Source organism: Theropithecus gelada, chromosome 12 (assembly GCF_003255815.1).
Source record: "Theropithecus gelada isolate Dixy chromosome 12, Tgel_1.0, whole genome shotgun sequence".
In the NCBI taxonomy this organism is placed as follows: Eukaryota; Metazoa; Chordata; class Mammalia; order Primates; family Cercopithecidae; genus Theropithecus; species Theropithecus gelada.
Genome location: NC_037680.1, coordinates 38570731 through 38714909, shown reverse-complemented (window position 1 = coordinate 38714909; position 144179 = coordinate 38570731). Strand labels below are relative to the sequence as shown.

Genomic DNA, 144179 nt, shown 5'->3' with positions numbered 1-144179 from the left:
GGGATCAGTGACCCAGACAACTGGTTCCATGTGAAAAGCTGAGTTGATATAAGATTCCAACAAAGAGTAGGAAGGGCCTCCAGCACCCGGAGGCAGAAACAGGCAAAGACTAGGCAAGTTATCGTGTAGGAGAGGTCTTCCATCAAGCAGGGAACCTGGAAGGAGTCCAGTCATGTAGACCAAGCCCAACAGCTACAGTTAAGGGGAGAGATTACAGATGAGTGCCCAGAAACTCTTATCAAAAGGAGACATATTTTTCTGGGACCCGAGCAAGGAAATACAGACTCTTCAGGATGAAAACCTGATTTCCTATAGCAACACTGAGCTGGATGGGCTGTGTCTAACAATTGACACATTGTTTAAGAGTAGTTTATTGAAATTATGGCTAAATTCAATATTGCAAAGATTCTCATTCTACGGTAGAGAAACACAGATTGATGAAGTGACTTGTACAAGAGTCAACCTGGGGCAAATCCATGACCAGAATTCAGTTCTATGAATTTTCATCTAAAATGCTCCCTATTCATTTCTGTGAGTGATTTCATACAGTGAAGAAAACAGAGCAGAAAATCATGACTATTATGCTTCAGGTATCTTACTGATCCTCTTTATAACATATCAGTCTGACCACTTGCATTACACAGTGATCCTGTACACAGTAGGAGCCTTGTGCTTACCTGAATATTTAACAATAGTAATAATTGTATGTTTTTTCTCGTATGATTTAATTTGAAGTTCCTCTGTGAGCCAAATGCATTGGCCTTACAAACAATTCATGGCTACTTTTAGCTATATTGGAGGGCATACCAAGGTTGATCCAAAAAGATAGGAAATGCCCAAATTGCATCATTGCACTATAAATTGCACTATATAATGTCCCATTCCTCCACCTCAAAGCATATCTAAATGAGTCTGCTTGTACTGGTAGCAGAACATTAATATAAAAATTAAAATCTACGTACGACACCCAAAATAGCAAGACACAGATAAGCAAGAGTTGAATGTGTTTGAACCATTGTATATTGAGAATTGTATGAAAATAACAAATAATTTTATTCAGTTCAGATTGAGTAGCAGTTGTCACAAGATATTGTTTAATCTGTTCAACAAGTTTTAAATTAGCCCCTGAATAGGTTGTCAAAACAGTAGCACTTTAGAAGCTTATGTATGCACTGCAAATTTTGGTGCAATTTCCATTTCTGAATATTGGACTACACTTTTAAAGTGTTTTTGCTGTCCTCCTTGCTTTTCTCTATTTTCAGTGCTTATCAAAATATTTAGTATTAATAATGTGCATATGAGACATAAATATTTCAAATACTGTAAACTAATAGCACACTATGGTATATGACATTTACAAATACCATGGCTATTTCAGGGTCAACATTTTTACTAATTATAACTTAGATGTATACCAGAAATGGCAACCTAAATTGACTTGAGATTCTTTCAGAAGGTTGATTGTCTTTCTAGTTGTACCACCTTTCATTAGTTATGTCTTATTAATTGTCACATTGCATTATATCTGTGCACAGTATGCCACATAACATAATGCAGGGAAAGAGAAGCAGTGTGAAAAGTTGTAGGCATTATATTTTAATGAGACAGCATTTGTATTGAGTCTGAATGCCTGCAGTTAATTCAGAGAACAAGTATTTGAGTTAAAAATTTTGACATGTTTAGCAAACCAAGTATTCATTAAGAGGTAGGCGAGGTAGAAGAGTTGTAGGAACTCCTGCGTGACAATGACTACACCTGCAGTTCTGTGAGCAAGAAATTGACTGTATTTCAGGCGGAGACACCCAGAAGGCTGGTAGTATGAAACTCTTTCTTTTTTTCTTCAGGTCCTAAAGGGCTTCCCAGAATGCTTACAAGCAGACATTTGTCTACATCTCAACCAGACCTTGCTGCAAAACTGCAAAGCCTTTCGGGGGGCAAGTAAAGGTTGCCTTAGAGCTTTGGCAATGAAGTTCAAGACCACCCATGCACCTCCAGGAGACACCCTCGTTCACTGTGGGGACGTCCTCACTGCACTTTATTTCTTATCCAGAGGCTCCATTGAAATTCTCAAAGATGACATTGTGGTGGCTATTCTGGGTGAGTGTTTTAGAAGTGCATGGTGACAGATTCAGTTATTAGCTTATAATGCATAGTTTAAAATGATCAGGAAAAAAAGACTGATGTATGTATTTATAAGAACAGTTTAAGAGTGGTGGGTAATTTGAAAACTGTATTTAAAATTCAGTTCAAACCAAATTAACCTTGCAGAAAATATGTTTTCTTAACTGTCTCACTTTTTCTCCGATGTGTAAATGCTTCGATGATTCTCTTCAGTTCTTGGCAGCTACCTAGACATTTGAGGCCAAATATAGGAAAATAGTAAGCATATTCTTTTTTTATGTTAGAAGATCTTAGCTTCATGCTTGATCCCTCAACACCTTAAAATAAAATATATGTGTTATAGGAAATACTTGCTAGCATGTGCCAAAGCCCTGTCATGAACTGGGTTTATGTTTTGATGAATTTCATTTATTCACTGTGCACTTTTACCTGCCGTGTCGGATTAAATGGAATCATACAGTCCTTAACTAGGTAATTAATATAGACCTATGAACCTAACAACCAGGGATAGAAGTGATGAAGGATTAAATTAGTCATAACTTCAACTGATTTGGGTGCAAAAGAAAGCACATGTTTAATCTGCCTCTTTAAAAATACATTTAGGGGCTGGGCGCAGTGGCTCACACCTGTAATCCCAGCACTTTGGGAGGCCGAGATGGGCGGATCACAAGGTCAGGAGATCGAGACCATCCTGGCTAACACAGTGAAACCCTATCTCTACTAAAAATACAAAAAATAAGCCAGGCGTGGTGGCGGGTGCCTGTAGTCCCAGATATTCGGGAGGCTGAGGCAGGAGAATGGTGTGAACCTGGAAGGTGGAGCTTGCAGTGAGCCAAGATTGTGCCACTGCACTCCAGCCTGGGCGACAGAGTGAGACTCCGTCTCAAAAAAAAATAAAATAAAATAAAATAAAATAAAAAATAAATTTAGGCCATGTGAACTTGTAGTACTTCTTTATAATATTAGGACACTGGGGAAGAGAAAAGAAACAGAGAAAAGTGCAGAAGTGCAGTCAATTCTTCTTTTCTCCTACCATACAGCCAGTAGGTTTAAGCCTCACTCTCCCTATGATAACGCCTATCCTTAGTTTCTGTAAAAATTTGCATTTTTTCCCCTGTAGATTATCCAGCTCCACTTAAATAATGGGCATGTAATTCAATGATTTTATGTCACTCAGCTTTTGATGTTCACATATGATAGTTATCGCCAATAGGACAGGGATGTTGTCTGTTTTCCCTGCTGCTGTGTAGAACCAGAGTACGGCATGGCACAGAACTCAAATACATGAATAAAGATGTTCAAGTGATTTTCTTATATATTTTGATAATTTTATTATATTAGTTTTTTTTTTAATTTCCCAAATTTGGTTTTCTAACCAATAAGCTGACAAAGAATAAACACATATTCTAAATCATTTTAAGGCCACACAATCAAGTTAGGTTTTCACTAGATTTGGCCTAGACAGTTTGTCCTGGTCAGTTTGTCCTTCTCTGTTGCCAGAGAAGGAGGATGCTTTGTTGCGTTTCCGATCTTCAAATCAGCCAGTCCTAGCTTCTACAAGAAGGTAAAAAGTTTTCTTGCTTTATCAAGTAGTAATTTTAGAGTGTTGCTAAGACATATCCATGGACTGGCTAGCTCCTGGCTCATTTATAGTCATGTTGGTAATTGAAATACAAAGTCCAGGCTTAATTTAGTTCAGGTCTTTTTTAAAAACAATAATATCTATATTGAGCTACCAAAACTATAAAGAATGTCAGGAAATTACTCCTTTTCTGTCCCTATTTCCATGTAAGCCCCTAAAATCCTTACAAATTATGATCGTTTATCCTATTTTGAGAAGGCTGATACAAATTTATTTAAACAGTGGTTAGTGTTTCCTTTCTAATGTCAATTTTTCTTACATAGTTAAGATACAGTGTTTGATTTCTCATTGTTGAATTCTTTTGTGAAACAAGAATATTACAGCATTTTTTGACTAATTAGAACCTTATTACTTAAAAGTATTTGAGAGCTTCCACAGTAAGGTATACCTGAAGTTGTCTACCAAAATCTAAAATAATATACTCAAGGAGTTTTTTCTAAAAATGAAAAGAAGCTTCAAGATAGATACAAGAGAGTACTATTTTGCATTGCCATTGATTATCTTTAGAAGTTATATAATCAAGTAATATATCAGTATGTATTAAGTATATATACCACAAGTACAATTTTTAAGTACTTTGATAGTCAGAAACAGAAAAATCTAAGTGGCCATGACATTCAGGGAAGTCATTGGAAGGAGATTAGATACACAGTATCAGGTGTGCAATAACTTTGACTCTGGAGTCACGATGCGTGGGATTTACTTCTGGCTGTTCTCTCCCTCTCTCCACTTCATTCAACTAAGAAGTTGACGTTAGGCTAATCAGTTTATCCCTTTAATGCTCTTTCTGTATTCATGAAATGTGGATAATTATTAGCAATTCCTTCATGAAGTTATTTTAGGAATAAATTGAGGCAATGCACCTAAGCATTTGACACAGTGCCTGGCACCTACTGGTCCTCAATAAATATTTGTTACTGTTGCTGTTGTTCTTATCTTGTCATGGAATAAGACCTTGAAAAGCAGGTAGTATGTGGCTAGGCAGTGGTGATGGGGAAGGCCCGTTAGAAGCTAGACACTGAAATAACCCTAGATTTTACAGAAGAGCAAGGACAAATTTCCCTAACAAAGGCCATATAACAAAAAGCAGGACTATATATGTTGAGAAAATATAACTAGATTTATTAAGCAGTTGGGCATATTTAATAAGGGCAAATTCAAATGTGGTTTTTAGGAAACAAGGTGCATTCCAATTGTTCCACCAATCCACTAAGTGTTGAAACAGCTCCATCATAACCCCTTGCTCAGCATCACCTGCAGAGACCATCCCGAGACAGAAAGATCATGAATCTGACTCACTGCAGCCTTTCTCATATCCCCAGATTGAAAAAATCAGAGTACACCTACCTGAAAGTATCTTTAAAATACTATATGGCAAGACCCTTTGCTAGCAAAGTGGGGCATACTGGACTGAAGATATGTTTGCTACATTCTAGATGGTTAGCCAAATAACCAAAACAAGGAAATAAAAGAACCAATCACCCTTAGAGATAAATTTCCACTCACCAAACATAGGGTGTGCATTTAGTTGAGGTGCTGGAACGTTGCTCCCCAAGTCTGGTTTTCAGGGATTGATCAATTGTTTAGTGATCCCCTTCTACTTTTAGAAGGAAAACATTAGTTTGGATTCCCTTTCCCAGCCTCTTTTTCTTTTTATTTTCTTAGGAAAAAATGATATATTTGGAGAAATGGTTCATCTTTATGCTAAACCTGGAAAGTCTAATGCAGATGTAAGAGCACTCACATACTGTGACTTGCATAAGATTCAGCGAGAAGACTTGTTAGAGGTTTTGGATATGTATCCTGAGTTTTCCGATCACTTTCTAACAAACCTAGAGTTGACTTTCAACCTAAGGCATGAGAGTGCAAAGGTATATGTTAACTGTTTGTTTATGTTTACATTTCTGACATGTTAGTTTATTCTGGAATTGCACAAATGCTTCTGAAAAATCAAGCAAAATATTGCAGCAAAACTTTACAAATTCTGAATATTTGGAAGGAAAGGCCAGCTGAATATTAAAATTTCTGAATTATAGAAAAGAAATTTAGCTTAATTGCTTTCAAATATGTTGAATAATTTGAAGTAGTTCAACTAGGTTTGACCTTGTAGAAGCCCTTAGGTGATACACTTGAGTTAAAATAGCCTTTGTTTATACTGTGCCAATTATTTGCTAGAAATGGGTGATTTTAGGCTGTTGAAAATTGCTTGAGTTTATCTTATACAGAGGTTAGAATAGTCTCTCAGCTATTATTTATACTATACATTGGTAATCAGTGTCTTCACAATAGTAATGAAAAAATTAACCTCATTCAAGTTTAGTTTCCTATTTAATAAAATTTCCAAATCACAGAAGTACAAATTAGTCAGGTTTTACAGTATTGTCGGTTTTAATGGTGTAGAATGAATATGTAGTTTAACAGAAATAATAGTTAAATAATTGTATATGCAAGTTAACCTAGAATGAACTTCGAGTGTAGCTCTTATGTTCCGTACTCTTTTCTACTATGAAAATGTGCCCTTATGAGCTATTACTGTTCTATGGCTATAAAACTTACATTGTAACCCAAAATTTATTACTAGGTTATTCCTCTTCTATCCCTTTCCCCCCAAAATTTCACAACTCCACTCCAATTCTGAATGCTTTTTTAAATCAGAAATCAAATATTGAGTGATTGATACTTGCCAGTGTATTTAAATGCTAACTAATATATTCTCTGGGGGGAAAAAAAAAACCCTAAAGTCAATACTTAGGTAAGAGGGGGTAGACTTAATACTTCCTGTAGTCATAGGTATTCCCAAGTACCATGAGAGGTTTAAAAGAGAAAGAGGAATTTTAAGGGCCCCTAGATGCCATTTCATATCCTGATGCACCAGTTCAGATAGTTATTTCTTTTTAAAACACCGAAAAGATCTTTTTTAATTGAGGTGGAAAAGATTCTAGTTATTAAGAACATACGTTTCTGTAATGGTTTTAATTCAGTAATTTGTCACAATCTCAGTTTTATGTCACCAACCTCATTCTGACTTTGCCTTGAAAAGTAGCAAGTATCTACCTCTCATAACTTCATTATATAAAAGTTTAGTCAGCACTCAAATAAACAGGAGCTTCCATTTTTATTTACAAGACAGACAATATTAGACAGAGTGAACCAGAGAGGGAAGAAGGAGGATCTGGGAGCAAAATAATAAAGGGTTCAAAGTGTAATGTTTATGGAATTTAACCTATATTTATTGTTGTGAAATTTAACCTTATGATAATTACCACATCATTTAAACATCATAGCTAATCTTAACTAGTTTATACATTTTTCTTTGCCACACTATAATTTATGCAAAGTTCTTTCAATTACTACAATTGACTTTTGAACAACATGGGAATTCAGAACACCAACCCTCATATAGTTGAAAATCTGCATATAACTTTTGACTCCACAAAAACTTAATTACTGATAGCCTACTATTTATTAGAAGTCTTGCCAATAATGTAATCAGTCAATTAACACATATTTTATATATTTTTATAAAATGTATTCTTACAATAAAGTAAGCTATGGAAAATAAAATGTTATTAAGAAAATCATAAGGATGAGGAAATATATTTACCATTAATTAAGTGGAAGTAGATTATCATAAAGATCATCATCTCATCATCTTCATATTTAATAGGCTATGGAGGAGGAGGAAGAGGAATGGTTGGTCTTGCTGTCTCAGGAGTAGCAGAGGAAAAAGAAAATTCGTGTATAAGTGAACCTGCACAGTTGAAGCCTGTATTGTTCAAGGGTCAACTGTATTGTTCTTATTTTTACTTTACCAAGTTGCATAAAACACATTCCACATAAAGAAATATTTTTTCTTTAAATGTTGACATCATCCCTAAACATTTCACATATAAATAACTTCTACACTATGATTTCCCCAGCAAATGTTGAAAGTACTAAAAATTATTCTATCAGTGTATTTTATATTTAAGAGACGAGTATTGAGCAGGGTATTGTAGCTGTTTGCCTGCAATCTAATAATTAAGTCTCAAGATGGTTGAAACGATATGAAATAGTAAGTAGTTTACTGATGGTACGTTATGTTCTAATTGAGTAATCTTTCATTTTATCTTCACGTTTCATTAACAAAGGCTGATCTCCTACGATCACAATCCATGAATGATTCGGAAGGAGACAACTGTAAACTACGAAGAAGAAAATTGTCATTTGAAAGTGAAGGAGAGAAAGGTAATTCATTCCATTCCTAAAGTTTAAATGTAGAGCATGTGGTAATTAGCCTTCTTACTTAAATGTTCATTATACTTCTGATTTCAAGAATAAATTTTACTCAGGCTTTAGAAGGGCAGATCCTTTGCTTTATTCAGTAGCTAATGATCTGGTTTCCAGTTTCTGATTGATAGCTCTCAATGATATCATTCAACAAACCCATCTGATATTCACAAGGACATCACAGATTAAGAAATAGAGTGGACTGATTTTTAAAAGACAGTCAATTCGTTCTGAGCACAGTGTTCTGGAAGGAGGGCTGTCATTTCAGTCCAAGAGCTCAATCCTCTTACATGTCCTACAAGCATGCATGACATGGATGAAGGCCACATTAGTTAGTCCTTCTTATCCTCAGACTCTGTGGCACTTGTCACTTCTTGTTTTCTCCAGGTTTTTCTGCCTCTCTGACTATTCTTTATGCTTTGCTCATATAGTCAAAAAATATTCATTTACCATTTCACATTTTCAAGCAGTTACTCAGTGTTCTGAGAAATAAGTTGTGCAGAACATCCCTCATCTTCCCTAGAGAGGGAGATAGACACACCCTCAAATAGTAGGCTCTGTAACAGGAATAGGTATTCCTCAATGGGAGCTCAGATGAGTGTACATTTAACTGTTCTTGGCAGATGGGAGAAAGTTTTCCTGAAGAAGCTTTCACTCTTGCCTCATGCTGATCCAACAAACATTCTAGTCTTTACCTTATTTGGCCCCATAGGTGCATCTTTCACTATGAACCAATTCCCTTCTTTTTCTTGCATACTCTTTTCTTTGTGTCTGTAATACTTCAATCTTCCTATTTTCCTCCCACCTTTATGAACTCACTGAAGACAATTTCAAGATTATTATTTTCTACACCAGTGTTAATTTGTTAGACTTTTGAGGCATAGTCCTAGGCTCCTTTTCCTTCTCATTCTATATCATACTGTTTCTCAGGGTGATCCCATTTATGCCCACCATTTAATTATATCCTCACATAGGAGATGTGCATATTTACATGTTAATCCCAGACCACCTGAGCTTCAGTCCCACACATCCAATCACCTATAAAGTCATCTACCTGAAATCTCAAAGGCAGCTCTAACTCAACATTTCCTAAATTGAACTCATGGTGCACCCTGGAAACCTGTCTCCTCTTCAACTCCCATGCCTCTACAGATGGTGACTCTATTCAATCAATTGTACAAGCCAGATATCTTGGAGCCAACCTTCTCACAACCTCTCCAGCAACTCTGGCAACAAGTCCTATTATTGCTACCTCCAATAAATCTCCATTTAGTCTTCAAATTAGGTCTCCTTTTGGTTAACTTCTCTCCAACTACTTAGCCACAGCTCTGGACCAAGCTACCATAATCTGCCACCTGGAATATTGAAACAGCCTTCCAACTTGCCTTCCCACATGCAACTTACCCCTCTTTCATCTATTCCACACTGGACTTCTGTTGATTTTTTTTCTAAATGCAGTTATGTTTATGTCACCTACATATTCAAAGCCCTCTAAGGACATCCTATGCCCTTAATCCTTATTAGGGTGGGTCTTAACTTGCCTCTTCAGTCTTATCTCCTAATATCCTTCCCTTAACTACTCCCATCACTCCACTCCTTCCCCCATCAGTTCATCTCTTCAGCAACATTTACTCCAGGTGTACTTCTGGGTTTATTTGCATCATTATTTAATCAATGTTGTCTGCCTCTAGATCATAAGTTCCGTGGAAGTGGAAAATATTTGGTCCCCTGTAGTTTTAGTGCTTGCTGCACAGCAGATGCTCAACAAATATCTGTGGAAAGAATAAATGAAATAGAATTTGAGCATCTTTCTTTTTATTATTTTCCCTTATCTTGCCTTTTTATGCCAAGTTCTTTTTTTCACTCTCTTTTCTCCTCAATGAATTCTCTTTCTAGGAGAGCATCTACTAGCTTTAGCTTGCTCCACATTTCAGTTGAAACAAACTGCCCGCTCCACCATGTACACTGTTTCTGTGGTTTTGGTTATAATATTCCCTTAATTCGTTTGCTTCCTTGTCCTCAACAAAACACACACACACACACACACACACACACACACACACACACACACAAATTCATACCACACCAGTTGCATCCACTAAAATTCAATTTTTAACAAAGTCAATCTCCAATGATATATTTAATGTGAATTGTTTCTTGATCTCCTCAAATGTAAACCTTCTGTTTCTCTATGAATTCTCAAAGCACTTGCTTCTTATAATATTGTCAAAATATGCCCTGTACAATGGCTACTGGTATATTTTTTTCCTTTGCCTTTGCCAAACTGTAGATTACTTTAGCAAACAATGGTTGATAAATGTTTGTTGAATTGGACTAATTATTGATTCTTCTGGCTGACTGTAGAACAATAGATTACTCATAGATAGTTGATAATTTGGTTCTGCAAGGTCTTTAATTATTTTCTTGGTGACTTTTTCTAAAATCAGAACCACTACTATTAAGCAGTTCTTCCACGGAGTTCATCTAAATCCCTTATCCTGAAGTTCAGCTCTTATATTTATCTCACTGGAAATGAAAAACAGGTTAACAATGTGGTCAATATAATAATGTCCTCCACATAGTCGAAGATTTATTAAATCTCCTTTCAATCTCGCTCAGTTTCCTCATTCTTAAGCTAAATTATCTAATGTTTTTATCTCCCGATAAGGCCCTGAGAGCAATGTCACAATTTGTACTGTTCTCATGTAACTAGACATTTCTGTTGATTTTGAATACTGTCCCTTTAATCACAGGCTTAGTCTATGAGACCAATTTTATATAAAGTGTAAGTGCTAAGGGATTTTCTGCCTACAGCTCTTTGATGTTTCCTGGTTGTGCCAGTAAGTAACCATGAGTTGGTCAATGTGAAAACACAGTTAACCAGAGCCCAAGAGCCTATTCCAAAGTCTTTAGGAATCCAGGGTGCTGCGGGCAATTATAAAATTTGCTGAAAGCAATTTAGTCCCTGTCATCCAAATCTAATTCTCTTAAGGTGAGCATTCATCATAGAGTTATTGATGTAACATCAACATATAGGAGAAAAATACACATAATATAAAGAACAGAGTACAGGGGATCATTGATGCTGAACCATTTGTGGATACAGAAACTGAAATTTTCCCTTGAAATGCATTCATTTTTGTAGTGTTAATTTATTACTCGTATGAAAGGAAACCTTGAAGGCAGACATTCAAGAGTGCTGTTGCCTGTAAATCAGCAGTGGCATCAAGAATCAGAGAGAAGACTGTTTCTGGGCACTAGCAGCAGACAGAGGTTGAGTCCTGCATTGCCACTCCCTACCCACTGAGTAGAACAATGCAACTTGACTGGCTTTAATCCACACCTGCTGCCTGCCACCTGCCACTTCACTTCCAGTCTTGCCTCTCACAAGGTTCTAAAGAGCTCACATTGAATAAGACATAATTTTTTAATGAAATATGTAGAACCTCTGGAAAGCTGAAAAACAAAATATATACTTATATTGAATACATAATGAATTTGTCGATGAGGGTGGCTTGTTCTCATGAGCTGTACATTTTTTTTTTTCTAAGGAAAAATCCCACTTCCCTACAGGAGAGACTTATAAGTGCAGGTAGAAATTTGAGAGCACCCTGTATCTTTAAAGGTATCTTCAAGTAGTTATCTTTTCTTCCTAAAATTCTGGCATGGAGGTGCCCAGGACCTCCCCAATATGACAATGTTCATTGTAGGAAGAAGTGCTACAGCTCCTGAGATGGAAGTAAAATATTATTACAGAAAGTGAAGAATAAAAATGATGCTTCAATGACCTGCTCAGTGGCCATGAGCATTGTTAAGGTGGCTGGGCAGAAGAGAAGTAAATGAAAAAAATGCTGAAAAATCATCTCTATTTATGTGGTCTTAAAAGTTGAACTGTGCCTACTCCAGTGTGAGCCAGATCCATTAGGTCATAGAAGTAATAATTCTTCTAAAATTTTGTGTTGTGTACGTTGTATAAAATACAGGGTATATTTGTAAAAATAGCATATATAATGGCACAGGATATATAAATATACATATGTGTATACATAATTTATATATTATAAAATATATAAATATGTGTGTATGTGTGTGTATATATATATAATGTGCCATTATACACTACACACATACATTTATGTATGTTTACTTACAGAGCTTATAAGACCAAATATTTGCAGTGTTCTGCTCAATGCTTTCTGTTGACAGAAAATACAGTATCAAAGTGGCTACTAATGGTTAATTAGGAGGTGACCTTTTGGCAGAGAATAATCCAATGAGGGCAGCAGTGTAACTAGGTGCAAACAATCACCCATTCATTTGGAGTCCATTGTCGTTGAGTACCCACTGTGTGCTAAGTGCCCTGAGTTTTTTCATGTTTATTTCTACTTTAGTCTCAAAAGTTTGTCTTAACATTTTAGAGAAAATTCTTCATTGGCTAACAAGAAGACAAATAGATATTCCTTCTGAATTGTAGTTAGTGTCTGCATACTTACCCTCTTCAATCTTCATTATATTTTCTAGTTAATTTAGCAGAAAAAAATAAGTGTTTCTAAAGAATTCTGAAGAAATTATTTTTACTATTTTGTACCAAGTAGTGAGTAGAAAAAAAGAGGACCTGGAATAGGAAACTTTTTACTCTATTGGTTTTATTGTGTGGAGACGCCTCAAACATTGTGAAAATTAGTTCTTGCTGATGTTATACATTTTAAGAGAAATCCTGTTGGTATATATTTTAACTAAAGCATTGATGTCACCTGAGGTCACCTCTCCCAGAACAACAGATTTGGCATTTATTCATTTGCTTCCCTTTCCTCATCAGAACTCTGCGGAAGTATCTGAACCCACTCTTCCAAATATCCCTTCTCTATACCTTTTCCTACTTCCTTTTCCAAAAGTATAAAGATAATGTTCAAGAATAAAGTTAGCAAGTAGCCTCAATTATATAGGACTTGAAAAAAATCATTGCATCAGAAAGAAAATAATTTTTCTTAGCAAAAGGGACATTGACCTGTGAAGTTACAGAATGCTGAGCTTGTCCTTCCTAACCTGGAAATATTCTTACTCTCTTGATTTCCAAAAGCTAAGAAACAATTATCAGCGCTCCAAAGATCCTCTTCCTTTTGCTAATAGATTATCACAATATGCTCCATTGTAAAGAACAAACTGCCAAACATGAAAAACAAAACAAAACAAAAAAGACAAACAAACCAAAACAAAAAAAGCCACCAGAGTAAAACATTCAAACAGTGTTAAAGATGTGCCTGTAACAACCGAAGAGATGGAAATCAAGGTGAAAGATTGGACATAAATGGTTCTGCATGCATGATGACAAACAAGAATGCTTTTCAAGAGATACACACATACTAAGAGTAGGGAAGAAAACTTTACTCATTTCCCTATCCATATAATTTTATTAAAATGATCTCTTCAATATATGCTCAACAGGAAAAATCCAATGTTCCAGAAAATAGAGTGGAAGTGTCTTGAACTCATTACATTTTGTATTTCAAAGGATAGCAATAAACACTATCACTTTGTAATACTGGTTTAGTGATTTTCCATTGCCATCCAAAAGCCAATAAGTTTTAAAAGTGTTTCTCCAAAATAAAATAATCCTATGAAAATTATTGAAGGGGTTAATGTATTCAGTGATGAACTTATTTCTATAGAAGAGTGATAATTCTATTCTGGTTTTATTAGATTATTTAAATATATTGGTATTATACTTTGGTATGTCTTTGAAATATCTTCTTCAATAACAGTGATTAGCTTTTGAAATCCATTTTAGTGATCTATAAAAGTATCTTTTGATCTTTTCAAGTTTTATTGAGGTATAATTAACATGTAAAAGTTGTACCTATTTATGGTATATAAAGTGATTTTTTTCATATTTGTATACATTATGAAATGATTACCATATTTAAGCTAATTTAACACACTCATCACTCACATAGTTAACTGTGTGTGTTGGGAGAGGGAGAGAACATTTAAGATCTAATCTCTTAACAACTTTCAAGTATATAATACATTTACTATAGTTACCATACTGTAGAATAATGCTCCAGAGTTTATTCATTTTGCATGTCTGAAACTTTTTACCTTTAAATCAATATCCATCTTTTCTTTATTTTAATTTATAAAATTGTTAATTTTTGTATTTGTATAAAACATATTCATCTAGACCCCTTTCAATATCCTTTAGAACTATAGGAAGGCTAAAGTGTGTGATCTTAAATGAAAAAATGCTTATTTTAGACTCCAATTTTCCAATATAATGCTTTTTTCATGGCATTTGGCTGGGAATTGCTCAACTTATTTCTAAATTGTCACCTGTGGGAAATCTAAAACGCAAATGCTGAGAGAGTACCTTAAATGCTTGTCTTTGACCAAAGCTTAGGTCTCCCTGTGGGGTCTGACAAATAAAAATGGTAAACTGAGAGAAAGACTCCATAAAAGACGGAGTGAGCAAGAATATTTATTCCAGGTTTTTTGAAAGGAACGATTTTATGTTATCATTCTTAAGATAAATGGGTCAGCCATTCCATTAGGACACTTATTCTATGCTCTTGAATTCATTCTAAACTCAGAGAGACACTTGTAAGACGAGTCACAAATGCTTTAGAATTGTGTTCTGTGAAAAAAGAGGAGGAGATGAACTGTTCGCCTAGAGAAGCAAGGGAGAAAAAAAAGGTTTTGCGTCTTCTGAATCAGAGGCAAATTTGTGGTTTAATTAAACAGACATGGCTTTTTCTTTGTATAAAATGATGGTAACAGGAAAGATTATGCAAACAGATAACTGCCCTTCCTTAGAATATTATTTCTACATAGAATATAAATAGAATTAAGAAAAAAATAGTATCTGATACTATTTAACGTCTATCAAATAATTCAGTTTAACTGGAAAAAGGCAAAAATAGTACAGCCCATCAAAATTTAGAAGTACCTGGAGGCTAATTATAATGCATTTCAGCTGCCCAATTTCATGTACATATTACATCAGCCAATTTTCCAGCCAAAGCCTGAACAGTTTCCATTTTTAACCTACAAATAGATTGTCATTTCAACTTTCATTTTATGTGACAGAAAATGAAGCTTTAATTTATCTAGTATGGAGTGAAAAAATGTGGTTTCAGTGGGGTTGTATCAAAGAAATTGTCCATATGGTTTGGGTAATAGTTCAGCAGCAATGAATACAGAAATAAAGGTGGGTTTTTTTTTTCTCCTTACCAATGGGGAAAATTCAAGGACATCAAATTTTTGTCTTCTTCTTTTACCTGATTCTGCTTTTACCAGAAATTTTTGCTAAAGAATTCTGTCCTATGTATACGAAGTAATTTTCTCCATTTTACTATACGACTAAATGATAGTAATTCCTCACTGACCACATTTTGTAAACACATGTCCAAGGTGAAATCAGCAAGTTATAATTCAACTAACAATGTATGTTAACTGGTGAATCTTGTTCACGAGCATCCAAAATGAAGTCATAAGTTAGTAAACTAAGACTGAAGCCCAGCATGGTAGGTAGAACAGAACATTCTACCATGTGTAAGGATTCCCCAAGACCTCTCCAGCCAAAGATACAAGATGGTTTGTTAATTTGTGATGTACATTCATTACAAATATCCATGTTAGCATTATCCAGACTTTGAATGGAGGCAGATGAATTAATAGTTAATTCAGCTTGCATTTGATGCAGATGGGAAAACACTCCACAAAAGTATAGAAATTAAAATCATTTTTGAGAACAATAGGAGGCCTGAACTCATTCAAATATCTCTGGTTCCCAAGTCAGGGACTACAAAAAGGTTTACTCAGGAAGAGCAAACTGGTGCAATTCACTAAGCAGGTATGAGGATAATTTAGAAAAATGAAATGTTCCTTTTTTTCACATTTACTAGCCTAAACTTTATAACTATTATTTTTTGAGGAATAAAATGATATGTTCAAAAAGTAGAGAATGTTGATCAAATTTTCAGAGGGCTTTAGGGAAGAGAAGTTAAAAACAAAGAAAGTTGGGAAGAAGATGGCAAGATGGAATTTTAGAGGTTTAAGGAGGTCTGTGCCAATGACACTGAAGAGATAAAGCTTTTTGTAAGAAGATTTGATCTGAATATTTACAACCAATTAGATTAGTGATTGAGTGGGGATATACAAGTAACAGTAAGTAATCAATGATGTCTGTAATGTTGGAGATCGGAAAGGTCTGTGGCTTTCTCAGTAATGATGAAGACACTGAGCAAGCATGAAATCTTAAAGAAAATAAGCAATCTGCTTTTGCTAGACTTAATTTTAATTGACAGAACATGAACTCCTCAATAACAATTTCACATAAAACTGATTTTTAAACTCTATCTGCTTTTACCTTGGGCTGCTTTCTGACTTTTCATATTTTAAATTATGATTTAAAAAAATAAAGGGAAAAAATCTTTGTTGAATTTCTCTGCCATATGGGAATTTTTAAAAACAGTTGGAAGTTTCTCTGGCGTGGCCTTCCATCGGTTCATTTGGCCTTCTATAAATAACCAAGTAAGCACACTGAGGCGTACAGCGGATGGAGACACTGTCTTCACCATTTCTCCAGAAAACGATATACCTTCTGGAGTTTTGTTGGTTAGTTATTAGCAGAAACCAGATGGAGAATTATACTGTCTCCCCAGGACACTAATAGAAACAAGTTCTGAGATTTGTCTCTTTGAGTTTTTCCTGCTGAAATATGTTCTAACATAACCTTCAGGACTGAAATTATCCTGACATTTCAGTATAAAACAGCCAATATGCACTACCAGCTTTAATGTAATTAGGTAAAACCTACCTTAATTACTGTATTTAAGCTTTATATTCTTTGCATTATGCTACACAACCAAACTGCCTGGAATGCCAAGGCCATTACATGAATCAGACTAAGGTTGAAATTCAGCCTGCCAGTCTTTTACTACAAGGAGGCTTCCAATTTTGACCTTTGCAATGCATGAGCAGCTAAAACAGATAATAAGGCATGCAGGTTAAAAATAAACAAATAATAAGTTGCATAGTGGTGATATTTTAAAATTGGGACACATTTTCCCTTGTCTTTTTCATTTCCCTAAAGAAAGAGTGTACCAGATTCTCAGAATACAAATAACTGTTGAACATATAAAAAACTGTGTAAGTTATCATACAGTTTTCCTCTGAGACATAAACATTATTACTATTGTAAATATTCTTTTAATTTTGAAATGAATACTTTCTTTCACTAAGATAATCTAATAACCCTTGAATTTAAAACATTAAGTATCCAAGTAGCTACATTTTCAATAGGAAAAAGCTAGTTTATATATAGCTAGGTAGTGTAATATGCATACAGTCTCACATTTAATTATCTGCTATAAAATAACTTTTCTTTGATATATTTTGGCGAAGAAAACAGTACAAATGATCCTGAAGACTCTGCAGATACCATAAGACATTATCAGAGTTCCAGGAGACACTTTGAAGAGAAAAAAAGCAGATCGTCATCTTTCATCTCCTCCATTGATGATGAACAAAAGCCGCTCTTCTCAGGAATAGTAGATTCTTCTCCAGGAATAGGGAAAGCATCTGGGCTCGATTTTGAAGAAACAGTGCCCACCTCAGGAAGAATGCACATAGATAAAAGAAGTCACTCTTGCAAAGGTAATTCAGAGTTAGACATCAGGTGGTCTCTCTTCAGTGCTAATCACAAAATGATGACTTTTTACAAATTAAGAACTGTACTGACACATGTTAATCGAATCGTTTTCAACTTCATGAAATGTTCACGAAGCGTTCAGATTTCAGATTATCTATGAAGTGTTTGCGCTATTCTGAAACAAGCGGTAATTATTCCCAAACACTTATAGCGTGAGAGGTTTTTGTGACCAACCAGACTTAATATAATGTCAAGTAGAAAACTATGGGAAAGTCTGTTGTAGTAATTTCAATGGGGAGAGAGGATCAATGAATATTTTAAGACAGCTGATCAATTGGTTCATTATATGTATCTTCTGTACCCAATTCTCACCCCCAACCCTATAATATTATAGTATGAAAGGCCAATGCAATCACACTATAATACATGCCAACCAAAATTTAATTTTACAGAGAATATGAGAAAGAGTGGAGAAATGCCCTGAAATAAACTCTGATTTTTATTTTATTTTTATTTTTATTTCCAAAAGGAATACCCAAATGTACAGATTTTGTTGTAGAAAATGTGCACGATTTGGGTAATAATGCTTGATTAGTAGATACAGATTTCATGCTAAAAAATGAGAAATTCAGGAAAATTTAAAGAACTCTTACATGGAAGAACAACTATTTTAGCATATCAGAGGCAAGATCTTTAGATCTAGCTAGTAAGTCTTACCAGTAACGACTGCTTGGGTTCCAAGTGCAGCTCTGCCACTTGCTCCCTTTATGTCTTTGGGTAAATGATTTGACCAAACCCACCAAGACTCAGCTTATGCATCTTTAAAAGAGGAATAATATTATCTAACCAACGAGGTTATAGTTATTAAGATAACATGTAAATTACTTTTTCTGAAATAAAATCTTCAACTGTTAGTATTTTCTCACAGGTTTTATTTTTTAAGTTTTAATAATTTGTATATCCTTGGATGTATAAAAATATAAAGTTTAGGAAGGCATAACAAAGCATCAAAAGAATATTTAAAAAAGGAAAAATAGGATGTTCTAGGCCTGGTAGGATAGCAAAATTAGTACATTAGTACAGAGTAAGTAAATATTACTTATCATCATTATTCCAAAGTACCATATTCAACCACAAAGCTTTTATTAAATCTAGGATACTTAGGCTTTATATTTTTCCAGAGTTGCTATCCCTATCATGTAACATCTACTTTTTTCATGACCCCACATTGAAGTAAGCTAAGAATATATGCAAGTGTTCTCTGAACAATCTAAAATCTTGATGAAGTGAGTGAAAATAGTACCTCATTTATCACAATGGAAGAATGGAATATTAAATGTGATTACCAAATGTCCCATTTTAGTTATTTATGAAAATGGATTCTGGGAAGTGCTAAAAATAGATACAAGTTGTATCATGGAAGTCACGAGTTCTGAAGAGCTTGCTGAACCATCTCTACCATCTCCAAAGATCAACATAATGTAAACCTAATAAAAATGCTTGTTGTTTTCCTCTTGAGTTTTAGAGTCTCAAGTGGCACATTATTAAACATATAATTTGGGGATTTTCTGACTTTATAATGACTCTCACTGACAATGAATTTTCATGCCCTTCCTCATATACTTTTCTTTGCTACGCCTTCCAATTATCTTTAATTGGACATATACACAAAAAACAACATTCTAGCAAATTTAATATCTACATATTCTAATTGTTAAAAATTTACAGGGCAATCCCTATTCAAATAATTATCTTGAAAATGTATAGCTAAATATGCATGTCAATTGAATTGATGTCATATAGTTTCAATCAGTGTGACACATGGTTAGCCTGGCTAATTAATATCTTTAATCAATGGGGAATTCTAAAACTTCATTCACTGCAAATTTCATTCCCTAATGATTTTTAAGATGACATACTGCATTAATACGTAACATGTGACTTGTCGCTGCTGCAGTTCAAACTACTAAACCTCCGCAAATTTTAGTTCCACCATCAATAGGAAATTTCACTCACTCATATTCCTAACATTTGTGATGCTGTATCCAACAGAGGAGCACATTTAGGCAAAACTAAAATGAAAAGAGAACAAATTAAATGGACTCTGTTCCTACTAAGATTGAGGCCAAAAGTTGACTCTAGGAAAATTGTCTACTCAGAGCAAAGTGAAAGTTTACTTTCTGTTCATCCATTTCCAGAAATGTGTCTTGCAACTATAGCAACATTTTCCAAGGCAACCAAGTGCAGATTCTTTCCAAGCTATATTTAGAAAGTGTCTACAAGGATGTTCATTTGATTACGACCACTAACCAGAATTTCCCCTTTGAACTCCTCATTTTTTATACTGCTGTTAAAACAAGCTAATTACGTATCTTCGGATTTTAATTAAAGAGTAAATTATAATCAAGAAAGCCTCTAAGATATACATTTCATTCATTTCTGATAAGGTAATTATTTTTTCTTGAGCCCTGAAGAAAAAATATAATCCTCCGTAATTTATTGCATGTGATTCACCATTGTCACTTAAAAACCAATTTATTATATATGATTTGGAAAGAAGAGAGCTGTTAAACATAGGCAGAAATTCTGTAAGCTTTCTTGGCTCAAAACGTTCGTGAGCATAACATGTAACTTCAGTCTTATCAGTTCTTGCCTTCTCGAAAGGAAGATTCCTACATTAACTGGCTAGCAGCAGACTAGACAGAGACAAGCATCAGCATCACCAGACCATTTATATAGGTATTCTGGAAGTTTGCTTAGCATTACTGGCCCAATCTTCAAAATCCAGTTTGCTAAGATATTATTGTTTTGCGTTTTATATAGGTTCAAATGTCTGTGAATAACAAATCATAGTTCTCAGTGAAGATCTGCAATAAGTGACTTAAAACCCCAGCAGTATCTTTTTTGTTTCACTTATATTTTGCCATGTTTCATAAAATATCAAAAGAAATGATAAACTGCCACTTTAAATAACAACGAACCCAGGATCCCTATAGTAACAAAGCCGTAGTCAGGAAGAGTCTTTCTGGAATTCATAGCAAGCCCTCTGAGGTCTGTTAGCCATTTCTGCAGAAGAAGGAACTCTGATCCTATATTTTTCTAATGTTGACTTTGGATATGCTAATTCCTTTGTCAAGCCTCACCCTGTTGAGGCAGAAATTATAGGCATCTCATTTGAGAAATTTCTGTATATTCAATGATAAAAGATAATGAGTGAGAGGAAAACCATGAAGAAAGAATACAGACATGTCTGTCTTCTACTTGGAGAAAGGGGATACATTTAAACTACCCTTAGAGAAACTGCAAGAAAGGAAGGAGCTTTGAGAAGTCCAATGGTTTTGTTTCCTATTTCTAAAATCATAGCTAATCCTGCCCAATTCAGTTACTTTCTATCCAATTTTTTTAAATAGCCAAGAATTCCATAACTTTACATAATAACTTTTCTCAGTGTTTAATCATAGATACTTGTCAAGTTTTTTTAAGTCTTTCTATCAAACCAAAATCACTTTCTGTAATTCAAGTCTCTTTCTATGCGAAAATGAATACCAGCTTTAGATAGTCCTTCCTTCCTACTAGCCCTCCCAGTGAAGAAAATGTTTCTCCTTCATCTCCAAAGTCAATTCCCAGCTCCAGTCTATTTTTTCATAAGTTTTATTTTCCAAACTGTTAATCATTCTTAGAGGTTAAAAGAGCAGCAAAACATCTAAAATATAGACAAAAATAAGAGGGAAAGGACATATTTGCCCCCAAATATTGACAGCTTAAAATATAGATTGTAGGAGAAACAGGAAATTAAAAGAAGTTCAGAAAAATGGATCTCTGTATGAAAAGTGATCACAACCCTGCTAGACTGAATTCTTCAAGTTCAGGGTCTATGGTCTCCTTTGTCTTTAGTTCCTCCATATTTACCAAGTTATCTGGCCCATAATAGATACTTAGAACATTTTAAATAGTAGACTTGAACAAATAGTTTATCTTAAAGTAGAGTAACATAGCAATATTTAAAATAAAGAGCCACAGGAAAACATACTAGAAAGCAATATAATTATGGTAAAGGGCAGCACAGAAGCGGCTACAAGAAAACATAAAAACATGAAACAGTAGCTGGCGACGAGGGGACGTGTAAGATTCTTCCCAGTTTTCATGGCTTATGGCTTCTTGGCTCTATTTGAATTGGGTTGGCCAAAGGGAATCACCCTGAAGGTCAGCACTTCTCTAAGGCTCTCTTCTTGGGCCCACTCTAAGTCATAACATATGCAAGTTATCCTGTGGGAAAGAGCCCTAAAAATCTTAAACCCTAGATAATTTGGTGCAAACAAAACAGACTCATTGCTCTCTAATCAGTTTTGGTTCTGCTGTGCTTATCTTCTCCTAGCACAAACAGAAAAAAAACAAAATCCTAATCAATACTCAGCACCTGCTACATGTTTTTGTTCACATGGAAAAGGATATGGGAGGTAGCGCCAGCAGGGTGAAAGTGGGACCCTGCTACCAATTGGCCGTGGCCCCTGGACACATCACTGAATACTTTTGGTTCTCTGCCTCTCAGATTATACTCCGATCCCTTTCCAGCTTGTCTTGTGGATATCTGTGTGTTATTGACGCAAAGGGGCACCTAAGAGGGTTGACATCCATCTCACTATTTTCCACAGACATCACTGACATGCGAAGCTGGGAACGAGAAAATGCACATCCCCAGCCTGAAGACTCCAGTCCATCTGCACTTCAGCGAGCTGCCTGGGGTATCTCTGAAACCGAAAGTGACCTCACCTACGGGGAAGTGGAACAAAGATTAGATCTGCTCCAGGAACAACTTAACAGGTATAAGCAGTGACAGGGTAAAAGGAGAACATAACCGAAACCCTTACGTGGGTCCAGTTCTACTCTTTACAAATGGAAAATTTTCCTTGCCATGATCTCATAATTTCCTTATACATTTACTACTTTAAAATAAGACTAGAAGTTGACAGAATAATGTGTGTCGAAAGGAGCATTTATTTAGAACACTTCATACTTCTGGCAGCATAAATCCTATTTTTTTCTTTGTTTGTCATCCAATTAGTATTTCACCAGCACTGGCTACCTTAGAAAACTCCCCCCAAAAATAATTCCTAATTAATTTGTTAACTAACACCCTTTCTCTTTTAATCCTCCTTTTACACTTATTCAGATGTTCCTGATAGCTTAGTTATGTGTTAGGGCATTTAAAAAATACTAACAAAGACATTTAGACTTTTAGTTATTCAGTCAGGTTGTCAAAAAATGTAATTGAATTGAAAGTCTCACACACAGAGTTTCTTGTTTCCTTCACCTTTGATCTAAATCACTAAACATGATAAATAAATCTTAGTTTAGGGAGGAGGCAATCTCTTCCCCTAAGTCTGCATGGTTTCCTTAAAATTAAAGTGGTCAAAAGGATTGAAAAGAATATATGAGTGAGTATGACACAGCTGTTTTAATTGGGTTTCATTTGGGAATTTGTCTTGATCCAATAGTAGCCTTTTAGCTCACCACCAGGCAAGATATTCCAGTAGTCTCAGACAGAAAACTGCACTGACTAAATTCAAATGCTCTAATCACAAGATTTATTAAATCAATTTAAAACACAAGTGATAGAAGAGGGAAACCATATGGGGCAATTAACACATTTTGAATACGCGCAAGCATGGTAAAAGGATTGCACTACCCCAATTCTGACTTACACAATGTTCATGCATTTGCCATAGTGTAATGAAGTTACCAAGACCAGAGTTGAGGTTTGCAGGCCTGCAGAACAAACTAATCTCCTGTGCCAGTGGCACACACTTGCTCCATAACAAGGATACAAGGTATAGTATACCTGACCTCAGCGGGGCTTTCCAACTAGCCAGCTCAACAGTCATGTGTTTCATCAGCCTTTCGTAGGTACAGCACATGTGGAGTCAGAATGCAATGATACTGGTATCACCAATGGGTGACCATATTTTGGGATGACAGTTGTTTACCTAGAGGTGACATGAGAATAATTTGTTCTTTCCATCTCTATGTATAAGCAACACTCTTGTTTGTTACATATTTCTATCTTTGATATGCCTGGCAGGTTACTAGCATGCTATTTAATATATCTTATGAATTCTGCCATGTTTAGCAAGCTACTTGCTTACTCATCTGTACTTAACACATATCTGAGTTTTGCCTATATCACATAAACTACTGATTTATTCACTATCTATGCTTAAAATTTTTTGTGCATTTTGTCCATGCCATTTATTGTTGAACACACAAGTGAATGAATGAATGACAGAAGCAGCAGTGATTTATTTAGCACAATCCTATCACTGTACTTGCAATTGGTAAGCATAGGAAAAGGTCTTAAGTCTGCTACTTAATGATTTACAGGATTACCGGGTCAAAACATTTAAATTTCTCTCCATTTCCTACTTTGACTTATACCTACCTGTTATGCTACTGTAAGGACTAAAATAATGTAAATGGGAACTACATGTACTATACAAAATGGAAGATGATTTACTTGCAGATAGGTAAAATTTGATTAGCAAGGAAATTCGCTTCTATTATTGGTGTTCATTTGAGTATATTCTCTTACTCTACATATAATTCCTGGCTTGGACCTTTCATCAGAACTAAAATTGAGATTTTTAGCATCACCTGGTTGCTCTGTCATGGGTGCCAATCATTGCTGCTAGGATAAGTCAATGATTGCTTAAAACATTTATTCTAAGGGCACATTTATCTATGATCTATTTGGTGTGCAATCATCCAACAGCAATAAAAATTGTTATTGCTATTTTATTACGTTAGTATATTATTATTACTGTATAAAACTTTTCCACAAAATGCAATTAAATCTCTTTCAACGTGTTCCCGATATCGGTATGTGTTTCCTGAATATGTTTTGAATTGCTGCTGTGAAAGTAGTCAAAATCAAAACGGAGTCATTAATGTTAGAAAATCCCTGACAAATACAGCTGGGGAAGGCCAGGAAGAGAGGGGTGTATGCCTGATAACAAAAACTATCACGAAGACTCTATAAGATCCACAACCTCGCACAGTGGCCACTACAACCTAACACAAAGAATACTTCTGCAAGGACATCTGACCAGCAGCTGTCTGTCCAATCTCGGACCAGCGTCACCCTTGTTATTGATCTTTGTAGCCAAAGATAATCATTTCAAAACAATTATGTAGTCCTCCTCATTTTTCCTTTAAAAATCTCCATCTTTACTTCTCAGAATGAGCACATACTTTACTATGGCATGGATATTCCCATTGTGCTGCATATTCCCATATAAGTATCTTTTCCTTTTAGAGTGCCGCCGTTCATTATTTAGGATGACACTACCACCAATACTACATCTCCTTTGACATTTGTTTCTAATTACCTCTGATATTTTCACAAACTTTTTTTTTGCTTGTTTGGGATTTAAAATCCAAAATATTACATTTTTACTCCACTGCCGTTTCTAACAACCTTTCACCTCCACTTTATTCTAGAAGTTAAATGTATACAAAATGTTTGAAGGGGGCAGCTCGACTCAGACTTCTACTTTGCAGAGCGAGAATCCCAGGACACTTTCTAGAGCTGAGTCTACCCTGTTTAGCTTCGGCATTTGTTCAAATGTAGAACTGTGGATTCCTACACCATTTGTCTCATTCAAATACACATATTAAATACAAAAGACGATAAGAACAAATAAAATGGTCTATCTTGAGTGGTTCTTGCTACCACTTCTTTTCTGCTTTAATGACTGATTAACCTATCGATAGGGTTAAAGGTTTACATAAGAAATGTTATTCTATATGTATATATTATGCCTGCAGATATACCTATTTAAGTAAATCATTAAGACATGATCCTAGACCAGTGCTTCTCAAATTTCAATGTGTATTTGAATCACTTGGAGATCTTATTAAAATGCAGATTCAAGTTAATAGGTCTAATTGGCAGAGATTCCACATTTTAACAAGCTCCCAGCAATGTCCAGTGTTGCTGATATAAAGACCACACTTTGGCCAGGCACGGTGGCTCATGCCTGTAATCCCAGCACTTTGAAAGGCTGAGGCGGGTGGATCACTAGGTCAGGAGTTTGAGACCAGCCTGCCCAAGATGGTGAAACCCCATCTCTACTAAAAACACGAAAATTAGCCAGCCGTGGTGGCAGGTGCCTGTAATCCCAGCTACTCAGGAGGCTGAGGCAGAGAATTACTTGAACCTGGGAGGCAGAGGTTGCAGTGAGCCAAGATCACGCTACTGCACTCCAGCTGGGCAACAGAGCAAGACTCCATCCAAACACACACACACACACACACACACACACACACACACACACACTTTGAGTAGGGAAACCAGAGAAAATGTAAAAATTGTTAGTAATGACTCCTTCCATTGCACACAGAGCAGTTTATCTGCATGCCTCTAATATGGCATTGAGCAATTGCTTTGCCTAGCGTTGTGGTTATTTATGCGCCTCCTTCATTTGTCTTTCCTAAGTACTTAGTTTCTGTTAGCACTGTTAAACCAGATTTCATATTTATTCATTATCATGTTGTTCCCTCACCTTGCTACCTAACATTGTACCTGGTACATTGTGGGTCTCTGAGTGAATGAATAAAAATATTCACTTTACACAGTTTTGTAACTATGCTGACAGAAGAAAAAGTTCTAAAACTATGTTATTTTCTGTTTTAAATACCAAGCTGGGTTTATTTTAAATTCTTTGTAATTCCTCCTGAGTAAAGCAGGCTATTTAGTCTCGTATAAGAGTCCGCTTTTTTTTTTTTTTTTTTTTTTTTAGATAGGGTCTGGCTCTGTCCTCTGTCACCCAGGCTAGAGTGCAGTGGTGCGATCTCCCAGGCTCAAGCCTTCCTCCCACCTCAGCCTCCTGAGTAGCTGGGACCACAGGTGCACACCACCACACCTGGCTAATTTTTGTAGTTTTTTGTAGAGATAGGGTTTTGCCATGCTTCCCAGGGTGGTCTCAAACTCCTGAGGTCAAGTGATCCACCCATCTTGGCATCTCAAAGTGCTGGGATTACAGGCATGAGCCATCGTGCCTGGCCCAAGAGTCCATTCTTATTAAGTTAACAGACCCTTGTCATAAAACACTGAAATACAACCCTATGCATATTAAAAAACCTATCAGCTAACTGCTTCCCTTTGTTGGACTACCCAAGATATCTAACAACTAGTTAATAAAACAAAATTAAATATTCAGAATTACTGCAGAAAGGAAGACTGCCATCTGGCCAGAGTCTCAGTGATGTCTCAGAAATATTCCGCTGAGAAGAAGAACATTTATAGAAGTTTGGAGTCTGGGTATTTCAAAGTGGGGAGCTCACTGGAATTGGGTAAAGTCTATGATATACTTCAGGATTGATGGACACAGTAAGGTGAGGATCTTGAAGCAAGTCTTAATAAAGTTTGTCTGATTAAAAAAGTATTTGTTGAGATGAACCGATACTGTCTCTAATAAGGTGATTTATAGAAATTTCCTGAAGTAGCAAAGTTATTTATTAGTGTAGTCTTATTTTTCTCAAAGTTTTCCTGGAACAAACAACAATGTCATGTTGACAGAGGTGGGCTATGCTCTTTTCTAAGTTATACTGACACAGTCTCTGTCCTCACCCTGCACCAGCCACTTTACCTGCACATGAGCTGTCATGTGCCTGAGTCCCACTCATGGCAGTGGGCTGCAATTACTGGACGTATGGATGCTGAAGCCTCGCCTTCCAACAGATTTTTTCCTCATAGACACTATTCAAGTAGGTAGAATCCATGATAAAGAGATTTTATTTCTCAGAGACAGCTGCTGTTTGGCAAAGGATTTATATGACAAAAACATCACCATAATTTTTGACTCACTTTTGGATCTTGAATCTCCCTTATTGATGCAGTTCTTCTTCCAGTCTTTCCCCCAAATCCTTTTACATTCAATGTAACAAACGTTGTGTAAGCCAATCACAACTGAATGCTGTTAGTAACGGAATACATTTGTACAGAAATATTTATGATGAATCTGAATGTATAATTTGCTTTGGAGACTCAGAGAAGAAAGTAATTCTGAATGGGGTAAATAAGGAAAGATTTTTGGGTACAGATAAGTGAAATGAAAGAATGTGTATAACACATATTCCTTAAGGAAATGTGTATAACACATAACAGTGAAATAATGGGTCTGCTTAGTTTAGTTGGAAGCATACAAACTAGATCAGACCATCAGGTATCAAAAGTAGATAAATAAACCAGTTGGTAACTCAATTTTTCCCCTTTTCAGTGTGTGGTTTTGACATTTGAAAAAATGACATTTGCAAAGTCATGTATAATTCATAGCTATTGGTTTAGAAGACACAAAGCTATATGGCTATATTTACTAACTATAGAAAAACTGTAAAATAATGCATTATTGTGATTCTTAGAAGGAAGATTTGGAGTGTTAATATCAAAAACTAAAAATATATATATGTTTTCTCATGTTTCCCAGGTTCTCTATCAAATCAAAAGCCAATTTCTACTTTGAATTCTACAAATACAGCATGAATTTAATTGGGCAAAATTAATCCTATGATTTTACATTTTTTTGTTTTATTTCCATTCTTTATTCAGAGTCAAAACAGCATAAATAAGTGGAGTTACAAGAATTTTCTAAAGAGGCGTATGGTCCAGATTTTCTGTTCTTGTGTCCACAAAATTTCCTTTGTATTTAATGCTGTTGCTAACACATGCAAAGGAAGAGAATCTGACCAATTATATTTTGCTATTTTCCCTTAAATTTTAATTTAAAATGAGAATGAAATTAACAGGCCAGTTGGCTACTTGTGAGCTTTGGGGAAAAAATAGACTGGTATTTTGCAGGCCAGATGGGTCAATTAGAAGTAAGTGAAGTCAAATTTGGTCAACTTCTTACATATGAAAGGCCATGACATATTTAGAGAGAAAAATAATTTAACATTAAGCAGCATTAAACATTAAAGAAAGAATACAATGAATAATATACAATACTTAAAATGAATAGGAAAGAGGTAAGGTTAAAAAGCATTAATATAAATGTAAAAACACATGAGAAATTATCCTGGGATGCTACAGTTATGAAAGAAATGTGCTACGAATCTATTTTTTAAGAGCAAATAAAATGTTCACAAGAAACTGAGTAAAACCTAATTAAAAAGCAAAGACAATTACTGATTAAAAATAAATTATCAGTGTGTTTTACATTTTGAAATCAATGAAGGTTAGTAAACATGTAGTCTATTTTGTTCATCTGATTTTCTGTTAACTCTTAATATGAACAAGAAAGTTAAGTCTTTATCAGAATCATTAGAGAGACATACACAAGTAAGTATCCATCAGGAAAGAATAGAGATTCTGTGCTCCCTCTCCTGTCCTTCTTGTTTAAAGCAAGGCCATAATTCTGTTTGTTGGTAGTGCTGAAATTTTTTTAAATGCTCTTGAAATTCTGGACTATTTTAGGACTGTCTTTTCCTACTTCTATCTGTTCTGCAGGCTTGAATCCCAAATGACCACTGACATCCAGACCATCCTACAGTTGCTGCAGAAACAAACCACTGTGGTCCCCCCAGCCTACAGTATGGTAACAGCAGGAGCAGAATATCAGAGACCCATCATCCGGCTGATGAGAACCAGTCAACCGGCAGCATCCATCAAAACCGACCGAAGTTTCAGCCCTTCCTCACAAGTGAGTGTGGATACCATCCAACCAAGTGTGTCTCTCAACGTGTGTTTCCAGGGGTCACCTAAATCAGAATCACTTGGGATGCTGTGGAAAAGAGAGATTTCTGTCCCTAGCTCTGTTTCTACGCAATTAGCATTTCTGGAAATGGGCCCTGTAATCTGCATTTTAAACAAGCCCACGCTGATTTTTATGTTCATTTAAAGTTTGAGAACAATGAAGCTAGAATAATGATTTTAAACATTAGCATTTTTTTTAAAGGAAAACCTTTCTTCCAGAATCAACCTGCTTAAATTTATATGTGGTAGAGCTTTGCAGTCTAAGGAATAGTCTTCCTGGCTCCAAAAAGGGCTTAGAGAAAAATCTGGGTCCAAAAAGAGCTTCAAAGAAAAATCTGTAATTTTCTACAGTGCCAAAGGCTAGGCGAGGTCTCAGGAAGGAAGGGGAGGAGAAATAGTAGGCTGGCCAGATTAGACCTGAGGTTCAAATGCCATCAGACTAGTAATATCTTCTGTACCCCACCCATCACCAGAGATCTCTAAATTGTTTTCACTTGGATGATAAACATGGTAAGAAAAGCAATTTAAAGTTCTTTATCCTACTTCTGAAGCCCTCAAAGGGGGTCTTTGAATTATGTTAATACGAGTAGTCTAGCTTTCCTTGTAATTCTGTCTTGGGAATTAGTCTTAATTAGTTAAACATTATGGTGAAATTGGACCTAAGAACAATGATTTAAATAAAGATTTGTAGAACAATCTCGTAAAACTTTTTTAGATGTTTGGGAATTTAATTTAAGATGTTCTGGAAAATGAAACTACACTAATAAAAGAAGGTAGTATGCCAGAAGGAAAATAATGCAATACTTCTAAAAATCTGAAAGTAGAAATCAATTTAACTAGTTTTGAATGACCGGGAAACATGTAAAACCATCTATTTTGTTATTTGTTTTCAGTAGGTTTAGGTAATATTATCTGACTAGGGATGACTGATTTTATTTCCCATCTTTTCTTTCCTCCTTATACCCTCTTATTCATCAAGTGATGCCTTTCCTCATCTCAATTTTGTCTTAAATTTTGAATTTAATTCATCTGGAAAACTCAATGTAAAGTAATATATTTTTAATTTGATTTTTAAAATCTGGTTCCAGGGTTAAATAAAAGTTCTTGGAATGATTGGTTAGGATTATCTATACTGATAACCAATCTCCAATGTCTTGACTCCTTTTGGGAGGGAAATGTTGGCTAATATCACTAATCAAATACAGATTAGTGAGAAAAAAACGCTTCAGTTTTTATTAGTGTAATTTTCAATGACTATCAATGTGAATTATAAAAACTTGTTTTGTTCTTTTTCCATCAGTGTCCTGAATTTCTAGACCTTGAAAAATCTAAACTTAAATCCAAAGAATCCCTTTCAAGTGGGGTGCATCTGAACACAGCTTCAGAAGACAACTTGACTTCACTTTTAAAACAAGACAGTGATCTGTCTTTAGAGCTTCACCTGCGGCAAAGAAAAACTTACCTTCATCCAATTAGGCATCCTTCTTTGCCAGATTCATCCCTAAGCACTGTAGGAATCTTGGGTCTTCATAGGCATGTTTCTGATCCTGGTCTTCCAGGGAAATAATCATTTTGTACTATTTACTCCACATACAATGTAAGTGCTTTTAATGGCTGTTTTCCTTTTTCTATTTAAATCCTCTCTACTTGACTCAGGGGCTAACAAGGTACCATTATATGCAAAAGTACTGTATATTTTCCTAAATTGAAGCTTGTAAGGTAAAATTGAGCAGTTAGGATGTAAATATACGTAAGAACTTTTGGTTCCAAATGTTAAAACTGCCAGCATCTCACGGCACCTTATTTTTTATTTTTATTTTTTAAATCACATGCATGTTAGGAAACTCCAATTTCTCTTGCATGGAGACTCCTATTTACTGCTTTTACTAAACCAGTACTTTGTTATGAAAATGCCTTCCATGCAAATAAGAAACCAAGGGATAAAACTGTTCATGGATGCAACTCAGATTCAGATGATCCTCAACTCATGGGAATTCCAGGGGGATAAAGGAAACTTAGTCACTTTTACAAACAGATTCAGGTCCTTCTGTATCAAGATGTTTAAAGTTACATTCATTCCCCCACACTGGAAGAAAAAATACAAAATTTGAGTTATAAACCTCTGACAGTATAGGAAGCCATCTCCAAAAACTAAATGTAGGGCAACATTAATGAGAACAAAGGTCTTTCTATTTAAAATTATATCACTAATTGCATCTACAAACCATCTAAAGTATTTTCCACTGGCACATTTCCTAGAAGGCTTAAAAATAAATTTCTCTCATTTTGCTTTTTTTTTTTTGGCGGGGAGGGGGAGGGTGTGGTCTCCTTAAGAACTGCTAAACTGTGATCAACACAAACTGATATCCACAGCTTCTTGTGATTCACATTTTAAAGCAATCCTGAATTTGACCAAAATAGTACACATACAGCCTGAGAAACATGGCAAAACCCCATCTCCACAAAAAAATGTTTAAAAATTAGCAGGGTGTGGTAATTCACACCTGTAATCCCAGCTACTTGAGAGGCTGAGGTGGGAGGATGGGTTGAGCTTGGGAGGTCAAGTGTGCAGTGGGCCTTGATCACACCACTGCACTCCTGCCTGACAATACAGTAAGACCCTATCTCAAAAAACAAATAAAAAATAGTAAACACAGTTTTCAAAGAATGTGCAATTTCAGTGCATTTGCATGGCAAAACTAGTTTCCATTAAGTATATGTTATTCCATGTCTAATTCCAGCTGTGGGAAAGCAATGGGCCTAGAAAGAAAATGCACATACCAGCAGTAAAATTTCAGTCGTGTTTAGTTATTCCAACACTTTGCCCATTGAAAATTAAATAAAAATCTGTTATGCATGGATTGGAATGAATATATATTGACCTCAGAATATCAGAACATACAATGAAATATATCTTTCAATTAAAATATCTTCAACTGTTAGATTTTTTGTGGGGGGCATATGTAGCTCATAAAATTGGTGTAAAGAAAAAAGTTACAATTTAAGATTCTGATCAGTCAAGTTATAGTTAAGAAATGTTATTTTTCAATTCAATTACAACTTTGCAATTATGAACTCTGATCCATTATATCTTTTCTTGCTGAACAAAAATATTGAAATTTATTGAAAGTTTCTTAGTCCATTAAGAACATTTTATCAGTGCACATTACTAAATGGGTTAATTTCTATCCCTTCGGGATATTCAAACTTTGACACTGATCTGTTAATCAGCTTCAAATGCAAGCTATTTAAATTTACTAAAACTATTGCACTATTTAAAAAATGTGATTAAAGTGACCTTAGATTGCCCCCTATATAATATTAAATGGACACATAAATTGGTAATCCATGTGGAAGGCAATCTATAAGCAAAAGCATGTTCTTATTCCTGCTTAATTTTTGAAAAACCAAAACACAAATGTTCAAGTGCATTATTCAAAATGACCAGTCAATTCGAACATAAACTATTATACAAAAGTGTAATAATTATAACCAGCTTCCCAAATCATTTGTTGTTATGCAGATACAAACTTAGGGGCTAACTGATGCTTTCACTTCCTCACTCAACAAACATTCAATGGGCACCTAGCAGGGAAGAGAAAGTCCCATAAATGGCTAACTCTGATTCAGAGGACTATTTTGGGATTTTATTTCCATATTGGGACACATTTTTGCAGCTGCAACAAATTTCATAAGGATTGCCGGCCTAAGTTCAGGAACAGTCAGAATGAATTCACCAGAGAATGTTCATTTGTAGGGAGAGAGGATTTGGCAGGTGAGGAATTGAAATCTGATTGATAGTGAATGCCTCAGCTGCAACATTTGGTATGACATGCATAAAATCCAACCTCCCACATAAAACTTGTTTATATTTATGAAAACTGAGCATGAAGAAATAGGAAGATGGGGAATGGTGTGCAAGCATCCAGTTTATTTAAATTCTAGCACAACAGAAACCGTTTTCTTAATTCCTTGACATAATTGCTTATATTAAAATCTTAACCCTCAGAGAGTTGGACAGGATTAGGAAGGTCCCTTCCTACAGGATATTAGCTTAAAAAGAGACTGACAATATAAAGACGTGATTAATTGGGCATAAATGTCAGAAGACTCAATGGCTAAAGTGACTTACAGATGACCAAAGCAATGATCTTGATGTACAAAATTCATCCCTTTCCCCAGCCAAAGATCTAATGCCTAAATGTACCATCATCCCCCCTGTTGGCTATTGCAAAAACAGTGTGACCTCTCCATCTAGGGATCTTGCTGAGGGCCAGGTTGAACTGCTGCAGCCAATCATAATTGCACTGTAGCAAATGCTTTCCTTCTAGGTAATTAGAAGCACTAACATAACACCTTCTGCTCTCCTCCTAAAAATAATATTACCTGGTCCCCTGGCCTAAATAAAATGTCATTTAAAATCTAAAGTTTGTTTGGGTCAGATGATCTCCTGCTGTTATTAATTGCTGGGCAAATAGCTGAAACTTAGACTTATCATTCTCCCCAATAGGGGAGTCACATTCTTTAATTAGTTGAGACAACCCAAGAATAAGAAATGATGAAGCAATGTTCTCATGGGGTTTTTAAATTAATAATCACTCAGTCAACAAACACAGGAAGGCAGGGGCAGATTTGGGACAGAATAGTTTCTTAAGTCCATTATAATGTATTGGTCATCAGAGCACAACTATCCTACTCTTCTAGTCAGGAAGTATGGGAAGTAGGTCAGGGCATTTGGGGTCAGGTTTAATATGTTTGTGTAAGAATTGCTTACAAGGTCCTTTTGGATGTTGAACTTTAGCAATGGTTCCAAAATGACTAGAAAAAAATGTTCTTATCCAAATGTCATTTTAAAACCCCATCATATATTGTCTAAGGATAAAATGTATCACCCATTGGTATATCTAACATTATTATTATTAAATAACAGTATCATTCCTCTAAATGACTTTCATGATTTAAAAAAATTCTGTAGATCAGTTATTAGAAATGAATAGCAACATTGACATAACAGAGTGTTTAAATTGCTTATCTATGGCAAAAACCAAAAATAGATAAATATATGTAAATTACTTATCTATAAAAATCAAAAATTTTATAAATTATCAAAAAATCAAGTTATATTTTTACAGTAAAACAAATATGTTTCTATCATGTGAGTTCGAAGAGGCACTTGAAGATAGGATGATACAGGACAGTGGTCCTCAAAGAGTCATCCTCCAACCAACACTACTAGCATCACCTGGGGACCTGGCAGAAATGCAGTCTTGGTCTCACCCCAGATCTACTAAATCAGAAAGTTTAGGGGTGGGACCCAGCAATCATCTTTTAACACGCCCTCCCTCATGTGATCCTTACACACACTAACAATTTGAGAATTTACCAATGTAGAAGAGCAAGCATAGATTCTGCATCAGACCAATTTGGGTTCCAATACCAGTTTTTTCATCAATAACTGTGTGACCTTGAGCAAGTTAACTAACCTCCCTGAGTCTTTTTCTTGAATCTCTAAAAATAAGACAATGATACCTGTCTCACAGAAGCTTGAGAAAGAAATGAGATAAAATATAGTAAAGGGCCTGGCATACACTAGGTGCTCAAAAAATGCTCAGTTCCTTGTTTCTCATCCAGAAACATGGCATTAAAACAATCAGGAGAACAATTTCCCAAGATTTAGATTTTGCACAATGTGCAATGTCTCCAACAACATTGCTATTGCCAAGATGAAAGTTTTTGATTCAGAGAAACCTACATGTAGCTATTATCTCTCTTAATTGTATTTTGCACTATTAGGTTTATAGCTTTAAAGTAATATTATTTACAATAATAATGAGAGTATCAATCTCCTTATTATAAACATATCTACTCTGAATCAATGTTACATGCCAAGTATGTGAAAGTAATTTGTCGATCAGTACTACTAGAATGTATTCTCTAAAGCCTGGCTCACTGTGGAAGTCCTTCTTTAGATCTACGATATAGTCCTTAGATGGATATTTGAAAATACATTTACAAAATACAATTTTGAAAGTATATAATTTTCCATTTTTACAGAAAATATAATTTTATAGTTGCAATGGTTCTTTTCAGACCCCTAGACCACTCTCTCATTGCACAGATATGTTACACAGTCTTAAACTGGCTAAGCTCTTGTGTGGATCGGTGGAAATGGCAAGAGACTTAATGTGGTAAACCTGAATTCAAATTATACCTTCTCCGTTTATTCTTGGGACAAATCCAGAGTAAGCCCCAGTATCCAAAATTATAAAAATGGTGGTAGCATCTAACATATCTTGAAGGGGTGTGTTGAGGATCCTCTGAAATAAGTAAGTAGAAATGCTTTGTAAACCATAAAGCACATTATTCCTTATAGTAAATCTACAAGATTATTTTGTGATGTGTGCATCATCATAAAGATAGTGGAATATGGTGATAGTGCAGTCGCACTACTTAAGGTCTTCTAAAACACTTTCTGTTGCTCTTTCCTTTACCCAACATGCACATTCATACTGTGTAACAAAAACTTATAAAGTCATTTTCACATGCCTCCCAAAGATCTAGTTGCTCAGAGCAGGAGAATGCCAGTGTAGATAGCATCCTTATATTTGTTAAATATTGCCTTTGTCCACCATTCATAAACTTATTTGCATTGCAATTGTTTTCTAGCTTTGCAATAGCTCATCCCCCTCTCCCTCATTCCTCAAATGTTCCCAAAGTTTTTTCTTGTGGTTCTACTTATGATGTGATGTTAAACCACTTTACAAACTAAAAGGATCGTGTTTTAAATGTAAAGTATTAGGTGTTGTGATTGATCAGTGCCCAAGAGTAGAATAATTCATCACATGCATTTGTGGTACAAACACACTTTGGTGAAATGTCAAATACAGAAAATTAACAGAAAGACATGAATTATTAATAACCAAAAGCATGAAAAGAAATTACCGTGAGGCTTATATATATAAACTATTAAGTGGAGATTGAGAGATGACTAACAAGAAGTTATTTAAAACATGTTATTACTATGAATACATCAAAACATCTATAGAAATGCAATGTTAAGAACACAGAACCATACAATCAACTGACAAATTTAATTGCTCTACCATTCATGATCAAACTTTTAAATGAGAATAGCAACATTACAGAAATACTCCCAGTAAAATAGTACTTATTATGAGAAGTGGCAATATTAACATCGTTATTCTTGAAAAGCTAATGTCAAAAATTAGATGAATCCCCTAAATTATAGTCACTACACCTGTGACTTCCATTAATTTATATTTTGAAAGATGTAAAATAATTTGGTATACCTGTGGTTTTAAAGCACTATGTTGAACCTCTATCCTTTGTATTTCTTCTTGTGTATTTTAATGTTTTTATATTGAAAGTAATCACAACTGTTAGCATTTCAACTGTATTATTTATACTGACATATATTGTTTGGATATATAAGAAATTCCATAACATTTTCATCATTCTTATTTAGGGGTAAAATTAAAGGATCAGTAATCTTATAATTAACTCCTCCACATAGTCTCCTCAAATGCCCCTATATTTATAATAGCACTGAAATGATATGGCACCTTCCTTCCAAATGTTATATAAGATTAGAAATATTGAAGAATCTCTAGCTTTTATCTCCTAGCCACCTAGTGATTTCAATTAAAGGCTCATTACCGCTTTTTAGCTGAAATTTGCATTTTATAATTTTGATGGTGGGAAAATGTATTACACCAGAATGTTTATCAGTTACAGAATAATACATTTCAAAAAAGAATGTGTATAATCACTTGAAAATGTCAGTCATCTAATATAAAGCAGCTCACTTACATCTGGCTAAGTAGTAAGTACCTTGGAATGCTTTAAACAAAATGAAACAACCTACCAAAACACATACTATTTCCTAGTTTTTATGCACATAATGTAGCATGAAATCATAACGCTTTTGAAATATTCTGTGCAGAAATATTTATTTTTTAGTAAATATTTTCTTCAAAGATTGGTATGTGGTATTGACAGTGTAATCTACTTGCACAACTAGTTTTGCAATAAGCTTCTACAGATAACTGTAAATATGTACATTTCCTGTAAAAAATGGTCGCAAATTTTTGGTAGCTAAAAGAAGTGTACAAGTTGTATTGAAAATAGAGTATATATACATAATTTAAGAATGAAGCATATAATTTCTGATCTATTTATACATGAAAAATTCAAGAATTTGTAAAAGAAATTATTTTGGGGAAAAAGAAAGTAAATCTCATTAGCTAAGTAGGATACTTTTACTAGAGAAGCCAACTTTTTCCAACATTTTACTAGGAACAGTACTAGATATAGGCATGGTGGTGCTGATGTTATTTCATGAAATCACATGTAACAGTGCTATAGTTTTATTGAGTTCCATCAGGACACTAGTAAGATAAGAGTGGCAAAAAACATTAAATCTAAAATTAAAGAAATACAATATTTCACCTATTATTGCCTGTTAAGACCACAACAGTGATTGACTAAAACATTTATTGTTTACTTAAAATTTCTGATGGATAAACAGGCTTTAACTTATGTGCAAATAAGTTTTTATAACATATGTTTGCTTCATTTTTTAACCAAGAATGAAAATATCCAGATATTTTCTTTTGTCTGAGTTTCATACTTTCTTAATTCCTCCCCATTTCTTCTCTATTATTTAAGGGGAAAAAACATCAAACTACCTTCAAGAAAACTTGTAAATAAAACGTGTTGGCCATAATGTGGCATGTAAGCTAAGGACTATTGAGTCTTGTTTCATGGCTTAGATTTTCCAACCTTCATCTTAAAGGTTTAAAACACCAAGAGAACATTTCCCTTTGATAAATGAAAAAGCAAACACAAATAGCAGAAAAAATTATATTGGTATCTACAACTGAGGCTGATCAGAAAATGAGAATCTAAATATGAAGAAGCTAAATATTTTAGAACTTACCATAAGATAAATTTTCTCTTGCCATAATATAAATCTGAGGGTACCACAGATAGCTATGGGAAATTAAATGTGCATCCAAAAGTTCAGAAAAATCTTAAAATCATTTGAAAATGACTTATAATTTTCAAAAAATTAATGTTTAATAAATATGTTTCTGGGATATTCATACTAGCACTCTTCGGGTTATCCTTCGAAAATTCAACAATTACAGCAAAATGAAATTTGATTCAATAATACAGTCAACTAGAATGCAAATATTTGTATGCATGTATCTGTACATACTTACATTTTTATGGTTAAGGGAAAACACTGGGGTACCTCTCACGATATGTCAGAATTAGGACCTAATCATTCCCAATATAAGTGCCCCTGAATATTGCTATTAAATGATGATCTAGGCCAATTCTCACTCCCTGTAAGCTTTGCAAATTGCCACCATCTCTGATGTTACAGAAGGGGCACATCTGAAAACATAATTAGCACATAGGGAAACAGCTTCCTCATTCTCTTACTGTATAGCACATCATAGTGATGTAGAAGTGTTGCCAATGTCTACTCACTATTCAGATATATAGAAGCACACCTGAGTCCTGAATACTCGCAAAATAATACACAAAGCTGCATATTACCAAGCTACTTGGATAAAAGGAATGCTGAGTATATAAGACTCTTTCTTTATATGCCACAAAAACATATTTTTAAAAACAAGTAGAAAGAGATATGGCAAAAATGATTAAAAGCACAGATTTCCCAGCATTCAAATAATGAGCTGATAGACCAATTTTTCCTAAGTTTCCCAGTGTTTTGCTGGAAAATAGTTTTATGCTCAGAATTCTAAATTACAGGGAAAGTTTAATATATGTACTATATGATGACCTCATTCTAGACTTCAAATTACCTGGGCAGTATTCATTTAAAATCCTGTCTGCACTCATAACTTCTAAATATTTACCAGTTCTAAATATTTTAATTTAATGTAATATTATGTATAAACTCTAGACATATTATTGGATGATACTTTAACATTATGTATTTATTCAAATGTGCTTTAATTCATTATGTAAATGATTGAATTGCGACCAAAAAAATGGGATCTTCTAACACAAGTTTCAAAGTAATGAAACACCCATGGTTGCATTTTAAAGCTTAGGGAACAGAATATGCCTGCCTGAAAGAAGTCTTGGAATTTACTCATCGGATTTAATTCACCAGATATTAACAGATTTATTTCTATTCATTACCCAGAAGACTATAGAAAAGCAGAAGAAAACATATCATTTAAGAGTCTGTCAAATGTAAAAAGGCAAAGAAGAGCACATTTTTGACAAAGAGTATTTATTTGTTTGTCCAGTTTAGTAATGCCATAAGATTACAAGTAAACTTGATGTCTTATATTTTACTTAAAGAAATAATCACAAACTGATTTTTTGTTATTTTTTTAACTCCACAGACTTTAAACTATATTAACAGATTCTACTTTCTTCTAGGGTAAATGCCTTTTTTGGAAATAAACATAACTTGACTACATTTTTGTTACTTTTTTCTGGATGCATGCGTAAATAGATCAAATGAGAAATCCTTGAAATTACATTTAAAGTGGACCAAATTAAGATTTCCATAATATTGATTTACCCTTGATGTAATTTAAAATGTGTAAACTGCCACTCAAAATAGAAGTGCAATACCTGACATTTAATCATTTGGCAGTCTTTTAGATATAGGTGAATTACTGCACTGTTATTTGAACTGAAGCATCTCATAATATATATATATGTAACAGATTTTGTATGATACAAAACTTTACAGCAAGCTATTTGAATGTTTATTAAAAAAATTCTCAAAATGACATGGAAACATGTTTACTGTATAAATAAAAGCACTTATACATTAAGAGTGTACATTATTCAATAATTAACATCATCATAAAAGAACTGGGGTGTGAGTTAACCAGTGCAAACTACTATACTATATTCATATTGCAGTCATGTTCATCATAAAAATATTTTATCAGTTATTTTTAAAGCATCAAAAAGTGAACTGTATTTCAGTATAAAAATTCTGGTAAAATATTCTGTAGGCCTAATGTTTCTGTGAATATAAGTTTGTCTGTTTAATGTAAAGTGCAGAAGAGTTGCCTGGCAATTAAGTTGGATCGGCATAGAATGTTAGTTTTGCTAGAGAAAGGGGTTCTGTGGTCAAAAAGTTTGGAAAAAACTGGGCCAAATAAAATTAAACATGACTGATTTTATTAACCTTGGGCTTTCAGATGCTAATATACCTTATCAAGCTTTAGAAAGCGAGAGTTTCTAAATATGTTTGGCCATGGAAGCTCCTTCATAGACCTTCTATGACCAAAAGTCATGGGAACATTTTTAGATGAGAATTGTGTTAAAGAGTTCTAAGACAGAGTGTCATTTGGCAGAAACTTGCATAATACCATTTGTCATTTTAAAAGTTTTACCTCAACTGTGAGCCTCCAAGTAAGAGAGATAATCATAGTTGACCGCAGAATAGTTCAGTAACAACCATCTGTATAACCTGGATGTTGAGATTACAGGCCGCTGAGTCACATTATCACCATTCAACGTGAACGACACATAGTGTTTTTACATTTGCTTTTTCCTACAACACTTCTAATTAGAATTCTGTTTCTTTAATTTACCAGCTCAGTTAATGTCCTCTCATATTATCAAATATATGTTCATAAAAAAAAGCCAGAAAACAAAATTATGTGGATTACTTATTCACACATTTTTATAAAACTGACCAAGTGAATCTGACAGCAAATTATATAAAATTATCAGTGTCAAGTGCATTACTTCCTTTCCAGGATTTTTTAAAGTGAAAGCTGATTTAAAATTCTGTAAGTTTATAAAAGGTTTTGTTCAAGATATTGCCATCTATCCTTCATCCATTAAGAAACATGGGATTTTATAAAATCTATAAATTAATTTGGTCAGCAGTCATAAAATTATGTCACTCACTGTTAGATTGGAAGATACGCATTTAAAGCGTAAGAAAAATATGTGGTTTATTAAATCTTCACTAAGATAGACATGAGGTGTTTGCCAAGAAAGAAATTACATTAATCATAACACCTTATACCAGGGATATTGCACACTAAAGATCTGCTGATTCTACTTTGCATTTTCGGCAGTTTTAGTACCACTCAGAAAAGTTGCTGTGGTGCCTACTATGCTCAAAACACCACATCACATAGATGCACTCAATATACTTACTGGGTTTTTAACGGCAAAGCCACCACTAATGTTAATATTGTCAAATAAGTCAAATGTATAATTTCTGAGCAATTGGAGTGGTTAATTACTTTTTTTTAACTTTATAAACAGCTGAAATTACATTTAAACAACAATTTAATTAGGACAATTTTGAATGTTGACATATCATCAAAAATATACACCATTTCCAAAAAGTCTAGATTTAGAGGAGGATGCCATTTTAGGGGAACTATGTCTTCACTAATGAAATAGGGTGCAGAGAGAAATACTTTGTTTATTAAGAACTTTTTGCTCAGAGAAGACAATAAAACATATTGAAGAAAAATATACACAACAAAAAATTTAAAAGGAAAAAATAATGCCTTCTGTAGTCTTATCCCACCACAGATTTGACTGGGGAGATAACTTTCTTCTTCACGGACAAAGACCTTTAAGTGTTTTTTCTCTGATTATTTGATCAAGGAATAAACTATATTACAAACACAGCACAAAATCCAGGCTTTCATTTCTAGCTGGCCCTCAAACACCACCAACTACAAACAAAATTTAAAGTCTGATTTGTAACCTTCAGATAAGTATAAATTAGTTTTTTCTAGGCTTTCATCATCTGGCTTCTTATACAATCTATCTTGTAAAGTACATTCCTCTAAATTTACATTGTTAAAAATTAAGGCTAAGCATTATTTAAATCAATCATACACCAATATTTTATGACAATATGCACATATCTGTAAAATAACTTTTCCAAAAGCAGTAATACACCAAATTTTTTTAAAATCTTTTATTGTTTTGAACTATCTGCTAAAATAAAAACACACAGAAAGTGAAGAGAGACTTAATGGGTAGGAAGAACATGGAAAACGCTTAAAAGTTTTAAAGTAGTCCAGTTCACTTCTTCCAAGCAAAAGAATTCACAGTGTCTCTTCAGGTTTAGAATTCTGAACATTCAAATTGCCATAGTGCCCTGCAAAAACTAATACGTAAGTAAAATTATTATCTATTAAGAATAAAATAGTTTTTCATTGTTTTTGACTATATTCCACAAGAGCATTTTCTTAAGAGAGAAAAGTTTGTTTCCAAGGCTTATAATTCAAGCCAATAAATACCAGTAATGTTGACCACATAACTTTCATCAGTAAGTATAAGAAAAACAAAACAAAAACCCTGAAACATTAAAGCACAGGTAAAATATAACTGTCTTATAGCTTGAATTTTAAAAAACCCTGAATATCAAGTTAATGGTAACCATTTGAAATGAGAAATGAACAGCTTCAATAATGTGTCATGGATTAAAATTTTTCCCTCCCTGAGAAAAAATATCACTAAACTACCCTTTTTAAAAATAATAGTGGTTTTGGCCCTTAAAAGTGATTCATTTTTTTAAATTCAAACAACCTGTCATAAAAATTGAAAAGTATATTTACAATTTAACATGAAGTCAAATTGTTTGGCATCTATGCCAATATTAATCTTATATTTGTGTTAAGCTGAAAAATATGGAAAAGTATATGGCATACAAAATATATTATTTCCAGTACCGGTACTTGGGATCACTTAAATTTTTTTGCTAACTAAGAATGCATCTAGAATGCAGTATAAATATCAAAAGCAGGATACTCACATCATCATACATGAAATTCACAGACCCTTGTTGCAAGTGGTCTCTTTTCCTAAAGAAATCTTTAAACAAAGAAATTACTTTTTTATTGTAATTTAAAATACATAGTTTCAAATACTTAGTGCCCCCAGGTACAAAAAATGAATAATTTCATATTCAATTAAATCTTAGAAGTGATTGAATAGCCCAGGCAACAGAGATATGAAGAAAAACTTCCAAAAATAACATATAACAAGTTTTTATCATTTATATTCCTTAATATTTAAAGCTTTAAAACTAATTAGATTTAACAATGAATAAAGGGGAAAAACACATATTATTATAAACTTGCTGGAGGAAACGAGACACATTATTCAACAAAAATAGCTACATAATACTGTACACCTAGTTTTAAATAGTCAATACCTGTCAATGCTCGAAGCTTCACACAGCAAGCAACATAATCATCAAAGAAAATTCTGCCATTCTTGCTGTAACGTTTAACAATAGTAGTTATTGTTTGAGGACTCAACCTATAACCTAAAAAAGAGATAAATTAAAACTTCTAAATGTAAATAACATAAGAACACTGCAAGATTTCCTTCTCATTAATCAAGTCATAAAATAACTTTCAAAATTCATTCCACAAAAATATAATTAGAAACAAAACACATTAATATTGAAATTGATCAGACCAAGGCTTCACTGTTAATCCTGTTAATCGGTATATAAATATCACAATTCTAACTTTGTAATAAAGTCAAAGCTAAGGAAAAGAAAATAATTCTCTTCTTATGAATTTATCATATATTGTTATTTTGAAATAATGTCTAATTTCATGGGTTTTAATGCTTCAATATTTCAATTATGTAACTTTGTATAGTTCTTAAAGAACATTAAGGCAAGGATTACTAATGATCTTTGTTATTCAAATGATATTTCCCACTGAACATATTGCTTGAAAGTATCTTTTATAAGTAAGGGAAATTTGAGGATCAACATGATTACTCTAAAGGGGAAAAAACAGAAAAACATTATTCTTTTTTGTCCTGGAATTCTGAGTATTTCTTCATACATTGTAACACTAATAACAGCTTTCTCACTATTTCACTGATTTCCTTGGTTCTTTGTTCTAGTAGTCCTGTGATGTCCAAAATTTTTGACTGTATACTTATATTGATGAGAAAGAAGTTTTTGATCCTTCACTCCCAGTATGTGTTAAATTATTTTAAATTCTATACATGTATTATTGTTTGATTACTCCCATTTTAAAATATACATAAAATCTAAAATTTAAAAAGAATAAAAAAGAATAAAAACATAAATTAATATATTCTACTTGCTGTACCCTTTTAGATGGCCCTATGCATTTAATGAGATGTATACATTTTACTAAGAAGAATAGTAGCCCACTATTATTGCCCATACATTACCGGATTTGTAGACTTGAGCAAATGACACTCACCCATTCAAAGGTAAAAACAACCAAAATAAATGCAATAGGAGATAATTATACATGTAGCTACAATAGAATGTAATGCAGGAAACGTATAAATTGAAAGAAGCAGTAAAACATGCAAACTAATGTAATTATATGCAAATATATTTTGAACTTCATATTACAGAGTTACAAGCTAAATGCGGTACTTATAAAATTCCCAGATTTTCTCATAGTATTCTCAGCAAAATAATTTGAATATTTTAAAATATATATGAAGACCTTAAATTTGGACAATCCAGAAAACCCTTTTTACATTCTACTGCCTAACTGGAACTCTGGAGGTTTTCTTTTCTGCCAAAGATTATATTACTTTCCCAACATTAGGCTGAATTAAGGTCCAGGTTTAATCCATTAGGTATCAAGGATCTATAATTGAACTACGTATGTTTACATGGGCTGGACTGTCCCTACTACTAAATTAAAATGTCTATTTATAAAACAAAACCAAACAAATCACTAATTTGACTTATTTAAATTGCAATTTGAGGTAAGTCCACTTCCATTGGGTTCAGATTTTAACTTCCAAAAAATTAATTTTCATGTAAATATATTTTGTTTAGAAAAGAGTGTAAATCACAAGCATAAAAACAATTCATAAAGCTATTTAAAACTGCATTAACTTTAAGCAAATTAAACACCATTGTATGTTATCCATTTTGAAAGTACACTAAGAACATCAGCTTATCAGAGAGAGGTATGATAAGAATAAAGTTATATACTTTTAAATTACTCTAAAATGCAACCTTTCCAACTTGATGTATTTTGGCACCTGCTATGTGTTCTGTACTATGTAAGGAAAAAAAGACAAACAAAAACATAGTTTTTACTGCTGAAAAGCTATTTTGTACAGACTTTTGACTGACGGAGGCAAGCTTTGGCTCCCAATTAGAGACCCTGACAAGTTATAAAAGAATACAATATAAGTGGTAAGTACTAACAAAGAAATAAATTTAAACACAGCAGAAGAAATTCAAAATGTATGCATGTATGGAAGATCATCTTTTGAAAAAAAATCATAATTAAAATGGTTTTGTTGAGGTCTTTGGTCAGAATTTACCTACAACTTTGAAAACAAACAAAGGAACTTGCTGGTGAAAAAATATATCCCTTTATTACTTAGTAAATTGAAGCAATTAAGTTCATCTAATCAAAGAACAAAGATGAGCTTTATAGATTCTAAAGAATGTTAATGTTCTTACCCATAAGACCGATGGCTTGACGCAACTCATGATGTTCTACTGTGCCACTTCCATCTTGATCAACAGTCATGAAGTTTTGCTTCCAGGCATTAAGAGCTGCCCATAGCTCTTTGAATTCACTAAATCCCAGTTTTCCTGTGTAATCTCTCTGATAGTTTTATTAACAAAAATAAATTTTGATACCTGAGTTTATCTGACTCTAAATCATTGACTAAAACATGAGTATGCTTCTGTAGAGTTAGCCAAACTCATTATATGAATAGATTTCCGTATAAAAACTAAAAAGCCTAGAATTTAAACAGGATCTTACAAAGTATTTTTAAATTCACTAGTTTACTATGGGCACTGAAATCTAACCACTGGCTTGATATTCAAAAAGCAATTACTCTTTATTCTAGTATTTTCTATTTCTATTCAAGGATACACCCAACATGGCAATCATAATTCTGCAGGTTTCCAAACTGAAGGCTGTAAAACATATTCAATATTTAAATTAGAGTATGCCCAACTTTATCTATGTAAAATTATGACAATCTCTAGTTTCAAAATAAAACATTTAAAAACTGTCAAAATATATAAGATCACTACAATCAACAAGCTATTATTGAATGTTAAGTACCCATTGTTTTTAAAAAAATTACTGCCTTCGAAGTACTCACGTCTAGTGAGGGGACTAAGGTAATTAAATGAGCAATTATAAACTAACTGAAAATTACCGTGACAAAGACACTCCAGGTATGTAAAGCACTTGGCTTCACCCAAGCCTGGGGAAGAGGAAGGCTTCCAGTCTTTATAACACAAATGACAAGTGGAGTTAAAGTAGAAGTTTGACATGTACCCAGAGATCACAAAACTTGAGTTAAAGTACATGGGAGAGAGTGACATACGATGACATCAGAAAGGCAAATGAGGGCCAAATCATGAAACTTTTGAATACTACCCCAAAAAGTTTGGGCCCATGAAAGCCACTGAAGTGTTTCAGAAGCAAAGGGAAATTCTAAAATTTCCATTTTAGAAACTTTAGTTTACAATGAATAAAATATAAAGTGAGATGATACTGGAAATAGGTAATTCCATTGGTAGTTTATTGTAATAGACCAAGTAAAAAAAAAATGAGCATCTGAATTGAAGTAGCTGGTTTTTCTCAGGGGTTGGGGGGAGAAAAAAGGAAGAAAATATCAATACAAGCTATCTTAAAACCAGAGGTAATTCAAAATATTAACACTTTCATATTTATAGAACTACAACTGATGACCTATTGATAAAATTGAATTTTTCTAATCCTTTTCTAATTTTTCTAATCCAATTACATTCAACTAATATGCTGACATATCCCAAGACTAATTTCATGCCCTGATAAAGAAAATATCATGTTAGTACAGTTTAAACTTACAAAGTGTTTAATAGCAGCTTGTTAATATGAATGAATGAATATTTTATTTTATCCATAACATTTTAACATTTTATAAAAGAAAATTATTTCCGCTAAATTTTAGACCCACCAAAGAAAAAATTATAAAACATTCCACAAGTTAAAATTGCTGATTTTCTTTAAATGTTTAATATAGTATCGATGTTAGAATTGTTAGTTGTAGTATTTTCAAATTGACAACTCAATAGATACTCAATGTGTTCTTAATATGAGTAAGGTGGTGTATGTTACATGATTTCACATAAACATGCTAAACGTATAGTAGTTCCAGTTTTTAAAAAGGAAGAAACTGCGACCCAGAAAGGTAGTTTCCCAAGTTTATAAAGCTAAGGCTATAAACCTATCAGAGTGAGGGGATTACATGAGAAATTCTGGAATGGTATTTCCTCTTTGGGCAAGTAAATAGTATCTATTTTGCTTTACAATTAACTTGGCACACATTCATAAAGTGGGAGAATCTGAATTAATGACAATAGATGGCTAAATCTGAATCAGCAAACAAGCAGATCTTCAATATCAGAATAGGAATGTGTATGTATAAGAAAAAATATTTAGGACAAGGAGTGAAGAGACAGACTTTTCAGGAAAGTTGACAGATTTTTCACTTCCTCCCCACAGTCCATTAGAATGGAGAGTAAACTAACTTAAGGCATAAAACCAGAGAAAAAGAGAATTAGACAGGAAACAAAGGAACAAAATTTTGCAAGTTGAAGAGTTGATGGATGTGAGTTAACCAACCTAGATTTGAGAAAATGGATTCCTGAACTTGTAATGAGAAAAGCTGAGAAGCAACCCTTGGAAAAGACCCCAAATGCCTAAGAATTGGCAGTACTTCTGAAAGTGGGTGTGAAAGTGGAGACAAAAACAGAAGAATTGGCTGAAAGTCTACCTAAGGAGCATTTTAAGCCTCATATCCCTCCCTGCCTCAGTTCAGTTGGATGGATGCTACACCTACTTCCAACCCAGCAGAAGTCTGGAATTTTATTCTCTGGAGAGGTCTCTGAAATGCAAGATAGCAGAGCTGAGACAGGGCTATCTTCTAAAAGTAAGGCAATTAAAGGACAATTTACAAAAGACTTGAGAACCCTTCTGAGCCCACCTCTCCTTTCCAGGCAGAAGGTCAACTGAAAACCCAGTCCAAAAGGGAATCCCTAAAGATACCGACACCCAGAGTTACAAGACAAAACTGCCCAGCCAAACCACCATACATTGAAGCCCACAATTAATGCTTAACCATGATTTCAGGGCTTCTCATCAGTATTTTAGTTAAAACATGAGCACGACAGTATCATCAGATAACTGAGAAAAGCACCTAACATGAAAGACCACCCAAAACAAACAAAATGAGGAGAAAAAACAATCTGGAAAAAACAAAGGTTATATAGGAAGAAAAAACTTTGAAAATACATTAATAGTCTCAGAGAGATAAGGGACAGTATCACATTCACGAAAATAGAACAGAAGTTCTTGGATTTTAATGAAAAGCAGAAATTAAAGACTCAATAGAAGGTTTAGGAAATAAAGTTGAGGAAAATTCCCAAAAAGTTCAGAAAAAAAAAAATGATAGGAGGGAAAAGATGATAAAAGTAGAAAACCCAGTGAAAACAAAAAGCATTCCAGAAACAGAAAATATCATTGAAGAAAATGTCCTACATCTAAAGCAAAGGAGTTTCTAGGCTGAGAATACCCTCTGAGTTCCCCACACAACACAACTAGGCACATCACCATCAAATCTCAGAATACTAAAGACAAAGATCTCACAAGTTTCCAGAGAGGAATAACAAATCACATCACTTCCAGGCAGGAAGGAGAAAAAGCAACAAGGGACACTAGAAACAATGGAGCAATACCTTCAAAATTCTACATGAGAATTATTGTAACCTAGAATTCTATACCTTGCCAATCAATTCTGAAGGTAGAATGAAAGCATTTTTTGATAAACAAGCTCTCAAAAATTTATCTCCCATGTATTCTTTTGTTTGTTTGTTTTTGAGATGATGTCTCACTCTGTCACCAGGCTGGAGTGCAGTGGCCCAATCTCAGCTCACTGGAACCTCTGCCTCCCGGGTTCAAGTAATTCTCCTGCCTCAGCCTCCCGAGTAGATGGGACTACAGGTGCGTGCCACCATGCCCAGCTAATTTTTGTATTTTTAGTAGAGACGGGGTTTCACCATGGTGGCCAGGGTGGTCTCGATCTCTTGACCTCATGATTCACCCACCTCGGCCTCCCAAAGTGCTGGGACTGCAGGCATAAGCCACTGCACCCGGTCATATTTTTTCTTTTTTATTAAGAAGCTACCTAACTATATATTTCACTAAAATAACATAATGAATTTTTTAAAAGAAGACAACAAGAGATGGAGTAAAAAGGAGATCTAACTCAAGAGAAATGGGGAAACCAGCTCCAGAATTAATGGTGAAAGAATCCCAGTATGACAGCCACGCATAAAAAACAGCATATCCCAGAGTTCTAGGATAATGAAAAAGAAAGAATGCCCGACAACTACTGATTTCAAGAAAAGCAAAACATTATATAAAAAGGAAAAGTAATCATGCATTATCATAAGATACAGCTATAAGCAGCATTCAGATAGTAAAAATAAAGACTAACATACCTAACAAAAATTATTATATATTATAACTACATTAGAAGGACAGGAGGATGGGAAATGTTCCTCTGTGGAGTGCAGAGACAGAGGAGAGTTTAAGGTTAAAATAAAGTGAAATCCTCATCTTCCATAGCAGGGTATCAATAGACAATCATAAAATCCAAAAATCAATCGTGAAAAAATATTCTATCTTGAAATATGCAAGCAAATTTCAAAAGAATCAGATTTTTAAAAGTTAAAAGAAGTCTCCTCTATGAGCAGTTAATGTTGAGGAGACAGGAATGCACAATGAACAGTTATTTTCATAACGAGTTTTACAGTTATTTGACTTCTTAAACTATGTGCATGTATAACTGTGATAATTTTTTAAACATTTTAATTACAGGAACAAAAAAGTAAGAAAATAAATTTCCTATTACAATTTCAACAAAAGGGGAAAAAAGATCTCACGAGAGTAAGTTCCACTAATTCCAGACTGTGTCAAACATCTCTGAAGTTCTTCAGCATCCAGTTCACCATCCTGTTTAAAAATAATTATGACCTAATTTAATGTGCAATTGTATAAAAGCATATTAAAATGTTAATTGACTGTTTTAGGCCAATCAAGACATATGCATTCTTTGAAACATTACTCTATAATTAACTACAAAATACTAGAAGTAATTACTGACAACAAAGGCATATTACAAAATATCATACAACATAAATAATTTCTTCTACTTCTGAATTATAGCACAATTACCCTGTTCTATAATGGTTCAAGATAATCTCATAAGAGTCGTTCTACTTCTATTTTAAACAGTTAGAAAAATGCCTAAAATATGTTCAGAAAAGTCTCGAAAACATCCCCACTCATGCTGTTTTGGGAAGAGATTATTTATAAATAATACTGAAGCTTTAACTGGAAGGGGAAAATATATTTTCCCCCGCCATTACCCCTAGCAAAATTCTAGAGTCCCCCTGTATCTTGCAGCTATTCTTCTGATTACTGCCCAAACATATCTTGCCTGAACTTATTACAGAAAATAAAGTTTTAAAATGCAAACAAGAAATCACAATGGAAATTAAATAGGTTGAATATTCTCATTATGATTCAGTACCTCATCCTGTTTTTGACAAAACTAAGTAATTCCTTTGGAACCATCACATACATTGGCACAAATGCAAAACGTCAGCTATGATGAAGGATCAAGGAGGCAAATTTAAAACATACTCTTCATAAGAGATCCAAGAAACAACAAAACAAAAAACTTTTCTAAATTACTTCTAAGAAATATTATTAGCACTCATATTCTAATGGATTTTTGGCAAAAGAACCCCTTACAAAACTGCGGTTGTTCCAATAGAAATTACAAAATACTAAGCAGCATTCTTCTCAATGGACCACATGTATGGCATTACCTAGTCAAGAGTATCTAAGTGCTCCTTTCTCTGTCACATGTATTTTCTAGGAATCTTGCTTACTAAATTTGAAGTTCTGTAGTTAGAAACTTATACCTTTAAAAATTAGCCATATTTTTAGATCAGGGGACAGGTTAGAAAATTTTTCCTCAAATTAAAAAATGGCAGAAGGCCTTTTTGGCACAGGAGCCAGCTCTGCAGATACCTGAAGGAAGAGTGTTCTATGCTCCTGCTGTTCTATACAGCAGCCATTAGCCATAGGCTCCATTGAGCACTTGAAATGTGGCTATTTTGAATTACAATGTTCTGTGCGTATAAAATACACACCAGATTTCATATATTTAGTAAAAAAAAAATACGTAAAATATAATTGATAATTTGTATGTTGATTAAATGTTGAAATGTTAGGATTTTTATATAATGGGCTAAATAAAGCATTAAAATTAATTTCACATGTCTTCTTACTTTTTGAAATAATGCTGTGAGACATTAAAACTATGTGCTTTGCATTTGTGGCTCATCTTATATTTACTTTGAGCAGTGCTGTTCTCGGCAAACAGCACAAGTACAAACTCTTGGTGTTGCAATCATCTTCACCTGTTCACCTCTAGCACATCTTTCCCTACATTCTTATCATTTTCTACTTGTCTGTATCTCCCTGGCTACATAGAGATCGTCTGAGTCAGTGTCTCAGTTTCCTTCATCTTTGTATTCCCAGGCTGTAGCAGAGTATCTAGTACAAAGAAGTTAGTTGTTTGGTAGAATGAAAACAACTACCTCTGGTTCTTCACTAAACTGCTGGCATTTCTGACTGTTTGTGACCATGTTCATTTACTACTTCAAAAGGTTAAAAATATTGGAATTTCTCATTCAAATGTGGATTACATTTAAAAATCTGTACAATGAATGGAACTCTGCTTTACATGTGCTCTTTACAGAATTTTTGAAGTTAGAAAAACAACCGTAACAGCTTTGCTAGAAGTTATTCATTGCCATCAGAAAGCATTCTTCTAGTATACCACTTCAGAGATGTTATGAAAATATGTTATCTCAATGACTAACTCACAAATAAGCAATGTCTTCCTAAACTACAAGGATAAAATCCAAGTGATACTTTTGGATTTCTTTACCTACAGTTGAAGCTGATAATCAGGCTAACTATATAAACTCTTAACTGAATTAGGTAGCATTAGTGGTAGAAAGCTGAATGTCCTAATTAAATTACAAGAGTATCAGGTAGATAATTAATAAAAATCAATTGCCTTTAGTTAGGCAGCAAGATTTTAAAATAATATCCAACTTCAAGTCCTATTTGTTCAGTTACTCAATTTGAGTCTCTGCTTACTTATCTATAATGCAAAGGTACATGTGTCATGCCCACATCACAGTTGCTATGTGGAAAAGTAGAAGCAGTGTGTGCATACAATAGTTAAAGTTGTTGGTATTACTGTGATGCATGTGTGTGTCTGTATGAAAACAGAAACCAGAATTTCCCCGAATTAATCAATGATTTAATCCTTACTGTTTAGAATACTTAATCCTATAAATAAGAACACTGTGGAAAGCTTTAATCGGATGTTTTTCATAGAGCATCATTAATTATGAGGCCCATCAAAAAAGGATATGGGTGTAGATGTGAGTTCGGTAGTTGAGTTCTAGGAGCAGTATACATAAGTCGGATATTGCACCTGATCAGTCAAAGCTAGGTAGAACTCAACATATGAAAAAATACAGTCCAAATATTTAGACTAAAAATTGAAAATATTTTTAGTCTAAATATTTAGACTGTATTTAGACTAAACATTTAGACTAATAAACTAAAAATTGAAAATGGGATAGTTAATGCATCCATTTAAAGCATTTATCAAATGTTTATATATTCCTGATATCTATCTGTCAAGTAGGGAAAATACGACCAGAACCCTGTCTTCATGGAGTTTATTTATTCAAAAGCACAAGACTGGGAAATTTAAGGAAAGGATCAAATAGTTCAAACATAGCAAATTTACTGCCAACAATTAAAATGCTGAAATAGTTCAGAAGTCAAAAAAAGTCTCCAAATATATGTCCAGTTCATATACTTTAAGTTGTAATTTTATATGATGAATATATTACATAGTCAAACAGAGATAACAGAATTATTCTCAGTATAATACTTATTCCCAGTATAATCCTTTAAAATGACAATGGTATAACGAGTAGAATAGTTAGGGTACCATTTAGGTGCAAACAGCAGAAAATATTATTGAAGATGCTTAAACCAATAGGGGTTTATTGTTTCATACAACAGGTTTGAGGCTAGGCAGAACAGGACTGTATGGCAACTTAGACTTGTCATCAATCTCTACATTTTTCCACATTCCCTATCTATAGGTCTTTATCTCAAGTCTGTTGTCTCAGGGTCACAAGATGGCTGCTGCACCTCCATACCTCAAGTCCCATTTCCAGGTAGGAAGAATGAAGGGGCAAAAACAGCCACACCCAAGGCTGCTCCCAGTAAGGCTTTTTTCATTTGGGGTAAAAAGATTTTCCAAAGATACTGCACCTACATGTCAATGGTCAGTCCTACAGCACATGGCCACCTTTAGTAGGTACAAAGGTATCTGGGATGGTGAGTATTATAGTCCCCCAGCCTCTAATACATAATAAAAGGTAAAAGGTTAGCCTTTTACCTTTTACATTTACCATAAAAAATAAAATGTAAATGAAATTGGGGTAGCCAAAACAGAATGTCTGCCATCTCTATTAATTCTATGTATACTGTCTATTCCTAGAAAAGTATATTAGACCTAGTGGACACTCAAGGGAATGAATAAAATGTTATTAAAGTTCTATAAAATTCTACCTACATCAATAAATCTTTGTTGACCATTATAAAAGAAAAGAGGTAAGGCCTGCAGCTAAGACTCAAGAGTGAATTTGTTTCTGCCCATTAGTCTGGTATTGGCACCTCCATTCTGCCAGTTTCTTTACCTTTTCCTAATCTGTTTTATCATTGAGCCTCTCCCAGAACCATCCACAATTTACAAATCTCCTCTTTGATACACTGCCCCAACTCCCTCAAGATGATTTTCATGTAGATCTCTTTTTCCAAATCCTCTCTGGTCCCCAGTCTCCATGCACCAATCCACTGTATTCCATAAACACAGAAAAGCTTTCAATTTCCCCCCCAAATTGTTAAACAAGTAAATGAAACATATCAAGAAAAAAAAAACACACATCTTAAAAAGATGTTCCCAAATGTTTCATTAACACACACAACTATCTTAGTTCATGACTATTCTAAGAAGTTTTGTAGACAAAAACGCAAATATAGCAGGTGCTGCAATACATACTAAAGCAGCAAAAAAAAAAAAAAAGACAGGCTCATTTATTTCAACAATAGGAGATAAACACCAATACAACTTCTTTTCAATACTTTAATATATCTGGAATTCATGCTACTATATGGTATGGGCTGAGGATTTACATTTACTTTTAGATAAACTGTTAATTATTTCAGGATAGTTAATTCAGGAATCATTCTTTCCCCACTGATACGAAATGCTACCTTTACCACATACTGAATTCACAGGTAAGCTTCTGGGCTTTTCAGTATTATATGTTTGTTTTTACATTAGGACCACACTATCACAATTATTAATAATTATAATACATTTATATATTATAATTTAATATTTATTCTCAATAACATAGTATACAAGACAGACTTTAGAATCATTGCAGCAAGTGCCAAAAAGAAAAAAGAAAAATAAACCTTTTGGAATTTGATTCAAATAATACTATATTATTTATTAATTAATTTGGAAGACATTGGCATCTTATAATATTGTATTCCTTCCGATCTTGAATATTTACTCAATACTTCTGTCAAATACAACTAATAACTGATACAAAGGGGTATAATACATATCCTCTTTGCTTAATTTTCCTTGAAATTTCACATGAAATATATATATAAAATTACTTAGAAAAGAATAAGCTGTGGTATAGCATTACAGTTATGTAGGAGTAAAAGAAAAGCTTCCCGTGACAAAAGTATTCACATTATCATCAGTAACAATTCACCTACAGAATTCATGTACTTGAACTGGCAGTTTCACACTTCCCTATTGATCACAATAAAGTCAATGTTTTAAATAATCGCTCAAATTTACTGGAAACAAATAACATCCTAATACCATACCTCATCATAACATACTATCTCCTTTAATTTTTATTTAATAAATCCCAACATGATTATTTTGATAATCTGGAAAATTTACTAGCCATATAAAATCAAAATTACTATAAATGAAAAAACTTTACCTGTGAAAAACTGTAATTTCTCAACTTGAATAAATTTATGACACGCTGAAGTGATTTCCAATCATATTGTTTGACATACTTAGGTTTTAACTGAGATTTTTTTTTAATGGGAGTGAGGCCCAAGTTAGAAATATTGTTCCTTATAATTTTTTAAAATACTTCCTACTTTCCTCAAATTTCCAATACTCATTTTTGCATGCTATAAAAGAATGTGCAGGCTAAACCTACTTAGCTTTGTGTTATCTATCACTCAGGAAGAGTCTGATGCTCCTAAATGTCAAACAGAGTGAAGGAAATAAAAAGATTTAAGTGATAGAAAAATGATAACTCATAAGAAGATATAATATCTAAGTTTTGGTGGAGTGTTTAGTGACTAGTAAGAGAAGCCCCTTGTAGAAGAATTTCAGTAAGGCAAGCATACTAAGTAAGAAAGAATCAGATTTCCCCACTATGAAAAAAAATGTTTCCTCTTTTAGCCAAATGAACAATGTATCAAGCATCACAATAACAGACTTTTAAAATGAAATAATTAGGACTATGCTCATCTCTGATCTCAGGAAAAAAATTAGTCTAGATAAGTTTAAAATATAAATTTCATATACATTTAAAATGATACTCTAAGGAAAATAGCTGACATTTCTCTTAAACAATAATTTTCAAAGACATATTTATGCAATAAATTTAGCATCTCACCTGTCCAGCAACAGCACTGAAGTAAGTATACACGGAGTCACCAGCTGAGGAATAAGCGTCTGAAAATGCTGGGAACCCACAGTATTCATCGAGGAGTACGGCTGGACCTGTTTCTGGCACTGGCTGTTCCATCTGTATTCCTGGCACCTGAATGCTAAAATTTCCAAACTATAAGAGTGAAATAGGAGAAGGTTAGTAATATAAATATTACCTATTATCTATAAAAGTTGGATCAAAAGAAATTAGTAGAAGCCCATCAAAAAGTAAACACAGTTACCAAAGCTTCTAATCCTATCACAAAAACTTTAACTACAAAATGTCAGATGTCCTACATTAAGACATAATTCAATTCGTTAACATATATTACCCAGCATTAAAAGAAGTGTAAAAGAAAAAAGAAAGCTACTAGCCTCTAAGAACTTAATATAACAGAGGAACATGTACAATTTTTAAAAATGTTTACCAACATCACTGAAGTAAACAAAAAGTAAAACAATGCAAGATTTTACCTAAAGTAAAACTAAGAAGTAACCCTCAAGACACATACTTAGAAGAATATATGTGTAAATACAATGAAACTTTGTTAAGTGTCAACATTTACAATATATTGGGTATTGTATTCTTTACAACTATTTAAACTTAAAATAAAAACTTTATATGTCAATATAAAATATGGGAAAAGGGTATATAGTTTTTCAAAAATCTTTTAAGGGGCAGGAAGCAAAATGTTTAAAGAAACTGCAGTGGTTGTGGTAGTATCCTGAGGGATGAGAGAGAACTCCATATGCTAGACTCTCACTTGTTTCTTTCCAGCCTATTGTGACTTATTACAGTTTATATATGTGGTATTCTCTGCTGTTATAGATCATGTGATCTAGTTTTAACTAAAGCCTTCACAAAATGGCAATGGTAAAGATTAAAAACATGCACAGAAACATGAAAGGCTTGGACATGAAAATATTGTCTAAGCCTTTCCTTACCCACATTATGTAGTAATAATGACAATGATCAATTTTGACTCATTTGAAACTATCAAGAGGACAACTTGAAATATGAATTTATGTAAACCGTGTTTAGGGATGAACCTTGTTGGACAGGGACCCCAGTTCTCCTCCACATGGGCCCTTTCACATGGCTCTTCCACTTCTTCACAGCATGGCAGTCAGGTTCTAAGAGAGAGAAACAGAAGCTGCCAGTCCTCTTACAATAATAAGTCTGGAACCGCCATGGTGCCTTTTCTACTGTATTCTACCAGATGAAGGTGAAACAGGCCCAACCCAGACTGAAGGAAGTGGAGAAATAGTCTGTGCTTTTCGATAAGGGGAGTGGTAGAGAATTTGTAACCATCATTAATCTGACCACCAGGTTCTCAAATTATGAGATTGGGGAAAGTTAATGCTGCAAATTGGGAAGGCAAAACAGATTAAAAGTGATTTCTAAAGACAGATTCTTCATCTTTGAATTCATTTTGTATGGTATTTCTTGTGTGAAAATCTATTCTGTGTAAGTTTCCTGTGCTTAAAATATATTTTTATTATTGAAAACACTGAAGCTTGTATAATACATGTACAAATAAAAACATGTAACAAAGTTTTAGATTGTTTCATTTCCTGTGACCAAAATGAGAAACAAAAAACGTCCTTTATATTGAGTTATAATTTTTATTCATATACAATTAGTAAAAAAAAAAAAAAAGAAAACAACACAATTTTTATAAACAATACTTAAAAGAAGAAAGTAAAAATCTATTGGAAATGCATCTCCTACAGAGATAAATCATACACGTAATTAGATAAAAGTATACTATCAAAACAATTAGGTCTAGCAGCTGACATTTTATATTTTGTTAAAAGAATATAAGAAACATTAATAAGGTGTGGGTTTCCTTTATTTAACATGATTTATAAACGTCTCAACTATCTTATTAATATTCTCCTAGTAAAGAAATCATGTAAGTTTTATCCCAAAATGTTATCCAATGTATCTTAAAATATTTCAATTACATTTTTTTAAATCAGCGTCTGTAATCTATATTGCTTCAGCTATTGAGGGTACTTCTCTTTCCAGCGATTAATAATGAGCATGAGAACAGCTGAAAAGAGATGTTTATTTTAAATTCATGGAAAAGGGTATTTAAATGTTCAAAACATATACAGACGTTCTCTTTATCGTGTCGTGGAACTCTCCATCAAATTCAAGTACTCTGACAAAAGTGGGTAAGGAAGCACCAAATTATTTGAATGAAAATGTATTACTCTTGCCACCTCACTCTGACATACATATATGAATTAGGAGCATACCAAGAGGAGTAAATATAATCACACTTCTAACAGATAGCTTCAACCAAATGAAAATACGTCCACGCTAGGGACGTTTTTAAAGACCCACAGGTTTATGCTATCTTGACTCATCTTTAAGGGACTTTCCTTTCCTTAGGCACTTTAAACTTCCTTCCTAAATTTAAGGACTGAGGAGGAGTATGCATTACAAAGCGGAAGGTGCCACAGGGAATAGAGGCAAGTCTTAAGGAAAGCAAATCAATTTTAGAAACAAGTATGTGTGGAAGTTGAGGACCTGGAAATTCATATCCTAAAACAATAACAAGAACAACAACAACCACCATGAACTCCCAGGGGTAGGAGTAACTCTTTTGAAGACCACAACCATAGCCCAAAGTCAAGTCCTATGTTAAAATGAGTAAAACACAGTTTCTCTGTTTAGGCAAAAAACAAACAGAAATAAAAATAGAAAATATATTCTACCCACACCGCAATGGATCAAGCTAATGTTAACTCTGTTAACACAGCGTGCTCAACCCACTTTGCAGATCACTGACATCAATACTAAAGATTTGGGTTCCTTTCTGAAAAGAAGGGGCTAGCCACCAGGGCTCTACGATTATAACTTGCAACTCCCAAAGGTGATATAGGATAAAAGTTATAAGAAAGAGTAACTTCCCCCCGCCTGGGGGCGAGGAGGTGGGGGGGGGGGGAGTCTAGAACAGATTGCCCTTCGTATAACAGTAAAGATTAGGAGTTATTTACCGTACACCTTAATTTATTCATAAGGAACTTAGAGAACAAGAAGTGGTCAGGAAATTCAGAAACAGGATCTCTAGCAACACTGAGTGGGGGGCGGGGGAGGGATGTACCACAAAAGATTACTGGAACAAGAAGAGGGTGGCTTGTTCCTCCATTCCGGGAAATAAATTTCCAAACACACATCACTCCCTCGGCTCCACACCTGCGGCTCCAAGTCAGTCCAGGCTCAATGCTCGCTGCGGCCCTGGCTCCCAACACCCCCGGAGTCCCGCGCCGCCGAGTACCAGGCGCGGACGCAGTGAGCAGCAGCCAAGTGCGGACCCGGCACGCTGGCACCGCCCTCAAGGGGGCGCCACACCCTGCGAGGGAGAGGGACACGGCCCAGCGGCTGGGACTCACCCCGCCTCCGTATCCCGGGTAGGCCATGACGAGCGAAGCAAGCGTCACCCTCGAGTCGCGTCCGCAGTGCTGGGAGAACAGCACAGATGCAGGTGCAGGGAGGCGAAGCTGCAGGTGAGGCTAAAAGACTCACCGTACAGTACACACCTCCGAACCCGCCCCCTTCCGCAGTCCGGCCCCGGCCTGCCCGGTTCCGATTGGCTGAGTCCCACACTTTGGAGCCAACTCTCCTGCAGTCCGCCCCTTCCCGCAGCCTAGCCCCACCCATCTCTGCCCTGATTGGCTACACCCCGTAGGGAGCCCACCAGTCCCTGCTCGGCTCTTACTTGGTAGCTCAGGTTCTCGCGCGCTCTCCTTCTAAATCCCGAAGAAGCCTTTTATCCTGCAACTTCCCACCCTCTCTGGAAAGGTCTTCCACAAGCCTTCAACTCCTCAAGTTACTTTTGTTTCTAGAAACCCCAAACCGGCAAGTCTGTGACTTATTTTAACCTACTCCTCCACGCTTTTGAGCTGGACTTCAAAGACCCATCTGTGAATTTCAAAATTTGCAGTTACATTTACTTTTGTATAGTGTTGACGTCACATCAAAACTTTACAACCAGAACCACACCTGTAATCCAAGAGGAGCGCTTCTGCGCCAAAACCCACTTGAGGCCACATTGGACGAACAGGTTATTGATTCTGTTCGGTAGATAAATGGGGACCTGAATTGTGAGATTTGGCAAATAAACAGGATATCTAGTTAAATTTGATTTCCAAATAAATTTTTTTTAGTGTAAGTATGTCCCAAATATTGCACAGGACATGAACATATACTAAAAAGTTATTTACTGTTTATACACTGATAATGTAGACGGTGTCTGTATATAATCTGACTCAGCCTTTGGGCAAACTCTTGTTCAATGTTCAATTATTTTGGCTTATTAAGTAATACCAATGGACAAGTCTGATTTATCTCTGGAACTCAAATGAATTTTGTAGCTCTGAGTTTAAAAGGACAGGGCAGCTGTAGCTTTGGCTTATGAACAAATAGACCAAATGATATTATTTTGAGTTATCTCTGAAGAACAAGAGAAGGGCTAACATGTTTCTTAAAAATAAGGCTATCAAAAAAATGTTAACTATTCACAAAAGAAATCAGTCTTGCGGAGCTGAGTATCTGTTGTTCAGCTATGCTACAGAAGAGGATGTTGGACCTTGTGAAACAATTCTCAGAGGAAATGGCAGAGAGAAAGGAAGATTGCTGATGTAGAAGCTACTCTTGGGAAAGTGTCTGTAAGTTCCTTCAATGCTGTAAGAAATACTTAAGCCACTAAGGTTAAATTATTGGCATAAATAAATAGAGGGGAAGGGTAAAACCTACGTGATAAGAGCGAAAAATGCATGACTTATGAAGGTATCAAGTGATAAAGCACTAGAAAGAACAAACCATTGCAAAATTGTATTCCAACTGATTACATATTCAAAGAACTGCTTAGAAAGGATTGAGTGTTTACATTTATAATGTTAGTCTAATTCTGTGGTCAAAATTTTTGTTCATCTTGTTTTCATCAAAATAGCCTTATTGATGCAACTGCATTTGTGTAGTTGGGAGTTAAGTCCCCATGGGTTTCTTGCCTTTCTGCACATTTAATTTCAGAGAAAGTATTTCCTGCCAGGGTAAAGTTTGGGTACATTTGCTAGCAGCCTTCTTAGGACTTTCCTAAGCTTGGAGTTCTTCTTCCAGTTGGATAACAAACGCAATGCATGTGCAGCACCCATCTGGCAGCTCCTCTTCACCCTGTGGGACTTCAGAATGAGGGGAATCTATGGAAGTATGAAGCTCATGCTGTCTGTTGTGCTTTGAGTAATAAAGTTCTTTGTCTCTGACTCAGGAATCTCACACATTCTGCCAATTTCTATGCAATTGTGGCACTCTACTTGTTTGCTTATAACTAGAGTAAAATATCAGATCCTTCATAGTTCCTGCCAACATATATCTTAACTTAGAGAAAGGGCTACCAAAGAAAGTTCCTACCATGAAGATGCAGAGGAGGACTTTGAACAACACAGCATCTCCCTCCCTAAAACTGGTGTTTCAAATTATAAATATCCTAGTATAAAAATTCAAATAAGGCCATAGAGTTTTTTTAAAATAATAGTAATGTTAATTTGCCTCCATGAGTCAAGTTAATATTGTATGAACAATAACATTTTATGAAAATGTCATGTTTATTTAAAAATTTCACTTTTTAAATATTTTCTTTTAATAAAATCCTTCTTTATTTTATAAAAATGGTTATAGAGTGAATATGACGTACCAGGCATTGTGTGTTGTGAAGTATTCTTTCTCAAAACAACTCCATCAGGTGTTATTATTCCCATTTTATAAATGTGAAAAGTCAGGTGGAGAATTGTATTTCACTACCCACAACTGCAGTTGCATAATGACTAGCAAATCTGAGAGTTTGGCTGCAGAATGTGGTTTCTTAAACATTGTATGTCCCCTTTTCTCTCTATCCCCAACCATAGTGCTGTAGTTCAGAATATAATAAAATTATTTACACCATAAAAGAAAAAAGGCTTGAAAAGTTTTTAAATGGCAGTAGAAAATATAACTAGAGAAATAGCTAAGGAAATGCATTGTTTTGACCAAGATTAGCCAATTTAATTACTTCTCTTACACAGGATACCCCCTTTCTGGTGACCATAAAGCTTACAGGATTATGTGTCTAACTATGGAATTTCTTCTGAATCTTGTTGGCATTGGTCTTATCATAAATTGAGATATTCAATTAACCAGCACATTTACCAGTAAAATATAAACAATAAATTAATTGCAGTTCTTTTTCCTATCTGTTGCCACCTCATTTTCTCTTTCCCACTATATGAATGAGGGAGAGAAAAGAGTTACAGCTCCTCAGCAAATTTCAGTCACAAACCCAGAGCCTACTTACCTCATATAAATAATATACATATATATAATAAGACATACCAGCTAATGGAAACCAACATTCATGGAGTTTATTTCATGTCACTAAGAAATTTCATTTAGATAGAACAATTCATTTATTCAACAATTATTTATTGAACATATATAATATAACATTATTTTAGATGTGGAAAACATACATCAGTAGGAGGGGAGGAATGTCCTTGCTTTTTTGGAGCTTACATTCTAGCAGGGAGAACAGACAACAGTTTAAGTAAGGATGATGAGTAAGTAAATTATAAACCATGTGAGAGGATGATAAATGCTATTGAAAAATAAGGAAACCTAAGTCAAGGTTAAGGGGTAGGGAGATGACAGAGTAGGTTGTAGCTCTAAATGGAGTACTTGGGTAGCTTTATTGAAAAGGCAAGATTTGAGCAAAAACTTAGAGGTCATGAATGAGTTAGACATTCTGGAGGTATCTGTAGGAAGAAATTTCCACATGAAGAACTAGAGTTAAGGTCCTAAAGCAAAACCCTGCCTGACCTATTTGAAGAATAATAAGGAGGCCGGTGAGCCCAGAATAGACTGAGCAAGAGGGAGAGTAGGAGTGGTTGCAGAGCAGGGACATTGGAGCAGATCATGCGGGGCTTCACAGACCATTTTAAGTACTTTCTTTTATACTCTGGGTGTGCTACAGAGCCACCGAAGAGTTTGAAATCTAAGTGGGACATGATACGATTTAGGAAGGCTCACTGTTTCAGCTCTGTTGACAATAGAAGGGGGTTAGTGTAGAAACAAGTTCTGTTAGCAATCTGTTAGTAATCTAGAGATGATGGTGACCTACTAGGGTATAGCAGTTGAGATGGTGAGAAGTAGTGAGATGACTATTCTGTTTTTAAGGTATAGCCAGCAGGGTTTACTGGTGTTTTGGATTTGCCCTTAAATGACATGGTGAAGACTGGAGGAGGAGCAGTTTGGGATAGTGCCAAATCAAGAATTAATATTGGAGATGTTAAATTTGAGATGCCTGTGATACTAAGTGACTATGTCAGGCTGTTGATCTAAGAGGCTGCCTGGAGTGAACAACTTCTGTTGAGGGTGCCTACCAGCCACTCAGCATTTGCATCTTAACAGACCTTTCTCCATGTGATATACTGTTGACAGGTGGCAAAGAATTTATTTTTAGAGAGGGAGGATTCCTCCAAAATGGCCCTAACAAATTGCTGATGCTGATAATGAAAGCAAAAGGGGCCTAAGAAATTAAGGCCTCTTTGGGCATCATTGATTATAAAAATTAATAATATAAATAGTTTTATGACTTAGAGGATTACAGGTATAGCCCATTACATATGGAAAATAATTCTGACAACTCCTAAATCCCTATAACACTTAAGAAAGTACATACACAGTGTCTGTTAGCTCAAGCTGCCATAACAAAATACCATAGGCTGTGTGGCTTAAACAAAAGGAATGTATTTCTTACAGTTCTGAAGACTAGAAGTCCAAGATCAAGCTGCCCACAGGGTCAGTGCCTGGTGAGGCCTCTCTCCTTGGTTACAGATGGCTGCCTTCTCCCTGTGTCCTCTCATGACCTTTGCTTGGTGCATGAGGATAGCAAGAGAGGAGGCAAACTTTCTGGGGTCTCTTTTTATAAGGGCAGAATTCCCATCATGAGGACCCCACCCTAATGACCTCACCTAAACTGAATTATCTCCTAAATACCTATCTCCAAATATCATCCCATTGGTGGCTGGGGTTGCAGCATGCAAATTTGGGGAGGGAAGCATTTCGTTCATAGCACACAAAATCTGAAAGTTGAAAAAAGAGACACCTGATCATGATGTTCACTGTTGTGCTGTCACTTTGATCTACCCTAGTATTTATCTATTTTATGCTAAAATGTATTCCTTAATTGAATTTCCAATATTCCTTAGCATAGATTTCCTTAATTGATCTACATGCAATAATTATCATACTTTTCCAGAAATTATTCATTGTGTTTTTAATATGGAATAATGAAGGTATATATGTGTTATTTGCATAAGACATAAAAATATGACAGTGTCAAGTGAAGCCATCCAGTAATAATTTTATTTTAAGCCCGAAGTTGTTCCTTTCAATATCTTTCTAAGGGTTACTGCCCACCAGTGAGGACAGAAGAAAAATAATAAGCATGCCAAATAAGACAAAAATAAATATTATTTACCATTTATTACCTCAAGCAGCCATTTGACAAACTGACCTTTCTTCTCAGCTAAGCTCTCAATAGCACAGTTTTCTGTTTCTAATTCTGAAAATACTAGTACTCTTTTGGCAGGAGTACAAACTCTGAAGCAATTTAATAATAGTGCATTTTAGCATAAAATTGTTAACAAGGCTCTTCAACAAGGTGATGATTGGTATACTTTCTGCATATATACATCCTCACTTTGATTATTAAGTCCATTAAGCAATTTGGATTCAATGAAAACTTCTTAAGAAATTTTATATATATGTAGATAATATTGATCACAATATATGTCCACAACTAATGCTGAATAAGAACAGCAACAGTATGATTAAAAGCCTCAATAAAGTCATCTACTTTTCAGGTAAGATCAGAAAAATACCTACCTTAAATTTTAAGTCCAAGTTGCATGCTTACGAATATCATTTAGATTCTACCTAGATAACATGGGATGATATATCCACAAAGCTGTCTCTCTAGAAACATATAAATTAAATATGTCAATTAAATTCTGTTATGTTGGTGTTTATCCCACTGGTTAGTAAGTCGCTTCTGTAATAACATGGGATGATATACCCACAAAGCTGACTGTCTAGAAATATATAAATTAAATATGTCAATTAAATTCTTTTATGTTGGTGCTTATCCCATTGGTTAGTAACTCGCTTCTGTATAGTGTCAGTTAAGTTAGAGTAGTCCTGTTACAAAAAATTTAAAATAGTTTCATCAAAAACATAAAAGTGGCCCAATTCTTAAATATATTATTGACCAACTAAAAGCTGAGATCATCTCATTTCCACATTAATCCTCAGGTGTTTTGTGTATGTGTAAAATAAGAGTGCCCCCCTTCATATTTCTGTAAAATTATTGGTGGAAATAAAACCTGGAAATAACAATTTAAAAATTACAACTTATTCTTTTATATAGCACTTGATATTTTTCACAGCTGTTTTGCACATTATCACATTTGACTTTCACAACAATCTTGTGAAATAAGTAGCACCAATTACATCTTCAGAGGAAACGTAGTAATAACTTGCATTGTGGATGTAGACACAGATCAAAGCAGTTGCAAAATATTTTTAAAGCAAAACATGAACTGATTATTTTTCATGTTCAGGAAATAGCACACAAAATCTGAAAGTTGAAAACAGGAGACCCTTGTCATAATGTTCACTGTTGTGCTGTCACCTTTCACTACACAATCACCAGTGCGTGTATAGTTTTGAATGAATGTGAGAGAATGAAGTCCCATTCTTAGAGCCTTTAATGTTACTTAAAACCTAAGAATCAAGCTATAAAACACTTCATTGCTTGAGTTATCCAGAATTAGAAATTGAAGTAAAAGAAAGAGAAAAAACTTAGTACTCTCCTGGTACAAAAAGGGGTAAGAACTGTGATAGGTACTCATGTAGATGAGGACCCATAATCAGTTATGGATGGGTATAATGAGCCCAATTAATGCACCACCCAAGATTCTGCTCAGCTCAGCTTACCTTCAACACGTTCCTTGTTGCCTGTCTTTTAGCCATAAAGCTCAGTTGCTGCTGCTGCCACCTCCACCAGAAAAAAGCAGATGGCCCATTCAGACACAGTAATTGAGGGATTGTAATAAAGTCACTATTTACAAAAGTGTTGATATAGGTAAGATAAACCAATCAGGCCTGATACAGCGTCCCAGTGCAAACAGCGTTGAGGATCCATTACCACCCTTAGGCAGAAGGTGCAAGGCAAGAAAGCAGTTATCAAAACCTGGATAGAATTATTGTATGAAGAGGGTCCCCTGACACATGACTTTTAGTACACGGATGCACCATGACCTGCATAAAGATTAGCCTAAGGAATAAATACCAAAACTTCACTCTTCTCCCCACCTCTGCTTTCCTGCTAGTGCTTCCATTGGCTGAATCTGATCAGAAGCTAGAGGAAAAGGGAGCTCATTGACGCAATCCACAAAGGTTAGCCTCCCCCGGCACAGAGCAATGCAGAGAAGGGTGAAAAGTAGATCTTTATGGACAGGTGGAAAATGTCAAGCACACTGAAGAAAAAGAAATTTCAGAACTTAAATTCCGAACTCTGCTCAAATTAAGTCTCAGTGTTTCAACCCATGAAATTGTTCTGTAAGGTAAACCAAAAATCCAGATAAATTGCAGAAAGTAGATATTTATAGAGTAATTATACTGAATGATTAATCTGTATTTAATTAAATCAAAATGAAATTCCAGAACTTAAATTCCCAACCCTACCCAAATTAAACAACTCTTCAGTAAGAGTTTCAACCCATGAAATTGTTCTGTAAGGTAAACCAAAAATCCAGATAAATTGCACAAAGTAGATATTTATAGAGTAATTACACTGAATGATTAACTGGTACTTAATTAAATCCAAATATTTCACTGAGCAACTAGGTTATACAGAAGACAGAAAGAAAGAGAGAGACTCAGGTTTTTATTCAACTTCCAGGATTACAGGCAGGGCTTGAGCCACGCATTAAGAGAGGCACTATGGTAACCAGCAGAAAAGAAAGGGGAGGAGGAAGAGGAGGATGTTACCTAGCAACAGAATCTTTAGGCTAGAGTTTGCTCATAAAGTGTCTAAGAAAATTGTAGTTATTGATATCAAAAAAAATAAAATGAAAAGAAGATACAAAAAAAAAGTCTGGAGACATAGAAACCATTTAACTATTTGAGTATATAGATAACAAATATCAAATAATTATGTATTTGATATCCTATGTGAAATATCTTTCTGTACATTATTTTAAATAAATCTACACATCAATAAATACATGTTTAGAAGCAAACAAAACTAATTTCTGTTGGAAAGCATTGCCTAAAATATAGCTTTTCATGTATAAATTTGAAAAATTAAATTATTATTGAACTCAACTTTCAACTGTTAACTAAGCAAAACATGTATCTTCAGGCTATGAGTCTACCATAGTGTTACAATAATGAAAAACATCAGCTGATATTCAGATCTTGAATTTTGATATTTTCCCTCATTAATATTTAGGAAACATCCATGTAGGAAACTACCTATCAGCTGAGCACATTATGAAAATAATAAAGTAATACCAATGTCAGAGTTGGGACAATTTCTCTTTATTTAAACATTTTACTTTTTTAACTTTGTTAATACTGATTTCATTAATTCACACACACATTCTGTTTTTAAGAGACTAGGTTAATTGGTTCCAGTCATTATCGTCCATACTAACTCTAGAAGAAACTGTGCAATAAATAACGAAGGGGTTGACAATTGACTCCAAGTTCATTTGTTCACAGTATGACATTGGAATATATAATGCAACTTCTTTAAATCTGAGTTCCTCCTTTGCAAAATGGCGATACTCCCTATTAGAAGATCAGTAAGTCCTCTTAATATTATGACAGAAAATCCAACTCAATATATTTAAACAAGAGAATGTATTGGCTCATGTAACTCAAACTCTTGGGCATCTTTAAGTTTCATCTGGCATATAGACAGTTTCTCCAAGGACCCATATTTCTCTAGCTGTCCGTTCTGCCTCCATTCTTAGAACATAGAGGGAGGCCCCCTAGGCACAACCATAACCCACTGTTAAAAATAGCTGCAAGGAATCTCCACTTTTGTTTCTCTGGTCCTTTTTTTTTTTTTTTTTTTTTTTTTGAGACAGAGTCTCACTCTGTCATCCAGGCTGGAGCACAGTAGTGTGATCTTGACTCACTGCAACCTTCACCTCCCGAGTTCAAGTGATTCTCCTGCCTCAGCCTCCCCAGTAGCTGAGATCACAGGTGCCTGACACCATGTCTGGCTAATTTTTTTTTTTTTTTTTTTTGTATTTTTAGTAGAGACGAGGTTTCACGATGTTGGCCAGGGTGGTCTTGAACTCCTGACCTCAAGTGATCCACCACCTTGGCCTCCCAAAGTGCTAGGATTTCTCTGGTTTTAATTGGGTTCCATGTTCACACTTAATCACTATAGCTAGGGAGTAGGATATGTTGAATAGGTTAAACTAATCAGGCTCCAGCTCAATAGCTGGGAAAGGGGTCAATCCTACCCAAAGATAGTTTGAGGATGAGGAAATGGTGGTTTCTCCAGAAGAAAATCTAGGGGCAGTTTTACCAAAAACAGAAGGAATGAATACTGAGCAAGAGAAAACAACAGGCCCACTCATAAACTCATGGAGTTGTGAAGATTAAATGTAGTAACATATAGAAAGCGCAGGAAAAGCATAGGTATAGATCTTTGTTTTCCTCACATCTCCTAGCACATGGTAGGCATTTGATGTTCATTTATTCACTAAATATGCACTGAGTACCTCCTGTGTGCCAAGCTCTAAACTACTATTAAGGATTCAAAAATAATGAAGACATGACATGTCACCTGTCCTTGTGAAGCTTATAGCTTACTAGGAATGGCAGATAAGTCAAAATGCAATTGTAACAAAGTGAGATGAGTGCTGTGGCTAGATGTAAGCTCAGGATGCCATCGAATCACAAAAGAAAGGTGCAGGGAGGTGTAACATAGGCATAGTCATGAAAACAATCCCTGTAAACATCCTCAATACATGTTACCTTCTCCCTCATCTATAGCTATTTAAACCCTTATCCCCTGAATCTGTGGCAGAAGTATCTTGGGCCCTGAGCAACTTAATTTTTAAATGATTTTTTTCTGAGGATTGGAGAGAACACTAGCAGTAGAGGTAATGAAGTAGAAAGGTTATCTTCTCTGCCTTTATAACATGTATTTTAAGTTTAAATTATAGCCATGATTTTACCTTCATAGTAGGAAATATAGGTTATCTCCCTCTTCTGTTAACTGGCAAAAAAATCTATAATTGTACATAGTTACAGTTTTGTTTAACTGAATCAGCTTAATTTGTTCCAATGCAGTTGAGATCTCATAGTTAAAGCCCCACTAGGTGGCGGCAGAGGAAACATCATCTGTGAGTCGCAGTGTGGAGAAGCCTCAGGAAGGAAGCAAGGGAAGGCTTTCCCACTTACACCTTTCTGAGAAAAGCATGGATAAGACGATGTCTAGGATTTGGCCTGGGCTGCTTTGTGCCTGCCACCTCTTCAAAGGAGACACCGTGTCATCAAGGTTCCAGGGAGTAAGATGAGCCTTAGGCAGTAATTGGCCTCATCTGAGAACTTTGGTCAGCCTCCAGAATTCCTTTTTCAAGATAAGTTTCAGGTTTTCTCTAGGGTTCCCTGTGGGTGTTCCACAATTATTAAATGTTAACATTATGCTTAATTGGTAATTAACAGCATGCAGCACGTTTGTGAGCACATAAGCAGTCTGTTCCTGAAATGAATGAAGCATTTCTGAGATGTTTATCAGGGATCACTCATAGTCCATGCTGCCTTATTTATTTTTGTCTATTAAAAATCATAAATCCTTCATCTCGAAGTATTTTTAAATAGATTATTTGTAGTAACAAAATAATTTGGATCACTTTATAATTTAAAAATCTCTCACATACTATGAGTATGTCCCTCGAGACTCTTACTGCCTTTCAGGGAGAAAGGATGAATGAAATGAAATAATCCATGCCAAATAAGTTCTAAAATTTTGAATGAGTTTTAAGGATGAGGAGGGACTATGCAAGCTCCCCAAAGCTGTTAAATCTATATAACCTCAACACAAATACTCAGATAGATAAATGAAACACACAGCTTATTTATTGGGAATTCAGAGGGAAAAAAAGTTAATTAGGAATAATCAGAAAATATATTTTAATATGCAGTATACATTTACATTATAAAATATGGTATAATTTGTGATCTTAATAAATAGGTGTCTCATCTCTTCATTCATTTACTGGCTTTACTCATCCATTCTTTCATTTATAACAGTAGTAGCATAATATAATTGAAGTCCCTTTCCCACCTTCAACAAAATGGTATACAGGTTCCAGAGCTTGCTCAACTTTTTTAGCATTTGATTCAATGAAAAACTGTTGATAAAGGCAGCTGCCGGCTCTGAATTAATCTTGCTACTTGTTGGGTGTATATAAATGTGAGGCAGTCTAAGAAAGCACTGATACCGTATTTCTATTTTTGTGAGAATTCTTTGTACGTCATGTTTTGATCCCCCAGCAGAGACTTTCAAACGCCTTTCCAAAAATGCATAATCCCAAAATATGAACTTTTTTTAAAAAGTGTACTCTTTTTGGAGTACAGATGGGGCCCAGTGATCCACCCATTGAGACTCTCTCCATTGCCATCTTAGGGATGTATAACTAAGTCACATTAAATCTTCTCGGTTTAAATATTAATCACCTAGGCCATGATAAACTTGCAATAAAAGTGATTGTGCATTATTTTTGTGTGGAAGTTGAATTTCCTTATAGTCTGTGTAACTTCCCTCCTCATTTTTGGTAAAAGTATAAGAAACTCCAGTAACTATAAGCAAGAGAGTTTTTCAATGATCTAGGACTTCCTCTTTCAGTCCCTCAATCTCTTTCCTGAACCACAAGTTGAAGGACTGCTATGGGCCTTGTTAGTAGGCATGAGTTAAGCAAAAATCCTTCGAAGTAATTCTGATTCAGATTTCCTGCACTTGTTACTTTGTCTCCAGTTTAAAGACATTGTGGACTTTTCTGTTGAATTCATATGTAATTTGATTCTTCCAAATATTAGCTAAGGATTTATGCTCTAAAGTGCCCAGGGGCCTACTGCCATGAGGTTATAGATATATAATATATATAAGTAATATTGTATATTATATATACAGGTTTTTTTTGTTTTTTGTTTTTTGTTTTTTGTGTTTTTTTTGAGACAGAGTCTTGCTGTCGCCCAGGCTGGAGTGCAGTGGTACGATCTCGGCTCATTGCAAGCTCAGGGTTCATGCCATTCTCCTGCCTCTGCCTCAGCCTACCAAGTAGCTGGGACTACAGGCGCCCGCAACCACACTCAGCTAACTTTTTGTATTTTTAGTAGAGTTGGGGTTTCACAGTATTAGCCAGGATGGTCTCGATCTCCTGACCTCGTGATCCACCTGCCTCAGCCTCCCAAAGTGCTGGGATTGCAGGCGTGAGCCACCACACCCAGCCGAAGTTGCATATTTTATATAATGCATAATAGGTTTTATTTGTTCTAAGCAAATATGTGACAATGCCTAGGCCAACGAATTTAGCAGACAAATGTTCCAGACTACATGTCCTTTCATAAATTGCTGAAAATATGTGTTCACTTATATCACAGCTTTAGCCAAAATGAATTATGAATGATTCAGGAAGATATCTAAAAAACATAATCCAGTTTCCAAATTCTCCTGCTTAGGCCAGCAAGCTATATATATACAGTTTGTCTCAGTCTGTTAGTTCTGCTACAACAAAATACCTGAGACTGGGTAATTATAAAGAACAGAAATTTATTTCCTCACAGTTCTGAAGGATGGGAAGTCCAAGATCAAGGGCACAGATAGATTCAGCATCTGGTGAGATCCCCAGCCTCTGCTTCCAAGATGATGCCATGAATGCTATTTCTTGACATGGTGGATCAGAAGGACAAAATGTGCTGAACTCACTCACTTTTAAAAGGGTGCTAATCCTGCCCACTAGGCCATAGCCCTCATGGTCTAATCTCCTCCTGAAGGCCCCACCTCTTAACACTGTTGCATTGGGTACCATATTTCAACATAAATTTTGAAGGGGACATAATAATTCAAACCACAAAAGAGTTGATACTATTCATGGGTTTCATATGTGTGAATTCAGCTACTTGCTAATACTTATTTGTAACCCCCAAATAATCAATAGTTATGGCCCTTTCACAGTCATTTGCAAACATGTGCAGAACAATGAAACATTTGAATCACCTGACTCTCAGATTCCTAACTGAGGTCAAACAAGGCAGTGCTCTGCCTTCTTGTTTCAGCTCTTGTACTCTAAGTATCCTTTTCGTAGTATATTTAGTGCCAATTTTTCACATTTTTGTGCTCTTTGTTAGTGATTTCACTGTTTAAAATGGCCTCCAAGCACAATGCTGAAGTGTGGTCTAATACTTCTGAACACAAACGAAAATAAGTATGTTAGGTAAGCTTTGTTCACGTATGAATCATAGTGCAACTGGTTGTGAATTCAATGTTAATGAATCAACAATGTATACTAAATAAAATGTCTATAAACAGAAATACACACAAAACAAGGTTATGTATTGATCAGTAGACAAAAATGTGACTGGGGCTCACAGGAATCTAACCATGTGTTTTCTCTAGAAGCAATAGCTCAGTATTCACAAATTCAGTGCTTATAGTGACTTTATAGAATATAACTACCATCAAAAATGAGAATCAATGGTATCCTCAGTTGACCCCAGGCTAACAGAAGCCCTAATCCCTAGTTCTCACCTCTGACAGAAGAATGAAATTACAAACGGGTTTGAAAAGAAAAATAACTGAGTCTAAAGTTCTAACCATGGAGACTGTGAGGCAATGGATAACTTTATACAGGTTTCCATGTAAGTCTAATCTGAACATAGGCTGATAACAACTTCCTAAGTGGTCATTTGGCTCACTTTGCCACCACAAAAAGGGACTGAATGGGCTGTGTCAGCACTTCCTATTGGAGATAGTCTTCAAGGCCAATGTGTGTATTTAGGTACGTAAAACAACTGGAAAGCCAGTTTGTAGCATTCTTTGAGCCATTCTTTTATTTTAATATTCATACAAAATGGTTTGACCTACTGTAGCATTGCCTTACTGTTAAAAATCAAAATTATTGGCTATTATTAAAAAGTCAAAAAATAACACATGCTGGCAAGGTTAAGGAGAAAAAGGAATGCTTACACACTGTTAGGGGGAGTATAAATTAGTTCAGCCATTGTGGAAAACCGTGTGGTGATTCTTCAAAGACCTAAAGACAGAAATACCATTCAACCCAGCAATCCCATTACTGGGTATATACCCAGAGGAATAGAAATTGTTCTATTGTAAAGACACCTGTGTGCATGCATTTGTTGCAGCACTGTTCACAATAGCAAAGACATGGAATCAACCTAAATGCCCATCAGCGATAGACTGGATAAAGAAAATATGGTACATATATACCATTGAAAACTATGCAGCTGTAAAAAAGAATTAGATCATGTCCTTTGCAGGGACATGGATGGAGCTAGAGGCCATTATTCTTAGCAAACTAACACAGGAACAAAAAAACAAATACCACATGTTCTCATTATAAGTGGGAGCTAAATGATGAGAACACATGGGGGAACAACACATGCTGTGGCCTGTTGGAGAGTGAAGGGTGCAAGGAGGGAAAATATCATGAAAAATAACTAAGGGATACTAGGCTTAATATGTGGGTTATGAAATAATCTGTACAACTATTGTGGGATCTGGTCAGCAGCCCTCAATGCAACGGGGCTCTTTCTTTGTTCCCAGGAGGATCAGCAGGTCGAGAAATAATAGACACACACAAGATAGTAAAAGCTGGGTTCAGGGGGGTCACCGCCTTCTGGTCCTGCAATGCCACCAATGCACTGGATATACCAGCATTTATTATTAAGTTTAGTGAGGGCAGGGGTAGGTTAGTGAGGGATTTAGGGTTGTTTGATTATGAAGTGAGATGGTCACATGGAGATGAAGTAATTCTTTAACATAACATCTGTATGCAGAAGTACAGTATACAGAGAGAATAATTTACAATATAGTATGTGCATCAGTAATTTCTCACAGAGTGTTTAAACAGAAACACAGTCTTTCTATAACTTATGATTAGCAAGATATTAATCAGCAGTAACAGTTGCAGCAAAAGCTTGTTACAATCAATTAATAGAAACAGGATGTGAAGCTAGACAACCAATTAGATCAGAAATTCTCAGAAAGGAGTATGCCTTAACCCTAAAGAGGCCTAGAAGAGCCATGGCAAGATGCGGGCATTTATAACCCTATCTTATCCATATGAACAGGTGCCCCTCATGCATCCGTTTATAGGCTCTCCACAAGGGTCGCATTCCATTCCCAGAGCTATGAACATCTGCTTTTCTGGGATAGGAATCTTGGTGATGTGAAACCTCCCTGACTATTGGCTCATTCTGGCAGTCCCACCTGATATTGTCTTTACACAATCCTGCATGCAATTTTGTATTTACAATAATCAGGAGCATTTCATCTTTTATTATGTAGCAGTAGTTTCAAAGGGTCTCCCTACAACAACAAACCACCATGACACAAGTTTACCTATGTAATAAACCTGCACATGTACCCCTGAACTTAAAAGTTAAAAATAATGATAATTATTATTATAATAAAATAAAAATACAAATTTTTGATCACTGTCTTTAAAAACATTTGAACGTGGACCCCAGTAAATGTATGTGCATTCATTTAGAAAATCTTTGCATGTACAACTATAATAATTTATCATAAAATACAACAAAAACTAAAAAGTAGGGAATGAGATGAACTAATTAAGATTTTAAAATGTGTAATCCCAGCACTTTGGGAGGCCAAGACGGGTGGATCATGAGGTCAGGAGATCGAGACCATCCTGGCTAACACGGTAAAACCCCATCTCTACCAAAAAATACAAAAAACTAGCCGGGCGAGGTAGCGGGCGCCTGTAGTCCCAGCTACTCGGGAGGCTGAGGCAGGAGAATGGCATGAACCCGGGAGGCGGAGCTTGCAGTGAGCTGAGATCCGGCCACTGTACTCCAGCCTGGGCGACAGAGCGAGACTCCATCTCAAAAAAAAAAAATAAATAAAAATAAAAATAAAAAGATTTTAAAATGTAATTTATATAATTCAGTGCATTGATAATAAAAAAATTTGTAGTTGATAACGCTTATATTTTAAAATCATAGTTTAACCTTTCATGATTTAGCAGTTCAAAAATTTGATTCAATTTATCTCAATATTTCACTAATTAATTCTACAGCCTTCCTAATGTTACTTTAAGACTTTGTCAACTATAATATGGATACAGAAGTACTGGGAAGGGAAGAATGTGGTCCCTTTAAATGATCCGGAAGTGGGGAAGGGAAGTGCTAAGTAGAGGAGGGCATGATCCTTAGCTAGGGCTCCATCCCCATGAACCTAGGTGAGGACAGGCATTTCTTGCCCAAATGTTGCATTTCCCAAGACCACCCTGGCCTGCCACACCCCCATCCTGTGCCTATAAAAAAGACCCTGAGACCCTAGCAGGCAGAACATAGAAGGAGCTGGACATTGAGAGGAGCACATCAGCAGAAGAATACACAGGCAGCTGGATGTGGAGAGGAACGCACTGACAGGCACCAGAATGCTGTCAGGCCACTGACTAGCAGAAGCAGAATGATGCAGAGTTTGGCTGGGATAGTCAGTGGAGAGCCTAGGCCACTGAGAGTCCCAACTCCAGGGGTAAGCCTTCCTATTCAATCCCCTTCTGACTTCCCCCAAGCTACCTCCACTCAATAAAACCTTGCACTCATTCTCCAAGCCCGGGTGTGATTCCGATTTTTCCAGTACACCAAGGCAAGAACCCAGCATACAGAAAGCCCTCTGTCCTTGCACCAAGGTAGAGGATTTAACTGAGCTGGGTAACATAAGCCATCTATAGATGGCAAAACTAAAAGAGCAAAACTGAAAGAGTACCCTGTAACACACTCCCACTGGGGCTTCAGGAGCTGTAAATATTCACCCCTAGATACTGCCATGAGGTCGGAGCCCCATAGCCTGCCCGTCTGAATGCTCCCCTAGAGGTTTAAGCAGCGGGGCAACTTTTCCCATCTCAACTGGGGACGCATCCAGGATCTCAGAAGGTGAGTGTGAGTGAATGCGAAACTGTTGGGTTTGCCTTTCTTCCGAAACCCTGCCACGTCTCTCTCTTTCCTATGAGTAGGAGGCTCTCTTTTCTCTTCTCTTCTCTTCTCTTCTCTTTTCTTTCTGTTCTTTTTTGAGACAGGATCTTACTCTGTCACCCAGGCTGGAGTGCTCCTCTTGGCTCACTGCTTCCCCTCCCAGGTTCGAGCACTTCTCCTGCCTCAGTCTTCCAAGTAGCTGGGTTTACAGGCACACACCCCCATTCTCGGCTAATTTTTTTTTTTTTTTTTTTTTTTTTTTTTTGGTAGAGACAGGGTTTCGCCATGTTGGTCAGGCTGATCTCAAACTCCGGACCTCAGGTGATCCACCCACCTCAGCCTCCCAAAGTGCTGGGATTACAGGTGGAGCCACCACACCCGGCAAGCCTCTGTTGTCTTTTTGTCACTTTTTCTCTCTCACACAGTTTGAAATGGCTCTCATCTCTTTCTTTACAATGTTAAGTGTTTTACTACAGGCTGTGTCAATGTTACTAAGTAAAATGAGTACTTGGCCCAGCCACCAAAGGTGCAAATCAGACCAACTGTTCCTAGAGGTGCCAGGTATGCCTCCACCTTGACAGCCACAGTCATGCATGGCTCAGGGCACCTCTCCTTACCCTTTCCCCTCTCAGCGCGGGTGCCTAGGCATGCCTGCAGCAGGCAAAGACTGAGTCCAACAGCCCCAGGGGGGTGGGGGGGCCTGGGGGGGGGCAGGAGAAAACAGGTGATAGCCAGGACCCTACAGGATGCTTCTTGCCTGCCATGCCAACAGAACCTCCCCTTGCCAGGGAATTCAACCTGGTCTGAACTGGGGGAAGGATGGGAAAGTTATAAGGATTAAAAGGGCCCACTTGCACTAAGCAAGGGGTTCTTCTCCCAGGATCCCCCTTTTTTTGCCCCTTTTACCATTTTCCTCTTTTTTTCCTTTTCCAAGTGAGAGGGCTCCCCATGCCCCCCACAATATTTCTGATAGGGAAGTTAACAGAGGAGCGACCCTTGCTGGCTGATAACTGCAAATTCAGCAGGGCACATAGGAGATACTCTAAACAGATACAAACAGCCTCTAAAATACCTTTTTGGTCCCAAACTCCATTTAAGCTTCGGATTGAGGCCCAAGAAAGAAAAACTGGGCCTGAGGAATCCAAAGCCAGGTGACAGGCACAGTGTAAATGGGCAGAACCAATTCCCGCCAACTAAAACCCACCCCACGGAAGGAGGCCATGGATCATGGAATAAACAGGCCCAGGGAACTCAAAAGTTTGCCAATAGCAGGGAGAAAGGGAGGCATAGGTGAGGGCAGTTAATTCCCATTCTCTATGTTTTTCCTGCCTCATGGGTACATACCTCATTGGTACTTACGGCTGGCACCTGCCAAGGTCTCTGGAGCTCAGGGATAAGGGGTGGAGAGTGGAGGGAGGATGCTCGCTTTCTCTCTCCAACACACCCTGAGTTTTTCACTGAAAGAAGGAAGGGAAGCCTGGGTGTGGTGACTCACGCCTGTAATCCTAGCATTTTGGGAGGCTGAGGCAGGCAGATCACCTGAGGTCAGGAGTTTGAGACCAGCCTGGCCAACATGGTGAAACCCCATGTCTACTAAAAATACAAAAATTAGTTGGGCATGGTGGGGCTTGCCTGTAGACCCAGCTACTTGGAAGGCGGAAGCAGGAGAATTGCTGGAACACAGGAGGCGGAGGCTGCAGGGAACCAAGATCGTGCCATTGCAATCCAGCCTGGGTGACAGAGCAAAACTCTATCTCAAAAAAAAAAAAAAAAAAGAAAAAGAAAAGAAAAAAGAAAAAAAAGGAAGAAAAGAAAAAAATAGAAGGGAAATGAGGGATGCCTCTAATCCCTGTCTTTCAGAATGGGCAACCAGTTCTCTTCACTACCCCCAACTTATACTCCTCTGGAGTGTATCCTAAGCCACTGGGACTACTTTGACCCTCAGAATCTGGAGGAAAAATGCCTCATAGCCCTCTGCACAAAGGTTTATGCAAATTATGATTTACAGGAAGGACTGGCTTGGCCTCAGGAAGGGACCATTCATTTAAATATCATCTGGCAATTTGAACTTTTCTGTAGACTTGAGGACAGATGGTCTGAGGCCCCATATGTGCAAACTTTCTATACCTTGCAAGGTAATCCAGACCTTTGCCGACAATGTAGGATTGCTTCAGCCCTTCTGTTTCCTGTCTCAGGAAGGCTGCAAGGGGCAAGCCCAGCGAATTAAAGATACGAGTCCCAGAGGCACCCACAGCAGAGGAGCCAATTCCCTCAAGCTCTGCTCTTCTGGGTCCACCCCGACCTCCCTATCCAGCTTCAGCCTCTCACTTGCCCCCTCCTAGAAATCCTCACCCTAAACAAACCCCAGTCTTACTCTTGCCTCTCCAATTGATGCCCAGTGAATTTGGGCCCAGTAAGGTCCAGGTTGCCTTCTCCCTACAGGACTTAAAGCAAATGAAGGGGGACCTTGGCAAGTTTTCAGATGACCCTGGGAGATATATAGAGGCTTTCCAGAATTTCACCTAAATATTTGAACTCTCCTGGAGAGATGTTATGTTACTTTTGAATCAGACCCTGACAGACACTGAGAAACACGCTGTTCAGCAAGCGCAGAGAGATTCGGGGATAAGCTTTGTATCGCATATAGTGTCAGGGAAGGGGGCAAACATTATGCAACTAGAAGAGAAGCAGTACCAATGGATGACCCTAAATGGGATCCCAATGATGAGATGGGCAACTGGAAGAGGAGACACTTTCAGGTGTGCATAATAGAGTGCTTATGTAGGACAGGAATTTGATGAAAATCCCACTGCCTTCCTGGAGAGGCCTTTGTAAAGCACACCTGTCTATCTCCTGATTCAGTCAGGGGGCAACTAATCCTAAAGGATAAATTTATTACTCAGGCAGCTCCTCACATCAGGAGGAACTTGAAGAAACGGACCCTGGGAGCAGTTAGTACATTAGAGGACCTCCTGAAAATGGCCACCTTGGTCTTTTAAAATAGAGACAGGGAGGTCCAGGAAAGAGAGAGGAAATACAGGAAAAAAGCAGAAGCTTTAGTGGCCACCAGGCAAGCTCACAAACCCCAGAATTCCCAGGGTGCACCTGTTAACTGCTAAGGATATGGCAACAACAGTTATCACCCTTCTAAAATTTAACTGCTCCCATACAAGGTTTAATTTCTTTCACCAGGCTGAAACAGCTCAGGGTACAATGTTGTTGTTGTTGTTGTTGTTAGTGTATTTCATTTCTTATCTCTGTAGTCTTTGGCACTAAATTCTTTCCCTGTGTAATACACGTGTTTAACCCATGCATACTTAATCTTATAGAACTTGTTTTTTTTTCTCTCCCATGCCTAAAAGCCATCAAATTCCAAACAATCAGGCAACCGGAGCCTCGGACGATGGCTCTCCTTTGCTAGGAACCCTTAGATAGACCTCTGGGAGGAGTCTGACTGCCATTTTAACCAAAACAATGCCCCCTGTCAGTAGGAAGCAGCTAAAACTGGTCATTGTCCATATTCTAAAGGCAGTTAGTTGTACCTCTTCAGAGGGGATAAATGATACGGAAGTGCTGGAAAGGGAAGAGCATGGTCCCTTTAAATGATACAGAAAGGGGAAACGGAAGTGCTGGGTAAAGGAGGGTGTGATCGAGAGCTAGGGTTTTACCCTCATGGAGCTAGGTGAGGACAAGCATTGCCTGCCAAGTGTTGCATTTCCCAAGACCACCATAGCCTGTCATGCCCCAAACCTGTGCCTATAAAAACCTCCAAGACCCCAGCAGACAGATACAGAGGCAGTTGGACTAAAGAGGAGCACATCAGTAGAACACATAGGCGGCTGGACATCGAGAGGAACACACCAAAAGGCACCAGCACGCTGGCAGGCCACTATCTGGCAGAAGTAGAACGTCGCAGCGTTTGGCTGGGGCAGTTGAGGGGAGCCCAGGCCACTGAGTGGTCTGACTCCAGGGGAAAACCTTCCCACTCATCCCCTTCTGACTTCCCCTGAGCTACCTCCACTCAGTAAAAGCATTCACTCATTCTCCAAGCCCAGGTGTGATCCGATTCTTCCAGTACACCAAGGCAAGAACCTGGGATACAGAAAACCCTCTGTCCTTGTGACAATGTAGAAGGTCTAATTGAGCTTGTTAAGACAAGCCACTTATAGACGGCAAAACTAAAAGATCTCCCTGTAACACATGCCCACTGAGGCTTCAGAAGCTATAGACATCCACCCCTAGACACTGCCATGGGTCGGAGCCCCACAGCCTGCCCATCTGCATGCTCCCCTAGAGGTTTGAGCAGTGCAGCACTGAAGAAGTGAGCCACTCCCCCATCACACAACCTGACAGGGAGACAAGGGAACTTTACTCATTTCAATATGAGCAGAGGTGATATAAAAATATTTAACAATTTCTATGGGATGGATATTAAGCAATTAGAATAGCCGCTCCCAACTCAAAATGGACACAGACTGGGACATCTAACCCAAACCTCACTACTAGCTAAATGTCAATCATAATTGCAAGATAAAGACAATGGTAGTCTAGTTACATTTGACTGTAGTTTGCTCTTAAGCATTTATTTTAAAATAAAACAATTACAATCTAGCCTTTGAGGTAAAAGTACTGTTTTAACGAAAACATTTGCAGTTAACTGTTTTTGAAAAGACTTTAAGCTATGGAAGGAGTACTTGAAAAATGAATGTTCCAAAACTTATCTGTTGATATGTGACTTCCATTTTTTGCCAAAACTACTATGTAGAAAACTTTTTATATGTAAAAACTTAAAACCAGAATTTTAATTGAATTAGGGAAAGTGATTAGGAAATTATTATCAAGATTAAGTGAACTTAGCCAGAAATTTTTTCTATTTTAGGATTACTACTATTTTTGAAATAAAAAGCTATGGCAGTATCCTTTTCATAAACTTTCCTGCTAAATCAGCCTATCAGTTTCAGTTAAATGGCTGAAAGTCTTGCTTAAAGTCTCAGTTAAATAACTAGCTATTATATAGTGTTAATATGTACATGTATATATATTATATATGTAACTAAATTCTTTCCTTTATATATTGTGCATGCTTTGAAGACTAGCACCGCACCATCTCTTCTTTGTTTTTTATATAAGCATAGTGTGTTGGAGTCACATATTGGGCACATAAACATGCCAGACTGGTGCTACTGTAACACACTAGCACCAATTGTTATGACATGGTACTGGAATCTTTCCATTTTACAACTGATGTATTTGAGGTGATTTTTCGAAGCACAGCAATTAAGAAATAGTATTGAGATGTGAACCCAGACAGCCTGAACTCAGAGTCTCTGTGCTTAACCATACCCCACAATGCCAGGTTAAGAGAATCTAACACTTCAAATTACACAAAGCAGGCTCATTATTGATACAAATGAGCAAACAAGTAAAGGAACAGAACAACAATTCCAGGGTTTCTCACTAAACTTAAATTATTGTCATTTTCTTTGAAAAAGACATTACTGCTATGCATGGTCACTAAATTGTAGTGGCAGCTATTATTGTTACTACTTTTTAAAAACTCAAATGAAAAGTTGCATAACAATGGGAAAATACATAGTTCAGCAGGATCTCCTACCTCAAAAGAGAAAGGAAAAAGAAACTTACATTTGGAAACTGGTGAAGAGGATTAAACTGAAACCTCTTAGAAGAAACTTGACAGAGGAAAACAATTAATTACTCAAGTGAAAAACAGAAAATAAACTAAATCATGATGCAAAAAATATAGATGAAAAAAGGATACATTGTGAGAGACTGTGTCTTGGCTTTTGTTTCCTTAACCTCCTTTCTCGAAAAAGGGTCCTATCAAGACCATGGGAGATTCCTAAAAAAGAAGTCCCTCCCACCCACGCCTAATCCTCATCACTCAGACCTCATCCAGCAGAGTGACTCCTACTTGTGAGAAAATATGAATTGCTATTGTTGGGTACTATGTGATGCTCATAGGGTTAGATGAGGATGACTATTAGGGAAATCAACCAGTGAAATTGTAATATACATTATTATCTAGATTTACTATGGTCTTCATGGCATTTATCCTCACATAGCACATTGTGTATTTTTTAGCCATTACTAATCATCTATCTTCCCACTCCCATTAGAATGTGAACTCCATAAAAGTAGGAACTTTGTTAATTTTATTAACTGCACCTAGATCAGTGCTGGTCATGTAATAGATACTTAAACATATTTTAAATGACTGGATGAGATAATGAATGATATAATTTGAATGCCAAATACTTAAATATCTTTGGTTTAAATGTTTGGTGTTTGTGAAAAGGTCAAATACCAAACATTTGATCCTTTCTCTTCCAGAGCAACAATTAAGTGGTATGAAGAAAATAACATTAACTGGTTCCCCGTATTCAGTCAGCAACCCCTTCTCATTCCTCCATGTTTGAAACCAAGAAACGGAAGGATAAGTGCCAGGAAAAAGGATGTTTTTTGGTTGGTTAGTTTGTGCTTTAACATGTTGAATAAAACCCACTGGCAGCTGGAGGATAGGAGTATGTTTTTGCAATAGCCCTAAAAGATATTTTCATAGACCCAATACTTAAAATTAATAATTTGAGTACTTTTGTAGAAATATCTAATTGGATTATCCTCTATCTGGGCACAAGGTCAGCTCCCAAAATTAAGTGAAAAAGGAGTAGGGTTCTGTGAAGAAACAGAAAAGAACAGTATAAATCAGGCCTACCTGCAAGTCCAAGGTTTCATTTACTTCAACTTTCAGTGTATTTGACATTATGCCAGCCACTGGGGTCAACTCAAATACAACTCCCAGGAGAGATATCATCAAGGTCCCACTACCTGTGAGTAGTGTACTAGTTACTGTGTAAATATATCCCTTCTTGAAGCAGCTTACAATCCTTCAAGGGTAGAAAAAGTCTTGCTACATAAGATAATTAGAGAATAAAATAGGACACCTTGCCATAAAGTGCTCATTTGGATATTTTGTATGCCCTTAGTAAACACTCACCAAGATTCTGTACTTCCATTATCCAGTTCAAAGCACTATCAGGTTTTCCTGGTCTACACAGACTTTATTGAATGTACTGTGCTAACAGATTATTTTTCCTAAATATGTCTCTTTGATAACCTAAATGATCTCTCCATCCTTTATATAATTCTGGACCATGAGGTTCTAGTTATGGTGTGTATGTGCCTACCACTAACAGTCACACGTGACTACAGAATGCCTCCTAAATGAGTAGTAACCTTAAGGACTCACATTCATGTGGCTTCTGTACCAAAATGAAGCTGCCATTTTTCAGTGTGAATATGTTTTTTTTCTCTCATGACATAGACAAATGTTGATGTTTACTACAAGTTGGTACATTAGTTGCTAATTAAGTTCCTAGCTGCTCCAGCCAAAACTTGCTGTATTGAATCCAAGAAAAGAATGGCAGCTATATCAAAAATAAGTTGTTGGGGGATTTTTTTGTTTTGTTTTATTAAAGGAAAGTTGTATATTAAAGAATATAGGGAACTTACAAGCTGGAATCTAGGAAGCCTTCAGTCTTGACTTCTGTATAAGCTGAGTTGGTGGTTCAAGGCCATCCACATCTGTTACCAGGTTCTGGTCAAAGCTGCATAAATACCAGCAATCTAAATATGAGGCAGTAAAGTTAACTGTTTATTGTTACTCACTTTTTCGTACCCACCTGCAAATTCCCAGGGAAACAAGTTAGTGTTTGGGAACCCACGGGAGGTCAGGTTTATTTTAGGGAGGGCACAGAGATGACTTCCTCCTGGCTTCTCCACATCTGTGCAAAGATGTCTTCTGAGCTTCATCTCTCACCTGTCCCTCGCAGTCTCACCAACCTCAGCCAGGCCTGCCTTGCTGCATTCACCAGCCGAGGGTAACTCCCTGTTCACGGCCGGGTCTGTGGCAGTTTCTGTTCACTTCCCCGTTGGAAAGTCCCAAATCACAGGCTTTTATGCACTGCACATTTTGACCTACAAAGGACCTGATTGTTAAGGCAGAACCCCGCTGGGAAAACAAAATACCCGCAGGAGGAGCTTTGCTAGAGTGTTGGTCTTGGTGCCAGAGAGAATTCGCTTTCCTTTTCTGTTTCCCGCGGTGTCCTTGACCAAAGGCCTCCCGTCTTCACCCGCCCCGACCAAAAGGTGGCGCCTCCCTGAGGAAACTCCCTCCCCTCTAGGCCGATTACGTTTGCAAAGTCCTGAAAAGAGAATCGAAACAGAAACCAAAGTCTGGGAAACTCTTTAAAAACTGCCTGACAGAAAGCTAGACTCGAAGCTCCTACCCGTCTGTGCAGCCGGATCGCCCCGGTCCGGGACCCGGGGTCCACACCGCAGAGTCCAAAGTGCCGCGCCCGCGGCCCCGCGCGCCTCCCCGCTGCCCACCTGCCCACCTGCCCAGGTGCGACCGCAGCCCCGCGCGCCGGCCGGAGGGCTCTGCGGGCAACCTGGTCGTTGTCAGGCACAGAGAGGTAGACCCTTCTCCTCCAAGTGGGCAGCGGACAGAGGCACGCACATCTCACCTGTCCCGCAAAGAACAGCACCATCTGCTTGGGAGAACCCTCTCCCTTCTCTGAGAAAGAAAGATGTCGAATGGGTATTCCACAGACGAGAATTTCCGCTATCTCATCTCGTGCTTCAGGGCCAGGGTGAAAATGTACATCCAGGTGGAGCCTGTGCTGGACTACCTGACCTTTCTGCCTGGAGAGGTGAAGGAGCAGATTCAGAGGACGGTCGCCACCTCCGGGAACATGCAGGCAGTTGAACTGCTCCTGAGCACCTTGGAGAAGGGAGTCTGGCACCTTGGTTGGACTCGGGAATTCGTGGAGGCCCTCCGAAGAGCGGGCAGCCCTCTGGCCGCCCGCTACATGAACCCTGAGCTCACTGACTTGCCCTCTCCATCGTTTGAGAACGCTCATGATGAATGTCTCCAACTGCTGAACCTCCTTCAGCCCACTCTGGTGGACAAGCTTCTAGTTAGAGACGTCTTGGATAAGTGCACGGAGAAGGAACTGTTGACAATTGAAGACAGAAACCGGGTAGGTGTCTGTTCAGACGGAGCTAGCCTTTTAGGCAGATTTTGCAAAGCAGGTTTCCTTGTGCGTTTGCCCCTTTCCAAATGTGCATGACATCTTTGGGCACATCTAGTTTCTTCCTTTGAGAAGACAACATCTAGGCACTTTAAGACAATGTTGAAAATTTAAACACAAAAGAACTACTTTTCTAATCTTTTCACTGAACTGAAAAGGAGTTAACTTTAGAATTGTAATGTATATTAACAGGTAACATGTATTGAACACTTACTATGTGCACTTGGTATCATTTTCAAAATGTATTACTACAGTTCATGTTCAGAGTAACCCACTGAGGCTCCTAATGTTATTAACTCCATTTTGCAGATGAGAAACCTGAGGCAGATTAAATAATTTGCCCAAAGTGTTGAATGTTTTTCTTATTTAATGTAGTTGCACGGAGCAGGGGTCAGCAAACTACGGCCCACGGGCTAAATCCAGCCTGCCACTGTTTTTTTCAGGCCCACAGGCTAAGGACGGTCTCTAGATTTTTCAATTTTTAATTTTCAGTGTTCATAAAGTTTTATTGGAACACCGTCATGCTCGTTTGTTTACATATTGTTTGTGGCTGCCTTTCTACTCCAAAAGCAATTGGATGGAGACTATGTGCCCTTAAAGCCGAAAATATGTATTATCTGGCATTTTAGAGAAAAAGTTTTCCAATCTTTGCCCCACATTACATATTGTGCCATTTATTCTTAGCCCAAATGGGTAAATTGCAATCACACACACACACACACAGACACACACAAACCCTTTTCTCTTTCTTTAATCAAAGTGTCTACATTTTCTGAGAATCAAAATTTAAAAACAATTCATTGAAAGAATGTGTTGCTAATTTCAGTTTTTCATATTAGTGAAGAAACTGGATTTTTCTTAAGGTGGCATTTTGACAGGGCGAATTTTACTGATGACTTTACATTAAATGTGATATGAATTGTTTTTTGATAAGTGAAGATGTACTGTGGTGTGTATAAATGCTGACCTGTTTGCATCTGACTTACCCAGGCTCGTAAGTCAAAAGTCTTGTTTTGGAAGACATGTAGACGAATAAAGCCATGAATGACTAAAAGTCAAAGGCTTTGTCTACACCACTGTATGATTTTCACATTTTTTTCCTCTCTTTTTGGTTCATCCATTGTTTGTATATTCATTACTAACTTCTGGGCATTTGATTGATTGGCTATAGCCTATGATGTAATTTAGTCTTTAGTGAATAAAGTTAGTGATCTTTTGTAGACTTGACAGACACAGGGCCTGTCCAAAGACCCAAACATGCATCTAATTTTGATGGCCAGTTTTCCCAACAAGTAAATTACTTTGCACTGTTGTCTGTAATGTTTATGTCGTTTTGTGTATTGAGAACAAGCTAGAACGCATTATAGTAGTCCAGCTGGATATGACAAATGTGTACATCACTGTGGCAGAATCTTAATTTGGAAGAAAGTATGCAGCCTTCAAGCCAGCTGGAGATGGAAGATGGCATTTCCAGCCACAGTAGCTGTTAGAAGTCCAGAAGCAACAGAGTCCAGTAACACCACAAAGCTGTTTATGTTTGGTGGGTATGATGTCCCGATTGCCAGCGAAACAGCACTTCTCCCTATTTACTCTAAATACTTCTGCCTATCAGCATCACTTTTGTCTTGCCTGGATTGAATTTCCGCCAGCTAGATTTTATCCAAGTTCTTGATTCTGGCAAGCTTGGAGGCAGCTAGCAGTAATGCAAGGGATTTGACACAAAGAAGATATAGAGTAAAGGGACTTTCTTGTACTAGTAGCAGTTAAGGCCAAAGCAACCCAAATTCTCCCTCTGATTCACATTTCAAAGGAGGCCCCGAAAGACTAAGCAGCTATACATTTGAGGCTCTCTAGGAAGCAATAGTATCTCTGTGAGAGTCTGGAATAATTGTTGTGTGCATCATTTTACATGTATTATCAGTTCCAAAAATAAGCTATGGTGGACAATGAGAAGCAAGCATTATGTTTGGAAGAATAATCTATATTGAGGTGGTGGTCATTGATGAAGGTTTATCTTACAGCAGCAAAGTGTGATAAGACTGTAGAAGGGGAACACATGGATCTGAGGTCTATCTTGGCTTCTTACTGTATGTGTTACTTCGGGCCAAATTATTTAAGTTCCCTGATGCTACATTTACCCGTGAAAATGGACATCATAAAATTTCTCACAGTATTTTATTCAACATCAAATCAGAAATAGTGTTTATGAAAAAGCTTATAAATCAGAGCTATTTGATATGATAATGGTGTTGACTTTTATTACTATTCATCTGATTACATTTCCTTGTAAATTTAAGTTTGAGAGATTTAGGTAAATTCCCCATGTTGCAATTGAGATATACTTCTTAAAGTCCCTAGATTATACTGATTTGAAAAAGAAATTACCTCTTTCATCCCAGAACCTAACCAGGATTAGGTATAGGGTTGGTGTTTAATAAGCATTGATTACTTGATTGATAGACTGATTGAATTTATTTCTGAAAGTGTCTGGAATAAGTGTTGAAAACACATGATGTATTGAATTGTGTTGCTAGGCATTAGAGAATGGATGAATGATGAAAATAAGATTTCCAAATTTGCTTTTTTGATGGTTTAAAATAAGTAATCAAGACTTCCATAAAATGGTCTGGTATTTTTGTTCTTTTTCTGTTTTACCATAGACATTTTCTACTTGATCTATTATTTCAATTTAGGATTCCCACCCCATTTCCTAGCCCCTGCCCCTGATTCCAGCAGGCCTTCTGAAAATGACTTTAGACATAGGTTTGTGTCCAGCAAGTACCCAAAAACTTATTCATTCATTCATTCATTCATTCAGTTTGAATTTATTGAGTGGCATCTTTGTGCCAGATGCCATGCTAGTGGTGAAAAGACAGGAGAAAAACACAGAGACTGTTTTGTCCTTTCTTGAAGTTGTGTTATAGTGTTCATCAGTGTTGATGAAAGAATGTCTACTGTAGGCCGGGCATGGTGGCTCACACCTGTAATCCCAGCACCTTGGGAGGCCGAGGAGGGCGGACCACGAGGTCAGGAGATCCAGACCATCCGGGCTAACACAGTAAAACTCAGTCTCTACTAAAAATACAAAAAAATTAGCCAGGCTTGGTGGTGGGAGCCTGTAGTCCCAGCTACTCGGGAGGCTGAGGCAGGAGAATGGTGTGAACCCGGGAGGCAGAGCTTGCAGTGAGCCAAGATCGCACCACTCCACTCCAGCCTGGGCGACAGAGCAAGACTCTGTCAGAAAGAAAGAAAGAAGGAAAGAAGGAAAGAAAGAATGAAAGGAAGGAAGGAAGGAAGGAAGGAAGGAAGGAAGGGAGGCAGGGAGGGAGGGAGGGAGGTAAAGAAGAATGTCTACTGTATACAAGGGACTATTCTAAATACTAGAGATTCAGCAGTAATATATATGCCATTTTATCAATCATTGTAATAAAGCGATCCTTGTACTGCCTTGCTCCTCTTTTAGGATGCTAAGTTACAACTTGGCATTGTTACAACTTGGCACACCCATCAACTTAGGCAGTCATGAACTCTGGGAACTGAAGTGATCATATAAACATTTCCATAGTGTCTTAATAATCAAGCTGAACAGTTAAAGAGAGGTGCATGTTTCATCCCTGGCCAGTTCAGAACACAAAGCATCTGTAGTCCTGGAGACTCCACACCCCTTTCTTTTACACAGGAGAACCAGAGATGCCATGACTAGTCCAGCTAAAAACAGTCCAGTTCTCCCAACATCAAGTTGAGTACCCAAGTCAATCTCTCCAAGAATATTGTATTGTCTGGCAAATTAGGAAGGATAAGAATTTCATTTGAAAAAAAAAAAGTATGACTAAGAAATTAGCTACGTCAATGTGACAATAAATATTCATTGGGTTAAGATATTAACTTTTTGTGGGAAACTGGTTCTTTAAAATTCTTTATTTTTAACATACAGGTTTTGCTTCTTGATTTACTTTTATCTGAGAGTTGAACTCTGCTGGGTTGAAAAAATCACCATCATATTTAAATAGCTATCTAAGATTATTATAAAGGGAAGAAAACATTTGCATTAAACTGTACAATTGTGTTGGCAAGCCAGTGCTTTATGGAAATGTCATTGGTTTCTTCACTGATTTCTGCTGGAAAGAAAAAACATATCAAATAATTTAGAATATGAAAGCATTGAATTGTATTATCCCCAAATTAATTTTGTTTTATATTTCATAATTTAGTTAACAATGTGTTAATAGACTACATAGTCATGAAAACATCCATCCATTTTTAACTTCATAGAGAAAGCTTCGAGTGGAGTAGGGGCATGGGTGACAATCGTTTTATGACTTGTTGCAGTCTCAAATCTAAATATTTGCCTTCCACGAATTTCTGTAATTGTGTTTACATATTGGGATCTAATATCTTTACAATGTTTTAGGAGAACAGATTAAATTTTTAAAATTACATAATTGCGTCAAAGGGAGTTGATGTACTTTCCAGCACCAAAACTGAGAAGATTTCTTAAAAATTCAGCATCTTGATGAGGCTGCTAAAATTGCACAGATATATGTAGTTCCACATTCAAATTGTAAGAATATGTTTAGGAAATAATGACATCATGATCCTTACATGCTTGGACTCAATAAAGGCAAAGAAAGCTTGACAAATATGATTCCACAGTAAAAATTGACTTAATAGATTAGTAGTTGAAGAAACTTTTGTGGATAGAATATGCTTAGGAATTTTTTAATAACAGTATTTGTTACAGTGCCTCACTGGTTCTTTTTAAGAAAATCCTTCCTGATTGCTTCTTTCAAATATATTTAAAGCTGATTAAAGGATGGGGTAATAAAATATGAGAATGGCTGAGTTAAAAGAAGGCACTGAAACTGGTCTTATTTACATCTATAGCAATTACTTGTTAAATTAGCAGATGATAATAAAGATGTTACAACACCAGGGAAGCCAAAGAATTTCCGCTAGGAGACTAAGAGAGTTAGAAAAAAAATGGTAAAAAAATGAGCAAAAATCTGCTTAGAAAATGTTGTGGATGACATGGACTGAATTCAGTTGAAATTTACTGAGTTCAAATAGTTATTTTTAACCACTTCTTGCCAGAAAATGAACTAAAATTGGAGAAAATTATAAGCTATAATTATAGTTCAAGAAGGCAGGATTCAACCTCTAAATTCAATTGCCTGGGATCGAATTCTAATTCTGCCACTTACTGGCTTTGTGACCTCAGAGAGATAACTAAACATCTCTGTGCCTTGGATTTCTGATCTGTAAATGAGTTAATATTGGTACCTACTTCTGGGCTGCTGGATTAATACAAGTCCCCTAGAACAGCATTCTTAACTACTAGATGTTAAGACGGAAATATCCCTTGGGTAGAGACCATGCAGCATGTGCTTGTGCAGGTGAGGTGTTTGTAACAATGACTCTTCCAAGTCATCCATAATAATTCTAACACTGAATTAGTGCCAGACATTGTTCCAAAAACATTAACAAATTGCTGACATAAAAGGTTATGGAATATATTTATAGGACTAGAAAATACATAAATTTGTAGGAAATAACTAAACAATCCAAATTTTACATGTGGAAGATTGGCAAATGTTGAGAAGGACCTTTGATAATATCAAAGGCAATATTTCTTATCTGGGAGGTTGATAGAATCACATAAGATGCTTTAATTTTTCTTTAATATCTGAGTTCCTAACATAGATAAAATAAATCAGTATCTTTTAGGGGTGTTTCCTAGGCATCAGTATTTTTTAAAGCTCTACGATTGTTTCTAATGTGCAGCTAAGATATAGAAACTCCGAAATTTCTTTTCAGCTGCCTTGTTTTCCACATATTGTAATCGAAGTCTAGGAAGATGAAGTAAGTTGCTAAATGCCACAGAAAGCTAACGATGTCCTGCCTAACTTCTTTCATGTCTAAACATGGCTTGAGTTCATCTTTCCTCCAAATCCTTATTTCTGTATTATGACCTAAGGAGATGCGCTGTAACAATGATTACACAAATGATCCACATTTAAAAAGTATTTACTAGATTAACCTAAAAGAGAAAATAAATGAAGTCTAAAGACTCTAATGAATGGATATAAAAATAATTCTGCCCCATATTTCCAAAAAAAGATATAAAAACAAATTTCCCATAACATTAAATAAACACAAATTTGAGAAAAATTGATTATAGTAATAATCAACTGTGCAAATATTGAATAGGAAAGAACATAAATCTGCAGTAGCAATTACTTATTTCATAATGATAATCATGAAGAAAGAAGAATTAGATAAGAAATGTTTGATTTCCTATTTACAGACTCCATAGATTGAAAAAATATAGCCAGTCCTAGATATACAGAAAGAAATTGGTGAAAACAGATATAACATGGCTACAAACTAAAGATACTTTCTCTTCTACCCTTTATTCGGGAATGGCTGAGGTAAAATTTATTTTCTAGGTGTCAGGTTTGAATAATTCAATAGCGTTACAAAAATGGTTCATATTTAAAAGGACACTTGGTCCAGAGAATTTTTTTTTTTTTTTTTTTTTTTTTTTTTTTCATAGGTTTTTTTTTTTTTCCTTCTATTTAAAAGCATACTTGGTCCAGAAAATTTTTTTTTTTTTTTTTTTTTTTTTTGTCCAGAGACTTTTTTTTTCCCTGCCAACTTCAGAATTGCTACAGGTAACATAGCTATTTTCTTCAATGTTTCAATGTAAGCCTTTATTTATACTTATGCTTAATTGCTCAGTTTTTCTAAATGGTATTTCCTATTTAACAGAAGATGTTTGATCTTACTTAATTCTAATTTTCTCTTACAACAGATTGCTGCTGCAGAAAACAACGGAAATGAATCAGGTGTAAGAGAACTACTAAAAAGGATTGTGCAGAAAGAAAACTGGTTCTCTGCATTTCTGGATGTTCTTCGTCAAACAGGAAACGATGACCTTGTCCAAGAGTTAACAGGCACTGATTGCTCAGAAAGCAATGCAGGTAATTTTACCTAGGAAGATTTTTCCAATTCCACGTAGTGATTGAGAGTTCAATAAAGCAGACAGACACAATGCTAAACACCAAGATTTTTAGAATCAAAATTTTAAGAGTGGAACATATGTGATATATCATCATTGTAAAGGTGATCTATTTTATCACCTTTACAAATGAGGAAATTGATGCCTGGGAAAAAATCAACTGATCAAAGACCATTTTTAGTTCAACCAACACTCTTTCTACTACCTTATTTTAGAAATGATATGACTACCAGAAATTTTTATCAAGATTATTTAACATTGAATATACACAAATACCTTGGAGGAAAGTATTTTAGTGGTTATAAAAAATCTGCTGCATATTATTCTGAACATTTTATACATTTTTAAGCAATGTATTAAGCATTTGATAAAAGGATTGTTTTGTCAATATATCTCAACATTACCTAATGTGAGATTTTAAAAAGCATTCGACGACAGTAATAACATAACATTTTATAGCTCCTTCTCATACATTATTTGTAAACCTCACTTAAACTGCTATCTTATTTTTCTTTTCGTAGTACGCATCCTATGTTTCCAAAAATATCATATGAAAGACAAATTGAAAGTTAACTATTAATTAATTATAATCATTGCAGTTTTGTTCTGGTGACCCAAACTAATGAAAACTTTGGTATAAAAAGTGGGGTGCTGCTGTAACAAATACCTAAACATGTAGAAGTGGCTTTGGAACTGGGTAATTGATAGAGACTTTAAGAGTTTTTGGTAAATGGTAGAAATATGGATGTTAAGGGTGATTCTGGTGAGGTCACAGAAAGAAATGAGAAAAATGTCATTGGAAACTGGAAGAAAGGTGATCCTTTTATAAAATGGCATAAAACTTGATCTCACAAGTGATGGGTTTGGATATTTGGCTGAGAAAATTTCTTAGTAAAATGTTTAAGGAGCATCTTGGTTTCTCCTGACTGCTTATAGTAAAATGCAAAAGAAGAGAAGTTATTTGAAGGAGTTGTTACGCAAAAAGGAACCAAAATTTAAATATCTGGAAAATCCTCAGCCTATTCATATTGCAAAAAATGAGAAACTGTGTTATAAAGAGAACACCAAGGGTATGGCTGAACAACCAATTGATAACAAGATCATGGGTGCCACTCATGGACTTAATCAGTCATTTCAGCAGAAGGTAGGAATAGAGATACATTATACCAGCAAATACACTTCCAGTTTGAACTGAAGGAGACAGAGAAGGCAGGGAAGAATGAGAAAAGGATACTGGACTTTCTGGATTCTACAGAACCAGACCGTAGAGCTATTTGGCTGTGAATGTGTACTGTTCTTCAAGGAACGGAAAGAATGCCCCCAAAAGTGATTCAGAAGTCATCAGGGTTGCTACTTCCACCACAGGCCCAGGGGCCAAGGCAGTTTCCTTTTTGGTTTCAAAGGGCAAGCCTGTCTCTCAGGTTTTAGTGAGCCCTGCCCAGTGTCTTAGAAGCAGAGCTATCCTCACGGAAAGCTGTATGGATGGAGCCCTTAGAGAGAGCAGGCTGTCTTGCAGAGCCCTAGAAGTGAACCTACCATTTCCATGGACCTGGAAGGCAGTGCATCAAACCAAACAGAGCTTTTCTCAAGCCTTATAAGTGTTAAGATACGATGGAATTTACCTTAGTAAGTTTTGGATTTGCTTGGGACCCATCACCCTTTCTTTCTTTCCTATATCTCCTTTTTGGAATAGGATGTCCATCCTATGCCTGTCCCACCGTTGTATTATGGAAAAGAAACATGTAGCTCCTCTGGTTTCACGGGTTCACAGCTGGTGATGAATTTGCCTCATCATGAATCACATCTCCAGCCTCATCCATGTCTGATTTAGACAATGTTTAGGTGAGACTTTGGCTTTAAACTTAGAGTTCATGCTGCAGTGAGTTAAGGCACTTGGGCTGATGAGAAGAGATGAATGTATTTTGCATGTAGTAAAGATATGAATTTTGGGAAGCCAATGGTAAAATGCTATGGATGGAATTTTGTCCTCCCGTCATTCATATGTTGGAGCCTAATATGACTCTATCTGGAGATAGTGATAGTAGGAGATAATTAAGATTAAATGAGCCAGACCAGGCATGGTGGCTCACACCTGTAATCCCAACACTTTGGGAGGCCAAGTGGGCGGATCACCTGAGGTCAGGAGTTTGAGACCAGCCTGGCCAACCTGGCGAAACCGCATCTCTACTAAAAATACAAAAATTAGCCAGGCGTGGTGGCATGCAGCTGTAATCCCAGCTGCTCGGGAGGCTGAGGCAGAAGAATCGCTTCAACCCAGGATGGGGAGGTTGCAGTGAGCCAAGATTGTGCCACTGCACTCTGGCCTGGGTGTCAGAGCAAGACTCTGTCTCAAAAAAAAAATAAAATAAAAATTAAATGAGTCATAAGAATATAAGAACGGGACCTTAATCTGATAGAATTGTGGCCTTTTAAGAAGAGGGAAAAAGAGAAACATCTGTCTCTTTCTCTCTCTCTCTTAACCATGTGAGGACGCAGGGAGAATATGTCCATCTGCAAATCAAGGAGAGAGCCCTCATCAGACATTGACCCTGCTGTCACTTTGATCTTGGACTTCCAGTGCCCAGAACTGTGAGAAAAGAAGTGTCTGTTGTTTAAGCCACTCAGTTGATGGTGTTTTGTTATGGCAGCACAAACAGACTAATGTAGGAGCTCAGACTCTGGGTCCTGTTGTTATGGCAGCACAAACAGACTAATGTAGGAGCTTAGACTCTGGGTCCTGATACATACCAGATCCTGATGCTTATCAAATCCTGGCTCCTTCCTTGAATGTGTGACCTTTGGCCAGGTTCTTGACTTCTCTGTGCCTCAGTTTACTCCTCAATAAAATGGAGATAATATTACTTATCACCTCAGTAAAATGCAGACAATAATATTACTTACCATGTAGGTTTATTTTGAGAATTAAATAACTTAATATATGTAAAATATTTATATGGTGAGTTCAAAATAAATTAACTAATATAATAGTCCCTAACATACTTAATATCTAACTGCAAACATTGCCAAGTTTTCTTCTTGTCCAAAGTCACAACAGTTTTCTTTAGGAAATTTTCCATACAAAGTGGGGCACATTTTCCCTGTGCTCTTTAAGATGAGATAATAAAAAAATGATACGTTAGAAATTTTTCCTTATGGCATCAGTCTTTGACAGATTGCAACTTCATAAAGGCAAAAACTCTTGATTTTCTTTTTAACCCACATAAGCCCTTAATAAAATACCCATTACATACAGTTGAAGTAGGAAAAGCTGGAAGGGAGGAATGGAGGAAAGAAGAAAGGAAGGACACAGAATATTTCATTAAGTTTTAAAAATCCCCAGAAATTCAGAATACATGAATATAGGCTGACATTAAAGCAGATGTACGTCTCGTGCAGAACACACAGTGAGGAAACAAAATGGCAAGAGCAAAGCTAAAGAAAACTACCAAATTTGCATTTTCATTAATTCAGCCTTAAATGTAACTTTGTGTCACTGAATAAGTAACTTACTTCCTAAACGTGATGGTCAGACAGGAAATCACTTTTCTTGTCATTAGCATTTCTTAGCTACAGTCTAATCATTACAAAGAACTACTCATCGTGTTCATATTACAATTAAAAATACTGTACCATAACAGAAGCATGTTCAAAGCCTTTCGAAATATCAACATATTACAATATATTAAAGCAAATCTCTATTGGGGGCTCTCCATTTTGTTTTCAAAATAACAATTAACAGCTATTTATATTGTATAAAATCTTCCATTGTAATACAATTTACATTCTGTTTAGAACTTCAAAGTATTTAAATATATTCAGGCAACCTCTATTAGGAACCTCCGGTTTGTTTTCAAAATAACAATAACAGTTATGTATGCTCTACAAAAACTTGTGTTGCCCTATGATTTGCATTCTAATACTGTTATTCACAGAGATTGAGAATTTATCACAAGATGATGGTCCTCAAGTGGAAGAGCAACTTCTTTCACCCACAGTTCAGCCAAATCTGGAGAAGGAGGTCTGGGGCATGGAGAATAACTCATCAGAATCATCTTTTGCAGATTCTTCTGTAGTTTCAGGTACTTGAAACACATACATACTTTAATACAGTAATTACTACTTCCAGAAAAACCAACTGGGCAGAACCTGTTAATCAGAGGGAGAAAATGTGGGTACTAAGGTTAGTAAATTTTATATTAAAATAATATTTTTAGAGGAGATTAAAATAAAATAATTCTTGGCCAAAATGCTTTCTAAAACTAATCCAATATCAATGTGGTATAAATATGAACACAACTGCATCTAATTTTAATTTATAAGAAATCCATAGTCATTGTAAGATAAATATCATAAGAATGCCCTATATTTCATGGGTTTCAAAGTACTTTCAAATAGATCAGTCAATTTAATTCACCCAAAACCCTGAAAATAAAGCAGAGCCATTACTTTTTTTCTCTGGTTTAAACTGGGATGGCTCAGAGAGATTCAACTGGGTTGTAAAAATTAAAATCAAAGCTATAAAAAGGAAGATGAACAGATGCTGAACTAGGGTTTGGCTTGAATTGCCTTAACTAATCAGTGAGGACTGAAGACCACCATGTCCACCTTTTTGATACTGAAACAGCCCTGGTAGAAATAAATTACTTAATTATTTTTTCCCTTTCTAATCTGCTCTTAATAGGATAATCCACCTCTCCCCTTCACTGCCAAAAGGCCTTATTCTGTTTTCACAAGAAATAGTTGCTTAAAGCCTGTGGTGTGCTAGTAAATGTAACACGTAGCTCTCTGGGGAAAAGAAAAAGCCCTAGTTTGTAGCATTTGCCAGTCTCTGTGGTTTGAATATTCTCGTTCAGGTTTATTTCAAGCCTCCAACATAAGCTCACTGAACACAAAGCTGGGAAGAGCTGTGCAGTGGCACGGCATTGTACAGCTTTCCCACCATACAGATGCAAAAGACGGAGATAGCCTCCAGATCAAAGATGACAGTTAAATGATTAAGTGATGAGTTTTAAATACCTTATTACCTTTGCTTGGAAATAATTTCTTTAATCATAAGTTTATATAATTTAATATAATTTAATTTTTGTAATGGCTATGGTTAAAAACTCAGAAAATTCCTGAAAAGTTACCAGTTAGCTCCTGTGAGCCCGTACACACTAACTCTAGCACATCACTGCAAAGTTTATTATTTTTATATTTTATTTTGTTTTTGGAGTTGGAGTCTCACTCTGTCACCCAGGCTAGAGTGCAGTGGCATGATGTTGGCTCACTGCATCCTCCACCTCCCGGGTTCAAGCAATTCTCCTGCCTCAGCCTCCCAAGTAACTGGGATTACAGGCACCTGCCACCATGCCTGGCTAATTTTTGTATTTTTAGTAGAGACAGGGTTTCACCATGCTGGCCAGGATGGTCTCAAACTCCTGACCTCAGGTGATCCGCCCAGTTGGCCTCCCAAAGTGCTGGGATTACAGGTATGAGCCACTGCGCCTGGCCTTGTTATTTTGTACTTAGGTAAGTAATATGCATGCATTGCAAGAAATCTGTAATACACAGAAACACACAAAGAAGTCACCAATATTCCCAGAGTATGGATATTACACTTAACATTTGGTTATGTGTGCTTCTGGGCTTTTAAAATACCTGAACGTGTATATATAGTGTCATTTCTCTTATGTTCATTAAATATTCTTCTACAGCCTGATTTTTAATGACTAAATAATGGTCCCACCATTTGGATGCAGTATAATTAATTGACCAATTGTTGAACATTTAAATAATGCCTCGATAGCTCTCTTTGTACTTATGTCACAGTTTGCTTCTTAAAAACATATTATATAATTGGAATTTCTGGGTCAAATGATTTATACAATTTTAACACATTTGATACTTCATGTCAAATCTCACTCCAGGAACTTGTACCAATTTACATGTTCTCCAACAGTATGGGATACGAGTGCTTATTTCCCTGAATTCTCTTCTATGAGAACGAATAATATTATCATGTTCAATCTTTTTCAATTTGGCTGCTATTAAAAATGGTATTTTGTTATTTGAATTTACATTTTCTTATTTCTGCTGAAAAAGAATTTCACAACTTCATTCTCTTTGTTTCGTTAATTATCAATACTTTTAAAATTCATTTTTCTCTTGGAGTATTCATCTTCTTTTTGTTGGCTTATATGAGCTTCCTAAGTATGCAAGATATCAATTCATTGTCATAAATAGCACCAATTGTTTTCACGGTTGCCTTGCTTTTTAGCCTGACTGTGGATTTTTCTCTTTTTCTTTTTTTTGCGGGGGAGGGGGGCAGGCAGGGACAGGGTCTTGCTGTCTCTCTGTCGCCCAGGCTGGAGTACAGTGGCACGAACACAGCTCACTGAAGCCTTGACCTCCCAGACTCAAGTAATCCTCCCACCTCAGTCTCCCAAGCAGCTGGCATCACAGGCATGTGCCACCATACCCAGCTAATTTTTGTATTTTTTATGGAGAATGGGGTTTCACTATATTGTCCAGGCTTGTCTGGAAACTCCTGGGCTCAAGGAATCCTCCTGCCTTGGCCTCCCAACGTGCTGGGATTATAGACTTGAGCTGCTGTTTGTTTTTTAATGTAATGAGATTCCACCTTTCTCAGAAACTCTGGTGATGCTGCTGCTGCTAATAGCAAAGCTTATACAGGATAGTTTTGTTGTTGTTGTTCTTGTTGTTCTTTTTGCTGCTGCTGTTGTTTTGCTTTTCATTTGAACAGCTGCACTTTCCTTTAGAAATCATGATTCTATAGGAATGCCAAAATTCACTATCTGAGTGTGGAGTTTTCATGTTTTAATAAATGTCCTTTACAGGCTACCCGACATCTCTATGAGTTACTGGTCACTTTCTGTAAATCCACACTAGAAAGAAGTGAAGATGGAGCTAATGCTGAGAGATGACGCTGCATCTTAAATGAGGGTTTATCATCAAAGATTACCAGACTAATGCATTGCATTAGCTTGTAGTTAATCTACTCTGAATTTTGAGTGAACAAAATTAAAGGCAAAAGTTTTAAAATTTTTTAAATTTTTACTTCTTAGTATAAAACTTAAAGATGCATCTTGTGAAAAAAAATCTTAATAATGATATTAGACATTATATCAGAATATATATGACAGAAAAGGTTTTTATTTTTATTTTTTCCCCTTGGGTTCCTTTCTCTCTATCTCCCTCCTTCCTTTCAGAAGGAAGTTTATTATTTTAGAAGTTTCACTCTAACTTCCTTCCCTCTCTTCCTTTCACTTCTTTAATTTAGCAACTATTTTCCAATCTCCTGTCATGTGCCAGGCACCTTGTTGTATACTGTGAACTCAGGAACATAGTAGAAATGGCTTCATGGCCACGGAGCCTAATATGACTTTATCTGGAGATTGTGATGGTAAGAGATAATTAAGAGTAAATGAGTCAGGCCAGGCGTGGTGGCTCACACCTGTAACCCCAGCACTTTGGGAGGACAGGGTGGGTGGATCACCTGAGGTCAGGAGTTCAAGACCAGCCTGACCAACATGGTGAAGCCCTGTCTCTACTAAAAATACAAAAACTTAGTTGGGCATGATGGCAGGTGCCTGTAATCCCAGCTACTCGGGAGGTTGAGGCAAGAGAATTGCTTGAACCCAGGAGGCAGAGGTTGCAGTGAGCTGAGATTGCGTCATTGCACTCCAGCCTGAGCAACAAGAGCAAAAAAACTCTGTCTCAAAAAAAAAAAAAAAAAAAAGAAAAAAAAAGAAATGGCTTCAGCCCCCATGGAACTTTCCACTGAGGGAGGTGTTGGCCCAGCAATAGTAACTGTATAACTACACTTGCAGTATGTGCCATGAAAGAATAGTACAGGGTATTAAAATATATAATAGTCTGAGAGCATGTAAGAGTATACAGTAAACCGCACAGTAATCCGAGGAACCATCCAATTCACAAACATCTTAACGGTCTTCTAGTCCTTAGATTCCTTATGGTATATGGATTTCGCATGTGGATTTGAGAGCAGGTTAGTTTAATCCATTCTGGCCCTTTCCAGAGCACTAGCAAAGGGTCACTTATTTATGAAAATGTAGCACGTTTGCTTCAGACCTTTGCTTTAGAGACCGCTGCTGGCATTCCAAGTGTCTGTTTGTTTCCTTGTTGTCTTCAGGACTAAGAATTACTGATATTAATAACTTATAAGGTACCATTAGTCCAGAGAAATTATTGGAGTGCTTTTGATTGAAGTTTTTCTTGCAGAATTTACTATGGAAGGGTTTTGCCTGCATAAGCATTTTCTGACAGAAGTAACAATCGAGGTAAATGTGGAGGTACTCCATAGCTTCTAATATGCATTTGTGCAGGTTTGTTTTGTGTATCTTCTTGATATTGATAATGTTTAGTCTTTATTTTGAATTCCATTGTATTAGGTTAAAGTTTCAAATAGTCTCCAAGATAGCATTGAAAAAAACTTGTCCCTTAAGCTGCACACAGTCTGTAAATATGATTTTTTATATGTGTAAAAAGACTTAAATTATTTGTAATTTTAAATTAAGATATTTATAATTATTATTTCTGAACCAGTTTCTCAAATACTTTCTCAGTGCATAGTAGTCTTAGTGCTATGCAAATGTTGTTAATTATTTATAGCTTTAATGTAAAGATTTTGTGTGTGTGTGTGTGTGTGTGTGTGTGTGTGTAACACATCTGATGGATAAGACACACCACCATCAGTAACAGTGGCCCACCTTGAAACTAATTTTAAACACATATCTCTTTGGCACTAGAGGTGACATATCAGAGTTCTCTAGTGGATTGTTCTAGAGAGTGATTTCGTCATATCTCCAAACTTGGGGGTTGATATGTGTCCTTTTTCCTCCTCCCACCTCTGTTTACAATCAATTGCTTCTCATTACAAAAGTGGTTAGTAATTAAGATATATCAATTTTTTTACTTGCCCTTTTCCAAATTAACAAAATTTCTAAACAACATTTGAACAGTTCTCAGACTATTAATGGGAATTTAATGCTGGATGCTATAGTTCTGCTTTCTGAAGTCACTAGTCGTATTATAACAAGAAGATAACTGCAAAACTTTGGTGTTTCTCTAGACCAGATTTCCCTAGGAAACATCAGAGGGACACAAAGCCTGCTTTCATTTTCTATTAAAAGCATTTTAATTATAGCAAATAATTGACTGGATTATTTGACCTCTATAAGTTTACAGTAAAATTAGTTGTGCAATCAGTCTTTAATTGTCTGCTACTGTTGCTTTGTCAAAACAAGTGAGTAGTTACTTCACATTAACCTTTTTTCATTATACTATTTTAGGAATTAATGCATTACAATAAAATCAAAGAAAATTAAGTGACATTTAAAACTAAATTAACTTTATTTCACTTGATATAAACTTTTATGCAGAGTGGAGCAGAAAATCCCCCTAAACTTCTTTAATCATTGTGTTAGAGCTGCCCTATTGTGAAAACTAGAAAATGCAAATGCCTCAGATTGGTCAGCAGAGGGCGCCTTTACATTTATAAAGCCAATGGAATTTCACTGTTTCAGCGTGAAAGATTATAATGTAACTGTAGAGTGTGCCATGTGTGAATATACAGTGCGCATGACTGTGATTGCATGTGTGTATTTTGATTTATATATTCGTTCACGTGAAGATTTTAAAATTCCACCCCAGCTAATGAGCTTACCAACCTGCTTGTTTTCAGACTTTAATACCTTCTTTCTCATATTTCCCCATATGTTCCACTCCTTAGGTTTATCCGGTGACATTATGCTTTGGAATATATTGTGGATATATTTTGCATAGATCATGTTCTGTAGGAGGGGTTTAAAAATTGACCTTTATAAAACAGCCTTCTTCTCCCTGGCCCAATCTGTTATAGCACTTTTTTTTGTTGTTGTTTTGTTTTGCCTTTTTATAGACTGAAGTCCAATCTTAGATTTGGTCTATACTAATTTCTGTAAAAGTGCCACAAAATTTATCCTTGCACTTGAGGACCAGAATAATGTTCTGTAGCACTAACCTCTAGAAATCTAGAGATTTTTAGAATCTCTAGAAATAAAACCATAGCATTTGAAACCTAAGTGGAAAAAAATAATTGATACAGTAGTTTACAATAAGACTGTTTCAGAATCACTCATGCTATATCAGAACTGGTTTGAAGTAAGATAGCACACTCCTTTACTTTTTTATTATTCTAAATTTAGTTATCATTGATTATTGAGAACTAGCAGTACTACTGAGGCAATCCAAAAGACAGATATTAATCTGAGCTGAGAGAAAGAGAGGGATGCTGATGCTGATACTGATATTGGTACTGGTTAAAGGATTATGTAAGTGTCTGTTTTATTTGCAACCTAGCATGAGGTATCTGGGTCAGTTATATGGCTTACAGTTGCATAATAGTTCTAGGAGGATTACCATTCATACCTCAGGAATGGGGACATAGATATTATGACAGAAAGACAGAAAGAAATCTCCCTAGTGTGCAGTTAATACGTGTTGGATTTATTTTCATGATATCCATTTATGACTACAAACGTAAAGCTTTTTTTTTAGCAGAGTTTTAACAAAAGCAGTGATTTTAATTTAGACTATCAGATCTTCCCTTCACAATTTTAGGATGTGAATTAAGTCAGAAGCCAGAGAAATAGGAAGAAGGAGGTGAGTTGGTCAGATAATATAGTCTCATTGAGAGAACCAAGCACTGAGGAATTGCTCAAAAAGTTTATACTCTAATGCAGGAAAGCAAGTGACATGCCTCCACAAAGAAACCGTAATCTAGCCATGGTAAAAGAGATGCAAGATCTGTATTACAGGATGAAGAGACAAGATCTGTGAAAGAAGGAAGACTGATGAGAAAGCTTACCAGATGAGGAATATCAGATATTTCATCTGAGCCTTGAGAGCACTATGCTGGATTTGTAAACAGAGGCAGCAGGCAACATTTCAGGTTTCAGAAACATCATGAGCAAAAGCACAGGCACAAGAAAGCTCAAAATGTGTTCAGAGGAACAGTTTGATGAGAGAGAGCATTTGTGGAGAGGGCAGTAGGATTTAAGACTTCTAAGATCACTGGAAGTTAGTGAATTTCTCAGCAATTTTTACAATACTTTTCCTCACACACACACTTTTAAAAGTATACCATTAATCATTTGGATAATTATAAAATACCAGCACAATGTATGTGTGTACAAGCATCATCTTAGATGATGATTGTAGGGAAGTCCTTAGGTAGAGGAATATATCTAGCAGAATGCTGGAACTGGATCTTACTGGCTTGTAAGAGCCCAGCATGCACATCTCTTTCCAGCTCCACTCAGGATATCATGCTGGAAACTGGCCACAGTGCGAATATTTACACCATGGAAATTGACAAACCTTTTAAAAATCATATCTCCTTCCACCAAAGAGCCAGTTGTTGAACATTTACCTGGGCACCCTTAATGTAATCATATCTCCCTCCATCCTTTCATGTCTACTTAAATTTGCTTAACTCCTCTAGCCTTTCCTGAAAGGTGCTTACCAGCCAAAGAGGTTTCTAATTCACATTCTACCTTGCCGTCTCCAAACCTTGTTATTGCCAAGATTTACTTCCCATGTGGTTATCTGGCTCCTCACTCTTAACTGACTCTACTCTAGGACTTTCTGCCTCCATTACTGACTGGCAGTGAATGAATGGGTCATTCTGGTGGGGGTTGTTATCCTTGAAACCTGTGCTTTAATAACTACCTTTCTTTATTAGAACCTAAGTGCAAAGGCTAAAGGGCATCGATGATACAATCTAAGCCAACCTCATTACACACAATTCAAATTTAATTCTGTTAGAAACATTTCAGCAGTAGAAATTCTATAAACAGGAGCAGAGGAGCTCCATGGATAGCCATGTGGGCCTGTGGCTCTAGGAGAGTGATTTTTCTCTTTGGGGAACTCATTTCCTAGAAGCTTGGATCCAGGAGAGAATATGCAAGGTGGGTGGAGGTGGCTTCTCTCCATTCTGCGGGAACACATGTTCCCTGGCACGGAGAGGAAAATCTGACAGACCAAAATGTGAGTGTGTGTGTGTGTGTGTGCGCGCGTGCGTGTGTGTGTAGATCCATATACATAGAGCTGAAAATAAAAGTGATCTATTTCCTCTCAAAAAAGATTAAGTTATTTCAAAAGAAAAGGAAATATATATTATTAGCAGTATGAGTGTAAGCCCACTTGAGAAGCCCATGCAGTCTTTGTGTGTGTATGCCCAAACGTGCACACATGTTTCAAGCTTTCAGGGTAGCTTGGACCTTCCAGGCATGAGGATTATGAAACTGGAGGGAAGGTGGGGATAGCTGCAAAGGTGAAGCTAAAATGCATCACAAGGTCAGAACTAGAATAAACATGAAATTATCATGAAAAGTGAAAATGGACTAAAGACCTTGTCACCACTGACTCGCAGGAGAACAGGAGCAGTTGGTGCTGTTCTTTCTCAATATGTACAGAGGCCCTTTCCCCTCACGTTTCCTGCTGTAATGCAAAACCACTTTTCGGGAAAAATAGTGTGTGACTGACTGAGGCCAGGGGAAAGAAAGGAAAGATATTCTGTGGGGTGATAAATGCCTCTAGGCCAAAAGTAGGAGAGGCACTACCTGGTAGGAATAGAAGCAAGAATCAATTTGAATTTTACCTAATGAAGCTTAGCTCGTAGAGTAAAGAATACCTACTTGTCCACTACTTGCTATGTTAGCTTTCTCCAGCAGAGGGCAGACTTTACATTGAAATAGATCTAAAAAAGCCTTCAACCTCTTGGTTTTTCTTTTTTTTTTTTTTCGGTTTGAATTTTTTTAAACTTCAATATTTTTGGTTTCTAAATTATTTTAAAACATTTTAAAGTATTTAGAGTATTTTAAATAAGAAATTTCTTGGATTTCAGTTAATATTTCTGCCTTATTAGCAAAATACTCAAGATGTGATTGCAAAATAAGGCGTTTTTTTTTTTTCCATGGCTTTTGGGCTGGTCTTAGGCACTTTCTGTCATTGTAGGCAAAGCTGTTCTTTTTTGTGTTGTTTACAAAATTGCTAAAGAAAATCCTATCTCTTAACTGGATAGTTATAATTTTCGTTCATTCCAATAGCTTTTGATATGAATAACTGCTTTTCCTTAACAGTTCAATTACTATCATCTTCTAATCTGTTTCATAGCTAGCTTTGATATTTTCCCTAGAGGAAATGACACCTACATAAAACTTAACTAAACTTATTATACAATATAACTTCAATATTCAAAGCTCCTCTAATGAGAATTTAAAATTTGTTTCTCTTCAAGTTTCATTTTTTTGGTCTAACCGAATCATTCTCACAATAAGTGAGAAAATAGAGACTACTACCTCTCTATATATATTTTTTAAAACAGGAGGTTAATTCGCTTGTAAGTAGTGGCTAAGTTCAGATCTGGAGACTGATCTGTTGGACTCCAAAGCACAAATTCTTTTCACGGCAAGGCCTGCCTCCAATTGACTCCATACGATCTACTTGTAAAATCATAAACGCAGGACTTTATTCATTAGCAGTTAAATCCAGACTGACTTAGTTTGAAAAATACAAAGAACAAAACAAGATAAACCTAAATAAATAAATTTCAGAAATTCTTGGCATTTAAACTCAATAGGTTGGTTTAATTTTGGCTTCACGCAAGCACTTTCTTGATCTTGCTTTTTTGGGAGTGTGTGTATGTTTGTGTGTAATATATTTTTTAAAGTGAATGCAGGAGGAAGATCTCTGGGGAAGGCGTTCTCCCTATTGTAAGAAATACATTATATTTTCTTTTATTATTAAATTTTACTTACATTTCTATGAAAGCAAAAACATATCAAAATGCATAAGAATTTGCTGCCAAGGAAAAAATATTATTTTTATGTGGAGAAACTGAAGATTTATATACCCTTAAAATGACAAAGAAATCGAGCTCTATATATTCGCTTTCATTTTCATAATAATCTCTACAGGATTCCTGCAATTAATTTTATGTAACAAGAACAGAGGTGTTCTTTTTATTTGAGTGCAGAAAAAAGTTTAAAAAGAAGTGTGGACGCTTAAATGTAAAGTTAGTGAAAATCTATCAACGAAACCAGAAATGTTAGCAAAGTAAAATCGTCTCTCTAAGTTCTTTTCTTGGAAAGATAAGCTCTGTTTCAAGATGGATAGAAAATGTGACAATACAATGAAAACGTCTCTTGCTGTTAAAAAACAACAACACCACAGCTCTTAACACTGTGTTGACAAAACTTCACCCAAATCATCAGCCATGCTTAGTGTTAGGGGAAAAAGCACTGGAACACTGGACTTAGATGCAGAAATAAGGATTCTGCCCCACTGTAGCTGTGTGATCTGGATATACCACTTAACCTCTCAGAGCCTTGGTTTCTCACCTATGAAACAGGAGATAATGGGTATCTACCACATAGAATGTTGAGAGATTAAAATGAAAATTACATTACATCTGTGAAATATCTGAGTTCAGTGTCTTCCTGACACATTGCTGATTGGTTTGTTAGATCAAAATAATCCAGATAATAGACTTTATTAATAATACCCTATTTTGGGTAGCAACTTTTAAAACAATTCATCAATTATTCGTGCACATTGCATAAATAGCTCCCTCCCAAAACTTACGGATGTTAAAGCAAAGCTTGGGAGAAATCTTGACTCTACACGTAGATGAAGTAGGTTTAAGATTAAAGTTTAACTGATAGCGATTAGAAAATGAAGCGGAAATCAAATATAATTTTTATTTCTATTATACTTGGAAAATTTAATGATACAGTCTTAGATTTTAGATAACTGTTAGTATTTTTTCAGTAATTTTTATATTCTCTTCAGTTCTCAATATTACATTTAAAACAGCAAATGAAAAGCATGTCAAAATTCACTTTTTTGCCTCAAAAATCTTAGCCTATATTTCTAGATCTAGAATTATTCTTACGATGACATTTTCCCCATCTCATTTTACACCTTGCCTTTTCCTTACAAATCATACTCTCTTTTCATCAGTACATCTGCCCAAAATGCTCTTCTACTTGACAGTTCTATCCTACACTCGCCTCTGAGCTTCTAACAAGACATACCTCTGGGAATTGCAAAGTGCCATATTTTAAATCTCTCAGTGAGATATGCAGGTTTTCCCGTGTGATCATAAGGGATTCCTCAAATCTGAGTTTTAGAACTAATCTGTGACAACTGATAAGCACAGTATTTTCACATTAGTATATTTATGTTGTGCTAATATACTTAAACAGTATGTGTGTCCATTGAGAATTTTTCTACAAATTTCTTATCAGCTTACTTTTAATTTTTAAGAAAGATATCTTACATATTTGATTGGCATTGGCTATAATTCTGTTATAGCTCTTAAACTAAATAGGTTCATCCAAATTGGATCGGAGATGTAAATGTCACAGATTCTCAGTGGAATACTAGTCAGCAATAAAAAGGAACAAATTAGTAATACACACAACAACATAGATGAATCACAATTATTATAAACTAAGTTTAAAAAGACAGACATAAAGGCTACACATTGCGTGAATCCATTCATATGACATTCTGGAGAAGGAAAAACTATTGGAACAGAAACCAGGTCAGTGGTTGCCACTGGTTATCTGATCTGGAACAGAAACCAGATCAGAAAACCAGAGGGATTTACTACAAAAAGGCTTGAGGAGACTTTTGGGGTGCTGGAAATATCTTAATTATGATGGTAGTTGCATAACTGTATACATATGTCAAACTCTTCAAAGTTGCAAAACTGTATACATTTGTCAAACTTCTCAAACTATAAACATAAAAAGAGTACTCTTTTTAGTAAGTAAATTATACCTTAATATGGCTGACTTGAAAAAATTAACTAGTTAAGGAAAAAGGAAATATTTGCAGTTTTGAGTATTATATCATCTCTTTTCAGAGTTTATTAAAACACACTATGTGTCTATTTTTTCATCCATTTTTATTTCCAGCCCTAAATATGACACTCAAACTAGTTTTAAATAGCTAAGAGCTACCTCATTGGTCTGCTAAGGGGCTTTAGGATGAAATATTATCTAAGCATAAATATTATAAAATATTTTTAATTATAAGAAGAACATTAATGGAACTCCTATCCTAGGAATATATCATTTCTTGATTTTTATTTCATTTTCTAATCACCAGCAATTAAAGTCCTGTGCCAAGAGCTTATTGTACCTAATATTACTCAAAGGTTATCAAGGGCTGTGAAGTAAGTGGGATTAGCCTCATTTTAAAATAAGGGGAACTTGTTAGGTTCAGAACAAAGTGAATAGCAAATTTTGCAAGTCCTTCTGATTCCAAAGCCAATATTAGTAACCACCATTGCTTTATTTTTACCAGTTTAATGGTAGTTCTGGTGCTTGAGAATGAGATTGTGTTAAGTGTTTGGAAATAAACTGTAAGAAAAGAATTCTTCCCTTGAGGGAAAGAAGGTTTTCAAAAAGAATTGATCCTGAGTTCTGAAAACAGAATGTCGGGATTCATAAATGAAGGATGTGCACTGCCATCCATCCATATTAACCATAACTCTTTGATAGAGGCTTAGTCTAATTATAGTAAAGAAAAACAGTTATTTCCAACCTCACATGAGCTTCTAGTACAACTGTGATGCCAGACTTTAGTGATATTCTTTTTGAACAAATTCTCTTCAAGATTTTACATTTATGTTTATTGCCAAACAATCATTTTCATAACTGATCAGTAGATCCAGGTACTTTATTAATTTTTTGTACTTCATTAATTCCCTATCATTTTAAATCAAAAGAGCTCAAAGGTTTCTATGTATTACTTTTGTTTAGAAGACATATCAAACCTAAATATTGTTTTCTTGGGCAACATTTACATGTAGCAGGACAACAAAAGTTATAAACCCTTAGGAATTTGCTTTAGCTCTCATATTGGATGTGTAGTACTTTAAGTAGGTAATATGTATTTGAATCACTACCCAGCAGCTGCTCATCCATAGTGGATTTTTTTTAATGTAGCCTGCCAGAAGCGCTTACCTTTTATTCATAATTGTCTGGGTGTGCCTTCCCCACTTGAATTGAACTGTATGTACTGTGTGCTGTAGAGGTGTGCAGTTAAAATACGTTTATTCTCAGAAATATTTTAAAAATATTTTAAAATGTTTTCCTTTGCAGAATCAGACACAAGTTTGGCAGAAGGAAGTGTCAGCTGCTTAGATGAAAGTCTTGGACATAACAGCAACATGGGCAGTGATTCAGGCACCATGGGAAGTGATTCAGGTACTGCCTAACTGTTGTGTAAACCTTAAAAAGTGTGAAATAAGACGCCATATAGTGGAAGCATGGGGGCTGTTCATACCCTCCCTAATGTATTTATGCAATTAAAGCAATTCTTTTCCACAGTGAAATAGTTTTGGAACTTTGCCATTCACTTTCTTTAAAAGTGTAACTTACAAAAGTCTTAGAACCAAACTCTCTAATTTTGATCCAGTACATATCTTTTTGATCTGGCATATGCCACATTCCATAGAGTCATGTCATCTATTTTATTTATGAGATCTGTTTCAATTAATTTGACTGCATTTAAATGTACTGTATTCAATTTGGTACATTTATTTACTTCCAAACTCTACTTTTTAAATTAAAGTACATTTTTAATAAAAAAATTGATACTATCGATATGAGAAGTATGACTAACTAGAAATTACATATATAAGTAAAAGAAGTCAAATTTATATAAATATCTTTTGATATTAGGCAAAATATTTCGGTCACCAAATGAAAATTTTACCAGGTTTTTCCCAAATTACTCTCCATATCAGTTGTATATTCTACCAGCAATAAATGAGTGCGCCTCTTCCTAATTCCCCACACCTTCATTAGTACTTTCTGTTATCAGTTTTCCTGATTTGTTAGTCTGATAGATTTCAAATTGTTTCTTTCTTTTCTTTGAGTGTGTATTTCCATGATGACTACTAAGCTAAAATGTTAACATTATTAAATGTAGCGATGGGTTAGTGGGTGTCTATTATATACCTTTCTATATTTGTCTAAGTGTTTGAAGTATTTCACAATTAAAATGAACAAATCACAAACAAAAAGAAAACGCTTTGCAAGGGGCCAGCTAAGAAGCATTGGAAAAATGATAAATTAAGAAACAGATTACTTTATTCTTCATTTGTGATTGAGTTGTTTCCCCTAAGAATATATTATATAATTCAGATTATCCTGCATTGTCAGAAGAATTATAAAAATTGATATCCACAAGAGGCCTAAGGCGGCAAAATAGTTTATAGAAAGATGGTCATCAATCCTAAATGTTTTCCAAATTAGATTGTAGCACCTCTTTTTTCATATATCCTTTTATCACAATAACACTCCCGAATCCCATAGAACGAATTAGTTTGAGGAAACCCAATTCATCAAATGTCATTCACAACTTTAATCTTCATTTAAAAGGGTGAATTCATTTTCTGTTCAATTCAGTCAGTGTTTATTGAGTTCTTGCCATGTGCTTATTTCTTTGGATTGTATTTGTTTTTTCTATCCTTGTCATAAAATTGTTCAATTTAATAATTAACATTTCTATTACATGCTATGCTAGAACTCAAAATAGATACTCTAGCTAATATTTAACATCTTTATAGGTTGTTTAAAGTTTTTGGAGATCATGCTAATTTTCATTCGTCTAAGTAAGGGCTTTTCAACAATGTCCATTCATTCAATAAATATTTAATGTGTACCTTCTATGTGCAGGGCATCTTGCCTATTTAGAGCTGTTAACAAATGTATTTGCTGATTTTTAGTCCTCAATGTGGCATGAAACACATGATAAATCTGAACGCAATCTACTTTTGAAAAGCAAATACATTTTCAAGGCAAATACATTTTTGAAGACAAACACATTTGAAAGAACACTACTTGAAGTTCTAGATGGATCAGTACTTAGGAGCAAAGAATTACTTTGCCTAGTGGGTAGTCAATCTCTGAAATGGTAAAATTATGAAATTCCTTGCCCACAAGTGCCTGGTATAAGCTAAAATAGGAATCAATTCAAAAGGAGGTTTGGATAAATTGGTGAACTGTTAAACACATATTGAGGCACTGAAAAATATTACAGAATCTGCAACTGTGCTTTAATCTTTGAAGTTGACATCAAAAGGGACTTTATTCTATATGTCCTTCCTCCTCCTCCAGAGGTCATATATGGGCCATAAGGTGTGACCTAAAGCAATCACGTTCTATTCCTTTGTAGAAGTGTTATGCCATAGTAAACATAATTACCGGTACTTTTAAAGTACAAATTTTCTAATTATATTATGAAAGGCTTTTTTTTTCTGTTTCCCATTTTCAGAAAGATATACTGCCTCTCAAAAAGTGGCAATATTTTTGGCAATACGCATTGGCCTGATATGTAGAAAGTGTTTCCTTACTATTTCAAGATAATGCCTATTAATATTTGTCCAGCTGGAATGGTGTATTTTTCTGTGGTTACATACTATAGGTAAAGGAATACTTTGTAGATTTCAAACACATGCAGTGACAGACCTTTTCTCTCCAAGAATAACTCAGCTGTCAAAATCAATGTGAGAATGAAATTTGCCACATGGTGTAGTTCCAATAGAATATTATTATTTAAGCCTTATTTGATTTTCTTTTTTGACCATTTATATGGTATAATATAATTTTAAGTCTTTAATCAATACTTGTTGTAGAGGGAGGGCACAGTGTTATTCAAGCTTGTGCATATTTTAAATGCTATTTTCATTTAATTGATTATGCTTTTCAGAGAAAGCCAAAAACAAACAAACAACAAACAAACAAAAACCCAAACATTTATTTTATAAAGGAAATTGGCTCCTGGCTCATTGATACCAGCCCAGTTCTCTCCTTCTGGTGACAGAGAAGAGAAAACTCTCTTTTCATTGCTTCTGTGGATAAATTCTTCCATCCCTATGTCAGAGGATGTGATAAGGCAAGAATCAGGCTGAATATTTAGCACTCGCCCAGCTTTTATTCTTTGGATGCTAGTCTCACATTGAATCCAACTCTAATTTTTTTCTGTATCCACACTGTGCTTCTTTTTAAACTTAGGGCCACCTATCAAATCTCCTAGTCTTAAATCAAAAATATGGAAGATTATTGAGCTATCTGTCTAACCAGGTATTTTTGTGTATGTAACAGCAGTGTAGTGCCCCAGACTCTGAAGCCCTTCAAGACAACAACTATATTATTGGGAGTGCCTGGCACATAATAGGTGTCCAGTCAATGTTGACTGAAGAATAAATTTGTGGTACATGCCTACTTAAGTAGCAGTAAAACCCCATGACTTCAGTTCTGAAGTTAAATTGCAAACACAATAGTCCTTTTAACATTCTAACTCTTCTTAAATGTATCAGCATAATAAATGTTTAGAATGCATGAGTAATATTAATATTTTACTCATTTGATTTGGTTCTATATTCTCAGGAAAGAGACTTAGGAAATCACTATATGTTTCTCTTGTTAATATTTCTTATCCAAGGATATAGTCGTAAACATGAAAAATGGGGGAAATCATTATTAAAATGTACTCTTTTAATAGTTTACTCTGCAACTATTATGAAGGAAGCAGCATTTTATTAGTATTCTTAAAATCTATGCAAAAATGTACCTTAGATGAAATTAAACAAAGAGGATTTATTGATATATTTAACAAACTTCCTAGATCAAATAAAAATTTAGCGGTAGTAAATTTCTGGGTCTTTGTTTAGATACTTTATAGTGCATCTTCCTTTGCAAATATACTGGCTCTTTTGGAAAAGTTAGGTGATAAATGATCTTAATAGAGGTGAAATATCAGGGTTTTGATAATCTGTAAAAGCCACAGAGGGGTAACATTGTTCTTAAATAAATCAGAGCCTTACATAAATATAATACAAGATGACTTATTGTAAATAATGTAGAGTTCAAAACAAGCATGCAAACTTATAAAAGTATATTTTAAATGCTGGTGATTTTAAATGAGTTTTTCATAAAAATCATATTGAATGAATCAGCAGATGATCTAATGATAGCTTAAATGTATTGCATCTGCTTTTACTCATCCATACAGAAGGCAAATTTCCTGCCAGGTTAGTAGATGATCCTAAGTGGAATTTGGTGTGAATTTTCCTACCTGTTCAGATAGTACTATCACAGCAAGTTAAAACCCACTCAAATAAAATTATCCAGGGGCTGAAATGGAGCCATCAGCAAGTTTTTTTTGAAGTTAATGGGACTATGTTAGTTTAGTTTTATTGCAATCGTTGATAAGGAAAAGAAGTTATTTCATGTGTGATGAAATACTGGTAAATACTGTTATTCATTTTTTCTTGTGATTATATAAGGCGTAAGATGGGCTTTTAAATTGGTGTAATATTTATTTTACTTCATTTCACATTATAAGCTATGCATTTTTATATCTTTTTCCCCTGGTAATATAGGTTAATATGATCACCTCTAAATAAAATATATTCTAGCTAAAACAAGATACATTATAATAATTTTATTTTAATATTCATAAAGTTTATGTTAGAACTTACTTTATCAGTATTTTAAATTTAAAATCCATGTTAATTTAAAATATTTTCAATATATTATACTTAGGATTTTAGAAAAAGTAGGAATATCTGGAGCCATAAACATAAGGAAGTAATAAAGATCACAATTCACAACTAAATGGCAAAATTAGTCATAATTTAGTTTAAACCAACAAAATTATATTTTACCTTTTAAGGGAAACCTACCAATTAAAGGCTAGCATAGGAAGAGTTTTTTCCCCTACTCTCTAAATATCACTTCTGTACAACGTAGTTGCCTCAGATGGAAAAAGGAACTTGAGATAGATAGGGTGTCTGTGTGTGTGTGTGTGTGTATGTGTGTGTGTGTGTTTGTGTGTATGTGTGCTTTTTGGTATTTGATTGTCAGATAAAGTTTCCACAAATGAAAGAAAGTAGTATCAGCCGTAATACCTTCTTTGCAATAAAAAATAAGGGGAAATACGGAACTGGGAGGACTAATGATTCCTACTTTCTCAGCTCCTCTTGATTTTGTAGGTGGAAGGGCTAGGTGAAACAAGCAGGGCATAATGGCTCCACAAAGAAATGGGAAGCCTGATGCCTTAACAACCATACCTGCCAATCCCGCACCACAGCCCTTTCTACAGATTTGCCTTGGCTTCACCCACTCTGCAAAAACACTCCCCCATGTTGCTCCTTCCCAGTCCTCTAATCAGTTGACTCCCTTTGCACCCCCACACCCCCCGACTCCTTCTGTGAGAGGGATCCTGGGTTGTATTCTGCAAATGTAGAGAGCAGACATTCATTGGTACAGAAAAGAGAAAATGAATTGGTTTGGACCACACGTGAAAAGGAGTTTAAAGCACAAGAAGCCTACGTTCAGTTTCAGGCTTCCTAAGCTCTGTTATTTTGTTGTCCCTTCTCTTATTTTTCTTTTCGATCTTCTTCAGATGAAGAGAATGTGGCAGCAAGAGCATCCCCAGAGCCAGAACTCCAGCTCAGGCCTTACCAAATGGAAGTTGCCCAACCAGCTTTGGAAGGGAAGAATATCATCATCTGCCTTCCTACAGGGAGTGGAAAAACCAGAGTGGCCGTTTACATTGCCAAGGATCACTTAGACAAGAAGAAAAAAGCATCTGAGCCTGGAAAAGTTATAGTTCTTGTCAATAAGGTATTCAAAGAACATATAACATTAGTTGTTCATTTTCATTGTATTATTCTGAAACTTTTATATGATGGCATTTTTGGCATTGACTCACACATGTTCAGTTTAATTAAAAGTAATGTCAAAATAAGCTCTTTATTTTATTTTTAATCCTTTTTAGGCATATGTAATATCTAAGTGATGAACCTAAAAATAGAAATTTTCCAATAAAACTAGGACATTATACCAAATAACTATAACTTATGTAGCCCCAAAACCTGGGAGTTAGTTTTGATTCATCTGCTTCCTTTATTTCCCTTATCTGGTCACAGGTTATATTAGCCCAGATATACTTTAAGGTTAACTGGCTAATTTATCATTGCAAATGAACATGAATGACCCCAAAATATCACTGGAATCAAGGATCAAATATTGTTTTTTACTTTCTCTTTAGCTGTTGACCCTTAGTCAAAGATGGCAAGTCCTCTTTATCCAGAATACATATAATGCGGTTTGGAGATAAAATTAAGTGAATGTTTGATGTCTAAATCAAGTTAAATAGATTTTAAAATGCTCAAGAAGTATATATACACACACACACACACACACGTATATACATATATATACACACACATATTACATTAAATGTAACTGAAGTTTTCCTTCAATAATTTATATCTTAGGGTATTTTAAGGCCATCTTCCTAAGTAAATATGTCTGCTTCCCTGTAAAACAAAATCTAGTTATTTGAGCTTTATTCAGATAAATGAGTTTATTAATTTATAAATATATGAGCTGGGGATATGAATATTTACTATTTTATGGAACAAAAATGAGTATACTTTTCCGCCATCAGAAAGTCTTTTTTTCATTCTTATCTATTCCTTTATTAAAAAAAGCAGTAGACTGTAAAATATTCTATTTTTTATTTCTATTATGCCAAAAGTTTTAGTTACATCCTGTTTTTCAGTACTTAGAATCCATGATTTGAATGATTTCTATCATGTAGTTCCAAATGCATTTTGTGTGCATCTGCTAAGTCCAAAGAGCTCTCCTTTATACTTGTATACTCACTATTAAAACACTTTTATTTCTTTTGCTAGTAATGGTGACACATTCAAATTTGTTTGCCAATAGCCTTGCATATATTTCCTTTGTACAGGATTTTTATTTATTTTTTTTTTTTTTTTTGTTAATGAAATAGGTTTGAATCCTATTTCTACCTACCGGTAGTTTGAATTAGAAAAATTAGTGACTTCTCTAACTTTAATTTCTTAATCTTTAAAATGAACGAAATAATAATTACCCTGCTCTGAAATTTCAGTTGGATTATATATGGCCTAGTAATGACTCTTTCTTTCACTCTGAAATACTAGCTTTCTCCTGCTCCTTTCTCTTCACCTTCATAACTCATGAAACTGAGTAACATAATCAGAGAGGCTCTTAAATGCCAAGTCCAGAGAAAAGAACCACGTTAACTGGATTCAAAGCTACTTAAACTGATAATTTTGAAACCATTTGAGCATCTGCCATTTTCTCAAACTCAGCCTCACCATCTACCCTCCCAAAGGCTCTTCTTCCCCATTTACCTGTCTCTTTGTTAGTAATACCACCTCCTCCAAAGCATGCAGCCCCCACACCTAGGAGTTAGTTTTAATTCAACTACTTCCTTTATTTCCCTTATTTGGTCACGGGGTCATAGGCTACTAGAGTTGAAAAGGGGCTTCGAGATTCAGTTTTCTTCCTTTGCAGAATGGTTCTCTCACTTCTACAGGGTAACTTCCTAATATCAAGGAGATCCGCCTTCTAACAAGACAGCCATTCTTTGAACAACTGACACTGTTAGAAAGCCCTATTTGTATTCATCCAAATCTGTTTCTCTAGAATCCCACAATCACCGGTTAGAGTTCCTTCCTCTGCAACCACACGAAGTCTTAATTTTCCAGCCTAATGACAGCCCTTCACATCGAGAAGGCAGTATCATGTGGCTCCTAAGTTACATTTTTTTTTTTTTTGTCCCTTGGAATAAATGTCCACAGTTCCTTTAACTATTTTCCATATAACATGGTTTCTAAACCTGTCATCATTCCTAGTGCTCATACTCCTTCAGACATTTTTCTAGGACACTCTTAAATGCGGTGTCCAGAGTTGCACAAAATACTACAGATAAGATCTTACCCGTACAGAGCGTAGGACAGATGAGATGTGACACTCAGCTTATGACCGTGTTTGCCTCTGGCATCCACAGACTTATCTGGACCTTGTCATAAATTCAAAATCTGCAGTTCTTTTTTATTTGAAAATCTCTTAAAGTAGAACATTCTTAATTTATTTTTGTGCAGTCAGTTTTTGAGCCTAAATTCAAATACTTAGGTTTATTTCTTTAACTATTGATCTTTTCAAGTCTCATATTTTTGTATGTGTCTAATGCATCTTTCTTTCTATAATATTCCCTTCTCCTCTCAATGCTATATTCTAGCCAGGAATCTTTCATTGCATTGGATCTAGGTAATTCTTAGGAATGCACATTTATGGCTATGTTTAAATGTTAATTGATCCTCATTAATTATTCACATTCACTGCATTGTTGTGTGGACACCTGGGGACTTGACTCTAATTCCTTATCGCTTTTCTATTGTTTTTCTCCTTAGAATTACTAGAAATCCCTCCACTAATTCTTCCATCTATGTCATAACTGTTTACTATAACATCTTTTTGAATTTTAAATTAATTTCAGTTTTAATTCTTTTTGATTGAGTCAGAACACCTCTGGCCCAATAAGTCTACGTAATCTGAATCCTGTGTTTGCCCCAACAACAAGATATTGTTACCCTTGATCTAGAAAAGAGAAATCCTTTTCTTTAAAACCATTTACTTTCATCTCCCTTCCTCCGTCCTTTCCAAAGTTATAGCCTTCGAATGCAGAGAGAAATGAAAACACCACCTGTGTTCCCAGACTTTCCATTTCCTATCTAGGGCTTCAACATCATGAGAGATAAATCCCAGGTTCCTTCAGATGCTGCAATGCAGCCCCATATGATTCAGCAGAAGTGGGTAGCAGTTGGGTTTGATTAGTCTTGGCAGGCACTCTGTCACATCTCAGGAAAAGGCTCCAAGAGGACCACACACCTCCCAATTAGCCATGTCAGACTTGCATCTGGCTTTCTCTGTGTCCTTCAGTAGGAAGTCAACACCACCCAGAGCAAGTATCAGGATTTCCAGCACCTGCTATCTCCTGTGACAACTTATTTTTGTTCTGTACATCAGAAGGTGCTGCTCCTTTTGAAGATTTTTGACTTACCTTTTATGGGCAGAATTTTGTGGTGCGATGTCACTCCATAATACAGAGATTCTTAATTAAATCATTCAGCATGAGTGTATTTAAAGACAAATCAAATGCAGATCTTGTCCTCAAGGAATATAGTCTAGAAGAGAGATGAGAGATATATGTTGATAATATGATAATTAATATTTTATTGTACTTTATAAAGCACTCTCAAATATATTATCTTATTAAATCTACACAGCGACCCCATAAGGTAGTCTTTATTATTCTCATTTTTTCCTATCAGAAAACTGAAGTTCCAAGACTTTAATTGGCAATTCAGGGATCATCCAGCCAAGAAACAGCAGAAATGAGATATGAACTTTTATCTTCTGAGTCGACTGGTCTTCTTTTGCCACTGCACCCTCCTTCTAGAATAAAAGGATGGGTGAAATATCAGGGAAATTTTAGTACTGACAATATGGCACCCTCTATTTCATTTAATTTTCACAACCCTATAATAGGTTAACATTATCCTCATTTTATTAATCTGGAAAATGAGAGCATTGAGATGATTCAGACCTTGTCCAAGGTATACAAGAAGTAAGTGGCTAGAGTAGCTGTTTTCAGGGCTTTCTTCCTTCTGCATCATGCTGTCTCTTTCCACTAAACTGAATTTCCATTCTTTTCCTCAGAAGTCTTCTGTCTTGCGTAAGTGGAATGGAAAGAATACTTCCAGAAAATGATTCAGGAATGGCTTTGTGGAAGAGAGAGAGAAGAGCAGAACCATGGCTCTCAAATTTTAAAGGCTTAAAAGTCATTAAAGTGAAGGTTTCAAGCCTCTGTCCCCATAGATGGTCCCTAGATTCAGTAATTCTTTAGTGGGACTTAGGAGTCAGCATTTTCCAAACTTCTCAAGTGTTTTTGTAACAGGTAGGTCAGAGAGACTTTACTTTGGAAAAAAAGAAAGAAAGAAAGAAAGAAAGAAACGAAGTGAAAGTTTTTCTTCTTACTCTTTCTACCCTTTCCACCTTGTGGTTAGGTAATGTTCTTTTCCACTCACCAACTTAATTACTGATTTTAAGTCCACTTTGCTTCATTAGAATTTATGGATTTCATTTTAACTCTTCCCCACCCCTTCTTCTAGCCCCCCAGACATCTACTTTTGGAAGCCTCCATCATTTCCACTAAATAACAATGTAAACCAGTGTTCTTTATAAGGTGTTCCCCTGAGCCAGGGGGATCAACCATTCGTTATTTAACACCTAAGTGGGGCTTACCTCAAGTAAAAAGATGAATAACACAAACCCTACAGACTAGGAGAAAGGTAACCACTGATTGCATTTCCAGTAGAAATATGGAGAGTGAAGAATATAATGGGCATTCTTCAAAGCTTGCCCTTGAAACTCTTCCTGCCAACTCTCCGTTTGCCATATTGTACACTGCTGGGCTTCCATTGCATAAATCTTTCTAGGATATGACCTTCAAGATGGCCTTATATTTTTTCCCCTAATCCAGAAGGTATTTTGAGTGACTAGTAATGTGTAGCATTGAGGTGTCAACCCAGCTACCTTTTAGCAGATGCTACAATATACAGAATCAGCTGAAAAGGACCAGAAGTTTCCACTTCTTTTGCCAAGTCTACTTGTGGGTTTGTTCTTGCTCAGCCACCACAGCTATTTCAGCAGCTCATTTCTTCACTTCACATCTGTTCTCCTAGTCAATGCCCTAATTCCTCACTTGTGGTCCCCTGATTCTTCCAGTCCTGTGGGCCTGTTGCTTCTGGTCTAATCCAAAACAAACAACAGGAATAAATCACTTCAACAGTACAACTTGTAGGGATCCTGTAAACTGTTATACTACATGTAAAATACTCTGCTTGATGTTTGCAGCCCTTTATAACCTAGCCCTGCTCTACAAATTTAAAAATGTATTTCTTATTCAACTTTAGCTTCAGTTTATCTTTTCACTTACTTGAATCATGGCTTACTAGATTCAAATTCCTTCAAATTCCCCTTTTTTGAGTGGTCAGTTGCTTCTTCTCTTAACTGTCACTTTGTGTGTGTTTCTAGGGGTGCAGTATTACCTCGTGTTGTAATAATTTGTCTTGCTTTGTCTAGTCTTGGTCTGTATGCTTAGCTAGACAGAGTTCCTCAAAGTTGTCAACCATATCTTAAACATCTTTATGTCCCAGACATAAATGCCTATACCTAACAAGGGTATAATAAGTACTTATTGACAGATGAATGAAAGGAATGATGAGAAAGTTGTTATGCCTGATTCACCGGTGATGTAAACACCTCTTTTATTGCTGGATGCCAAACAGGCCTCTGATCAACACTCCTTTGGCTTTGACTAACTTTCTCTCTTTTAAAAAAATCTTCGCACTTTTTTTTAAGGTACTGTTAGTTGAACAGCTCTTCCGCAAGGAATTCAAACCATTTTTGAAGAAATGGTATCGTGTTATTGGATTAAGTGGTGATACCCAACTGAAAATATCATTTCCAGAAGTTGTCAAGTCGTGTGATATTATTATCAGTACAGCTCAAATCCTTGAAAATTCCCTCTTAAACTTGGAAAATGGAGAAGATGCTGGTGTTCAATTGTCAGGTCAGTTTAAGTGTTTATTTTTTAAAAAAAATTAATAGTAATATTAATGATAACGAGTCTATATTTGTTAATTTTTTAAATGTTTATAAAAATTAACTGGTTTAAATTGTTTTTTATTGCTTATGGTTTTATTAAAATCCTTCTACTTCCTGGAGGAAACAAAAAAAGTAAGTTTTTAATTAGACCACTTTATTCTGCATAAGAATAAGGCAAGCACTCACTGGAATTTCCATTTATTCTGACAAGTTCCTTTATTTGCTAGTGAATGTTGTTAGATCTGCTTCCCGGAAACATAGAATAAAAATACAAATCTTGTGTTTTGTGGGGTATAGGATGAGAATGTAGGATAAAGAATGGGAAAAAAGTAAAAATAATTTATAGTAACTAAATGCAATGTTAAAACAAGGCAAAATTTTCCCTCTTTAAATAGTGTGGTTTTCACTTGATGTAATAAAAATAAAATTCACTAACCTAAAATTAAATATTTTATTAAAGAACAAAAGTATAATCCTGAGATTTGTTTTATAATAAGCCAGGATGTGAATTCCACATCTAGTGCTTTTTAGCTCTGCAAACTTTCTGAATCTTATCTGTTAAAGAAGGAGAATGCCTAACAGGGAGTTTCATGATTAGTATATATGAACTTCTATGTGTACAGGTGCTAGTGTAGTTGGATCTCCCTCCTGAAAACTGGAAGTGGATTGCTCTTGTGTCCTGCCCAAGAGAAGGCATCCCCAAGGCAGCTCAATTACTGGTCTAAAGTTATTTTCTCGCTGTAGTGTGCTGGTATGGAGAAATGAACTCTTTGAATTTTCTTTGAAGACTTTTCCCTCATTATCATTGATGAATGTCATCACACCAACAAAGAAGCAGTGTATAATAACATCATGAGGCGTTATTTGATGCAGAAGTTGAAAAACAATAGACTCAAGAAAGAAAACAAACCAGTGATTCCTCTTCCTCAGATACTGGGACTAACAGCTTCACCTGGTGTTGGAGGGGCCACAAAGCAAGCTAAAGCCGAAGAACACATTTTAAAAGTAAGTCATAATTGTATGTATAACCAATGAAAGCAAAGCTAAAACAAACGCCAGGACTTCTTGGTCTTGTTCAATAAGGTTGAGTTCAAGTGTTGTGATCATCAGTTAAGTGAAATCTGTTTGCTTTAGTACAATAAATATACTCAGTCTTCTATAAAATACGAATATGCCTTAATAAATATCAATAACACAAAACAATATCATAAAAATGATGGAGAGTGATATAATTAATGCAAAGTTGAGACAAATAGAATGCCTTCTTTGCATCTACTCTTATAGTTAAACTTAATGATCTACTTGATATAGAAATATGCATAAACTGTGAAAGTTTCTCGTTGTCACACATGATAAAGTCTTGCTCCAAGAGTTTCAAAACTACATGTTTTCTGTGTTTCTTATGTGATTCTAGGAACCGAGGTAATTCAAATCAAAGGGAAATAGGGATATGAAGATCTTTAAAGATGAGCTTGTCAGCGGCCCCAAAATGGTAACACCACGTACAGTGCTACTGTTAAGCTTGGGTGTTACATAAATCATAGTAGCCCAAGAAGTATTTTGGTACCAAGGCAATTGCATTTGAATTTTAAGTCCCTTACTTCAGGTTGAATTCAATACAAATTATGTAGAGTAGACACAACATTCAGAGATGCAATTATAGACTCCAAAATATAATTTATTACTGGGATTAAGGACTAATTCCAGTCTAATAATCCAGGAACATGGCTAAGGATGCTCCCAGCTTTGCATCGCCTGCTTTATGTGTAGAAGAAGGTGGTAGCATGATTCATGGATGTCAAGATGACTTTTGACATGCCTCATGTAACATGGTTATCTCAAAATCATTCTCTGTCAATGATGGTAAATTGTTATACTCTTTCCATGTCAGTTTTCCACCTGGAAAATGGAATTTAAGAACTGAATATCAGTAGACCTTTTTCTCTGGAATTATCCACCAACTTGATTTAGAAGCTCCTATTTCCTATATTAGGACAAATGTTACTGATGGTTGGTTAGTGAGATCCATAATAAAACAATGTTAAAATGCTATATTTAGCAAGCAATGCTACATATTACTTGCACGAAATTTTATACTACATATTTATACTACAATTTAATGCTACATATTTTTTACATGAAAAATAATTCTACGCTGAATAAAGTGAACAGGAAAAATAATTGCATAAATATTTAAAAATGTCTCTTTTCCAGCTATGTGCCAATCTTGATGCATTTACTATTAAAACTGTTAAAGAAAACCTTGATCAACTGAAAAACCAAATACAGGAGCCATGCAAGAAGTTTGCAATTGCAGATGACACCAGAGAAGTATGTGCTTAACGTTTTATATCTATTTGATTGGCAATACCACATTCAGTTGAAAGATGGCAAAGGCTATTTTATACTGACCATCTGAATAATATTGTTTAAAAATTTAAGCAAACAAGTTTCGGGTTTTTTTTTTTTTAATTGATGTTAGGCAGTGAAGCACTACATAGAATTCTCCCCTCTAGTCCTCTTTTAGTTTTCTAGTTTACATGAGGATTAGCTCATTCATTGTTTGCTACATATGAGTTATGAGGGACAGTGGGGGGCGATGACCAGGGGGGATGTATAACTAAGCTGGAGGGGTTATGACAGTTCGTTTTAGCCTTTTTAATTTTCTTGGTGAATTCCAGGATTGATTTTCTGATATGCCACAGAGCCATTTTGTTGTTATCAAATTACATTTGGCAATGATAATGGGAATCCTACCTAATTTGCATACTTGCATATTTACTTTCTTAGGAAAACAGTGCAGTGGTAAAGAAGTGAAATATTTACTGTAATGATGCCTTTCTGATGAATTTTTCAGGAATTATAAAAATAAACCGAGAGTCAATTTGGACATTATGGCCAGTAAATTATGTCAATACTTTGTTTTGTAAAATTTAGAAAGCGTTACAAATTCTGGCCATATGTACTTGATAATACCATTGAAAATAAGAATGTTGGGATCAAATGATATGATATATGAATAGTAGATAAAACAAAGATTGAAATATAGTAGGCACTAAACCAATGTTAGTAACTAGCCTCCGTATATCTCTTATTTTTAATTCTGAAAAGGACTGCTATCTACTCCAGCTGTACTATTACAGTTGAATATATTTTATTCACTTTCCCTTTTTTGTTACTTATTTGGTTTTACTTGATAATTTTAAATGCATAGTTCTACTCATTAAGATTTTCAAAACTACATTTCTCAGGTACATTTTTAAAAGAATTTGCCATTTTTAAAACCTACTTTAATTTTTTATATACTTTGAAGCATAACATACATACAGAAAAGTACAAATTCATATGTGTACTGATCGCTGAATTTTTGTAAACTGAATACACATATGTAAACAAAATCCACATCAAGAGACGGCACATTGCCAGTACCCCAAAAGCTCCTGGTTCCCCCTTCCAGTCACCATGCCCCAGGAATCACTACTATCTTGACTTCTCAAACAAAAATGAGTTTTCACTGATTCTGAACTTTATATAAATGGAAACATATAACATGCACTCCTTTATTTCTGGCTTTTATTCAGACTGTACTTCAACTTATTATTTTGGTCGAAATAATACTGAAACCAATTTTACAAAGGGGGAATGTTTCTTAAATTACATTGTAAGCTTTCTAAATAATTGTGGCATTAATGCAATATGTGTTTTCTAAGTTACCTTTAACATACAAGGTTTATATCATTCATTAACTTTACTTTCATTAACTTTTTAAGTTGGAGATTACAGCAGAGGTAACAGGGTGTTGGTGTGGGTGTGGCTTGATGGCAGACTTAAAAGAGAAGCTGACAAAAATAAATGTACAGACAAGTGATGGGACACTAACCTGTTACTTTGTCTAAACAAAGATTCCAAATCAGATTTATTATAACCTAGAAATTATTTTAACAAAAGTAACGTTATTCTTTTAACAATAAGAATATGTAAGAATAAGTGTGTACTTTATTTTTAGGATCCATTTAAAGAAAAACTTCTAGAAATAATGACAAGGATTCAAACTTATTGTCAAATGAGTCCAATGTCAGATTTTGGAACTCAACCCTATGAACAATGGGCCATTCAAATGGAAAAAAAAGGTAATTTAGGTTTGGACCTAACACTTAGTTTATCCCATGTTTATGCCAAGATTTCAGATGACTATATCACAGATTCCCCAAAGAAATTAAAAGCAAAAGTAGTTCCAAATAGAATTTCTGTGTTCTGTGTAGGACAAGTATAATAAACATGTTCTAATTCCTTTTCTAAGAAAAGAGATTCCAATACTATCCAATTTTCTCTTTGTCTCCAGAGTCTTATATTTATTGTATATTTAAAGTATTGAGATAAATATTAATAGCTCTGTCTCCAAAGGCAAACTCAACTAATATATTTTCATGCCATTCTTCTGTGCATCAGCTACATGTTTTTGCTCAGGCAGAACTCAAGCAGCAAGTCTAGGAGTTGGAAAACTTGCCCTGTTTCAGAGCTCAGGACACATTTTGAGCCTTAACTTGCCCATTTTAAAACCAAGCCAGTTTTGGAGTTAGTAACATAAATATATTCAAGTCCATGGCACAATTTTAGGGGGGTTATATGCTTATTATTTCACTTACATAATATATTTTTTCACAGCTGCAAAAGAAGGAAATCGCAAAGACCGTGTTTGTGCAGAACATTTGAGGAAGTACAATGAGGCCCTACAAATTAATGACACAATTCGAATGATAGATGCATATAATCATCTTGAAACTTTCTATAATGAAGAGAAAGATAAGAAGTTTGCAGTCATAGAAGATGATAGTGATGAGGGTGGTGATGATGAGTATTGTGATGGTGATGAAGATGAGGATGATTTAAAGAAACCTTTGAAACTGGATGAAACAGATAGATTTCTCATGACTTTATTTTTTGGTAAGATTCAAAGTAGCATATACTGGTCTCATTCATTTACCTTTTCAACATGAAGTTACTGCTTCTCATAAGCTCTCCAAAAAGAGAAATATGTTTTGAAAGAAGAAATCCCACTCAGACTGGAACTATTTCTAATTATATGACCAGATTAACTACCAGTTGTATGATCACAGTCAGTCATTTGGTCATTCAGTTTTATTGTCAAAACAATTGTAATGAATTTATTTATTAAACCATCCTAATTATTAGCTATAGTGCAAGATTGTAGATGAGCCACAATTCATGAAATCTTCTAGTATAATTTGTTGTATGCTTTACTAAACTTTTCTTTCAAGTAGTTTTAAAATTAATTAATTTTTAATCAACAAAACTGAATATTTTTTGGTGTACAAAATGTTTGATATATCTATACATTGTGGAATGGCTAAATAAAGCTTGTTAACATATCAACTGTAATTATTTCTTCAAGAAAACAATAAAATGTTGAAAAAACTGGCTGAAAACCCAGAATATGAAAATGAAAAGCTGACCAAATTAAGAAATACCATAATGGAGCAATATACTAGGACTGAGGAATCAGCACGAGGAATAATCTTTACAAAAACACGACAGAGTGCATATGCACTTTCCCAGTGGATTACTGAAAATGAAAAATTTGCTGAAGTAGGAGTCAAAGCCCACCATCTGATAGGAGCTGGACACAGCAGTGAGTTCAAACCCATGACACAGGTATAAATATCCTTTTGGACTTCTTTTCTTTTCTTTCTCTTCTTTTCTTCTTCTCTTCTCTTCTCTTCTCTTCTCTTCTCTTCTCTTATCCTCTTCTCTTCTCTTCTCCTCTTCTTCTTTTCTTTCAGACGAGGTCTCCCTCTGTCACTCAGGCTGAGGAGCAGTGGCATAATCAAGACTCACTGCACCCTTGACCTCCTAGGCTCAAGCAATCCTCCAGCCCCAGCCTCCCAAACAGCTGGGACTCTAGGTGTGCACCACCACACCCAACTAATTTTTTTATCTTTTTTGTAAAAAAGGGGTCCCACTATCTTGCCCTGGCTTGTCTTAAACTCCTGGGCTCAAGCCATCCTTCTGCCTCTGTATTCCAAAGTATTGGGATTATAGGCATAAGCCACTGCGCTCAGCCTGAACTTCTTTTCTTATGCTGTTATTACTCTTCTCAAATTGTTTTTAGTCTTTTTCTACTAATCCTCTCACTATCCACAAATACATTTACAGGATAAAACATGTGTTCTTGAAATAAAATCTAAGCCTAATAGCAACCAAATCTGTGGTTTTTGAGAGGTTATGTGTTGTTTTAGGAGTCATTTTTCCCACATAGTAATTGGAAGAACTTTCTAAGTTTCCCTTGCAAAAATGAGTGACAGGTAAACTTAATAACAAAGTTCAGAAATGATTGCAATATAGTATCAAGTGGAAAATTCAAACTCCCACAAAAATGTGTGCGTTATAACTAGAACTATGCAAAATATGTTTACATAGAATGAGACCTATAGGGAAACTTGGAAAAATTAAAGAATTTGATACATTAGAGATTTGGGATTCTGATAAGTAGGTTTTCTGTTCCTTTTTAAGGTGTTTTGTTTTATTTTGTTTACATGCTGCTTACTGTGAGCATAGTAAAAAACACTTGGGTAAGAAAAAAAGGCACTTGTAGACATAACAAGCATGCATAAAGCAATGATGTCTTGTTAAAGTAAAATATTCTTCTGAGGGATAAGGTCATATTGACCCTGAGTCTTTCTGGACAAATGGATATTTCCTTTCTATTATAGTTATCACTATTCAAGCCAATGGAGCAAATTAATTCTGTTTCAGTGTTTGCTGGGGAAAAATTCTTGAAATGGTTCACTATAACTCTTTATATACCCTCTACGTGCACTCCTGTGAGCGCTGCCAATAAAATTAATGCCAGAGAAAGTACTGTTTTCCTTGGGTAACAAGTTTGCTTCTTTCTTTTTGATGAGATGTAGTTTGCTTAATATGTTTTTCTTTTTGCCTTAGCTTCCAGAAAGCTAGCAGGCAAAATTCAAGTTCAGTCTCACAGCGTCTGTGTTGATTCTTATGAGTCCTGTTTTTACATTTCTTTTATATTAGCTTTAGCATTATGACTTTCATTGTAAGACGGCTAAGCTTCTCTTTAAAAAGAGGTAGAGTGCAAATGAAAAGCCTAGTTCAAGCTACTTTCTGCTCCTTATTCATTTCAAACCTAGGGGCTATATGCCAAAATTCAGAACATATTCCCTTCCTTCCCCACTCCTTGCATCCTCACCTTGTAAACTGGGGTGGATAAACTCCTTAGCAATGGTGTTAGGCATCTACGTGATGTGACTTGAAGATCTGACACTGTCTGGAATTTTTGTTATTAAAGTTACTCCTTCAAATTAAGACACAGGCATCTTCTACTAAAACCCAAGGACATGCAAGTTTTTATCGGGAGGTGTGAGGGCAGGAGGGAGAAATTTTCGGAGAAGACTCAAAAGAGGCCTTTCTACAGGGTTCTCCAACAGTTAGGAGTCAAATAAGGACTCACGCTCCTCTCAGAAGAAAGGGAAGGGGATGGAAGAACATAGTTTTGGTCTGGCAGCTTTATTTTTGTTTAATGTATGGGGGCAAAACACAGTGTGGATGTGCACCAAATGCCCACTGGACCAACAACTTTGATGAGAGTGGTTATGAAAATAAAACCACATTGTCCATATCAAGCTAGGTTTGTGCTCACTCATTTCTCCCATGTAAGGATAAGAGGGCATATTTTAATTTATTTATATTGACTTTCAAAATTCAGAGATTTTTCATTTGAAAATAGTTTTAATTACAGTTGTATAACCTCTTCTTTTATTTTTATTTATATTATCCCTTTGAATCAAGAATATATTTGCCTCATTCAAAATTAATAAAGCACAAGGCATACCACTGACTTTTAGTCTTCCAGCTTCCCTCCCCAGATGCAGCCAATGTTTTCAGTTTATCTTGTGTCCTTTTAGGAATATTCCATAGCTTCTCGCTGAAATGGTTCTTAAAGTGACCAAATGCATATACAGTGTGCATTTTCTCTGTGACTGAAAACAATATATCAAAGCATCTCTGCATCTTATCCTCTAAATATTAAAGATTCTGAAGTTAATGTAGTGGGGGAAAAGCCCATTTTAGTTTCTGATTGTCATATCCTCTTCTCAACCGACAGCCCCTCCTTTCTTCCTCTGGAGTCACCCATCAGTTTATTTCCTTGGCATAAAATATGGTCTTCCCACCTCCAGACTGGATGATGGAAATATTTTTGTTATTGTGTGGTAATCCCAGATTGGAAATCAAATGTTGTCTCACCATTATGTCTTTGTTCAATGCCAAAAACAGATGGCAACAAATCCATGTATGATCTAATCCTTTGATTTACACTGACCAGTTGCAATTTATTATTTCTTCCTCTAATTAGAAGATTTTAATGTGTTTAGCATCACAAAATTTAATTTATTAAAATGTTTCTACAGAATGAACAAAAAGAAGTCATTAGTAAATTTCGCACTGGAAAAATAAATCTGCTTATCGCTACCACAGTGGCAGAAGAAGGTCTGGATATTAAAGAATGTAACATTGTTATCCGTTATGGTCTTGTCACCAATGAAATAGCCATGGTCCAGGTACATTCAAATACCTTTACTTACTATGTTAATTTTTATTTGTGTGTTCCTATTTTAATTGCTTTCTTTTAGTTAAACAGCACAAAACATCTTTTTAGTTTTTAAAACAAAGCCCTTTTCCTGTTAAAAGAGCATTTCTAAAATGCTGTGCACTGTTGCCTTTCATATTGCTGTCAATTCATATGATAACCAGATACCTGTTGTATGTTTAAACAACAACTCCTCTTTGGTTATGTCTGTACCCTAAGGCTTTCCAGGACCATGACACCAGCCCCATTTGTAAGAGTCAAAAGCAGCCTCCTCATTCCTAGGATGTCTGTGAGCCCCCGGCTGGACCGGGAATCTAAAGTACGCTGTCCCACGATTGTCTGATGAAGTAACATGCCCAAACCTGAGGGAGCCCTGCTGTTTCTGCATTTTATTCCCTTATCCTTTCCAATTTTCTGTATGTTTAGAAGTTTTCATGATAAAATGTTGGTTGGGGGCAGACTTATAAATGCAAAAATAAATAAAAGAGTGAGATGTTCTGTTTTCATTCAGATTTCACGTTATCTCTTACCCACCTGTGTTAATGGAATTATTGTAACCTTCTGTTGAGTAGGCATAGGTTTATGCTGATTAATATACTATTCTTCCTATAAAATTAACTGAAGGGTTTTCAAAATAATTTAAATTGCATCCTTGAATAAAAGGCAAGTCATAGAAGACTAAGATAACCAGACTGCCATCAAATTAGCAAATAATTTTATTTCAGGAGTTTATTTGTAAGTCAGTGATAAACTTAGTAATAAAACTTAGAATACATTTTTCCTTGGGAATAATTTTATAGTTGATAGGCTCCTGGGCCAGGCCACAGAAGTTTCTATTAGTCAAAATATAGCTGAATATCAAGAAAGTTATCATCATGTTAAATGTATTCCCATGGGAAAATGTGCTAAGAATGTAACGTAGGATGCCAGAAACTGACCTGCCTTCTTACCAGCCCTGGTGTCAAGGTCAGAGATGACCCTTCTCTCCATTCATTCCTCCCAGCTTCCTACCAAGAAAGACGACTCCTCAGTCCACGTCATTGATCATGGTTCTCATAGTTTGAGAGAGAATTTCCGAGAGCAAAAAGGCTGGACAGGATGATATTATGTCATTGAGGCCTAATCATCATCACTGTAGAACACTGTTTCTGTATTAAAGCTTATTTTAAGTTTCAAAGAGCTGACTTACAAGGATGGATTAATAACTAACTTTACCCATTTAAAGACTGGCATGCTGAACAACCCAATATCATTTCATTCTGAGCAGTGAATATCATTCCCAGAAAAAAACAGGAAGATTTGTATCACAGCGTACCCTTTCATTTACTTGATTTATTTGTGTTTTCAGGCCCGTGGTCGAGCCAGAGCTGATGAGAGCACCTATGTCCTGGTTGCTCACAGCGGTTCAGGAGTTATCGAACGTGAGACAGTTAATGATTTCCGAGAGAAGATGATGTATAAAGCTATACACTGTGTTCAAAATATGAAACCAGAGGAGTATGCTCATAAGGTATTGTTGGCTACCTCTGAATTTGATTTTCATTTAAAAATGGCCACATGTGGTTACCATTGATATCTCTGTGGCTCATTCTCCAGAAAAAAATTGTGCTGAATTATAAGTTTCTGTTTAGTGAACTGTGCTTAATCCGGATTCACATGCAGAGAATCGAGATCCATAGTGGGCAGGAAATTACCGGGGAGCCGTTGCTCCTTCCAGTGAAACCAACCATAAATTTTGATAATGTAAATTTACCCTGCCTTGTTCCAGAAAGACTGCTGCAACTCACTGATTCAATCCAACATGGTAATTTTGGTTTGACCCAATTTGTTTGTAAAGGCACCATTTTTAAATTTCAGAAATGTAGATGAAATGCTTACTGTGTGCCAGGTAACATTATAGGAATAGCCAACAGAGGCAAACAAAACACATAAGACTCCTGCTGCATGAAGTTTGTATTTCTAGTGTGAGCCTGGTGAGATTTGGAGGACAGAAACAGTAAACAAACATTAAAAAACAAGAAATATAACATATCAAGATAAGTAAAGAGAATTAGAATAGGATGATATGAAACAACTGACTAGATGGATACTTTCTCTTTTTTTGTAGTTTTTGAAATTCTTTTTTTTTTATTATGTTTTATGTTCTGGGTACATGTGCACAACGTGCAGGTTTGTTACATATATATACATGTGCCATGTTGGTGTGCTGCACCCATTAACTCGTCATTTACAGTAGGTATATCTCCTAATGCTATCCCTCCCCTCTCCCCCGACCCCACGACAGGCCCTGGTGTGCGATGTGCCCCTTCCTGTGTCCAGGTGTTCTCGTTGTTCAATTCCCACCTATGAGTGAGAACATGCAGTGTTTGGTTTTCTGTCCTTGCGATAGTTTGCTCAGAATGATGGTTTTCAGTTTCATCCATTTCCCTACAAAGGACATGAACTCATCGTTTTTTATGGCTGCATAGACTACATGGATACTTTCAACTGGGTGGTTGAGGAAGGTCTCTTAGAAGGAGTGACACTGAAGCTGCATCTGAATGATAAGAAAATACAGAATATGTCATATAGCTACATCTCAATTTACTAACGCACAGTTATTTGAGTTGTGCAAAGGAATGCAGTGAAGAAAGAATGTATTTCTATAGTATTTCAGGAAATCCCCCATACCACTGAATTAAAGACTGTAACTACTATAATAGCAAACAATCCATTTAGAAGAAAATTCACACCCTTGCATATGGGTGTGAATGTTAGTTTCTTAACATTGGAATTGGCTCTACCTTAAATAGAGTTTCACTAAAGGAATGCTTTCAAATTGGTGTGCATTGCTATTACCAACTCCAAGGTTTCCTGACCAGGTTTCTGCACAAACCTTTATTTTAAAACTGCTTTAAATACAAGGCAAAGCAAACATTTTAGAGTATCAAATCAAACTTTTATCACCAAATTATGCTACTGGAAAGTTACTGCCTCCCAGTTAATATCCTAAGAGAATTAATCAAGTAGATGTTTACAAAGACTGATATTTTAAGAGTAGTTTTTTGGGGGTCAACACTAGGACAATCTCTGGAGTTTAAGGGTCAAACTCTTCCAGACATTCTTTAGAATAAGACACTGTCCCTTTGGAGGCCCCAGAATGGACTATATTTTTAGGTCTCCTTTGGCCAAGAAACCTGCCCTCCTAAAACAACTTTGGGTAGATGAACTGAAAGTAGGAGTGGCAATGGGGAAGGAGGGGTACACGCCACCAGTAACCTGTTCAAAGCCTGTAGAAAACATTGCTACTGGGAAGATGTTTACTTTCTTCTAATTTGAGCATCCTTCTCAACACAATCTTCAGGCAACCACTAATGAATAATGAGAATTGACAGATAAGATGAAATCTTTTTTCCATGTCATAAACACAGTTTATATATAACAGAGCTTCTTAAAATTAAATCAGACTTCTAGGAGCAAGTTGATCACCATAAATGTTTTTCTCTAGCATTGATTCAATTTTTGCCACATTATTACACTCTATTTGGACTTAGGCTGATTGTAGCTGTGCCTCCTGTATATTTATTATGAGTTATTTTGTTTGTTTGTTTGTTTGTTTGCCCCTCTAGTTACTTCAAATTCCTTTGCTATTTTAGAGTTAGTCTTTTAGCTTCTGATGTCCTGATTACAAATCCATACACTTACCTTGGCTTTATTTTTTTTCTGACTCATTCATACACATTTAATTCCCACATGTATGTGATCCTATAATTACGTTATCAGCTCACTGACCTGTAAATGTCTTATAAAAGTAACCTATTTTAACTTTTAGGGAAAAATATTTCAATGTATTTTTCTATAATTTACATAGGAAATTCATCTTGGTACTTTTCTGATTAACCTATTATATAGCCTCTGAGCTTGCTTGCAAGGTTTTATTCTCTTTTCTATGCTATATGTGGCTGCCTTGAAGGGAGATCTAAAATGTAGAGTTAGGAGCCAAAGAGATGGGCTTTGTTCATCTGCACTGATGACTTACTTCTACTGAAAATTTCCCCTCGGTCTTAAAGAAAACAATTACTTCCTCCATAATTTAATATAAATATTTCATCTATGAGAGGTCAGTTTGGAGGTAAATTATTCAAGAACCAGATTTTTCTACCATGAAGTTGTGTTAGTATAAACACTGGTCAGTCCCTATGTCAACTTTCATATGTTACATAAACTAGATTATTTCTGTTATAAAATAAGTGCTGCTGCTAGTCACAGAGCCTAGAATAAAGATGTTTATGGGCATATTCTCTCACATAAGGAATCTAGGCAGTATTGGCTCCATGATGTTATGAGGAATCCAGGCCTTTTCTCTCTCTTTTATGCCATTATAGCATTGGGCTTTCATTCTCATGGTCGAAGATGGCTTTTAGAATTTCAGCTGCCACATCCTCATTCTAGGCAGGAAGTAAGAAGAAAATGGAAAGAGCGAAAGGTACACATGCCAGCTATCTACTTTTTGAGAAGATTTTCTGAAAATTCCACTCAACAGCTTTTTACATGTCATTGACTGCTGGTTTGGAAATGTAGTCATTTAGCTAGCGTATTTCCACCCAGAATAAAATTATGACTCTGTTAGGGAAAATGGACACTGAGGGCAAAACTAGCAGTTTCTGCCACAAATGTGTAAACAGTAGACTGATTAAGATGGTGAAGGGTCTGAAAATTATAAAGCATGAAAAAAGATTAAAGGAATTTAGGTGCTTAGCATAGATTAGAGAAGACATTAGTAATGTAATAATAGTGTTTAGTAAAGAGATTCCATGTGGGAGGAAGTTTAGACCTATTTTACGGAACAGAATTAAAGCAAATGGGTAGGCTGGCGCAGTAGCTCACTCCTGTAATCCCAGCACTTTGGGAGGCTGAGGCAGGTGGATCACTGAGATCAAGAGTTTGAGACCAGCCTGGGCAATATGGCAAAACTCCATCTCTACTAAAAATACAAAAATTAGCTGAGCATGGTGGCAGGTGCCTAGAATCCAAGCTACTTGGGAGGCTAAGGCAGAAGAATCACTTGAACCCAGGAGATGGAGGTTGCAGTGACCCGAGATAGTACCACCACAATCCAGCCTGGGCAGCAGAGCAAGACTCCATCTAAATAAATAAATAAATAAATAAATAAATAAATAAATAAATAAAACAAATGGGTAGGCTAGACAGAGAATTTTTGTTGAATATTGCTAAGGACTTTCTCACAATAGAACTTTTCTGAAATGGAATGGGCTACTTTTTGAATACCTAAAGATTGCATATTTTCATGGTTACAGGAGATGATTATATACCAAGTTCTTTGCGGGGAGGGTTATTACCTCATTATTTTTATTTCCTAGACCATGAGCTAACTGTGTATTTTCACAACTAAGACCTCCAAATTTCAGGAGACTTACTTCTATGAAACTGAGAAAAGAAAACAAACCTGAAACCACTAACTATTCCTTTCTCTGTCCAGATTTTGGAATTACAGATGCAAAGTATAATGGAAAAGAAAATGAAAACTAAGAGAAGTATTGCCAAGCATTACAAGAATAACCCATCACTAATAACTTTCCTTTGCAAAAACTGCAGCGTGCTAGCCTGTTCTGGGGAAGATATCCATGTAATTGAGAAAATGCATCACGTCAATATGACCCCAGAATTCAAGTGAGTCCAGAAAGACCTATCTTTAAATTTTTCCACAAGGGGTGAGGCAGGCTGCATTGTAAATGTTCTTTCAAAATAGTGCAAATGAGAATCATTTATTTTACAACTTCCTCTCCTTTAGCCTCTCAATTATATTCCTATTTTAAATGTCTATGTTTTAAATAAACTGCACTGGTGCAGGAAAAGAGAAGTGTAAGACCCAAAGCCATTTTTGATCCAAGGCATGTATTTTTGTATGCTCATCATTTGTTCTCAAATTTTTGAACAACTAAAGTCAAGCTAATATAACCAACAGACTTGAAAGAAGTTACAAAAGGCAACATGCCCCTTGAGAGGTATGTGTAGAAGAGAAGCATTGCCTTAGTTGCCATAACAAGCCTGGCAAGCAGGAGGGAAGGAAGGAATGCCATATAGAATACTGCAGGCATGTGGTTGAGCTCCAGGTCCAAAAACCCATGAACTACACATTGGTATTTTGTCAGTTCTCTGTGATGATTCTTTTCCTTTGATACTTATAGGGAACTTTACATTGTAAGAGAAAACAAAGCCCTGCAAAAGAAGTGTGCTGACTATCAAACAAACGGTGAAATCATCTGCAAATGTGGCCAGGTGAGTAAATTGCTGTGGGCCTGATTTTACTTTAGCCAAAAGGAATGTTTAATTGCATGTGCATTTAATTTTCCTCTTGCTCTCTCTTTTGTTTTTCAGGCTTGGGGAACAATGATGGTGCACAAAGGCTTAGATTTGCCTTGTCTCAAAATAAGGAATTTTGTAGTGGTTTTCAAAAATAATTCAACAAAGAAACAATACAAAAAGTGGGTTGAATTACCTATCACATTTCCCAATCTTGACTATTCGGAATGCTGTTTATTTAGTGATGAGGATTAACACTTGACTCAAGATTCTTTTAAAATACTATCAGTTAAACATTTAATAAGATTATGATTAATGTATTCATTATACTACAGAACTGACATAAGAATCAATAAAATGATTGTTTTACTCTGCATTGAACTTTTTAAGAACACAATATATTATGCATGATCCATCTCATTGGTGGGCAGGGGTAAGGAAAATCTCCCAATAATTCTCATTAGTGTAGAGCATTACAGTCCTGTGGAAAGAATGCTGAAGTACAAATGAAAATTCAAGGTATCAGTCTCAGGTCTGTCACTAATTTTCAGAATACAATTAGGAAAATCAGTTCATCTTTCGGAACCAGTCTCCTTATTGATGAAATGGTCATAACATTCCGTGGTTTTGCTTTTTATTAATTTTGTATTGCTTTATAACCAGTTGCCACAAATGTAGTGGCTTAAAACAACACTCATTAATTATAACACATATCCTGTTGGTCAGAAGGGCAGGGTTCTCTGCTCAGGGTCTCACAAAATTGAAATTGAGGTGTCAGCCAGACTGTGTTCTCATCTGGAGGCACTGGGGAAAGAATCCACTTCCAAGTTCATTCAGAGTTTTGGCAGAGTTTGTTTCCTTGCAGCTGTCTGACTAGGATGGCTGTTTTGCTGTCTGTCCATTGGGGATCGCTCTCAGCTCCAGCAATGCCCCTACCACATAGCATGCTCAAGGCTCTTTCCCAGCACAGATATTTGCTTCTTCAGGGTCAGAAGAAGAATCTCTCTTTCAAGTCTGCTCCGATAGAGTCTTAGATAGGTTAACTGTAAACATAGAAGTGACTGTCTCATCATATCCGTAGGTTCTGCTTACACTCACCGCAAGGGGATTATTCAGGGAATCACCCCAGCCAGTGGAAATTGTGGGGACCATCTTAGAGCTTTGCCTCCTACATCACTTGCCCAGTCTTTGCAACTAAATGATATCATAGGAAAGCACTTTAAAAACTATGAAATACCATCAAAGACCGGTTAAGAAGCAGCATCAAGTAGCTTAAGGCTTCCTTCCTAGATCTTCCCTTCCACGAACATAGCACTATGCTGTAGAACTACCTAACGACAGAGTAGTGGCTAAATCCAGGCTGACCATTAATGCCAACAAGATTACTCATGTCCCTGGACAGCCATTCACCTCCCACTCTAGGATTCACACTGGAGTTAGCAGGGAGTAGATGCTGAGTGTTATTAGAGAATAAAGAGAAAAATGTCTGCCTCTGCCCCTCCCAGAACACTGCGGACAATTCTCCCAGTAGAAAAGCAGCCTCTTTTGACAAGGAAGAGCCGCATGATTCAGACAGAAGCCACAATTGACCATTTTAACCAAAACTTAGCAAGTCTCACAGATGGCTTGCTCCAAGGGAACAGTTACCTCCTGTGACTAAGGAGAAACAAAATGTTGGAGGGTGTGAAAAGAACATTCTTCTAAAGCTTTGATGGATTAATTGAGTTGATATTACAGTAGTTTTGAATCTTTCCTTGATAATGCCTAAGCAGAGATCAATATTAACCAATGAGATATCTTGGGTATACAGGAGGACAAAAGAAGACACACATAATTGATAGTTTTCTTAAAATACTTTTTAAAACTCCAGCTGACTCCATTTAAAGTATTGCTGTCTTCTAGAATGTTTTGGAAACTATGCAAGAAACCAAATGCATAAAATAGCTAAATGTACTACTGTAACATATGTAGACTGTTTTTGAGGTGTCAACAAATATCAGGTTTTTTCATCTATGTTTTTCAGTAACTTTTTTCAATTAAAAAAGTGTTATTTTTACTTTAAAGTTTTAAAATACATGTTTCAAATAGTGTGAAACTTAATATGTGATGGTACCTGAAAACTTGAACTATGGTGCATATGTTTCATTCAAAAAATAACGATGATTATTGTAGCATTTCAGCTGATTGTCACTGAACAGTTCAATACTCGTGATATTTTAGGGTCACTTACAGAGTATGTTAGACATCAGCCTGTGAGAATGCCTGAGTTTTAGTTTCCATAAGACTTTCGGCCAGGCCCAGAGGCTCACGCCTAGAATCCCAACACTTGGGGAGGCCGAGACAATGGATCACTTGAAGTCGGGAGTTCAACATCAGCTGGCCAACATGGTGAAAAGCCATCTCTACTAAAATACAAAAATTAGTGGTAGCAGGCACCTGTAAACCCAGCTAATCAGGAGGCTGAGGCAGGAGAATCGCTTGAACCTAGGAGGCGGAGATGGTGGTGAGCCAAGATCGTGCCACCGCACTCCAGCCTGGGCGAAAGAGTGAGACTCTGCCTCACAAAATAAAACAAAAAAAAAAGACCACCTTCAACCGGTGGGTAACTTTGAACAACCTTAGTTCGCAGTATTCTGTCCCCTGGAAAATGAGAGATTGGATTAGATAATATCAAAGGACGCTTACAACTATAGCATCCTCATAGTTCCATGCTTCTGGCTCACTTCCTGCTTTCAGTTTAAGACCTTGTCCATTCATTAAGACCTTGATATTACTTGTAGTAATATCAACCGAGGCTAAATACCTGCTCAGTATAATACATATTGAAATGTAGCTCATGTATGTTACAAGGCATTGTAAGGATCTCACAGAACAGGTACCCTGTCTGGAGTCACGTGTCTTAGGGCAGTTTCAAAAGGCCCACAAGTGCCAGGAAATTATAGAACAAGTATTTTCAAACCAACAGATTATTGACAGACCTGATTGATAAGAAATATAAAGCATAATATTTCAGACCACATGAAATTAAAATACAGCAACTTAGAGTTTATGTAAATATCTTGAATGTAAGGCATTGATTATGGCAACACAAACATAAATAAGATACGATTTTCCAAAGGATGATTAATTAGTGCATGTCACAAGTAATTGTGAAAGTGCATAATGCTATAGATTCCTCTCTGCAGTCTAATAGTCCCTATAGCAGAGTGGTATGCCTTAGAGAAAAGAATTCTGGTGTTTTCAATTCAGTTGACCATAAAGCCAAAGAGGGTTGGAGTTTCTCTTATCATTGTTGCTTTTAAGATTTAAGAGACTCAAACACACATATGTGCCAATGGGGAAGAATAATAGAGAGTGATAAAATATTAGCATTGTCCAACTCCAAAAAAAATTGCTTATTGGGTATTATTGATTCATTCTACCAAATGCTCTTGCTATAGTCTTTTCTGGTCTCCCTGATCCTTTCTCAAATGAGTGCCTCTGCACGTGGTTAGAAGTTGTTCTTTGCCAACTCTTCAGCAGATACCCTTTATGGTCTTCAAACACAAAACCCAAATGTCACTTCCCAGAATCTAGCACGTTCACATTTTCTAAACTGGAATGGAGAGAAATGTATGGAAGGTATCTCTCCCTCCTCCTGAGCGTGATAAAACGCTCACTCCCAAAATCTGGCTAACAATTATGTGAGTCATAACAATAAAGAAATAAGAAAATTAGTTTTTTCCTTCTAAGACTTATGAAGTTTATTTGAAATTTCTTCTGCATTCTTCAGTTTGTGCATTTCTACTTAGTCTTACTAGATAGATGATTTTATATATTTTACAGGGACAGCCTTTTTATAGGGACAGCACAGAGTAAGACAAACTTGGGTTTGGATCCTCACTGGCTTTGTGATTGGGCAAGCCACTTAATCTCTCTGAGACCATAGGGAACTATAATAATATCAACCTTGAGGGACTCTAATGAAAATTTGGATATTTCATGGAGCATGTTTAGTTGTTGTCACCTCATAGGAATTAATGTATAGAATATAGGAGCAGGAGTTGCCCGAAGAATACCAGCAATTGTAGTAGCCTCAGCTACTACTATGAAAAACATAGATGAAAAAACCTGATATTTGTTGACACCTCAAAAACAGTCTACATAAGTTGCAGTAGTACAAAATAGAAGCAAAAACAGCAGTTAGATGACACTAGGCAAGTCTGCTGTGTGGATAGGGTAACGGTATAGCATACTAATAGTGAATTTTAGATCTATGTTTAACATTTAAGTAGGATATAAACAAGATTGGAGCCCTCTCCCTTTCATCAATGGTTAGCTCAAAAGACTCATCCCAAAAAAGTAAGTAGTATCTGTAATGAAACATCGTTGCTATGAATATGCTATTCAGTGTAGCTGGGGGACAATTTAATGTCCAGATCTTCTATGGACATAACAAAAAGATACATATCATCAATATATACACATAAGTGTTACTTTCCACAAATGGTCTTCTTCCCATAGCCTCATCTACCATCTGGGCTTTAACTTGGATTTAAAAGTTATGAATTAATAAATAAGGCTCAGCACTTTCCAATCTCATCTTCAAGTAGATCTGCAATGCTTTAAAATGTTGTGATCAGTGTAACCCAATTGAAGCTGGGCCTCTTCGTGGTTTCTCTCAGCAGGGAGTTGTATTTAGAAGAAACTCAACAACAGTGTCTAAATTAATATAAAACCAACTTAAAGGTTTATTCCTGACATGCAAATGAAAAAGTTCCAAAGAAAAATTATGTATTATACAATATTTTAAAAAATTATTTTAACTTTGTATTTCCCAAAGAACCATTTAGTATAGCATGAACACTACTTCTTAGTGTACTTCTCCTTAAAATTATGTTCCTAAAATCATCATGTGTAGCTGTTTATCTCCCTGGCCCCTTCTCCTAAGGTCTCCCTGATTGCTTCCTTCATAATGTAAATCAATATGGTTTTACTATGTTTATTTCTTTGCCTCACTCTGTTCAGTATCCCAGACTTGATGGATGCCTGAACCACAAATGGTTTTTATATCTTAGAAATGGGAATGGGGCATTGAATCTATAAATTACCTTGGGCAGTATGGCCATTTTCACAATATTGATTCTTCCTATCCATGAGCATGGTATGTTCTTCCATTTGTTTGTGTCCTCTTTTATTTCACTAAGCAGTGGTTTGTAGTTCTCCTTGAAGAGGTCCTTTACATCCCTTGTAAGTTGGATTCCTAGGTATTTTATTCTCTTTGAAGCAATTGTGAATGGAAGTTCATTCATGATTTGGCTCTGTGTTTGTCTGTTATTGGTGTATAAGAATGCTTGTGATTTTTGCACATTAATTTTGTATCCTGAGACATCAAAACCACAATGAGATACCATCTCACACCAGTTAGAATGGCGATCATTAAAAAGTCAGGAAACAACAGGTGCTGGAGAGGATGTGGAGAAATAGGAACACTTTTACACTGTTGGTGGGATTGTAAACTAGTTCAACCATTATGGAAAACAGTATGGCGATTCCTCAAGGATCTAGAACTAGATGTACCATATGACCCAGCCATCCCATTACTGGGGATATACCCAAAGGATTATAAATTATGCTGCTATAAAGACACATGCACACGTATGTTTATTGCAGCACTATTCACAATAGCAAAGACTTGGAATCAACCCAAATGTCCATCAGTGACAGATTGGATTAAGAAAATGTGGCACATATACACCATGGAATACTATGCAGCCATAAAAAAGGATGAGTTTGCGTCCTTTGTAGGGACATGGATGCAGCTGGAAACCATCATTCTTAGCAAACTATCACAAGAACAGAAAACCAAACACCACATGTTCTCACTCATAGGTGGGAACTGAACAATGAGATCACTTGGACTCAGGAAGGGGAACATCACACACCAGGGCCTATCATGGGGAGGGGGGAGGGGGGAGGGATTGCATTGGGAGTTATACCTGATGTAAATGACGAGTTGATGGGTGCAGCACACCAACATGGCACAAGTATACATATGTAACAAACCTGCACGTTATGCACATGTACCCTACAACTTAAAGTATAATAATAATAAATAAATTAAAAAAAAAAAAAAAAAAGAAATGGGAATGGGGGAGGGGGAATTCTGTGAATATTCATATTAATATTTTTAGTCCCTACAATATCAGAAAACAACAGTGCCAGTTATCAATTTGTTGACTTTTATCTCCAAATTCAACTTTTTTGTCAGGTCTCTGAAAATGCATCTGGGCCCTTTAAATATTTTTTCTTTGCCTCCTGGCAAGATATTAGGCTTTGCAAGTGGGAGGGACTGGAGAGACATTGCAGGAAAAAAGGGTTGGGTTTTGCTTCCTGCTTCTTGTGTGCTTGCTTAGCCAGCTCCTGCAGTGTGGGTGGCTTCTCTAGCATCCAGTTCCTGTAGTCTATGTGACTTTCTCCAGCAGCAAGGTCTTACAGTGCACTGCAGCCAGCAGTTCTCCTCAGGCAGTTTTGTGTTGAGTGCCTCAAGTGACACCTCTTATGAATAGCTTTCCCTAGCACCCTAGGGGGAACATTTCCAGCAAGTTCCATTGGCACCACAGCAACTTCTCCACCATTCAGTGACCCACACCCATAACTGCCTTCTCCAGTAACGCCTTGATTTCAGCCTTGCATACTCTCTCTCAGGTCTAACAGTGGTGGCTGCTTCATATATCTGCTATTTCTATGTCCTTTATAATTAGTTTTACTTCTTATTAGGTAATCCTCTGTTACTTCAATACTGATATAGTTCATAATTATTTATATCAAACTTTATCTGTTCATATTACTATGTGGTTTCTCCCTTCAGACTGGACTCAGACTGATTCAATCATAACTAACGAAATATGAGAATTACTTCATAAGAAGTTATAATTTCCAAAGAGCCAATTGCTCTTATGTATGAGCATTCAATTTCACACAGGAAATGACTCAAGTACATCTGACCAATTCTCTAACCAAATAATTTAGAAACATCACAGAATGGATTTTATAACAAGATAGTTTAATTTTCTCAATCCAAACACCCCTTTTGCAATACTAGTAACGGAAACAAAAATTTCTATCTCCTATAAAAGACAATGTTACTGAACTTCTTGTTTTTTAAAAATTGTATTTAATTTTTTTTTTAAGTTCCAGGATACATGTGTGGGATGTGCAGGTTTGTTACATAGGTAAACGTGTGCCATGGTGGTCTGCTGCACCTATCAACCCATCACCTAGGTATTAAGCCCAGCATGTATTAGCCACTTACCTGGACGCTCTCCCTCCCCTGGCCCCCTGTTACCAAACTTCTGTACCTGCTCCTGTTCAAAACATGCAGGTTACCACTGATAAAGGTAAAATAAAACTATAGAGGATATTGAATTCTCAAACCATGATTAGTGGAAAAGGAACCAATTTTTACTAAATATACCACATGTGCCAGGCACTATCTGTAGTGTTGTACACAAATTATTCATTTAAGGATTCCTTATTTTTACGAGACAGATTAATGTTCCCTTTAGAATCCCAAAGCAAGCATTGCGTCTCTTATAAAGAATCACTGTATTGTGACTTTGAGGACAGAAATCCCTTAGGGATCTCTGACTTGACCAATGTAGCCAGTTCTTTAAAATGACACTTTTCTTTTTATAAAATCTGCCTATTTACATGCAATACAGGTGTTTAGAATCTTATGAGCTAAGTAAAAAATGGAGCTTAAAAAAAGCAGGAAGAGTTTTTTTTTAATTTTTTTTTTTTAAGAAAGCACCAGAACCCATATTTGTAA

General features: G+C 35.9%; 3 protein-coding genes across 5 annotated transcripts in view; 2 read left to right on the top strand and 1 right to left on the bottom strand.

Moving 5' to 3' along the window:
• The window catches only part of KCNH7 (potassium voltage-gated channel subfamily H member 7), a 478778-nt gene extending 447362 nt beyond the window's left edge, over window positions 1-31416 (top strand). The window contains exons 10-16 of the mRNA XM_025404671.1: window positions 1845-2097; window positions 5429-5634; window positions 7894-7990; window positions 17435-17686; window positions 22334-22502; window positions 29182-29374; window positions 30728-31416. Coding sequence (XP_025260456.1) covers window positions 1845-2097; window positions 5429-5634; window positions 7894-7990; window positions 17435-17686; window positions 22334-22502; window positions 29182-29374; window positions 30728-30994 — 1437 coding nt within the window. The 3' untranslated portion in view covers window positions 30995-31416. The remainder of the gene's footprint in view (window positions 1-1844; window positions 2098-5428; window positions 5635-7893; window positions 7991-17434; window positions 17687-22333; window positions 22503-29181; window positions 29375-30727) is intronic.
• Window positions 31417-41404: 9988 nt separating this feature from the next.
• Window positions 41405-84893, bottom strand: GCA (grancalcin). 3 transcript variants are annotated; one of them, XM_025404674.1, is made up of 8 exons: window positions 84401-84893; window positions 56366-56533; window positions 50414-50483; window positions 46347-46390; window positions 45923-46070; window positions 43649-43762; window positions 43247-43305; window positions 41405-42598 (listed from the first exon to the last, which is right to left on the bottom strand). In XM_025404674.1, the coding sequence occupies exons 1-8, from the start codon at window positions 84542-84544 to the stop codon at window positions 42572-42574; spliced, it is 774 nt and encodes a 257-aa protein (XP_025260459.1). In that variant the 5' UTR covers window positions 84545-84893; the 3' UTR covers window positions 41405-42571. The 3 variants fall into 3 exon arrangements, with proteins under 3 accessions (XP_025260459.1, XP_025260460.1, XP_025260461.1); XM_025404675.1 differs by lacking the exon at window positions 84401-84893 and adding an exon at window positions 59806-59992; XM_025404676.1 differs by lacking the exon at window positions 84401-84893 and adding an exon at window positions 59806-59992 and having other exon boundaries at window positions 41405-42589.
• On the top strand, window positions 84687-136745 carry IFIH1 (interferon induced with helicase C domain 1). The gene is made up of 16 exons (XM_025404673.1): window positions 84687-85773; window positions 92636-92804; window positions 96775-96921; window positions 110023-110127; window positions 115337-115557; window positions 121195-121405; window positions 122228-122445; window positions 123655-123771; window positions 125447-125570; window positions 126106-126384; window positions 126854-127113; window positions 129888-130037; window positions 131415-131576; window positions 135546-135736; window positions 136255-136345; window positions 136445-136745. The coding sequence occupies exons 1-16, from the start codon at window positions 85321-85323 to the stop codon at window positions 136622-136624; spliced, it is 3078 nt and encodes a 1025-aa protein (XP_025260458.1). The 5' UTR covers window positions 84687-85320; the 3' UTR covers window positions 136625-136745.
• The last annotated feature ends 7434 nt before the right edge of the window (window positions 136746-144179 follow it).

Bases quoted from the DNA above. Each gene is read 5' to 3' on its own strand.
- GCA (XM_025404674.1), bottom strand. From the start codon at position 84,544: ATGAAGCTCAGAAGACATCTTTGCACAGATGTGGAGAAGCCAGGAGGA. The intron at 50,484-56,365 runs GTGAGATGCTAA...ATTTTTAAACAG, and splicing joins TCAGTGCTGTTGCTGGACAG to GATGGTGAACTGGATGCTGA. The intron at 46,391-50,413 runs GTGAGATCTTTT...TATGTTTTACAG, and splicing joins AATTAGTGGAACTTACTCTC to CCTTCAGTTTGGAAACCTGC.
- IFIH1 (XM_025404673.1), top strand. From the start codon at position 85,321: ATGTCGAATGGGTATTCCACAGACGAGAATTTCCGCTATCTCATCTCG. The intron at 123,772-125,446 runs GTATGTGCTTAA...CTTTATTTTTAG, and splicing joins TTGCAGATGACACCAGAGAA to GATCCATTTAAAGAAAAACT. The intron at 136,346-136,444 runs GTGAGTAAATTG...TTTGTTTTTCAG, and splicing joins TCATCTGCAAATGTGGCCAG to GCTTGGGGAACAATGATGGT.